Raw genomic sequence first — 144,179 nt, forward strand, 5'->3', positions numbered from 1 at the left:
TTAAACTTGCAACAATAAGATCATTAATAACGGCGTAAGCTCCACACCTGGAAATCTTATAGCCTAATTGAAGTGGTTGTAAAGGCAAGACATTTTATACCTTAATGCATTTCCTGCATTAAGATAAAAATGTCCCAGTATTTGTATTTTCCTCACTTAACCACATAAGCCCGGACCATTTTTCTGGCCAAAGACCATACCACTTTTTGCAATTCGGCACTGCGTCGCTTTAACTGACAATTGTGTAGTCGTGCGACGTGGCTCCCAAACAAAATTAACGTTCCCCCCCCCCACAAATAGAGCTTTCTTTTGGTGGTATTTGATCACCCCTACGGTTTTTATTTTTTGCGCTATAAACAAAAAAGAGCGACAATTTTGAAAAAAACACATTCTTTTTTACTTTTTGCTATAATAAATATCCCCCAAAAATATATACAAGTTTTTTTCCTCAGTTTAGGCCGATATATATTTTTGGTAAAAAAAAATAGCAATAAGCGATTTGATTGGTTTGCGCAAAAGTTATAGCGTTTACAGAATTGGTGATAGTTTTATGGCATTTTTATTTATAGATATAGATATAGATAGATATATATATATATATATATATATAGATATAGATATAGATATAGATATAGATAGATAGATAGATGGATAATATTTTTTTTTTTTTATTTTTTTTTTTGTGACTGCAACATTATGGCGGACATGTCAAACATTTTTGACACATTTTTGGGATCATTGTCTTTTATACAGCAATCGGTGCTATACAAATGCACGGATTCCTGTGTAAATGACACTGGCAGTGAAGGGATTAACCACTAGGTGGCAGTGTAGGGGTTAAGTGTGTCCTAGGGGCGTGTTGCTAACTGTGGGGGGGGGGGGGGGGGCGGGCTTGGCTGTGTTTTACACATCACTGATCGGACTCGCGGAGGTCCCGACCGGTGTGCGTGATGGCGTGGCGGCAAATTTAAAGGGATGTACCTGTATGCCTATTTGCCTGTCCGTGCCATGCTGCCGCCGTATATTGGTGTGCGCTGGTCGTGAAGTGGTTAAGCCAGCACTGTGCCTGTATGGAAAGGCTCTCGCCTATATTCACAGGTCAGGCCATTGGCTCGCCTGCCACAGGAAGCAGTGGGTGCCATTGGCTGCTGCTGTTAAGCAAGTCCTGTAAGTAGTTACTGGGGATTGGGGGCAAGCCACACAGTGTCTCTCTATGAATACGCACAGCCTGGCTCGGAAGCAAGCCTGCTAATGTGCCACCATAGTAAGCAGCTTGCTGCGGTGGCACATACAGAAGTGGAGGAGCCAAAAGCGCCAGCAGGGAACTCCAGAAGAGGAGATTCAGGGCCACTCTTTGCAAATAAGTATAGCCTGTTTTAGAAAACTATATTTTATCCTTTAAAGCCGCTTTAATTTGTTATGTATCTTCTATCAATGAAATGTTATCTCCTCTGTCTGTTGTAGGAGGAAGGGCTAAAGATAAAATTTCAGAAACACAAACTCCTAGGTAATGGAGCAGTGGATTCTGTGCAGCATGTACATAAGAAGAAGAGTAAAAAGAAATTGGTCCAGGTGAGCCTCCTCACTGGTGAGGATTGTTTCTCTGATAGCATTTATTGCAGTTTTATGAATAATGCAAGCAAGATACTGTTTTTTTAACAAATTCAATTCACGGCATTCATATGAGGACTAATGACTCGCTGTTCATGGGAATGCTTCCTCCTTGTAGGTCAAGGTGTATCCCATGTTATGAATACTGCTCACTCCTCTAAACCCAGATTTGTGCATTAGTGCACAATTGTTACTTGCTCTTCTGTTTGTATGCTGTGACTTTAGATCCCCTTTAACAATTTCATTTTGTAACATCAGTATTGTAAAAGCAATACAAACCATAGTTAATTTTGACAGTTCAAAATAATTTTACTTGAAAAATCCCATTTGTGTTGAGTGCTGCTGGTCACTGGAGAGGTTGGGTTTAAGAGCTCCTGTATTGAGGGACCTTTCAATTTGATTATCTTTATTATTATTTTTTTTTAAACACAGTTTTTTCAACACCGTTGGCACTAACTCATATGAAGATGCATTTACAATCATTTTATTTACACATTGGTTAATATTATATCATATAATATTTATCAGAAATAAAGCACATATATATATATATATATATATATATATATATATATATATATATATATATATATATATATATATATATATATATATATATATAATCTATCTATCATTTTTGCACTATATTTTATATTCACGGGTGCCTGGTTTCCGCTTTTATGGCTGCTAGATGTGTTCTGTAAAAACTCAGAGCACAGCCACAGACTCCCACTAGCATCCTGTATATCCCCGGCAGCTCCGCTGACAGGCGCCCGCATTTCCATGGCACCCACCTGCACAGATGAGTGGGAACAAACCAGTCAGCGGCAGAAAGGCTGTGAGAGTTTGCCCGCACTGACAGGTAAGGGGTCTGCCACATACAAGGAGTGGAGGATATGCGGCTGCTGTGACACAGAAGACTGCAACCTCCCACTCTGACAAGCAGCCTTAACTCACATTAGAACAAATCAACACACAGCTACTGGTGGCCATACAGATCTGCAATGCCTCTTTACTTTACACCCATCCCTAAAAAAGTGTCCGCAGCTGAAAAGCAAACATCCTTTTGGTATTATAAGGCGGACGACTTTGATAACCGCCTGTGATGCTATATCAGGATCTTTAGACTCTCTGAATGCGCAGAAGGCCAAAATCTTGTCAGCCTTCCTGGTGGAGAGCACACAGGGTCCTGGCGAAACCTCCCCAGCCTAGTGCGCCACCCAGACTGCTTTTGGCCCACCTATTGAATTAAAAAGATCAGGCCATGATCCTTTACAAAGCCCTACGATTCATTTAGAGAATGTGACTGTCCATCTTTCCTGATTTTTTTTTTTTTTCATTGGAATTGCAGAAATTCCCTGCGACCTTTAACAAAGTCCAGCTCAAACTCCGTGACAAGGGCAATCCTGTATTTAGTATCATACCTAGCTCACTTAAAAGTGGTCGATATGAAAGCCCTCTTTAACACACCTGACCAGGCCCAATACTGGCTACGTTCGAGGCGAGGATGATCGCCTTGGACACATAATTTCTGTGGTTTAGTGTGTACTTTAGTCCTGGAACTCTTATCCTGTTATACTACCCCTTAGGTTGATATACTGATCTACCCAGGCCTTCTTTCACGGTAGCCATAGGCCCCTTAATTTTGAATGTTGACCAGTTCATTGTATAGTTGCTTTATAGAATATTTACAAAATTTAGCACTTAAGGGTAGCACTACTATACTTTTAAAATACACCGTTCAGTGTACATGGGGTGCACTTCACATGAGCAGCAGCTGGGCATGCTTTGGTTGTTGAGAAATACTGATTCACGGTTTCTCCAACACCTCTTGAGCGCATGGAACAAACAAAGATGTGTCTACCATACCAGTGGAAGGCGATAATCGATTCCAGCCTCTTAGGCTGGAGTGTTCCAAATTCTTAGTTCAGGGAGCATGGTCACCGAAAGAAGCCAAGCTGCCCATCAACATCTTTGATCTTGGAGCGATAAAAATGATTCTACACCACTGGACCCACCCTCCTTCCAATCAAGGTGCAATCGGACAACGCCCCACAGCCTTTATGAAGCACTAGGAGAGTATCAAAAGTCATGCAGCCTTGATGGAATCAAGCCTAATCATCTCATGGATGGAGAAACACTGCTCTTCACATCTCTGTAGTAGAGCATTAGAAGTTTGATTACCACAGTTGTCATTGCCTGGACCAAGGGGAAATGGGCCTTTTTACCCATATATCTTCAACTTGATATGTCGGAGATGGGGGACTCCAGACATGGATATCCTGCCCTCCAGATTGAACGTTGAGTTGCCACGGTTTGTGGCCAGATTTAGGATCCTCTGGACATGCCCCTCTGCCCTCCTTCTCCACTCTGTCAACCACACAAGCATAGATCCCCAGCCTTTGGACATACCTCTCTGCTCACCTTTTTTACATTCTCAAGCAGTGATTCTGAGCCTCTTGACACACCACCTGCACTCTGAAGCATAGATTTCCACCTATCCATCCTCCTTTTTAACTACTGTTAAGACTCAGTTTTTGGCCTAGTCCCACTTTTTTTTTTTTTTTTTTTTTCAAAAAACCTTTCATTGCTTTCCTTTGTAAAAAAAAATAAATAAATAACTTTTATTCAAGGTGTTTCCCAGATCAAACTACCCTTACAAACACCCTGTGTTTCCTTGGGGCCCTCAGTTTGGTTCTCTATGCCTTGCAGAAACCACCCTTTGAACCAATCTGTAAAATAGCCTTCTTGGTAGCTATCACATTTTCTACACAAGGTTAAGGTTGTCTAGTGCCCAAGACCCCAAGACTTCTTCCTAAAGGTGGTGTCCGCCTTCCTCCTCAGTAAATTCCATATTCCTGAGCAAAGTACAAGACAGACCACCCTCCCTCCTGTTCCTGTGTTGCTCTGTCGGTGTCCAAGAATCAAGCCTTGTGGCATAATGACAGAGTGGAGATATTTAAAGTCCATCCAGAAAGGTGCAAGGAAATCCAAGAAGCATACCAGACACCCAAAGAAGAGAAACGGTAGGTTAGAGTAGTAAATGGTGTCAAAAACTAAGGACAGATTAAAAAAAAAAAAAAGTAATAGTGAAGTATTTTTCTCTATATGCATTGAAGTAATTATTCACTAATGGTTTTGTCCCTTTTTCAGATGGAGTTGGATATGGATGCTCGAATTCCAGTTGTAAATCAGAGGGATGGCACTGTGCTTCTTGGGGAGGAAGCCCCCAAACGCTGCCAATTACATGAGTGGTTACACAGGCATCCTGGCTTTATTGTGGATCCCCGATTTCTAGCGGTATGAAAACTATGCTTGTATTAAAACATACATGGATGTTTTGCAATTTTGATGTGCAAACGGAAGTTACAGATGGGCATGTTCCTGTAAAGTGTATTTAAAGTGGTGTTCCACACACAAGTGGATTTTTTTTTTAAACTCTCCTCTAAATGCCTGTTGCTAGGGGGTCCCTCATAGTCTGCCCCTTTCAGTGCCTGGGCTGGTGACATCACTTCCCCTCGGCGCAGGAAGGGCTCAGCTCTGCCCCCTACCTCCTGTCAGTCATCTGGGACACGTGACAGGTCCTAGATGACTGCGCGGCCAATCGCGGCGCTGCTCGCGCATGAGCAGTTGGTGCCCGGCTGTGAAGCCACAGCCGGGTGCCCACAGTTGCAATGCCGCCGAGCGGAGGGGGGCGACGAGTGGGGCTTCATTCCCCCGCATCGGTAGAGCCTAGGACAGGTAAGTGTCCAATTTATTAAAAGTCAGCAGCTGCAGTATTTGTAGCTGCTGACTTTTCTTTTCTTTTTATTTTTTTTTTAAGGGGAACTCTCTTTAAACTCAACAATACATTTTTAATTTTTTTCTTGGGGAAAAAAAATAAAATGTTCATTCAGTGAGAAATCTTGAGCTGCTGAATTCCATTACAGGCAGTCCCTTAGATAAAAACATCCGACTTACAAGTGACTCATACTTGCTATCCAAAAAGCTTAAAAATATATATATATATATTTTTTTTTTTTGGCTGGAGCTACACTTAAAAAAAATTTACCTGTTCCGCATTACAAACAGATTCAACTTAAGAACAAATCTACAGACCCTATCTTGTTTGTAACCAGGGGACTGCCTGTACTCTCTACCTCCTGAACATTTATCATTTGGCATTGTTCCCTGCTATGGACTACAAAACCTTCAACTGTTACGATAGAGAGGGCGGTGTCATGTAGTCCTAACACACTCCCTGTTTAGGGTGACAACACTGCTTAGTACGGTTGTCACTCTTAAACAGGAACTGAATTATTGGCAAGATCACCACATCAAGGACAGGCAAGTTGCAATACTTTTGTTCTTGCGTTTAGATACGCTTTAAATTCTATTCTTTTATGTTTTGGCTTAAACCACATTGCAGAAATCTGAATGACAAATGTATTTGTATGAAAATTTTGAACAGCCAACCTCCTTTTGAGGTGCTAGTTTACACTGCCTGCTCAGTAAGGGTTCCATTTTTGCGGCAGCTGTCCATTTTGGGCTGCAATGAGGCGTAGTAGAGGGTGTTGTGATGTGTGTTTTTTAGCTCATCGTAGTTTCCTTTTTTTTTTTTTCTTTCTGTATTTGAAGCACACAAAACGCTTCATTCATGGCTTCTAACAGCAGCTTCCTATGTTGCACTGGTGTGCAGTGACATGTGGTACCTACCTGTGTACTGCCGTAAAATGCAGCATGTCTGCATTTTACTGCACCTCATCTCCAGGTTGCGTTGCACTGCGCATGGGGTACGTAGAAAACAGTGGAGACTAATAAAGTCAGGAGTTTTAATGCTATGGAGGACCTAGTGCTTACTTTCCCAAAACAGGAGAGGGCATTATACTAAAACATGATCATATTGGGACATGTTTGTATATTCGGATGAGGGGAAGTCCCTCCTGGAGAGCTTCTGTGGGGAATGAGGTCCTCCTTGCCAATGCTTGTGTACCTCCCATCAACCTGGTTTCCCTTCTCTTTCCCCCTCCCCTCACCTTTCTGGGTTCTATGACTGACTAAGCCCATAGGCGTCTTTAGTTTCTCTGTTTTCTTTTCCTCTAAATAATTTGATGTGTCTGCCCAAGCAAACTCAGGCATATTGTCTAGTTGCCTCTCCATTTTTCGAAGTAAGAATTTATGCGGGTTTTCTTGATGTCAGAATATCTGACATTTTCTGTATCTCGCTTTATACTACCATGCTACTTTTGAATCATCTTTGTATTATGTGAGGCATTGTACCTATTCTGTAGTACATTGCTCTGCTGGATGCTTTATCCTTTATAAATAATAAAAAAAGAATAAAAAGTACCAGTGTGATCGAGCCCCTACTTGTCACTTAAGTCCATTCATACCTGTGCAATATAGTGCCTGTGTGAAGTTTTTTATGGTTGAACGCTGAATACCTTTTTTAGAGGCAAATCTATCTTTATTAATTTTACAAAATAACAAGGAAAGACAGTATCACTTCCAAGTAAAAAGCAGCCATGAACACGAGGCCAAATCATAGTTCAAGTATTACACCATTCAGTACAAGAAAATAACTGGTTAATGCATGTACTTCCTTAATTGGACTGACGAACAAGCGATCTTCGTTTATAATGAATAATGCTGCAACCTAAAGTAACAAAGTGCTAAATGCCTTTTTAACAGGATTGTGGACTTCCACTATAAATTTTCCGCCCTGAAAATTCCCTGCATCTAGAAAGCAATAACATCCCAGCTCCACAGAAGCTTGCTCAAGAGACCACTCTGATCCCCATGGGCATACTGCAGTGTGCCCATGGGTGGTAACCTGGCAAGTGAGATTAAATAATTACTATGATTTAACCAATTATTTTGATCACAGAGCAGAGAAAATTTTGTAAACACATCATATCTCCCCTCAATCACATTATCTACATTTTTAGAAGAGGAGATCCGTATGATGGGCAGTCAGTTAACAGGTTTTTTTTATTTTTTTTATTTTTTTGACAATGAAAGAAAAAAATATTTTAAAAGAAAATATTAAGGAAACAGTTTTTTCTTTACTGTAATTTTCCTTTCCTGGATCCTTCTCATGTCAGCCTACCATGGAGGTTGAATCTTGATCGATGCCTTCAAAAAACGCATCACCAGAGGATCCAAAGCCCACTTTCTGTTGGACCGAGAGGGCAGAAACCTGGACCTTCAAAGAATTGTAGGCCAAACCCTTATCCAGACCACCCTGGAGGAACTCTAATATAAGAAACCAAAAGAGATAGAATCTCAATTCTTCTCCGTGGAGAACTGTACAAAAGCCTTCCAAATCCTGTGATAGGTAGCATTAGTCCTTTTCTTGCAAGCCTGCAACAAGGTACTCATTACTTGATCCGACAGATCCAAATGTTTTAACGATCTTTCAATCTCCATGCCATTAATTTCACTTTCTCTGGGAATGGATGATAGAGCCCATCCTGCTGTAGAAGCTCTTGACAAGGAAGTAGTGGAATTGGGTGGCACAGTTTCATCCTCTATGCCAACAAAAACCATGGCCTCCTGGGCCAGAAGGGTCGCACCGCTATTGCTGCTACCTTCTCCCGATGAATTTTCAACAAGATTTTGAGAATTGATGGGTGCGGAGAAATTGAATAGACTAGAGGAAAGTTCCATAGTTTGGAGAGAACATCTTGGCCCGGGGCTTGCGGATGCCAAAATCAGGAGAAGTAGTGGGCGAGCTGGAAATTGGTTTCCGTTGCCATCACATCAATGACTGGCATTCCCCAGACTCTGAAAATCCTTTGTAGATACTTGGGATTGAGGCCCCATTAGTTTTTCTCTATAAATGTGCGACTCCGGTGATCTGCTAACACTTACTCTGTCCTTGGCAGATAAGCAGCTGTAACAGAACAGACCTTCTTCTCTACCCACAGGAAGATCTGGCAAACCACCTTGAGAAGTCGCAGACTCCTGGTACCCCCTTGCCTGGTCACGTAAGCCACTGTGGTTCTGTTGTCCAAGAGAACCTTGACTGCTTGGTCATGTAACATTGGCTGGAGCACTAGCAGAGCGCACCGAAAGGCTTCCAATTCCAGAAAATTTAAATTTTCCGCTGGGACTGCCTTCCATGACCTTTTAACATGCTGGCCCAACTGATGAGCCCCCCCAGCCTAAAAGGCTGGCATCTGTCCGGACTACCGGTTCCAAGCTTCAAGTGGTACTCCGAGGCAGATTTTGAGGAACTTTCCACCAGGGCAGAGAGAGTCCTTTTGGAACTGACAAGTAGATCTTCTGAACAAACAAGTGATGATCTCACTGGTGGAGGAAACTGTATTGAAACCGCCATCTGGCCCAGGGTACTACCGGGATCGTGGAGGACAATAGCCCCAAGTACGACATAGATTCCCTCGCTATCAGAACTGATTTGGACATCACAACTTTCACAACTTGCTTCAAATTTCCTGAATCTTTCTGTGGGGAAGAAATACACGACCCTGAATCATATCGAATTGGACTCCTATATATTCCAAAATCTGGGCTGCATCTGATTCTTCCAGTAGTTGATCAACCAAAGCGAATGAGTGTCTCGTAGGTTATCAACACATATTCTCGTAGGAGAGGCCTCGACTGAGCTAGCAGAAGTTGTCCAGGTAGTGGAATATCTGTATGCCTTTTACTCTTGACCACAATGATGACCGACAAAACCGTTGAAAACGTTCTGGGCGCTGTGTATAGTCCAAATGGCAGACATCAAAACTGAAAATGCAAGCCTTCTATTGCAAAGCGAAGAAAGCGCTGGTGAGCTGCATCTATGGGCACGTGTAGATGGCCAAATTTGTAAATCGACCAAGGCCATCCAATCGCCTTTTGTGGCTACTGAAATGATAGTCTGTTGAGACTCCATTCTGAACGATGGAACCTTCATAAAGAAATGCAGGACCTTTAGATCCAACAGGGGCCTGTAGCCCCCTGAGGCTTTCATGACCAAGAACAAAGGGGAATACACGCCTTTTGCCCCATTCGTGTCTCTGAACTGGCAGAAATGCCTGTGCTGTCAACCATTCCTCTACGTATGTCAATAAACATTGCCTCTTCTTTGGACAAACTGGAACTCAAGTATCCACGAAAAAAGATTAAGGTGGTCTGGTATCGAACTCCAACCGATTACCTTGTTTGAACGATGTCTAGGATTCCAGGTGCCTTGTACCTTTTGTCCGCCCAGACCCTTTTGAAACGAGAGTCTAGCTTCCACCTGAGGGGCCTGGGTGGAGAGACCTTAAGAACAGCTTGTCTGGGGTTTTTGCTGCCTGTTTGGCCTTGGGCTTGCCTGCCTTCGGGAAAGAGGGAGCAGCTTTCCATTGCCTTAAGAATGGCCTACCCAGCTGATATATGCAGTGGCTTCTCTGAGCCCATCTTTGGACCTTTTTTGAAAGGACTAACGCAGCCTTCTTCTCTCCTGCGGGATCAGACCTGATTTGCTCCCAGAAACCCACTGAATTTCTCATTCCAATGCCTTGCCAAACAATAGTTTTCCGTCGAAGGGCACCGAGCAAAGGCTGTCTTTGTCGGCCAACCAATGCTTTAACCAGAACGTTCGAGCCCTCACCAAATGAGCCATTCATCCTTACTTGGTCTACAGCTACTTCTGCCAGAAAATCCACAGCAGTTTTAATGGACTGTAAAGGAGAAGAACCACCAGCTTCTACCACCTTTCCCGAAGATCTGGCCTCTAACTCTGCTACCCACACTCTTAAAGCTAACGCCACCGAAGTGTGTGGGATAGCTGGCCTGCAGGCTGCTCCCACCACAGAATACAATCTCTTAAAGTCTCTGTCCTACGATCTATTGTGTCAGCGTAATAACGCGCTAGTCTTTGCAGCGAGGCGTCCACCTTCGGTGTAGTATTCCATAACTCAGCATCTTTTGTGCAAAAAAGGTTATCATTTTACAGCTATCCAGAGCAAACTTTCCTCAGACTGGATTGGCAGAAGGTCATTCTGTGCCATTCCTGGACCCCGCTGGACTAGATTGGAAGTGACCTTCAGCCACTGGGTTCCACTTGTTCCACTCCGTTCCTCCTGCCCATCTGCACTGACTCTCCATTTCCAGCCACTGACCCTCACCGCCTCTCTGGGTTTCTGTAAGTACCTGAGGCCTTGCCTCCAACCCTGAGGATGAGTCTAGTCTTGTCTCTTGTATGGGTGCTATGCGTCTGTTTTTTACAAATGCACAAACCTTTGGTTAAAGTGCTGGGATGTGGAAAGACACTTTGTCCAAGGAGTGCTTAAAGTGGTTGTAAACCCTTACAGACCACTTTTACCTACAGGTAAGCCTAGATTAAGACTTACCTGTAGGTGCAAGAAATATCTTCTAAACCTACACGGTTTAGGAGATATTTGCAAAACACAGGCACCACTGTCTGCTGCTAATGGCGATCATGCCGTTGGTGGCGGCACCCGTGCGCATGCGTGGGAGTGATGTCATCGTGGCTCCGCTCAATCGCTGCACCGGAGTCATGATACCCAGAAGGAAGAGGGGACAGCGGTGACATCGCTGGCTCCTGTTTCAGATGCATAGTAGCCCATTTATGCTTTACCTTTGCAGGGAAACAAAGGAAGTAAAACCCATCAGGGTTTACTTCCTCTTTAACCAGTTTGATCTTCAAAGGATGACGACCCTTGACATTCTCATCAAGGATATTTTAAAAATGATTAGAACTCACGCTTTGCCTCAATTTAGCGAGAAGTTGCTGAATACTTAACCACACAAATTCTGTGAAAATATATAAAAGTTTGCCATGTCAATCCCATATATTGTGAATGTAAAAAACCACACACAGATCATAACGGCAAACAAAATTCCCAATAGACACGGCTCCAGCGATTGTAGATTGGTCTGTGTGTGCTGACCTCACACCGCTAGCTGCGCCCAAAGCATTTCCCCTTAGAAGGTGCCATTTGGGATTGGGAGCCTGGAGATTGCCTCCAATCCCAGATGACTCCTATGGGGAAACTCATTGGGTGGAGCTAGCGTAGTGATGTTGCTGCTGCCGTGTTTATTGGGAATTTTGTTTTGCCTTTATACCACTTTTACTTTTTAATAAATTTTATAAGCAGTATAGCACTAGGTGTTCTCTTTCCTATATTTGGCACGCATGTATTTACGGGAATCAGAAGGTGGATTACACCAGGATATCTAGAGACCGTACAGGAGCAAGCTGTGGTCCTCCAAAAGGGAAATATTCCTAATGCGTTATTGTCATGGATGTCACTGGAGGACAGTGTTCACCTGCCACAATGTGAAAAGTTTAATGAAAGGTTGGCTAAGTCTTCATCTTTACCCATTACTTGAGTGGGCATGACATGGTCCCTGCCCACCTGCAAGATTGAGAGTCCTTAGGGAGGTCTTCAGCATGATGGTGCTCCTTGACTTTTCTGGGTGGGGTGGGGGGTATACATTTTTAATCCTTGTGGGCTCTTGGGTCATTTTTCCTTCAGGCATTCAGGAGCAGAAAGCACTCTTTCAGAGCTGTGTTCAGCACACTATAATTTGCCTTCCTGTGTCATCGCACAGATTAGTCAACCTGCCTTTGCTCCCTTGGGGTCTTCTGGGCCTAGGGACCCTTGTTCTAGTTCTTCTAGTTCATTTTCAGGACCTTTATCCCAATCTGGCCATTGTCCTCTCCCCCCAGAGAAATTGTCCTTTGGGACATGACAGGCCATCGGTTGTACATGGTAGTCATAAGACCCCAACATCCCTGTCCTCCTGGACCCTCTGACCCTGCACGTTTTTGGCGAAGATGAATACTTGCCAATCGCTGCCCTACCCAAGCTCAAACTCCTCAGTCTCACCCCTGCAACCTGTGTTGGCTGCAGTTTTTTTGTCTCACCAATTCTTATTACGCCCCTATTATGTAACCCCAAGGCAACCACCTGTGGAAAAAACAGTCGCCATAATCTCCAGTTGACACTGTCTTTCTGAGGGTCCAAATGCCTCCAAGTTTCAGCTGGATCTTGCTTTATCAGGATACTGGAAACCTTCATCACCTGACTGCTCTTCTGGTGATTTTTGTTGTTTTCCATTTACCCAAGGACCTGAGGGGGGCCTTGTTCTTATAGATAGGGAGGTTTAAGTTGTACATGCTTTTGACCAAGTCATCCTCTGGGTTTTTTCTGGGTAGTCCTTGTTTGGTGAGATGGACATATGCCCTGGCAGCCCTTCCAGACATTACCTTTTTTTTTTCTCTTGGACCCTATGGGATCAGGTGAGTTGAAGCTTGGTCTTCTCTAAGCCAGGGCATATCTGGGCTCCTCCTTAATAGGACATTTTGTTCTCGGTCTCCTCTGCTCAGTCTTTTTGGAGAAAAGTTCTTTCTCCATATTGACAACGCTTTGGGATGTGAGTCCTTACCTGTAGGGAATTTGTATGCATGTTCTACACTATCTGCTTGGATCAAGTAGTCCAGTTTCCATATTTGGTGTTTAGAAGTCGCTTTTCCCTCACTAGTTGAGTATTTTCTTGGTTTTCAGCATCATGCTTTATTACCTGTACGATCACTTGATTTTAACCCATTCCTACCAGGTGGGGGGGGGGTTTGGCCTAATCTAGGACCAGCTTTGGGTGTTGGCCCTTGTCATGCTCTTGATCTGCACACAGTTCCCAGTTTTGCTCACATTAGGCCTGTTTGCAGGAATGTCGGTACACGACAACAGTATACATCTTTCTGTGTTTCTCAATGAAAGTGAAAATAATTGGGATTTTTATAATTGCCATGCTCTTGGTACTGCTGTCAACAACTGAAGCATACTTGGGAGTAGGAGGGGTTATTCTGGGCTGGCTTTTCGCATTTTTATATGCCAGTGTCCAATCCTGATTTAGGCAGCAGCAAACTTGACAGTATGACATTGTGTCCCTTAGTGGACTGCAAGAAAAAACCCTGGTTCTTAGGGATATTTTATTCATCAAGGAATTACGGCCATTGTACTAGAAAATATAAATGGAATATATTTTTTTTTATTGAAAATATTTGGAATAGTAATCATTATACAAAACTATTGGCATATTAAACAATCTAGAACTACATTATTAGTGTTTTCTCTTTGTATAATAATAATAATAATAAAAAAAGACTAAATGAAGGCCCTGTACGTGCAAGAAAAATTTAGGGGTGGGGAGGTTCTATTTTTAATATGAAAAACAGTTAAGTGAATACCAGAATGGCAAAATTTTGGTTTGGTCACAAGGAATTTAACACCGGAAGGTGAAAAAGTAAAGGACAGGATGCTGCCAAAGGTGTACTGTATAAAGTAATTTTGAGCATTGTGGCTTTGTGAACTTTCTGATATTGACAAAGACATTAGTATGTGTATTGTGGGTGCTAAATCCTCAAAAATATTGTAAAAGATAATGTGCTGCTTAAAACCCCATACGGCTTTTGGTAAACTTGTCTAGATTTACTAGAAGTGTAACTAGAAACCTAAGGCCAAATTTGGATTGTCTCTCAAAATGTTGTGCTTATGTGTTACCTATCCACAGTACATGGAGGACCGGAGGAAACGCAAGAAACACAAGAGTAAAAAATCCAAATCCTCTTCAGTAGCACATGGTATTTTAGGCACTATGCAGACCTCGCACCATCACAATGGGAAAAAGGTAAGCAGTTTGGTTGTTCAATAATAATGGTACAATTTGGCCCCTATATATTAAAGATTTTACAACATAAGCCCTTGATTATTTTGCTAATGTTTAGTGGTTTCTCTGCTTTCTGTGCTTTCACAAAGTATAGTTATTATAATGTTTTTAACGTCATAATATTGGTGTCTAAAATATTTGAAGGTTGTAGGTTTCCACTGACATTTTAATCAAGTTTTTTTTTTTTTTTTTTTTTTTGTTTATCCCCCTCTCTCGCTGTTCAGTCTTCACTCACAGAGAATACATTTGACGCTCCACACCTTCCCACAGCAGCTAAGAAGAGAAAGAAACGTCCTCCATCCAAGCTAATTTTGCCATCAGCACGGCATGGTGCTGGTGACACTTCTCATTCCTTCTCCCGGGACCCTAAACCAGAACCCAGTGCTAATACTCTGCGGGCCATGTATGGAGCTGCAGGAGAGGGAATGCTGCATCAGTCTGGACTTGCTGGCCTGACAATACCTCGTTACCACCCTTTGCACGCAACTTCTGCAAGCAGAATTCAAGGACCTACTTTTGGTGATGATTTATCGGGTTATGAGCCCCAACAACAACACTTCTCTCTGCTTGATGACCCTATGATGCCAGCAAACTCTTCCTCCAGCGGTGATGAATTGGACAGACCTTGATAGGACCCTCCCCCTATTGGGAATCATGAACAACCCACAGAGATGCAGGGCCAATCCCTCTTTATAGAGACGTTGTTCCGCCTTGTCACCAGTAGCCTGTTTGTTTTGTTTTTCTTTTCTTTTTTTCTTTCTCCCACCCCATTTTTGGACTCCGTGGCTTATTCAACTTATATGTTCCAGGATCCATTGCGGCAGGATATACGCAGGATCAGAGAGGACAAATGAATGAGGCTTTGACTTTTTTTTTTTTTTTTTTTTTAAATTAATATTATTAACTATATTGCTGGAAGGGGCCTTGCACCACACTAGCGCAAAACCGGTTCTGGGACAATATGAAAAGTCTTACAGTGCAATAAGGCACTTCAGGATCTGGGTGACAAGGTCCCTATTCCATTTTGGGTTCTCCACTATTCACTCAACCCTGTTGTGCATCAATCCCATAGGTCACTGGTATAGGAATGACAGGACTTGGATATGTTGCAGTAAGGTTACTGCACCCTGCTATTCTGCATTGGGCATATGGTATTCTTTGCAAAAAAGAGCAGATCATGTGCAAAAATATGTATGAGGGAGGGAATGGGCACTTTGTGTGTAAATGTGGGACCTGACACCGAGGAGCAGAATCTGTGTTTTCTAGGGTGCAGGGGTGTGAGGCTGCCAGCTTTCACATTTTCCCTCAGTCATATGTGAAATGAATAAACTCCTTGATTTAATATACTGTGTCTTCCGAGGCTGTGGAAATTAATTAAGCGCTCTTCTAATTCTTTCTATGTTTTTGTTTATCATCCCTACTCTAGTTGTAAGACCGCATTGGGAATGTTAAGTTGGAATTTTGAAAAAAGTGGGGAATGGTTTTATTACTGTATGTCCTTGTTTTTCAAAGATTTCCCCTCAATTTGTGTCCTGATAAATATCACCTGAGAATGATGAAAAGGGTAGAGTAAAATGCTTATGGGTTTGTTTTTAGAGGTTCCCTTAAAACAAGTACAAGGCTTTGTTCACACCTGTGCACTTTGTCCTACTAAAATGCACCCTCCCAGCATGTCAAAGGCGTATGAAAAATAGTCCCCTTTAAATTTTACCTAACTGCTCTGTGCGATGCATCTTTTTTTTAAAGTGTGGAGTGCTTTTGAAAAGTCCTGTGTGCAGCATCTTCAATGCTCTGTTTGAGAAACACACCTTCCATTATGGTCAAGGAAAGCGCACCAAAAACGTGTTTTTGGAGTCACATGTCCATTTTTCCCAGGTGACCAAGGGGGGAAATGCATGCATAATGCATTATGCATTGCACTCTATTTTAACGCAATGCATTACATTTTTACAGCACACAATTGTGAATGAGCCCTAAGACAACATTTCAGTTTACTTTTTTGAAGTAGATATTATTTTCTTCTAGGCGGAGAGGAAAACCGTTAAACCATAAAGGCTATAATGCCAAGTTTAACATTTATATAGCAAAGGCTAGAATGTTAACATTAATGTTAACATTAATGTTAATTACCACTTCAAGAGTAAAACAATATGCTAAGTGTAAGAAGATGTTGGTTACATTTCTAACAAGGTTGACATGACTTTCATTTCTAAAAACACAAACTATAAATCTATTTTCTCAGTTGTTGTACTTTACAGGACACTGCATCTCAGTCTTGGACCATGGGATATATGTTGCTGCCTTCAGATGATTGGGCACTGGCAAACAATGCTGTAAAGAAGGGGTGTCCAACTCAATTTTGTGATTGGCTGCATCAGCAGTATGGTTGTCCTCAATGGGCGGTTTGTATCTGGGGTGCAATATGTGAAAAGTGCTGGGTTCAAGAGTACCGTATTTATGGGCGTATAACATGCGCCGGCATATAACACGCACCCCAAGTTTAGGAGGGAATTTTAAGGGAAAAAAAAACTTACATTTAAATGCCCATCAATGCAGCCTTATCAGTGTCCATCTGATGCCTTGTCAGTGTCATTTGCAGCCTTGTCATGCAGCCTGTCCTCATTGCAGCCTTGTCATGCAGCCTTGTGCATCGTTGTCCCCTCAGTGTTAGCTTTTATTTTTAAAAATGGCGCTGAAGGGTGGCCCGAAAGCCGCGAGAAGGGCCGAAGGCAACTGAAAGCCGCCCAGAAATTGCGGAGGATCGACGTATAACACGCACCTGCGATTTTCCCCTGATTTTAAGGGGAAAAAAGTGCGTGTTATACGCAGATAAATACGGCATTATGTACAGAGTACAGAACTCAGGAGTTCGCTGTGTACACAGTGCATGGTTCAGAAGGGCGTTTGTATACAGCACACCCTTGAACTCTGTACATGAGTGCGGGGTTTAGGGGTGTGCAATGCACGGTGCAATCCCAACCCCCCCCCCCCCCCCGTGTGGGCGGCTTTGCCTCATGTTGCAGGGAGCGGAGGGTTAAAGTTAGAGGTGGCAGAATGAAGTTCTGCCATGTTCCAGCTGCATAACTGGGTGTTAGGGTCACATGACTTGGCCTGGAAGGCCGAATTTGGCCCAAGGAGCTTGTGTTTGAAATATGCACTGTAAAGCATAGCCCTAATATAACCCTTCATTTTTTGCTAGTGTCCTGAGGAGATGGAAGTTTCCACCGTGCTCTTACTTTTTCCTTTTTCTAAAATTTTAAATAGGACTTCTTTTTATTTATTTTTTTTTTTTTTGTGTGCATTTTTTTGGATCAGTTGACTCCAACCATCCTTGGGGGACCCCATCCAGACCCCAATGGAAAGAAAATGCAGAACCAGCTAGTAATGTTGCTCCATTCTCTTAATACCGCATTTGGCACTCACTTTGGCACAATGTGCAACACGAGTTAGTTGAGTTAGCCACAGGATGTAATACAGGTCCAGGGCTAGGCCACCGCTGTCAGGTGTGACCCAGTCCCTGAGGAGACCACCAGAGGGTGAAGATGTGAATAGGGCTTGGCTCTGCCTTCCATTCTCAACTGGCTGGGAGGAAGGCAGGATGGGGGTAGGTTGGGGCTTTAGCCAAGTGTGCTGTTTGCACTCCAGTCCATTAGTGGCTAACGCTAGAGTACTAGCTGCTACTTATTCAGTTGCAGGCAGCAGCGCCGGACAGTCAAAAACCTTTTGTATTTTAAATTTGTTGCCATTTCTGCATTCTGGGGCTGCTAAGGTGGCTCCTTTCTAGCCTCCTTACACAGCAGTAGCATGCATATGATCATTTCCTTTTCCCCATGTTTCAGAGACTGACTACTCCACCTCTTGCCCTATCATGACTGGTACTCTGTCCCACTTGGAGAATTCAGTATTAGGGAGACCCAGTTTGACAAATTCTGCCCCAAGCTGAAGAATTATTGACTCTGTGTGCATGTGCCTTGCCTTAGAGTAGCCTGTGTCGTCCCAGCAAAGGGTCAACAGCCTATGCTCGTCTAATCTAACTTGGCCTGCAAAAAATCTTCCAAGTACATTTGCTTTTAAAACCTATGTTGTATGGTGACTAGCCTCATCCAAAAATGGTTTTTATCCCTCCCAAATAGTCCTATGCTGTGGAGAAGGATTTCCCAAAAGTAAGTCAGTCCCAGTCATTGACACTGCCATTTCCTGCCTTAACAAAAACTCATCATCCCCTGTTGAGGATTTCCCAGTTTTCAAGAACCCTGTGGACAAAAGGTTAAAAGCCCCCCTTTAAGGCTGCATTCACACCTCTAAATTTTTAGTGCTTTTTGCATTTTGCAGATTTGCACTACAGTCCATTTAACATGGTTTCCTATGGAACATGTTCTGTAGTGCAAATCTGCAAAAAGCACTAAAAATGCATAGGTGTGAATCCAGCCTAAGGCCTTGTTCTACCTGTGAGGTCTGGCTATGCAACCTGCTGTGGTGATTGACTGACCTTAGCTATCTGGTCCAAAAACCTGGTTTGGGATCTTGAATCAATTGTAGCAGATACATCTGTTCTCAACACCCATAGCACTTCACTACTGTATAGATTGACAATCCACTTGCCGACCAGCCACAGTACATATGCTGTGGCTGGATGACACCATTTGTGGATCCTGGTACTCAAGACCCAGTGATCAATCACAGCACCATAACCAGCTGTCATGAATGTAATCCAAAAGAAAGAAAAAAAAAAGTGAAAAAACTTTGTATATGTATATATATATGTGTGTGTGTGTGTGTGTGTATATATATATATATATATATATATATATAATGTATGTGTGTATATGTGTGTGTATATATATATATATATATATATATATATATATATATATATATATATATATATATAAAATTTTATTTTTTGTTTTTTTTTTTTCTAAAGAATTAGCTGTGTATTTGCCAAAAAAGGGGGTAATTTGTACTGTCCTGGCTTTTTAAGTGCCGTAAGAAATTAGGCCAGCAGTACATCAGAATTGATTTATTTATTTATTTATTTATATATAATTATATATATGTATGTGTTTGTAGACACTAAACCTTTCACACAAACCAATAACGTACACTTTATTGGGATTTTTTTTGTTTACCAAAGACATGTAGCAGAATACAGGCTGACCTAATTTTATTACTAAAATTGATTTTATTGGATGCGTTTTATGACAGTAGAAAATATTGTTTTGTTTTTATTTTTGTTCCAAAAAATAAAAAATAAACCCAGTGGTGATCAGATACCACCAAAAGAAAGTTCTATTTGTGTGAAAACAAAAGATAAATGTAATTTGTGTACAGTATTGCATGACCACGCTATTGCCAGTTGAAGTAACAGTCCTGAATAGCAAAAAAATGCCCTGGTCACCAAATATCCAGCATGAGTCTCCTGATGTATTTGCGAAGGACCTTGTAAACCTTGAGTGTTCTTCAAGGTGTTAGTAACTGTCCTAGCTCTGCACCAATTTCAGGCCATCCCCATTGTTAGCCAATGGACTCCAGAAGTCAGCGCAGTATCAGACTTGCTTGAAGTATCTGGGCCTGATCCTGGAATGACTCTGTCCAAAGTCTTCCTCCTTTCAGACTAGCTCCTGCCTACCTGCCACCCAACCATCAGCTTTAGCATGAATGTGTGGGAGTTTTGGTGGCCTCCTTCAAAGCAGTACCATATGCCCAGCTTTTCTCTGGGATGTTGCAACTCTACATTCTGTCAGCATGGTATAAACAGACCCAGTCATGATATCACCCCATAAGCCTTTCTTCTGAAGATCTAGAAAGTACTCACAAGGGATGTCGGCCTGTGGAGATGGGCAGAAATCCTAGCTATCCCCTTGTGCGGGGGACTTTATGTGGGTCGTTGTAGGAAGCCTAGCTGATCCCTGTCCTGGAACTCGGGACAATCTGGTTGTCCCTTCTGCCCTGGACATCTCATCTGCAGGGTCACCTGACCAGGATTCTGTCGGGCAGTATCGCAGCAGTAGCCTTTATCAATCATCAGGTGGTCACTGAAAGTCACTTGGTTCAGAGTAGTGGACCGCATTTCTTTATCATACATCATAGGACACAGAGTCTCAAGTAATTACTTGGTGGGTTATAGGCCTACCTTCAGGTGTTGACACTGGTATAACCAATTCAGGAAGTTGACTCCCCTATATAACCCCTCTTCCTTTCAGGAGCACTCAGTTTTTTCGCCAGTGTCTAAGTTGTTGGTCACGAGGGAAGATGTGCTCTAAAGGAGCTCCAGGAGGGATCCATGCTGGATTTAATGAAACTTCCACAATCAGATCCATCCTCACCACTGAGGCCATAGGATGGTACCTGGACCTCGATGCAAGAACGAGGTTTTGCCTGTAATGCTTCTTTGAGAGCTGGACCCTAGGAACCAGGACGCTTTTTGGTCTTGCTACATTTCCTAAAGTTGTCCTGAGGGGTGCTATACAAGGCCCAACTGAGCGGAACCCCTTTTAAAAGGGCCCCAGTCTTTGAGCGTGTTTAAACGCAGCCTGCCATGATGGGTGAAAGTTGGATCTGTCTGTTAAATCAGCAGTATCCTGCAGCGAGGACAAGGTAAGGGAAGGTTTGCTTTTTGCTTCAATATACCTTATATGCCTTTATAAATGTGTCCTCTATCAGGAGTAACTTACACTACTTATGATGTGTCTTAGTGCAGCTCTGTCTCAGAAGATGTGTGGTCCCAGTGGCAGAGTTTTTTTTTACTATAGATCTTGTGGGATTTGGTAAAAAATACAGCAGTTACTAATACAGAGATGTGTATAAACTTCTCTATGGGCAGTGGCTGATTGGTTGACGCAGCTGCTTTAGCCGCATGGTTTAATTACAACCCAGCACTTCCACCTAGTAACATTGGGAAACGCCCTATGCTTCTGTGGTTTAGGCTGGGTTCACATTGCAGTGATGCGGGAACGCCGCAAATCCGCGGCGGGTTCCCGCATCGCATACCTCCCGGCGGCAGTTCACACTGCCCTATGCGAACTGCTGGGAGTGTCAGTGAAATGTTAATGACACCCCCAGATCAGTTCGCATATCTTAGTGCGATCTGCAAACTCGGACAGGAATCGGATCGCATGGTGTGAACGCCCATGCGATCCGATTTCTACTGCGGACCAAAAAAATGGTTCTGTGCGAGTTTGGACCATGTGCGATGCATATTCAGCCATACTATCTGTATGGCTGAACTCGCATCGCACAGAGATCGGATGTGATTTGCACTGCAGTGCGGTGCGAAACGCATCCGTTCTCATAAACCGCTGCAGTGTGAACCCAGCCTTAAAAAAACCCAGCCTTTTTTTTTTCTTAGCAAGTACTGTTGCTCAGCCTGCAATTGCAGCTATAGGCATCTGTCAGTCCTTAAAGGACCAGTTCACAGATGCTTTCAGATGAACTCCCTGCACAACAAGCACAGGAACTGGCCGAGCTACCTAAAGCATTATGCTTTGCTGTAGACGCTATGAAGGATTCTATTCACCAGGCATCACACCTTGTGTTTTGTACTTGTACATATGCAAAGGACCCTTTGGTTAAAGGGTTGGTCAGCTGAGACGCCTTGTAAGAACCTTCTAACTAGTTTCTAACTAGCCTCACCTCTAGTCAGGTTAAGGGCACAGGGCATAACTGTCTTGGCTTACTTAGACGATCTATTCTTAATAAACCAGTCAGTGGCTTGCTTGAAGCAAGGTAAAGCCATCACAAGCAGTTACCTGGAAGGTTTGGGTTGGATTCTCAACCTAAAGAAATCCTCCTTAAAGCCACTAAGAAGGCTGGAGTATCTGGGCCTGATCGTAGAGACAGCCCAGAAAAGGGGTGTTCTTGCCTCCAGCAAGGATCAACTCTATACAGGAGCTGGTGAGGATGATCAGGTCGAAGAGAAATCCTTCAATTCGCCTTTGCATGAGGTTGTTAGGGAAGATGGTAGCTTCATTCAAAGCAGTTCCCTATGCTCAATTCCATTCGAAACTGAAAGCGGTATTCTGTCTGCTTGGAACAAAACTATTCAAGCTTACTAATGTGGCTGTCCCCATGAGTGTCCCAAAGCCTCAGTTGGTTACTATCTTGGAACCTGCTGAAGGGAAAGTCCTTCAGATCAATTATCTGGAAGGTAGTAACGACAGATGCCAGCCTTTCAGGCTGGGAAGTAGGAGCCTTGCCCATCGACATCCTAGGGCAGTGATGGCGAACTTTGGCACCCCAGATGTTTTGGAACTACATTTCCCATAATGCTCAACAACACTGCAGAGTGCATGAGCATCATGGGAAATGTAGTTCCAAAACATCTGGGGTGCCAAGGTTCGCCAACACTGTCCTAGAGATTCCGGCAGTGTATCTGGCTCTAGAAACCTGGACCTCCCAGGTTAAAGAATTGTCCTGCCAGGATCCAGTCTGACAATGCCACGGCTGTGGCATATATCAATCACAAGGGGTCACCAAGAGTCTCTCAGCTCAGAGAGAGGTGAACCAGATTCTAACTTGGACAGAAGGGAATGTCCCATGCCTATCGGCAGTTTTCATTCCGGGAGTAGAGAATTGGCAGGTGGACTATCTAAGTCACCGGCAGTTATTCCCAGGAGAATGGTCTCTTCACCCCAAGGTGTTTCAGGCTGTTTGCCAAAGATGGGGGACTCCAGATGTAGACCTTCTAGCGTCCAGATTCAACACTAAGCTAGTCAACTTTGCATCCAGGACAGGGGACCCACTCGCATACGGAACAGATGCGTTGGCGACCCCGTGGGATCAGTTTTTACTGATCTATGCACTTTTCCCCGATTCAGTTGCTTCCTCAAGTTCTTTGCAGGATCAAGCTAGAAAGAAAATCGGTAATACTGGTAGCACCAGCATGGCCCTGAAGGTCATGGTATGCAGAGATCGTAAGGATGGCAGTGGAGGGTCCAGGGCTCTTCCCACTAAGGCCAGACCTGCTATCTCAGGGGCCGATATTCCATCCTACTTTACGAACGCTAAATTTAACGGCTTGGTTATTGAAACCCACATTCTGTAGGCTTTCCAGGTCAGTTATCTCTACTTTGATTAATGCTAGGATTAAAACAAAAAAGTGTGGCGCTTAGGTGGCAACAAACCACATGAACCAGTAAGGCACTAATTCAAGCAAAGAAAATTACATACACTTCAAAAAAAAGAGAAATTATGTGTAAATTCCGTTGTATATTAAGAGATCTTACTCCCAGGTGGAAGAGTGCATGAACCTCATGCACACAAAAAGTTAAGGTAAATAAAATTAATTTAACATATACAGTCCATCAAGTGAACGTCTAACAGTCCTTGAAATGTGTAATATCAATCACAATTCCAAACTTGAGGTGACGTGAAAAAAGGTGAAATTCAACTTCTGATGTGTAGAATAATACCACCACCACCGTGATAAAGAAGGGGAGAGGAGGCTTACCAAATGACGTGGACTCAGAGGAAGGCTTACGCCTCTCGAGTCATATGGGCCTGTAGGTTAGCAAACCAGATAATCATACATCTAGTATGTAATCTCCCGCAAGTCTTCAGGTCATGAAATCATCCGTAGCGATCCTCCTATAGTGCTCATCCCACGAAAATAGGGGGCTCAGGTATCAAAGACCATGGAAGTAGAAAACTAGCATAGCGTGATACCGTTTTAACATCCAATTTATTAAAAAATAATAATAAAATTACACTCACATTTGGTTCAATCGCAATAACATAGTCAGAAAGTAGCGATGTCTGTAAGGGGGTCCACCCGACGCGTTTCAACTAAACAGCCGTCCTCTGGGGTGTGGACCCCCCCAAACAGCATCGCTTATAAGTACAAAATGACCCCAAAATAACCAATGACCCCGGAAGCACTTGGCACTTCCGGTCACATGTTCCGGAAGTGTATATATTAAAAACTCCTCCATGTATATTTATTATCCTTACATATAGCATCATCCCCATCAGAGATGCCCGCCAAATATCCAAAATATAAGCGAGACTGTGAATATTTGGATATAAAAGATTTTCCACATCTTGAGCATAAATTAGCATCCGTCCTGTGTCATAACCAAGCCTCGTTCTGATCACGAGGCCTGGCCATCCAAACAGCAGCATGCAGCATAGTCAAGCCTCGCTCTAATTATGAGGCCAGGCCTCATATTAGCATCCATCCTGTGTCGTAACCAAGCCTCATTCTGATCACGAGGCCTGGCCATCCAAACAACAGTATGCAGCGTATTCAAGCCTCGTTCTGATTATGAGGCCAGGCCTCATATTAGCATCCATCCTGTGTCGTAACCAAGCCTCGTTCTGATCACGAGGCCTGGCCTTCCAAACAGCATGCAGCATATTCAAGCCTCGTTCTGAAAACCAAGCCTCGCCCTGATTATGAGGCCAGGCCTCATATTAGCATCCATCCTGGGTCGTAACCAAGCCTCGTTCTGATCACGAGGCCTGGCCATCCAAACAACAGCATGCAGCATATTCAAGCCTCATTCTGAAAACCAAGCCCTGCTCTCAGAACGTTTAGCCAGCAAACACTTCCCAGGACCAAGCCTCGCTCTCAGAACGAGGCCCAACCCACGGACTGGCTGCAACAATCATTATCTAGCCGCATACTGACCGCTTGTGTGTATATGAACCCGCCCCACATAACCTCCCCATAGGGGGCGTCAAGCAACTCCATAGCAACAGGGCGATGCCATACATATCACATACAGCATCTGCCGGAGTCATGGTCTTAAGGGGGGCATATATATAAACTTTACACATATTTAGTAGATATACAAAGTATATATATATATATACAGATATTCACATGAACATATTCACCATAAGGGGAAGGAAAAAAAAAAAAGGAGGAGAAAAGGGGAGATAAAACATTTACTCCACCTCAATAGAGGTCATTAATTTCTCCAAAAAAACACGCTACTAAAACAAATTAAAACAATTGGCCACCAATCAAATAGTATTCCCACCAATTACCATTTGTAGTGAGTACATCATGCGATCACTACAAATTAAATAGTTCGACTGAATAACAATCGATTTTAATGCAAATGTAGATCAATCAGGGGAGGGCCAATGAATAACTAAAAAGATATTATAAAAAAAATAAAAAGTTGTTATTTTGTCCTTATGCTTGATTAATAAATGCATTTATGTCTAGCTCCACGTTCATTCCAAAAGGATGATAAGTCTGTAGCTCATAGATCCAGAATGTTTCAAGTCTTGAAACACCCCTGGTGTTAGCTCCGCCCCTCCATGGTGCAATATATCTGTCTATGACCAGATACTGAGTTCCCATAGGATTTCGAGCATGGTGTTGTCGATAGTGACGCGGAACAGTATGTTTCAGGCTCCCAAGTTTTATTAAGTTAATGTGTTCAGACACACGAGTGGTGAATGATCTTATAGTTCTACCTACATACTGTTTGCCACAAGGACAAGTCAGTAGATACACTACGTTTATTGTGGCACAGGTGCAGAACTGTTTGATCTTATAAGTGCGGCCCGTTACGGTAGATTTAAATTCCTTAGTGCTGCCGCGTCCACTGCTATTATGATGACAAACCGTACACCTTTTGCATGGATAGAAACCTGTCCAATTGTGAAAGAACATGGGTTTTACAGGGGGGTTGATGATAGAGGGGGCAATCTTACTTTTCAATGCAGGTAAACCCCGGTAGACCACCTTGGGTCTTTCCGGTATGAGAGGTCCAAGGACTTTATCGTTCCTTAGGATGCTCCAATGTCTTTCAAAAATATTCTTAATTTGTTTGTGCTGTGTAGAGAACCGTGTTAGCAAGGACCATTTATAGTGGCCATCATCCTCCCTACGAGGCCTCTCCCCCAGCAAAGAAGTTTGATCAATATCCAAAACCTTCTGCAATTCTCTATCGATATCAACCCCACTATAGCCCCTATCCAAGAATCTAGACTTCAAGACATCAGCCTGTATTTTAAACGTGTTGATATCAGTACAATTCCTGCGAAGTCACAGGAATTGACTCTTAGGAACAGAGTTCAGCCATGTTCTGTGGTGGCAACTATCCACAGGTATAAACCCGTTTCTATCTGTTGGTTTAAAATGTGTGCTCATCACGAACTGATGTCCTGAAATTTCTATTCCCAAGTCTAAAAAATGTATCCTAGACATACTAGATTAATGCTAGGAAGCCAGCTTCTAGAGCTATATATTATAGAGCCTGGAAAGCTTATGTTTCCTGGTGTGAGCCAAAGGGTTGGTACCCTCGGAGATATATCATAGGCAGAATTCTTACCTTTCTACAATTAAGAGTAGAGATGAAGTTGGCCCTGAGTACTATTAATGGCCAAGTCTCAGCCTTATCAATTTTTATTTCAAAGACTGCTTGCTATGCATTCTTTAGTCCAGGGTTTCATGCAAGGAGTGCTGCGGATTAATTTGCCAGTTAAATCACTCTTAAGCCCTTGGGACTTGAATTTAGTTTTGTCAGTGTTACAAAAACAGCCATTCGAACCATTGCAGCATGTTCCCTTAGTCCTTCTGACTAGGAAGCTAATTTTTTTTCGTTTGCTATATCCTCAGCAAGGAGGATTTCAGAATTGGCTGCTCTTTCTTGTAAGGGGTCATATTTGATTATTCATGAGGACAGAGTGGTGTTACGCCCTCGTCCAGTTTTTTTGCCAAAAGTGGTTTCAGGCTTTCATCTGAATGAAGATATTGTCCTGCCAGGGTTTTTTCCCCAAGACCTTGTTCCAGGGAAGAAAGGTCACTACATTGTCTTGATGTAGTGAGAGCAGTGAAAATGTATTTAAGAAAACTGCTCCGATTTGTAAGAATGATGTCTTATTTCTTCTGCCAGAGGGTCCTAAGAAGGGACAGGCAGCGTCAAAATCCACTGTCGCTAAGTGCATTTGGCAAGTTATAATTCAAACTTATGATTTAAAGGGAAAGATTCCCCCTTTTCAAGTTAAGGCGCACTCTACCAGATCGGTTGGTGCTTCTTGGGCAGTGTCACCAGGCCTCCAGGTCTCAAATCTGCAAGGCCGCGACTTGGCCTTCAGTACATACATTTGCAAAATGTTATCAAGTGCATGTAAGATGGAATGAAGATATCACCTTCGGGTGCAGTGTGCTGCAGGCAGCAGTATAAGTCCTCAGGTCTGGGGGTTACCCTATGGGTTGTGTCTCCCTCCCCTCAGTAGCATTGCTATGGAACATCCCACCAAGTAATTACTTGAGACTCTGTGTCCTATGATGTACGATAAAGAAAATAGGATTTTTAAAACGGCTTACCTGTAAAATCCTTTTCTTGGAGTACATCATAGGACACAGAGCTACCGCCCCTCTGTTTTATGGGGTAAGAGTATATTACTTGTATTGCTTGGCTACAAAAACTGAGTGCTCCTGGAAGGAGGAGGGGTTATAGGGGAGTCAACTTCCTGTATTGGTTATACCAGTGTCAACTAGGGATGAGCCGAACACCCCCCGGTTCGGTTTGCACTAGAACTTTCGAACGGACCCCAAATTCGTACGAACTTTAGAACCCCATTTAAGTCTATGGGACTCGAACGTTCGAAATTAAAAGTGCTAATTTTAACGGCTAATAAGCAAGATACTGTCCTAAAAAGGGTTTGGGGACCTGGCTCCTGCCCCAGGGGACATGGGTCAATGCCTAAAAGGTTTTTAAAAATGGCAGTTTTGGCGGGAACACTGATTTTAATGACGATTAAAGTGAAATATTCCTTTAAATATGGTGCCTGGGGGGTGTCTGTAGTATGCCTGTGAAGTGCCACGTGTTTCCCGTGTTTAGAACAGTCCCTGCACAAAATGACATTAAACGGAAATAACATCATTTAAAACTGCTTGCGGTTTTAATGTTATATCTGGTTCCTGCAATATGGTTGAAAATCATTGAGAAAAATGGCATTGGTAGCCCTCCCTGCCCATTACCAGCCCCTTTGGGTCTTGTACGCATATTAACCACTTCCCGACCAGCGCACGACGATGTACGTCGACAGAATGGCACGGGCAGGCATATTGGCGTACAGGTACGTCCAATATTCAATGCTGCCCTGCCATCGGGAGCGCGTCGCCGGCGGCACGCTCCCGCGCTGGTCGGGACCCCCGTGAGTCCGGTCGCGGGACCCGCGGACTCGATCGCCGCGGGCATCCCCACGATCGTCTCACGGAGCGGCTGAATGGAGGAAATGCTGTGTAAACAACATTTCTCCATTCTGCCTATCAACTAGTGACGCTGATCTCTGCTCCATGTGATTGGAGCAGAGATCAGTGTTCACTAAATGAAAGCCCAACCCCCCCACAGTTAGTAACACACCCCTAGGAACACTTAACCCCTACACTGCCACCCACTGGTTAACCCTTTCACTGCCAGTGTCATTTACACAGGAATCACTGCATTTATATAGCAGTGATTACTGTATAAATGACAATGGTCCCAAAAATGTCCGATGGGTCCCCCACAATGTCGCAGTCACAATAAAAATCGCTGATCGCCGCCATTACTAGTAAAAAAATAAATAATAAAAAATTATTAATAAAAATGCTTTAAAACTATCCCTATTTTGTAAACGCTATAACTTTTGCGCAAACCAATCAATAATCGCTTATTGCGATTTTTTTTTTTTACCAAAAATATGTAGAAGAATACGTATCGGCCTAAACTGAGGGAAAAAAATGTTTTTTTATATATTTTTGGGGGATATTTATTATAACAAAAAGTAAAAAATAATGCGTTTTTTTCTAAATTGTCGCTCTATTTTTGGTTATAGCGCAAAAAAATAAAAACCGCAGGGGTGATGAAATACCACCAAAAGAAAGCTCTATTTGTGGGAAAAAAATGACGTCAATTTTGTTTGGGAGCCACGTCGCACGACCGCGCAATTGTCAGTTAAAGCGACGCAATGCCGAATCGCAAAAAGGGGTCTGGTCTTTGACCAGCAAATTGGTCCGGTCTGCAAGTGGTTAAGGGGAACCCCGTACCCATATTAAAAAAAAAAGGAAATGCGTGTGGCCCCCAGGCCCTATATACTCAGAACAGCAGTATACAGGCGGTGCAAACAAGACAGGGACTGTGTAGGTTTGTTGTGTTAAGTTGAATCTGTTTGTCATTTTCAACTGGTACATTTTTAAAGTGTAGCTCCAGTCAAAAAAACGAATTTTAAGCTTTTTGGAAAACATAGGGAAGGGTTATCACCCCTGTATAATTTGTTTTGTCGTACATCTTTTTTCATCTCACTTGCTGTTGTCTCCTTCCGTTTGCAAGTAGGAGATGTTTGAAAGTTGGATGTTTGAAAGTAGGGGCCTGCCCTATATGCTCTGCAGAAATGGCGGAACAAGGTGTTGGTTTTGCCACAACATTGTAAGCCCTCAAAGTGACTCTTGGTGGGCGCTGGAGCGCCCTGCTGTGAACGATTATATCAAGAATTGTAATTGCATGCCATTGTTTAACAGTGGTAGAAAAATTGACCTTTGGTGGTTGTGGTGCTGGTGCCACAACACTATAAGTCCTCACAGTTACTCTGGGTGGGTACAGGAATGGGCCCTCCTGTGAAATATTATATCAAGAATTGTAATTACATGTCCCTGTTAAACAGGGGCAGAAAAATTGGGCCTTAGGCACTGCAACCTCTCCCATATACTCTAGTTTTATTGCAGGAATTAGCCCTGCTGCAAAGCATTGCATCAAAAATTGTAATTAAACGCCCCTGTTAAACAGGGGCAGAAAAATTGGGCTGATGGCATCACCCAGAACCAGAAATGTTCTTCCAACATATCAGCGGAGGAGGAAGAGGATAGACAATCAACATAACAGGACAGTCACTCAGCATCAGCATAGGCAGTCTTGAAGGGATGTGATATTTCAAAAAAAATTATTCGGTTACATCAGCTTCAGGTGCTTGGTAGCTGTGGGTGATCCAAGACTGATTCATCCTGTTGAAGGTCAGTCGATCAACTGATTCAGTGGACAGGCGCACCCTGTGATCGGTAACAAAGCCACCAGCAGCACTGAAGGTGCGTTCCGAAAGAACGCTGGATGCAGGACAGGCCAGTAGCTCAATTGCATACTGTGCAAGCTCTGGCCAGTGATCCATCCTCAAGACCCAGTAAGCCAGAGGATTTTCGGTGGGAAAGGTGTCCAAGTCTGACCTTGCCCCTAGGTATTCCTGCACCATGTAAATCGGACGCTGGCGATGGTTGCTGGAACCGATCATACCTTGGGGCTGCGGACTAAAAAATTGTCTGAAAGCATCAGTCAGACGGCCACCTTCTCCACCGCTCCTTCTGACCGATGCCTCAGCAACACGTTGTCCAGGACCAGGAGTTTGTAACCTCCCAGTCTCTGGGAACGCGTTGCACAGACCTTTCTGCAAGGCCTCCCGGAGATGTCTCATCCTCTGCTCCCTCTGCGATGGCAAGATAAGGTCGGCAACCTTACCCTTGTACCGTGGATCAAGGAGAGTGGCCAGCCAGTAATGGTCCCTCTCCTTGATCCGAAGAATACGAGGATCCTTCCGCAGGCTTTGCATGATCAGGGAGGCCATGCAGCGTAGGTTAGCTGAGGCATTCGGTCCGGAGTCCTCTGGGTCATTAAGGACAACATGATCCGCAGCTACTTCCTCCCAGCCACATACAAGTCCACGTGTTTCTTGGGACTGTAAATCATCCCTACAAGACTGCTGATGCTGAGTGCCAGCCTCCACCTCCATGCTGACACAATCATCCTCCTCTTCCTCCTCCTCATCCTCTTCCTGTGTGATGGGTGGCACAGCAGGAACACTGTCTGGATAAAGGGGGCCTTGAGAGGCAAGGAAGTCCTCCTCTTCCTGCCTCTGTTCTGCCTCAAGTGCCCTGTCCATTATTCCATGCAGCGTATGCTCCAAGAGGTACAGTATCACTGATGCGTGCACTGTCACTGCTCACCATCCTTGTGGCCTCCTCAAATGGTGACAGGACAGTGCATGCATCCCTGATCATGCCCCACTGGCGTGGTGAGAAAAAACCGAGCTCCCTTGACCCTGTCCTGGTGCCGTAGTCCCACAGGTACTCATTGATGGCTCTCTGCTGCGTGTGCAGCCGCTGCAGCATGGCCAACGTTGAGTTCCACCTGGTGGGCATGTCACATATAAGGCGGTTCTTGGGCAGGTTCAACTCCTTTTGGAGCTCAGCCAGCCGAGCACAGGCATTAAATGATCGGCGGAAATGCACACAGACTTTCCTGGCCTGCTTCAGGACATCCTGTAAGCCAGGGTACCTGCCCAAGAACCGCTGCACCATCAGGTTAAGGATGTGAGCTACACAGGGCACATGGGTCAGTTGTCCCTGGCGGAGGGCGGAGAGGAGGTTGGTGCCATTGTCGCAAACCACCATTCCTGGCTTAAGCTGGCGTGGCGTCAACCACCTCTCGGCCTGCCCCTGCAGAGCTGACAAAACATCCGCCCCAGTGTGGCTCCTGTCCCCCAAACAAACCAGCGCAAGCACGGCATGGCATCGTTTTGCCTGCGTACTTGCGTAGCCCCTGGAACGCCTACGGAGCACCGCTGGTTCTGAGGACAGAGCACTGGAAGAGGCCATGGAGGAAGAAGAAGAGGAGGGGGTGTAGGAGAGAGGTGTGTCACAACCAATAGCATTTTGGAGGCATGGTGGCGGAACAACCTCCAATACTACTGCACCTTGTCCTGCATCCTTCCCAGCTGCCAGAAGAGTGACCCAATGGGCCGTGAAAGACAGGTAACGTCCCTGTCCATGCCTGCTGCACCATGAGTCAGCGGTAATATGCACCTTACCGCTGACCGCCCTGTCCAGCGAGGCAAGGACATTGCCTTCCACATGCCGGTAGAGAGCCGGAATCGCCTTCCGTGAGAAAAAGTGGTGTTTGGGGACCTGCCACTGAGGAACCGCACATTGTACAAACTCACGGAAGGGGGCCGAGTCTACCAACTGAAAAGGCAGCGGAGAGCAGAGGCACAGGGCGGTGACCGGATGTGTGAGGGGGTGTGGTGCGGGTGGGAAGATGCGAGGTGAGTGAGACGCCGCTGCTCTGTCTCCTCCTCGCTCTATCTCTGAGAGACACACGCTAGATGGCTTGTCGTATAGCCCAGGGAGCAGCGCAACCCGAAGCCGGAAGTGCCGGCATAAGCCGAGTTTGTCTGAACACGCCCGGAGATACCTAGAAGCACGGCGAGCCCGGCCGAAGACCTTCGGGACAGTACTACAGCGAAGGCATGGTAATCTTCGCCAGCTACGAACGGCCGAGGTCACAGACAAACCAGCGTGGCCATCTTCCAGACGGCGTCTCCTTCCAGTATATGGTAGCCGTGAGTACCCCCTGTCCCCCACTGGGGGAATACAGCTGAGGAATACTCTCCCTTGGTGAGAGGAGAGGAGCCAAGCTTAGTGCAAGTGTTCCTGTGTTTTTGTGATGGTTTAAAAGATCACTACACTGGGGTCTTTTCCGTTTCACTTTTGGCATACAAAAACTAAATCAGCTGGATGTAATCTACACTCCCCCTGTGTCTCATACATTTGCTGTGTATTCCTCTGTGTTGGGACCTAAGGTATACATCGATATAATGCCATATCTTGAACTGTAAATAGCTCTGTATTTCTGAAGCTGATTTTTTTCTCTGGAAGCTGGCTTGGCAGGACGCAATTTATAAATCTACATGTGTCTTATATCTGTTATACTTCCCTCGGTGCTGGGTTATAGGGCTTACATAGGGATAATGTTTTACACTGAACTGTTCTGTTTGTTTTTTGGAGGTTGATAAAGACTATCCCTTTTTAAGTGAAGAGAAGAGGGGGAGAAATAGGGAAAGGAGAAAGAAAAGAGAAACCCCCTGAATGATATTATATACATAACTGATTAACGGCAAGTTTACTATTGGTTAACTACTCCTGTTTAAGGTTATTAGTGATTACAGCCTTGCGCGGGTTTCCTTTTTTTTTTTTTTTTTTTTTTTTTTTTTTTTTTTTTTTTTTGGGAAGGGGAAGAGAAAATAAAGGGAACATAGGGCTTTAGCAGGGATTCCATAGAGGGTGGTGGGAAATAGGGGGGATACTTTTTCTCTTGGAGGGATACTCCCTCTTTTTCCCCTTACAGTAGTTTTCCCCTTGTGTATGGTAAGGAGCTGGGGGTCTCCTGGGGAGGTCTTGATACTGGTACATTAGGTCTTCGGCTAAAATTCAGGCTCTATCTTGAGGGAACGGCCTACATAAGTAAATATGTCTAGACGCCGCGGGGAAGACCAGGGGCAGCAGGAGGGGCAGGGGACACAACATCTTCGCTCCTCTAAAGAAAAAGAAAAAGAAAAAAGTACACAAGCAGCAAGTTCAGCTGCGGCAAAACTAGAAAGGTTTGCGCATGCCCCAATGCATACCCCAGATCAAACACCAATAAAAGGGGCACAGGTGGTACAAACCAAAGCTCACCCCGGGGGTTCCACGGACAGAAAAAGTCAAGGCCAAGTGGCCCCATTGTCTACTTTGGTTCCTGAGGGTAAGAGTAAGAAGAGCATGGGTGGTACTCAAGGAGAACTGGAGGCTGATAGACCTGGCAGGCCGCAAGAGGAGGCCCCAACCCTGAGGGATGTATTACAGGCGGTCAATGTATGCCAACAGTCTTTGGGAGACCTGGCAGCTCAGCTAACAGGAATGAAAGAGGACATACTGTTAGTGCGACAGGACATCCAGAAAGTAATTGAAAGAACAGCGGAGCTGGAAGTCAGAGTAAGCCAGCTGGAGGACGAGCTAAATCCAATATCGCATACGGTTAAGAATATGCAAAAAAACTTGGACAGCTACGCCTTTAAGATGGATGAGTTAGAAAATCGAGCACGCCGGGACAATATTAGACTCCTGGGGCTACCTGAGAAAAGTGAAGGCCCAGACGCCGTAAAATTCTTGGAGTCCTGGCTGCCAGACAAGTTTGGAAAGGAAGGTTTTTCTCCGTTTTTTTCGATAGAGAGGGCCCATAGGTATCCCTCTAGAACACCACCGCCAGGGGGACGCCCCAGACCTCTAATGTTGAAGTTCTTTAACTATAAGGACAAGGTGACACTAATGCGTAAGGCAAGGGAGAAGGGGGACATCTCCTTTAATGGTTCAAGGATTTCTTTTTATCCAGATTATTCTCCTGACTTACAGAGGCGTAGAGCGGAATTCCGGACAGTTAAAGCCACTTTTCAGACATATAATTTAACATACGCCCTCTTATACCCAGCAAGGCTGCGAGTGGTAACCCCTTTTGGGGTCCAGATTTTTGATTCAGCACCCGGAGCACTGAAATGGTTGGAGGATAACAAGGAGTCTTTACGGTCTAGCCACAGGGAAAGGGAGGGGAGATAGGGGAAGAGAGTGTTTGTAAACGAGTTTGATAAATTCATGGATGGAAAATGTAGCTTTTAGGATGGGGTGGGGGGGGGATTATTGCGGTGGTGTCTGTGTGATAGGGTGTGAGGAGGGTTATGGATGGTTTGGTCACGTTAAACGCCCGTAAGGGATACCTGGTTAGGTGGGGGGGAGGAAGGGAGGGTTTGTTTTTGTTCTTAAATGAGCGGGAAGGCGGGTTGTGGGAGGGTGGAGGGCCTAGAAGGGTAGGGATGGGAGGGATGGAGGGGGGAGGCGGGTTGGGGGGAGGTGGGGTGGGTGGGGAAGAAAAATTGCTTGTAAAAAGAAAACACATAGAGGTAGAATTGGAAAACAGCACGATAATTACACAAGAGAGTAAAAACCCGAAGGGGAAATATGTAGGTGGTAGGATAAATGCACAGGATAGAATGAATATAAACACAAAGCACCATTATAAGATATTCTTTAGGGTTAAATTTAACTGCGTTTTAGGATGGCACATAGCTGGGAAACACCAATGGGTTATGATATTTGGTAATTACCAATGGGTTATGATATTAAGTGGGCTGTACTTGACGAGAATAGATATCCTAGTAGACCCAATAATCGATAAGTCTTATATACTCCCCTCCTGCTTGGCTGTGTGGTGCTTTCTGTTTGTTAGCATGTCTTCTTTTATAACAGATGGTAAATTTGGTGCAGGGTAAAGTTATTAACATTGGATCTTGGAATGTGAGGGGCTTGGGTACCCCAGCAAAAAAAGCGATAGTTTTAGCTATGCTGGAGAGATTTGATATTGGTTTGGCATGTTTGCAGGAGACCCACCTAACTAACATGTCTAAGTCACTGTTAAATAATAGGAAATATCAACAACAATACCATTCAGTTTATTCCTCCTATTCAAGAGGAGTAAGCGTGTTAATAAAGGAGGGGGTGAGCTTCTCATGCATCCAGGTTAGCATAGATGAGTTGGGGCGATATGTTTTCCTGTTTGGTAAACTTGAGGGTATTAGCTGTATACTGGCAAATATATATATACCCCCCCCGTTTAAAATGGAAGTTATTTACAAACTGATGGAATTCATCGGGGATAAAGAGGACATTCCTATTATCGCGATGGGGGACTTCAATGAAGTCCTAGATGTAAACTATGATAGGTTTCCCTCTAAGGATCGTTCCGGGGACTTGGGGGAAACTAGGCTGAGTCGCTTCCTGAGTGAAATAGGCTTGAGGGACCTTTGGAGAGAGAGATACCCGAGAGTTAAGCAATATTCCTGCTTGTCAGGAGCGTATGGTACCCTGTCTAGGATAGACATGGTTATAGGAAATTTGGAAATGGCACAAAAAATAAGGGAGATAGAATATCTGCCAAGGGGGATCTCAGACCACTCTTTGGTGAGGGTTGTGTTTAATACTGGGGTTAAAAAAGTTCAAGGGGGTTGGAAGATTAGCCCTTTTTGGCTAGAACTCATGAAGGATGAAACGGTAGTCAAACTAAGATTAAGAGAATTTATAAGTTTTAATCTGGGCTCGGCGCCAATGAATGTGGTCTGGGATACCCTAAAGGCGTTTACTAGGGGCGTGTTGATTCAACAGGTAGCAGGAATGAAGAGAAAATCTAGAATATGGGAGGAGAACATCAGGAAGGAACTCTTAGAAGCAGAGAATACCTATGTCATGGACCCAACTCCAGAAAATCAAAAAATTTGGCTAAATAAACAACAAGGTTATAAAACAGCGATAGTAAAAAAAGAAGAGAGTAAACGAATCTTCGTGAAACAGCGATATTTTGGAGAAGGAGAAGGGGTGGGAAGATTGCTGGCGCAGTTGGTTAAGACAAATTCTTCACCCTCACTCATTTTAAACATTAGAAATATAAACGGGGCGATAACATGCAATAGTGAAGAGATCGTAGAAATCTTCGGAAATTATTATAGGGAGTTATACCAGTCACAAGGTACAGGCGAGCCAGGTGCAATGGATTGCTTTTTGGAAAACTTAGAAATGGTGACCCTTAACCGGGAGGAACGGGAAGTTCTAGACGCCCCGATAACCCTTAGTGAGCTTCAACAGGCAGTGGCCGGGATGCCAAATTGTAAGGCCCCAGGCCCGGATGGGCTCCCGGTAGAATTATATAAATATTATGGAGAACTGTTACTCCCTGAGCTGCATAAAACTTTAATAGATATAACGGATGGGAAACACCTACCGGCATCAATGACAGAGGCAACGATCATAGTGATCCCCAAAACAGATAAGGACCCGATGGAAGTGGCCTCGTATAGGCCAATTTCATTACTGAACGCGGATGAAAAAATTTTAGCTAAAGTACTTTCAAATAGGCTGAATCAATTTATGACAAAGTTAATACACCCAGATCAAACAGGGTTTATTATGGGAAGATCTACTGGTATGAATATCAGAGGAACTTTCCTAAACATGCAGATCCCAGTAGAGAATGCAGGAGAGAGGGCTATAATGTCTCTGGATGTAACGAAAGCTTTTGACAGCTTAGAATGGAACTTTCTGTGGCGGGTGTTGGAGAAAGTAGGAATGGGCCCCAACTTTATTGGCTGGATCAAAAAGATGTATAACGCCCCTAGCGCTAGGGTAAGGGCTAATGGCAGATATTCGGAGAGGATCGAGATGAGTAGAGGGACAAGACAGGGTTGTCCCCTGTCCCCTCTACTCTTTGCGTTGGCCATAGAACCTTTGGCCATAGCCATTAGGGCAAACTCCGGGATTAGGGGCTTTCAAAGAAGTGGAGGGGGACAGGAAAAGATAGCCCTATACGCAGACGACGTGTTACTGTTTCTGGGAGATACTGGTTCATCCTTAACGCAGGTAGTCACTTTAGTAGAAAGCTTTGGAGACCTCTCAGGGTTGGCCATCAACTGGGCGAAATCCGAACTGCTCCGAGTCGACCCCCCGGCTGTTGCGTCTTTGCCGCCGGGTATAAAGGTAAGAGAGGTAGATGCGTTGAAATACCTGGGCATATTTTTGACACAGAACCCTGATCAATATATCAATAAAAATTTAATTCCCCTTCTGCATAAATTTAAGCGTAAATGTGACGTCTGGAGTAAACTTCCGCTTTCGGTAATGGGCCGTTGTAGCTTGATCAAAATGATTTGGTTGCCTCAGCTGTTGTACGTTTTGCACAATGCGCCGGTATGGATTTGTAAAAAATGGTTTAGGAAATTAGAGACCCTCTTTCGGGAATTGATCTGGAAGAAAGGCAAGGCCCGGATACGACTCCGAACGTTGCAAATGCCAATAGATAGAGGAGGCCTAGCGGTTCCACATCCTAGGAGTTACTACTTGGCGGCGCAGATGCAGCACCTGGCGGGTTGCGACTCGGAGCAGGGAAGGAAGCTAAAAGGAGGGATTAGAATGATAGGAGCCCCACATGAACTCATGGCTGAGGTCCTGGAGGCCGACTCCTTTCGACATAATAATTCGATAACTAAAATGCTAATTAAGGTATGGAAAGAGGTGAAGTTAAAACTGGGTTATTCAGGGTTATTAGAATCTATACCCCTCTGGGACAATAAAAATCTACCTGAAATATTAACCATTGGTAAGATTAAATCATGGGAAAGAAAGGGTATAACTAAGTTGATCCAGCTTTATGATGGAGGGGCCTTAAGGACATTCTCGGATTTAAAAAATAAATATGATATACCACAGTATTCATTTTTCAGCTACCTGAGGGTGAGACACGCCCTGGCAGCACAATTCGGGGGAAATATGCCCACGTGGGATAAAACCCCTTTGCTTCAGAAGTGGCTCACTACAGATGGGGTAAAGGGGTTTATCTCAGGTATCTACAATCAATTAGGTATGATTCTTAATCAGGAAACCGCTCACCCGAACTTGAAGAAGAAATGGGAAGAGGATGTAGGAGAAATACTGGATACACAGTGGAGGAGAATTATGGAATTAGGGCCGGTAACCTCAATCTCCCCTTCCCAAAAAGTTTCACAGTTGATGTTGATCCACAGGGCTTATTACACACCCAAAAAATTATGTCAGTTTGGTAGGAGGATAGACGACAGATGCCCTAGGTGTCAGGGACAGGGAGATCTCCTACACATGCTGTGGCGTTGCCCGAAGCTTTTTCGTTATTGGAGTGAGGTGTTGGCGAGTATTAATAGGGTGTTTAAGTTGGAAATGGTAATGGACCCGATTCTGTGTGTACTGGGATGCAGGCAAGAGCCGAGAGAAGGGAAACATAACACGGCAGCAGTGGTAAGATGTTTGTTTCAGGCACGTAGACTGATCACGCAAAGATGGCAAGCTGAAAGAGCCCCCACAGTAGGAGAATGGATCCAATGTATTAATGACTTGGTCTGGAAAGAGAAAACTTTGTATGTAAGGAGAGGAAACTATAGAGAGTGGAAGGGAATTTGGACCTCTTGGATAATAGAGATGGGATTTCCTATAGATTAGTCTGATTAAGAGATATCGTGGTAGAATACCGATGTGCTTGAGTATATGGGCTTGTGGGCGACCTACGGGAAGGGGGGCTTGGGGGGGAGGAATTAGGATGGGTAGGGATAGGGTGAGTCTGCGTGGGAGGGTTAGGGAAGGGGGGGGTGGGGGAGCGGAATTAGGATGGTATGGGCTGGGGGGGGTAGGAAATAAATTTCACTGGGAGTTGTTGCTGGTTAGAGATGATTTAGGAAGGATTGTAAATGCTGTTCGGTTATGTAATAATGAGAGAAAAGAAAAGGGGAAAAAAAAAAAAAAAAAAAAAAAAAGTATAATAATAAAAAAAAAATTTTTTTTTTTTTTTAAAATAAATAATAATGCATAAACCACGATGATGAGATATTGTGCAGTGATATAGATGAGAGGCAATATGAATGAGTCTTTAGCACACGAACTCTGACGTGGAAAAAAAAAAAAAAAAAAAAAAAAAAAAGGCAGCAGTTGAAGTGCTAGCAATTTAGCCAAGCTAGCATTCAACCGCTGGGCATGTGGATGGCTGGGAGTGAACTTCTTTCGCCGGTCCAGCAGCTGGGGCAGGGACATTTGCCTGCTATAATCGGACGTGGGTGTACTGCTAGCAGAGTGCCTGGAAGCACTTGGCTGTGACACACCTAATTCTACACCTTCATTCCTCTCAGAGCAGGTTTCAGAGAGGACTGAAGGTCTAGTGGGGTTGGAGATGCCAGCTGATGAGGAGCAAGGAGAGGTCCGCTTTGTTCTTTGGTGTGGGTCTTTAAAGTATGCTTGCCAACGAGCTGCATGGCAGGTCAACATATGTCTGGTCAAGCATGTGGTGCCCAAGCGGCTGATGTTTTGGCCACGCGAGATAAGCTTGAGACATATGTTGCAAATAGCAGCGGTGCGATCTGATGCACTCGTCTCAAAAAAGGCCCACACCAAAGAACTTTTAGAATAACGCGCAGAGGCAGAGCCCTGCACAGGCGGAGCTCTGCGGTGTGATTCAGTCGGTGTGCTGCCCCTAAGCTGGCCCCCAGAGGGCATCCTGCCTCGTTGGACATGTGCCTCCTCCTCCTCCTCTCTCCTACCAGGCACCCACGTGGAGTCAGTGCCCTCATCATCCCCTCCCTCTTCATCGCTGTAGCAAACCTGGCAATATGCTGCAGCTTGTGGAACATGACTGCCAGATTGCTGTCCTTCTTGAGCATCCCCTCTCTCTGCATTCACGCTACTGCCTTCCTCTGAGTGTCATCATCAGAGCCTACAAAACACTGGGCATCCTCCTGGAGCATGTACCCAACACTGTGCTCAAAGAGTTCTGGAGACTCCTCAGGAGGACGTGGTGGGTCTAGGGAAGGAGTCACTGATGATGACATTGAGACGAGGGAAGACTATGCGTTGGCAGCTGCTTTGCTAGTACCCTGAGACTGGGTGAGAGAGGATGAAGAGGGCTTGGTCATCCACTCTACTAAGTTGTTGGCATGTTGCGGTTCAACATGTCCAGCTGCCGAAAAGGACAAGCGTGTCCCATGCCGACGTGCTGATGACAATGCACCGCGTCCACGACCAGCACTGTTGTCTCTAGACACAGAGCCTGCTTGCCCTCTTTTATCGGCTTGCGCCTGTCTGCCTCTCCTTGCTGGCCTTCCAGACATGGTAATGGCCTGAAGGGAGTTGGGTAAAACGGCAGCTGGGTAGTGTATATTGTGCTGGAGGCACACAACACCCACTAACTCCTGCAGATGCCTTTATTATAGAACACCAGAGATAAAGGGGTATATACAGATGTATACTGTGCTGTGCTGGAGGCACACACAACTTCCAATAACTCCTGCAGATGGCAAGTGGGCTCAAATAGAGAAGAGCTATGTAGGTGGATATAGCGGTGTGTACTGGGTACAGAGCACGCAGACAGCACGCACAAGCTCCTAATACTACTGACTGCAAGCTCTATTATAAAAGATAGATCACTAGCTATATAGGTGAGGTGAATATAGCGGTGTATACTGCGGTCAGGGCACACAGACAACTACCACTACACAACAGCAAGATCGAAAATCGGCCGATAACGATCGGTGTATACTGTGTTGAAGGTACACAGAACACCCACTAACTGCTTCAGACGCCAACACACTACACAAGGCCGCCGCGCTGGCGGCCTTATATAGTGTGGGGTGTGTACTACACAGCCTGAGCTATGATTGGCCAATCATGGCTCTCCTCGCTGCTGGCGCTGTGATTGGCCAAGCATGCGGGGTCACAATGCATGCTTTGCCAATCATTAGCCAGCAATGCACTGCGATGACGCAGTGCATTGTAGGCCGTGAGCGCCACACGAATTTGGCGCGAACGGCCCATAACGTTCAGAATTCGCCGAACGGGCGATCAGCCGATGTTCGAGTCGAACACGAAGCTCATCCCTAGTGTCAACACCTGAAGGTAGGCCTATAACCCACCAAGTAATTACTTGAGACTGTGTCCTATGATGTATTCCAAGAAAAGGATTTTACAGGTAAGCTGTTTTAAAAATCCTATTTTTGGCTTGGGCAGAACACCTTATTCCAGGCATGAAAAAGTGGCAGGCATCCATTCTTAGTCCTTAACCCCTGGATCCCAGAGAATGGTCTCTTCACTGGAGGTGTTTTGAGCTTTGAGTTAAGAACGCCAAACATGGACCTCCGGTGTACATGTTCAACAGGTGGACAAGTTTTTCACCAGGGTTCCTCAAGCCTTTGAAGTGAATATGCTGATAACTCCATGGGATCTGTTAATCTTGATCTATTCCTTTCCCCCCTCTTAAGCTGACTACACATACAATTTTCTTAAATTTCCTTTAGATTTACCTTCAACTATGTAGTGCAAGGGCCTGCCTGATTGCATACAATTTGAAAATGTTTAAGTTTGACCTCGTATATGGTTTTGGTAAATCTAAAGGAAAATTGTACAAGAAAATTATATAATGTATAGCCTGCTTAAGGCCCATACCTTGTCTTCTATGCAAGATTGAAATGGTGTGCAATTCTGGCGATTCTTATTCCACCAAACTGGTCCGCAAGGGCATGTTCTTTAGACACCTTCATTATTCTAGCAGACCTTCTGTGGGCCCTCCTAGATTGTCCAGATTTTCTGCCTGCAGAACCAGCTTACCATCTTGTTTATCAGTTGCAGGCTTTAATGATTTGGCTGTGGAAGCTGAGGGATTACGCAAAACCTAAATACACACCTGCACAATGAAAAAATTTAATTAAGTGGACTCAGCTGCTGCTACAAAGTGCTGGAGCACTCTGAAAATTAAATAGCGCTGCACCCCACATGTTTGTCAACAATAATTAAGTTCCATATAAAGAATTTTATCCCAAGAGGTTGTCACACCTTTGCCTACAGAGGAGAGGTCTCATGGCTTCTGTTCAACTTGCTCACAATTCCCAAGAGAAACAAAGACATTGAGGCTGATTTTGTTTAGGTTCAGAATACGCTCAAAGATTCAGGATGTAGTCCATAATTAACTTTATCAAATGGACTTCCTGGCATCAGAAGAGCTCAAGGATGCCTTACTTACAAATCCTGATTTTCAGGCCTTGCCGTCAATTTCTGCTATTCGCAGTGGAGGATCGACACTTGGGTTTATTAAGTAGTTGGTTCCAACTGTGGTATTCTTAAGGACCAGGGGTTATCCCCATCATGGAGTACATGAAGAACCTCTTTCTCAGAGAGCAAACAGCTCAGAAGCTGACATTGAATGTCCAGCAGTCAGTAGAAGTCCTGGAGAGGTTTGGCTGTGTCCTAAACCTTCAGAAGTCAGCCTTGATTGCAACACAATGCCCTGGAGTCGTTTTGGCTTGATAGTCAACACAATGGTACTGCTTATTCAAGAAAAATGTCTGTCTCTTGGAGCCAGGTGGAGTTGCAAGGTCCATCAATCCAGGCATGTAATAAAGTGCTAGGAAAGATGGTAGCTGCCTTCAATGCAGGCAAATGTCTGGAGTCCTTTTATTTGCCAATGCATCTGACTCCTAAGACCAGGTTGGCTCTGGAATGGTGAATTTTCACACACATGCTGGATGCTGCAAAATCTTTCCTTTCAATAAGTTGGAAAGTCTTGATAATGAATGCCCCCCTGTTGGACCTCTCAGTACAGGGAACTTCGTTTGACTCAGGCCGCGTACACACGGGCGGACTGTTCGCCCCACTTTGTCCGCTGAACAGTGTTTCAGCGGACAGTCCGCTCGTGTGTGGGCTTCAGCGGACAGTCTGAAGAACAAAGTTTTTCGGAATTTCCGTAAGACAGTCCGCTGAAACTTGGTTTCAGCGGACAGTCCGCTCGTGTGTAGGCTTGTTTGACAAACTAAGTTTCGCGCATGCTCAGAAAGAATTTACACGGCGAAGGTTGCATTGCAGTGTATTGGACGTCGTTTTTCTCGTCCCGTCGTACGTGCCGTTCACGTCATCGCGCACGCTTTCAGCGGACTGTTCGTTCATCGTGTGTGGTCAAGTCCGTTCATGCAAATTTTGAGCGGACTGTTTGTCGGATTGTTTGACGAACAAAGTTGGGCGAACAGTCCGCCCGTGTGTACGCGGCCTCACAGTCATCAGCCCCTGAATCTGGGAGAATGGGCTCTTCATCTGGAGATTTTTGCAGAGATTTGTCTGCACGAGGGGATGCCAGATGTAGATCTCTTGGTGTTCAGATTCAATAGCCAGCCAGACAGGTTTCTGTCCTGAACTTGGAATCCTTGGGTATTTCTGGTACTGGTCACTTTTTTGGGATCAGATTTTCATGTTCTGTTCTATTTTGTCCCTTACTGCAGCTTCGCCTTGTCTTCTGCGCAGGATAAAATTTGGAGGGCAATTTTGGTGATTGTAATTGGACTTGCTTGGCCAAGAATAATGTGGTATGGTGACCTCATGTATCTCTTGACAGATGTGGGCTCTTTTGGATTACCCAGATTTGTTGTTGCAAGGTCCAAATTTTCATCTGGTTTTACTGTCGCTGGCTTTGAAACCATGGCTGTTGAAGCCCAAGTCCTGAGGAATAGGGCTGTTTCTGATTTGCACCCTCCTCAAAAGGGGTAGAAAGTGTAACTCCAGGAAGGTGTACAATCATATGGCTTATTTTGCCTGGTGTCAGGCTAATAAGTTTGATCCCTGTGTTGTTGTTGTTGGGTGCTTTTTTGTTTTTCTCCAGGCTAGTGTGGACATGTCTGTCCCCATCAAGAGACCGATATTGGCCTTGGTTGTTTAACCGATTCCCGCCCGCCATATAGCCGAATGACGGCTATAGAGCGGACGCTCTCGTCCGGGAGGCCGTCCCTGGACGTCCTCGTGTTTACTTCCGAAATGCGCGCCGCCATGAGCGCGCATCGGGGAAGTTTTGTGTTTGCTCTGTCCCCCGGAGACAGGCAAACACAGATCGCTGTAAACTGCCAATCACAGCGGCCGTTTACAGAGCGATCGGCGTGTCCAATGTGAGATGATCTCATATGTAAACATATGAGATCATCTCTCAGCGCCACTCTCCCTCCTCACACAGACAGCGTGTGAGAGGGGAGAGATGAACGGCTGCAGCGGCTGTAAGTGGAAAAAAAAAGTAAAAAAAAAAAGTGCCATCCCGCCCCAGTACCATCCACCCCAGTGCCATCCTCCCCAGTGCTATCTGTCATCAGTGCCACGTATAAGTGTCATCAGTGCCATCTGTCATCGGTGCCACGTATTATTGCCATCTGTCATCAGTGTCACGTGTCATTGTCCTGGTGCTCCAGGGCCTTCAAAAGTGTAATAGGTAGTCAACAAGTTAGATGTGTAATTTATGCTCCTAGAACACCTGATGTCGCTCCCTGCATGTTGGGCCTCTCTATGTGGCCAGGCTGTGAAAAAGTCCCACACGTGGTATTGTAATACTCAGGAGGAGTAGCAGAATTTTTTTTGGGGGTGTCCTTTGTGGTATACACATGCCATGTGAGAGAAATTACCTATTACAATGACAATTTTGTGGAAAAAAATAAAAAATCTTAATTTTGCAAAGAATTGTGGGAAAAAAATGACAACAAAAAGCTCACCATTCCTCTTACTAAATACCTTGGAATGTCTACTTTCCAAAAATGGGTCATTTGGGGGGGATTTGTACTTTCCTGGCTTGTTCAGGTCACAAGAAGTGAGATCGGCCACCAGTACATCAGATATGATCAATTTTGTATGATTCGCGCCACTGCTTGTAGACTCTCCTAACTTTCACAAAGACCAAATAATATCCACTAATTTGGGTTATTTTTTACCAAAGATATGTAGCAGTATTAATTGTGGCCAAAATTTATGAAGAAAAATTTATAATTTGCATAATTTTGTCACAGAAACAAAGAAATATGCGTTTTTTTTTCAAAATTTTCAGTCTTTTTTCATTTATAGCGCAAAAAATAAAAACCCCAGAGGTGATCAAATACCACCAAAAGAAAGCTCTATTTGTGGGAAAAAAAGGACAAAAAATTTATTCGGGTACAGTGTTGCATGACTGAGTAATTGTCATTCAAATTGTGAGAGCACCGAAAGCTGAAAATTGGTCTGGGCAGGAAGGGTGTTTAAGTGCCCAGTAAGCAAGTGGTTAAAACGGAGTTCCAGGCATTTTGTTGATTCCCCCCACCCCCTCTTTTTTTTTTTTTTCCCGTGACCACTTCTGATAATCTACTTGGCCATTGTTTTTTTCTTCACGCAAATACCATTTTGAGGGTTTTGACCTTCCACTTCCGCAGTACCTTGCCGCAGTGAGGTAGATCATGTCCGCCTGCCCATTGGCTCCTGGGATATGAGCGTGATCAATCCCAGGAGTCAATGGGAATCTGCTGCTTGCAGCATCCCCTCGTTGTGCTTTGTATGATATGTGTATTCATGAGATAGCCAGCAGCGCCGTATCCGTGGTAGGAGAAACCACTAGGCATCAGATGCCCAAACTGAAGATGTGAGCGTGCTCGGTGGGGACAGCAAGGTGCGTTTTTAAAAAAAATAAGCAATTACAAAACCTACATTCACCAGGAATCCTGTTGGATATGGGATTATTGTAGGTGGATGATCTTTAAAAAATAAAATAAAATAAAAACTGCTGGAACTTTGCTTTAACTTTTCAGTTATTTGTAACTTTCAAAGCAAACTCACCTATCCATCCATGTTTCCATGCTTTATTTTTTGAGAAGTCATTTTGAAAAACACCCCCCTAACATTTCTAACTGTGACCATCCTGAATAAGGGCAGATGGCTTGTGTAGCATTTAATTCCTTCTGCCCTTAGCTCAGGCATGGAGACAGGAATTGTGTGCTTAGCTGAGAAAACCCCTCCTCCTACAGATGAAAGTAAAAATAAAGCCCATGAAGACTCCTGGGATATATGATACCATGTTGGCCTAGGCCAGAAACCAGGAAGCGGCTGAAGAAACGTAAAAAAAAGTTAAAAATAAAATATTAAAACAAGTAAATATAATATATCTGCCTAGCCTATCTATTTACTAAGGCTAGCAGCATAAGCATACCTCCCAACTTTCTAAAATGGGAATGAGGGACACCTATTAGCAAAAGTATGTATGCATAGGACACACCCCCTGCCACACCCTCCCAATGGAGACTTGTAAAATAAAAATGTTTAAACTCACAAATGCTTTTTTTTTACCACTACTATTCTTTTATATTGTCTTTTGGAATTTACAAATACAGCCATTTAGAAATTGGATGAAAGGTTTAGCACTGGGAAATCCTTTTTGATAGACGAATAGTGCATTTTATATACAACTAGATAGATCAGACCAAAATGAGGGACAAATGAGGGGGAAGAGGGATATTGTTCCAAATCAGGGACAGTCCCTCGAAATCAGGGATAGTTGGGAGGTATAGCATAAGAATTAAAAATAGTTATTGCTGATTGAGAGAGTTTAGTTCCACTTTAAAGAGGAAGTAAAACCTGATGAGTTTACTTCCTCTTTCAATCCCTGCAAAGGCAAAGCATAATGGACTACTATGCATCGCATAGTAGCCCATTATGTGTCACTTACCTGACACAGGAGCCAGCGAAGTCACCGCTGTCCCCTGTAGTTCCGAGCGTCCATCTTCTTGGTGGGTCTCCGTGGGTCTCGCTGCTCCGGCGCTGTGATTCGCCAGAGCAGCGATGACGTCACTCCCGCACATGCGCACGGGAGCCGAGACACGCGGCATCTTCGTCATCGACAATGCCACGCTCAGTGCGCCTGCACGCCGCTGTCTACGGCGCATGCGCCGTAGACAGCGGTGCCCGTCTTCGGGCAAATATCTCCTAAACCGTATAGGTTTGGGAAATTATTTCTTGGAGCTATAGGTAAGCCTTAATCTAGGGTTTACAACCACTTTAAGTAAAACAGCCAAACACCAATGCCTATTATTCCAGCCACGGATACGAAAGATAGGTCTTATTTTACTCCCAATTTCTCTTGTAAAACATTGCAAAGGGGGAAAGGTGCCACACCACTAGTCATACACTGTAAGGCAACAACCACTTTTTGTGGTTGAGCATGCCTACTGTAAAAAAAATGAATAGAAAACACCTGGCGCGCATTGGCACCAGGCGCAGGAACACACACTCTGCGCCAGTTGCCACCAGACAGCCTACTTAAAGGGGTCCCGACCACCGGTCTGTGCTGATTGGTCTTCAGCTGTTATCCTGCTGCCCTGAAACCTGTTGTTCCGTTTGATTCCCATTGCTGACCTTGGCTCCCGTTGACCTTGCCTCTGGAATCTGCCTATCTGATCTCTGGTTCCTGATCCTGGCTCCCCATCTGACTTGTCTTTGCCTGATGCTCAAGTACCTTGCTGCCTGCCTGCTGATGACCCCAGCTTCCTCCCTGACCTGCTTCAGCCTGATGTGCCTGTACCCTGCTGCCCGCCCATTGACGAACCCGGCTTCCCTTACGACCTTGCTTCTGTGCCCTGCTCGGCTCAGCAGTACCCGAGTGTCTGCCACCACAGTCCTGCGACCAACTGCAACCTGCTCTGCAACTACTGTCCTGCGACCAGCTGCGACTCCCTGCTGCAAGTCTTCAGGTCTTCACCTACAGGCACTCGTGTGCCTCTGGTCCTTCGGCTCCTTCTATTTCACTCTCAGTGGGACCTGCGCTGGAGATACTAGAGAGGCTGACCTCGTCATTTCAGTCTCCCTTCAGGTACATGACACCTACTTTGAAAACTTGGCATAAGCAGCAGATTGAACATTTTCTATCTTCTGTATATGTTTGCATGCTCCAGTGTATACCTGAGTACAGTTATTCAAGTTTATGGTTGGCTGCCACCTGGGCTTTCTATGCAGGGGGAATACGCTGGAATCTACACTGATCAGCCACCATAACTCGTTGAAGCAAGGACTCATTAGACCTCTGAAGGTATGCCATCCCAAATAGCAAGGATAGCTTGACACAAATTTGTGGCAGTGTTGAATTGTAAGTCTTGTTAACTCGCTGTACATTTTCACTGCCAAATTGTACACTTGCAGAGCACTTGCAGCACAAGTTCTAGTTGACACGTTTCCAATTTGTAGCATATTTACTTGGCAAGTCTCTAACAAGAGCAAAATTGCAGTGGTGAGTCTACAGCAAGAGCTCTGCAAATCACAGTGACCGCTGTGCTGGGAGGACTATTGCACAGCATAACTGAATCAGAACTTGCAGCACACTTACAGAATGTTTCCAAAGAAAGTTGATCTGGAGTCATGCAATGCGGATTTGCTGCAATTGTGTAACAAACATGTGAAGCCTGGCAAGTCTAGCAAAAGCAAGTCATTTTCAAACTTGCAGCACAATTGCTTGCTATCCGGGCTGGTATCTGGCACCAAGCTGTCAGTAGCAGATCCTTTAAAGTCCTGTGAATTACAAGGTGGGTGAATTAGATTTGTTATTCCAGCACATTACACAGATGCTCAATGGATTGAGATCTAGGGAATTTGGAGACCAAGTCAACACCTTGAACTTATTTCTTTCCTCAAACCATTTCTGAATTCATTAGCCCAGGCTATCTTCTTTCATTGGTCTGTGGTCCTGTTCATGTGCTCATTATAGGTGCTTTTGGTGGTGGACACGGGACAGCATGTACACCCTGACTGGTCTGCAGCAACGCGTTCCTATATGCAACAAACTGATGTACTGTGTGTTCTGACACCTTTCTATGGGAACCAGCATTAAAGTAGAAGTCCACCCTAAAACTAAAATCCCTACATCTACACACATCGACGATCTAACACCAACCTATCTAACCCCGTGAAGAGGAAATCAGTATACATTCCTTTTTTGCAGATGATTCAACCGGATCCCACGCTGAGCTGTCAGCCGCGGCCTCACTGTAGTGGTGGGTGCAGAGGATACATCCAACGACGGAAGCCCCATAGTAAGTCTATGGGTGACGTCACTCCCCATTTATTTTACAGCCGTTTTTGGCCGTGTCCTCTGCAGAGCTTCCGCCGCTGGAAATGGGGTCAGATCGGCTTCAGAAAAGGTATGTATACTAATTTTTTCTTAAGAGCCGGTTCACACAGGGGTGACTCAGATCCGACTTCAGGTCGCCCCTAGTTGGCTCAGGTCGGACATGTAAAAATCAATGTAAGTGAATGAGAGCTGTCTTAATGCACGCTACTGAAGTTGCTCAGACTTCAGAAAAGGTTCCTGTACTACTTCAATCCGACTTGTAGGCGACTGGTACCCGTTGATTTCAATGGAGGTCGCCTACAAGTCGGATCTCCGTCTATACGGTGGTGACTCTGACAGAATTATCAGCTCTCGAGGAAACACCACGCCAAAGTTATTTAAAAAAATTGGCATGGGTTCCCCCTCCGAGAGCATACCAGGGCCTTAGGTCTGGTATGGATTCTAAGGGGAACCCCCTACGCTGAAAAAACGGCGTGGGGGTCCCCCCAGATCCATACCAGACCCTTATCCGAGCGCGCTACCCGGCCGGCCAGGAAAGGGGGGTGGGGACGAGCGAGCCCCCCCCTCCTGAACTGTACCAGGCCGCATGCCCTCAACATGGGGGGTGCCTTGGGGAAGGGGGGCCGCGCGGCCCCCCCCACCCCAAAGCACCTTGTCCCCATGTTGATGAGGACAAGGGCCTCTTCCCAACAACCCTGGCCGTTGGTTGTCAGGGTCTGCGGGCGGGGGGCTTATCGGAATCCGTGAGCCCCCTTTAATAAGGGGGCCCCAGATCCCAGCCCCCCACCGTATGTGAATGAGTATGGGGTACAATGTACCCCTACCCATTCACCTGTGAATTTTTTTTTTACAAAAAACACACAACACACAAGGGTTAAAATAGTTTATTGCACAGCTCCGGGAGTCTTCTGTCTTCGGGGGTCTTCTCGCCGGACTCCACCTCTATCTTCTGCTCTTTTGCTAGCTCTTTCACTAGCGGAGGAGCCCAGCTTTCTTCTTCGCCGCCGCCCTCTTCTTCCGGCTTTGGGGGTCTTGTCCCCCTCTTCAGTTCTTCTTGCCGGGCCACCACGCCTTCTTCTAGCTCTTTTACAAGCGGTGGCCTGGTCTGTGACATCATAATGGGTCTCTATATAAGTCGCCACACTCCGCGTGTTCTGTCATAGTGAGCCGAGACAGCGACGAGGCAACATCTCCTGAAGAGAAGAACAGAAGACGGCGACAGCGGCAACAGCGACAGAAGACCGGGCCACCGCTTTGTAAAAGAGCGAGAAGAAGGTGCGGTGGCCCGGCAAGAAGAACCGAAGAGGGGGACAAGAGCCCCGAAGTCGGAAGAAGAGGGCGGCGGCGAAGAAGAAAGCCGGGCTCCTCCGCTAGTGAAAGAGCTAGCAAAAGAGCAAAGATAGCGGAGGAGTCCGGTGAGAAGACCCCCGAAGACGGAAGACCCCCGGAGCTGTGCAATAAACTATTTTAACCCTTGTGTGTTGTGTTTTTTTTGTACATTTTTTTCACAGGTGAATGGATAGGGGTACATTGTACCCCATACTCATTCACATAGGGCGGGGGGCCGGGATCTGGGGGCCCCCTTATTAAATTCCGATAAGCCCCCTGCCCGCAGACCCCGACAACCAATGGCCAGGTTTGTCGGGAAGAGGTCCTTGTCCTCATCAACATGGGGACACGGTGCTAAGGGGTGGGGGGGCCGCGCGGCCCCCCTTCCCCAAGGCACCCCCCATGTTGAGGGCACGCGGCCTGGTACGGCTCAGGAGGGGGGCGCTCGCTCGTCCCCACCCCCTTTCCTGGCCGGCCAGGTAGCGTGCTCGGATAAGGGTCTGGTATGGATCTGGGGGGGACCCCCACGCCGTTTTTTCGGCGTAGGGGGTTCCCCTTAGAATCCATACCAGGCCTGGTATGCTCTCGGAGGGGGAACCCATGCCATTTTTTTTTTTAATTTGGCGTGGAGTTCCCCCTTCAGAGCTCATTCTCTGATTGGCCACAGCAAAAGTCGCCTGGCCTGGGCGACTTAAAGTCGTGTTGTAAGTTGCCCCAGGTCGTGTCTAAGTCGTGTTCAAGTCGTCTCTAAGTTGCCTCACAAAGTCGTCCTGAAAGTTGTGTCGCCCCTGTGTGAACCGGCTCTTACAGGGTGTCAGGGCTGGGCTCAGCCCTTCCTTCTCAGAGTTGGCCACTCAGCTGTTGGCTAATTGCCAGTTCCTATCTCTCCATAGTTACTTAGCTGTTGATGATATACTGCTGGTCAGTCCTGCCTATTTAAGCCGTTCCGCCCAGTTGATCTCTGCCTTCGTCTTGGTCAACATCACAGAGACAGACATTCTCCTGTGTGCCTGTTTAAAGACTTGCTTTGCTGTCATCCCTTCTCGCTCCAGATCCTACTTGGTGTTCCACTACATTGATTCCTGACTTCTGGCTTGGCTGACTGTCCGTTACGGTTACTGAACTTTGGCTATGTTTTGACTACGTTTTTTCTTTTTACTTTTATTATTAAACAAGTGTGATTTAACTGTGCTTCTGTAGGGTATTTGACGTTCCTGCATGCTCCGCTTCTGCTGCCAAGTGCCTCATGTCCATCGAACAGAGTATGAGAACTGTTGCCAACTACACCATTGAATTCCGTACTCTGGCAGCAGAGGTTGTGTGGAACAATGGGGCTCTCATGGCTTTTTCTCATGGTCTCTCGGATACCATCAATGATGAGATAGCAACCCAAGATATACCCACTGATCTGGAGAGCTGCATCTGCATGACACTCCACTTGCCATTGAGGCTCTTGACAGGAGACCTCTACAGCCTGCCCGTGTGACTCATGAGATGGTTCCATTGTCCATGGCCGTAGGGGTTCTTCATCATGAGATAATCCTATTCCAAGTTATTTCCTCACCTAAGTTTCTGATGGTTATTGGTTACCCTTGGTTACAGAGGCACAACCCCTCTTTTGATTGGCTCCGTGCTGAGGTTCTCTCCTGGTCACCACAATGCAGTGAGATATGCTTCCAGAAGGTAGCCAAGGTCCTGTGTACCTCTTCACTCTCCTCCCTGCCGGAGGAATACCGCGATTTTAGTGATGTCTTTGACAAAGGTCAAGCCTGTAGTTTGCCACCACACTGGCTGTATTATTGCGCAATTGACCTTCAACCTGGTGTCATACCCCCTCGTGGCCGGGTTTACCCCTTTGTTGGTCTTGGAGGGTAAGGCCATGGAGGAGTATGTTGCAGATGCAAGTTGGGAAAAGGGTCTGTCTGTCATCTCACAGCCTCCAACTTCGTGTTCTCTCACTGAAGTTCGCACCTTGGCCCTTTCTATATTCTTTGCAGGATTAACCCAGTGGCTTAAGCATTAGACCTTCCTTCTAATATGCGTATTTTGAATGTATTTCATGTCTCCTTATTAAAACCTTTGGTCTGCAACCACTTTACCACCTCAGTGCCACATCCTCACCCTGCACAGGTTGAGAACCATGAGGAGTATGAAGTACAGTCCATTGTTGACTCCTGTAGGCGCATACAATACCTGGTGCATTGGAAGGGGTACGGTTCGGAGGAACGCTCTTGGGTCTCATCCTCAGACATACATACCCTTGTCCTCCTCCGTGATTTCCATACACCTTTTCCCCTCAAGCCTGGTGGTCCTCTGAGGGGGAAGGGTCGTTGAGGAGGGGGTACTGTCAGGGCTGGGCTCAACCCTTCTTTCTCAGAGCTGGCCGGTCAGCTGTCGGCTAATTGCCAGCTCCTATCTCTCCACAGTTGCTCAGCTGTTGATGATATCCTGCTTGTCAGTCCTGCTTCCTTAAGCCATCCAGCCCAGTGGATCTCTGCCTTTGCCTTGGTTAACATCATAGAGACATTCTCCTGCATTCTTGTTTAAAGACTTGCTTTGCTGACATCCCTTTTGGCTTGGCTGACTATCTGTTCCAGTTACTGAACTTTGGCTATGTTCTTTTTACTTTTATTATTAAACAAGTGTGATTTAACTGTACTTCTGTCTCGGTCTGATTTCATGGTTTCTGACACAGGGCTAGATAGGTTAGTGTTAGAATGTGCATGTCTGTAGATGCAGGGATTTTTAGTTTTAGGGTGGACTCACACTTTAACTTTGTCAGGACTTTGAGTTCCAGTAGCTCTTCTATTGGGTCAGACTATACAGGCCAGCCTTGGCTTCCCACATGGATGACCCAACCTTGGCCTCTCATGACCCTTTTGCAGATTTACTGGTTTTCCTTCCTTGGACCACTTTTGCTAAATCCTGACCACAGCACTGAGAATAACCCACAAGAGCATAGTTGCCAACATTGTAAAAAAATTTACAGGATACTTTTGGCTGTAGGCGGAGTTGTATTATAATTACGGGGCGTGGCATTCAGTTATAGGTGTGGCATAGGGAAAGGTGAAATGCGCAGCGCGCCGTGGCAAAATATGGGCGTGGTTTAAGTAAACTAGTGGGCGTGGTTTTACATGGGCGTGGCTCAAAGGGTGTGGTTAGAGTCTGAGATGAATGTGGGATGGAGAGGGAAAGGGGGGAGGGATGGAGGGACAGCAGCCCCAGATCCTACACTACAATAGCAATATGTGTTTTCCAGAGTTTGACAATCAGCAGATAAACATACTCCAAATACCTGGTGTTAGTGCTTCAATCATCCCGGCGCCATGATTGTTATGGTGTCAGGATGATTGAAGCGCATTATTGCTATTATTACATTGTAATATAAGATTAAATCATTCAACTCACCATAATGTAGAATCAGTGGGAGCCATGAGCGTGTCACTAGCCCAATGCCTGCCACCAGATGCCATCAGGTGCCCCCAGCAGAGTCCCTCTGTACTTTAGGTGCCCCATCAGAGCATCCTTCCTCACATCTGTGTCTCCATTAGTGGAGCCCCTCCTTACATCTGGTGTCCCCATCGGTCCTCCTTACATCTGGTGTCCCCATCAGTCCTCCTAAAATCTGGTGTCCCCATCAGTCCTCCGTACATCTGGTGCCCCTCTGACATCTAGACTGCCCCCCCGACATCCAGACTGCTACCTCTGACATCCAGACTGCCCCCCTCTGACATCCAGACTGCCCCCTCTGACATCCAGACTGGCCCCCCTCTGATATCCAGACCGGCGTTGCCGCGCGGAAAGAGATTGAGCTGTGGTGCCGCCCACCTTCCGCCCCTTTCCTTTACAGTTCACAGACACTGGCAGCGGGCAGGGGTGGGTGGCGCCGCAGCATCTCTATTGTAGCCATCCGCCATGCTTTCTGGTCTTCTTTAAAATAGCGGCTGGTGAAGACATTGTCTCCGCCGGCTACGGACCTCTAGCGGCCGGCGGCGAAAAAAATATGCAAAACCGAATTACCCGGGACATAATTAAATTGGGAAAATGGTCCTAATCCTGGGAATGTCCCGGGAAATTCAGGACAATTGGCAACTATGCAAGAGCTGCAGTTTAGGTCTTTCTCTAACTCAGTCGTCACCTTTTTGGCTTATGTCAGTCGCTCAGATCCTTACACTTGCCCATTTTTTTTTGCTTTCAACACATCAACTTCAGAGACAACATGTTTACTTGCTGCCTAATATATACCACTCGCTTTTAGATGCCATTGTAACCAGATAATCCATGGTATTCCCTTTCCATGTCAATGGTCATGATTTTTTGGCTGTTTGGTGTATGTTGCAGAGGTTCAGGTGCCTAGTTACAGAATGGAATAAATGAGAATAAATAAGGCTTACAGCAATGAAGGATTGGGGGTAGAGTGATAAAAAAAAAAAAAAAAAATGATGTGCCCCCTGTCACTTGTGATGTCTTAAAACGTAACAAAGCGCCTGCTTCATTATATAAACTGGGGGAGGGGGGACTCTAACATCACTCTCCCACTAGCCCGGGTGGGGAAATGACACAAAATGACGTCACGTGACCGCGGTAAACATCAAGCACCACCCACAGGCTCGTCGCATGGCCCTGTGAAATGCCTAAAGCCGGTGTTTCGTCAGATTAGGCGACCCGTCAGAATGTGTAACGGAAGTGACGTTACTTCGCTGCCATCTTGCTACACCCCGCACGCCACACACAGTAAGGATACACTAAGACGGGGGGGAGCGGACATGTTGTTACACCCACCGGAGTTTTGCATATTAAACTTATTTTTAACAGTAAAGTGAGTTTATATAGTGAAATACAGTACTTAGAATTCCGCCTGACTGCTTAGAATAGATGTTGCATTTTAAAAGCGGTGAACGTCTGTCTGATTAGCAAACCTATGAGATGTGCAGGTTTGCCGCTGCTTTTAAAATTCATCATCTAACTAGTCAGATGCTGTTCTAAGTACTGTATTTCACTATATAAACTCACTTTACTGTTAAAAATAATTGTAGAATTCAAAACTCCGGTGGATGTAACAAGATGTCCGCTTACCCCCTTCTCAGTGTATCCTTACTATGGAGGAGTGCGGGGTGTAGCAAGATGGCGGCGACGAAACGTCACTTCCGTTCCACATTCTGACGGGTCGCCTAATCCGAAGCAACATCGGCTGTAGGGGGCGCTGTGGGCCGCGCGCTTTCTCCGCCTCTCTTTCAGTCCTTTCTCTCCGCCCCCCCGGTTCTCGCTGTCTTTCTGAGGTCGGCCTTTCCCGCTCTCCTTTGCTGTCGGTGCTGCCTGGTGCGTTGCGGTCCCTGGACACAGTCGGTTGGCCTTCAGCCCGCGACGTTTCCTAGGCCGGATCACCTCAGCGAGCGCGCCCGGGTCGGTGTGTAGGGTAGAGGACAGAGAGGCAGGCGGGAAACCCGGCCTGCTCCGGAGGGAGGAGAGGAGCCCCGGCCCGGGTGGAGGATGGCGGTCAGCCTGGATAAAGAGGCCTATTATCGGCGGGTCAAGCGGCTGTACAGTAACTGGAAGGTGATGGGGCCGCCATGTTTGTGGATGGGAGATGAGTGGGCTTGTCTCCATGTGATGTATGTAGGGAGATCGGGGCCTTGTGTGGAAGGGGCTCAGTGTTGTAGGGGAGGAAGCATCGCTCGTCTATAGTGGAGGATACTTGGATTGATTCCTAGTGGATACCTGCAATACAAACACGTGCGAGACATGACTGTTATGTAAATAGATGTTACTTTGTATCGTTGGAGAATGTTGTTTGTGGTGGTGCCTGGCTCTCCTAGCTGGCCTTACCTGTGATGATTTGCCATGCTAATACTGAGGCAGAAAGGAGCCTTTTAGGTTCTTTGCTGGCCACAAGTGAGTGTAACATGCTTTACTGAGGAGGCCAACATGGAGAGCGCCAAACGTCCCATCACTTGCATCACCTTCACAAAAAGTTTGGCTTTCGTTGATTTATTTTTTATTTTATTTTTTTCTCTTCCTGCAGAAAGGCGAAGAGGAGTTCTCCAACGTTGATGCCATTGTAGTTTCGGTGGGAGTGGATGAGGAGATTGTTTATGCCAAGTCTACTGCCCTACAGGTGAGAGCGATCATCAGGACTCCTGAAGCTAATAGTACATAATATTTTAAAGTGGGAAAAAAAACCCTGTAAGACAAAGGCATAATGAGCTAGAATGCGTCGCATACTAGCTCATTATGAAATACTTACATTAGAGGAGGCAATCACACCTGCTGATGAAATGACACAAGCATACCATTTCTTCAGTGCGCATGCGCTGATGTGAGCGTATATTGTAAAGCTCTCCTAAACCGTGAAGGTTTAGGAGATATTTACAGTACCTACATGTAAGACTTATAGGTGTAACTAGGTTTACAACCACTTTAAGCCCTGCTTCACATTGCTCCAACGTGAAAGCCATGCGGCTTCCGATCTGACTTGGTGATTGTAAAGTCTTGTTTTTTTTTTATCTATAGAAAATAACTGGGCTGCTCTGTTGCAGTGGATTTACAAAGAGAAGCCCAGATCTCCTTCTTGCCCCTCCCTCCTTTTCAGTTCCCCCATAACAAGCAGGTTGCTATAGGGGCACCCAAGCTGAGTCACAGCTGTGTCCATTTAGACAAGGTGCCTCATCCCCCCCTCTCCCCTGACTGGCTAGCTGACTTTAAAAGCAGCAGGAGCCAATAGCACTGCTGCTGTGTCTCAGCCAATCAGGCAGGAGAATCTGGGGGCGGCTGAGACCCTCGTGGACAGAGGGACCTCGGGTCAGTATTGGGGGATGCTGCTGCACACAGAAGGCTTTTTCTTTTAATGCCTAGAATGCATTAAGATAACAAAAAAACTGCCTTTACAACCCCTTTTTATTGTGGACTTTTTATTTTACACTCTCACATAGAAGTCTGCCCACTAGAGTGCAGGAACCTTTTCTAAAGTCGGCAAGACTTGTGTTGGATCAGTTAAGATGGCGCTCATAGGGAAACGTTAAATTAGACATATAATGTGACTTGTGCTCTCACAAGCCGGATCCCATGTCGCACCAGTGTGAACTGGTCCTAAAGTGGTTCTAAGGGCTCAAGGTTTTTTTTTTTTTTTTTTTTTTTTTTTTTACCTTTTATGCATGAAGATAAAAAAAACCTTCTATGCGCAGCCCCCCCACTCCCCAGTACTTACCTGATCCCCATCTCAATCCAGCGCTGTGCACAGGAACCTTGGCTCTCTGACAACTCTCCCCTCTTCATTGACTCCTGCTTGCTGTCAGCCACATCCAGTGGGTGTGAAAATGGGGGAGTAAACTTGGTGTTATTCCCTTACCTGTGCAAATATATAGTACAATATTTATTAGGGGCTGCTCGTTGAGAGGTTAAAAGCCTAACATTGAAGAAAAGTTGTGATGAACTGCGCACCCTACTAATTAACATCAATCATAAAGTGCATGAAAAGTGCAATATCGTAAGCGACCAATAGATGTCTCTAGCGGATTACGTGCAAGATTAAAGGGGTTGTAAAGGTTCAGGGTTTAAAAAAAAATGTCTTACTGACCTCCACTGTGCAGTTGGGTTTGCACAGATTGGCCCGATCTTCTGGGGTCCCTCAGTGGTGCTCCCGGCTTTTCCTCTTCTCAAGTGCCCCTTCGGAGAAGCACTCTTCTTCATGGACACATGTGTGGGTGCACTCCCGTGTCCTGCTTCTGTGTCTATTGACTGCATCAAATCATGGAGGGGAGGTGTGGCTCTTGTTCTGGGACGTTGTCTCAGAACGGCCGCTCACGTCCAGTGTGCCAATCACAGCCATGCCATGTTGCTAGGACAGGGCGTGACCCCGATCTCTGTAAAGAGTTGGGTCCTTGGCTCTTTAACCATGCGATCGGCTGTGTCCAATCAGTCATCACATGTAAACATGGAGATGGCAGTAATCGGCGCTCCTCGTCTCACACTGACAGACAAGTACACATGTAATCGGGGCACTGATCATCAGTGCTCTTATTACAATGGTGCCAGCAATCAGTGCCTTTTAGTGATGCCAGCCAATGCTGCATATCGGTGCCACCCTTCAGTGCCCATAAGTATGGCATATTAATGCAACCTCATCAGTGTACATTAGTGAAGGAGAAAAATTTACTGACAAACTTTTTTTTTTTTTTTTTTTTTTTTTATTGTAGAAAATAAAGCCAGTAGTGATTAAATACCACCAAAATAAAGCTTTGTGTGAAGAAAATTTTCACATAGTTGCAGTATCGCATGACCGCGCAATTGTCATATAAAGTGTGACAGCGCTGGAAAATGGCCTTGGCAGGAAGAGGGTGTAAGTGCCCTGTATTGAGGTGGTTAAATAACACAATCACATAAAATGAACTCTAAAGTGCTTATTAATAAATCTATATAATATTACGTGCACGATTAAATACAATCACATAAAATGAACGCTAAAGAGCCTAAATATGCATAGAATTACCACCAGATATCTCCAGTGGGTGACAATAAATTTAAAGTGCAGTGTCCAAAAAATTTATATTATTGTTAAAAAGTGCAAAGTCCAAAAACGTCCATCAAATGATTTCCAATGGTGCATATGATTTCATTGATCCAACAATGAAGTTGGCCTTTTTATTAACAATATAATCTTTTTGGACACTGCACATTTAAATTTATTGTCACCCACTGGAGATATCTGGTGGTAATTCTATGCATATTTAGGCTCTTTAGCGTTCATTTTATGTGATTGTATTTAATCGTGCACGTAATCTACTAGGGACATCTAGTGGTCGTTTATGATATTGCACTTTTCATGCGCTTTATGATAATGCTTTATTAATTAGCAGGGTGCATGGTTCATCTCATTTCAGTGAGCCAGTGAACGGAGAGGGGGCACGGCTGAGCCGTGGCTCTGTGTGAATGGACACGCAGAGCAGCGGCTTGGGAGGGGCATTCGGCAGGAGGTGGAATCCAGGAGCGCTGCCGAGGGACCCGAGAAGAGGAGGATCGGGGCTGCTCTGTGAAAAACGACTGCGCAGAGCAGGTAAGTATGACAGGTTTGTTTAAAATAAAACCTTCCCATCTGCCGTGCACACACACACGCGCACACACGCACGCGCACACGCACGCACACGCACACACACAGCGCTCTTCAAGGCATAAATGGGTTACATTATACTGTACAGTTATGAGCATCGCATGCTCTTCGTGCAATGATCTAAGTCTAATCACATACTTTTATACTAAACACTACAGGGTGTAGCCTCACAGGTGTATCACATTAATTCAGTTACCGCTGTTACTCGGGGAATGGTTTCACCTGTTATCAAACCTAGAATCACCTCTAAGACCCCTTTCACACTGGGGTGTTTTTCAGGAGCTTTAGCGTTAAAAAAAAAAAAGCTCCTGTAAAGCGCTTGAAAGAAGCCTCATCTGCAATCCCAATGTGAAAGCCTAAGTGCTTTAAGAGCCCTTTCACACTGGCAGTGTCCCCGAAAAACGCTCGTAAAGCGGCGCTTTACCAGCATTTTTCAAGCGCTAGTGGGGCGCATTTAACCCCTGCTAGTGGCCAAGTAAAGGGTTAAAAGCGCCGCTGCCAAAGGTGTTTTGCAGGTGCTACCCATTGATTTCAATGGGAAGGGGTGCTTTAGGAGCGGTGTATTCACTGCTCCAAAAGAGCTGCAAAGAAGCTGCTTGCAGGACTTATATTTATTTATTTTTATTTTTTTTGATGCCCTGCCAGCGCAGCGCCTCAGTGTGAAAGCACTCGGGCTTTCACATTGGGATTGCAGATGAGGCTTCTTTCAAGCGCTTTACAGGCACTTTTCTTTTAACGCTAAAGCGCCTTAAAAATGCCCCAGTGTGAAAGGGGTCTAAATTTAAAACGAAACCTCTTTAGTGCATGATCATTATTCATCTAATAATTACATTTCTCAAGTAGAAGAAAAATGCAATTCTTATATCAAATACAGCTAACATTTTTTGAAATATTTAAATTTTATGTGTGTGTCCTCTGACGGGAAAGGTGATGCATTGCTGCAACTGCAGTAGTGATCGGTATATCACCTGTACATGGTAAAAGTTATGAATGGCTTTTACAGATGGCAGAAAGGATTAACACCCCCGCCTAACACATTTAGCTATCTCCTGAGTGACCGGGGAGCATGGTACTGCCATCGCTCATTGTGCCGAGGGGAGGGAATTACATTTATACCTGCCTTCCCTCTATGATTTAAGAAAGTGATAAGGATTTCATTACTTCTGGTTTGTGTACAAGCCATTACTGCTGCTAAAGTCAAAATGTTGTGTTTTTTTTTTTTTCATTATAACACTGCATGAATTCAAGGCGTAAGAAAACTCCCTGCTATCTGTGCTCTCTCCTTTCTCCAATCCAGCGCTGTCCCTAACTTCAGTACTGCTGCTCTCCCTGGCCTCACAGGAGGCACAGGCAGGAGCTTATGGCTCATGCTGCTGTTGGCCAAATCCTGTGCGGGAGCAGGAAGCTCGGATGAGCTATGTTGTGTGTCTGTGGACCCCACACAGCCTGGTTCGGGAGCGCCCAAGCTTGGGTGCCTCCTTAACAGCCAGCTTACTGAGGGGGCCCTCCGAGGAGAGGACGAGCTGACTGCATTGGTGGGGGACTGACAAAAAGGATGTATGGGACTACTCAGTGCAATATCGTGGCACAAACCAGGCAAGCATCCTTTTTTTTTTTTTTTTTTTTTTTTTTTTTTTTTTGTCATGAAGGTTTTTTTTATTGCACAGTGCATTCCATGAGCCAGCTCACTGCTTGCAGCAGGATCGAGGACTCTTGAAAGGAATCCTGAGGCAGAATGCTGTGAGGTACAAAAAAAGTAGCTAGAGAACCCAGTTAGACAGGTCCCAAAGCAAATAGAAGCTGCTGAAAGACACCTAGTGGCTTCAATGAAATAATGAATAATTGTATTCGTATCCAAATTGCCACATACAAAAAAATACAGTATCCACCCCCCCCCCCCCCCCCAAATAGTTACAAATAAGAAAACGTCTGTAAATGCACTCCTTATGACACAGGCTTCTGTTTTTACCTCCACACGGGGCAATAGACATTGGGCTAGGAAACCCCAGTGAGATAACCCACAGAGGTTACAAGCAAGGTGCCTCATAGAAAAAGTCTTCCCAATCATAGGCAATAATTTATAAAACAGTAGTACCACTACGGTATCTCTAATAAAGGGAGCGATAGTTACTAGGTATCCTTGGTTTATTAGAGATGGTGGTACCACTGCTTTGTGAAGACATTTGTGAGGGGCCTTATTTGTAACCTCTGTGGGGTATTTTGTTGGGATTTCCTAGCCCAGTGTCTATTGTGCCATGTGTAGGTACAGAGTAGGTGACGCTTTAAGGGGTGTATATTTTTATTTATTTTTAACATTTTTTTTGGAGAACGTGGTCTAATTTTTAACTATTTGCGGGGCGGCTACCGTGTCTTTTTTTTTTTTTTTTTTTTTTTTTAAATGTGGTAATTTTGATAACAAAAACCTTTATTTCATCGAGGCCACTAGTGTGTTTTCAGCGCCTGATTTTTGCTTTGCGGTCTTAGTCTATAACTGGTTTCCCCTAGCTATTTTTGTGTGCCTAGATTGTGCTGCTTAGACCACACCTATTTGGCGAGTTGGCATTACATTTTTATAACTTTTTTTTTTTTTTTTTTTTATTTTGTAAAATTAAGGGCGTCTTCACACGGATGTGTCTGTGTACGGAGACTGCTCTGCTCAGCGGGGGAATCGCTCCATCGATCCCCACTGATCAGGAAGATGACAGGTCCGTCTCTGCACACTGTGCAGGGATGGACCTGTCACAGAGCACCCCGCTCTCCCCTAGACCGTAGAGTCTGTCGCCACCTGATCCTCAGATGGCTGGAAAAATAGGATTTTCCTCAGTCACACTTTTTTGGAATGGCTCTGATGTCAGGGGACATGTCACCGCTGACATCCAACGCTCCATAGAGGTCTATGGAGCGTCCATTCAGGTCCGCCTAAAAAACTGACAGACGGACCTGAATGAACAGTCCGAGTGAAAGAGGCCTAAGAATGCTTTGAAGTCCCTTGGTGGTTTTCTTTCTGTACCCCACTTAGACCTTCACAGCCACAACTCCAGAAGTTTCCAAGCCCTCCTTCCATGTGTGCACAGAAGAATCACCATTTGTTCCAGAGAGGCTGTTTATGGTGTGCCAGCTGGATTGGAGGAGATTCTTTTGCTTGCCTGTATGGATACCTTTTTTTAAAATTTTACATGAGTTCACCTGCACAACTGCGTCAGTCATTCAGAGATCTTTGAGTAAACTACAAGTCCTGTCTGCCACTATGACCGAGGGACTTGTAATTAATGAAAGACTAGTGCTGTTATTACCATTGTGTGCCCCAAAATTAACCTTTTTATTATCTACTGAGAAACTGTTTGATAAAACATGGTGCTAGTATCGTGTGACATAAATACTATTTTATTCTGAATTCTTTCAGAAAATGTTTGGAAGTTTTAACTAATCATATATTATTATTATTTTTTTTTTCTCTGGTAGTAAAAGTTATTGGGTGTAAGCTTGTGACCACTGGGACTCTAATATTTTATGTAGGCTCAATATGTATAAACGTATTATATAATTTTATAACCTGCTAGCATTGATTCAGTTTTGCTTAAGAAAATACATTTTGAGTAAGAGTTGCCTCTTTAATACACCAACATGCTTTTGTTTTAATTTTTTAGACATGGCTTTTTGGATATGAGTTAACGGACACCATAATGGTATTTTGTGAGGACAAGATTATTTTTATGGCCAGCAAGAAGAAAGTTGAATTCCTGAAGCAAATTGCAAACACAAAGGGCAATGAGAATGCAAATGGCACACCAGCTATCACACTGCTTGTTCGAGAGAAGGTAAATGCTTGACTCGTTGACATTGCGTATAACACGCACCCCAAGTTTAGGAGGGAAGTTTAAGGAAAAAAAACTTACATTTAAATGCCCATCAATGCAGCCTTGTCCATCATTGCAGCCGATGATTATTTAAAATTGGCGCCGATCTCTGCTGACTGAGCAGAGATGAGCGAACGCCGCCAACATAGAGAAAGCAGAGTGTATTTGGCTAGACTCTGCTCTGCTCACAGTCAGGGGCGGGACTGCGAGAAGAGCAAAATCTAGCTAAATACACGCGGCTTTCTGTATGTCGCCGGTGCTCGCTCATCTAAGCTCACAGTCGGCGGGGATCGGCGTATAACACGCACCCACGGTTTTCCCCTGATTTTAAGTGGGGGAAAAAAGTGTGTTATAAATATGATAAATATGGTAATATTTGACATGGGTTTTCATTTTCTTCTGCAGTTTAGTTGTTAGGAAGAGTTGGTGAGGTTAACATTCCTTGCAAAGCCTAAACCTGAATTTGTACCTCTTTTAAAAAGTCTTTTTACAACTGCAAGTTTCCAAACGGTGGAAACGTAGTTACACCGTCCTTGTGTGTTGTAATGCGTAGGTGTACATGACTCTATATAGCAGTGATGGTGAACCTTGGCACCCCAGATGTTTTGTTCATGGGAAATGTAATTCCAAAACATCTGGGGTGCCAAGATTTGCCATCACTGCTATAGTTTATTTTTGACAGTAAGTTACAGTGCATATGAATCATCCCCATAGAGAAATTTGATTTCTAATGTTCTTGGTACAGAAAAATCCATGAGCTTTGCTGTTTGAAAATGGATATGTGTAAATAGGCTCTAGAACTTAATGTAAAACGCACAGTACAATTTCCTCATGCAAAGTTCATGTCCCATATAGGTAAAGCATTGTCTTGCCTGCACTGGTATTTCTGTTCTGATGGAGGAAAATATAGCCTAGAAAGTAACTGCCTTATTTGCTTTCCTCCTGCCGGCTGGTGCCCAGTTAACACTGCTCAGCCTGACATGAGCAGTGCAAGAGGACCATAGTGGCTTTGTAAAGCTGTTTAACAAGCCTATGTGTGCTTTTTTTGTAATTCTTTTTTTTTTTTTTTTTTTTTTTTTCTACTGTTTTGGATCATTGTAAATAGGGCTGTCACTAACAATTATTTTCATAATCTATTAGTTGGCCGATTTATAGTTTCGATTAATCGGTTAATAACCATAAAAAAAGTGTGGTGTATAATTTAGTTAAATATGCAAAGTTAAAAAAAGGCAATTTTTTTCTTAAATATCTCTATGCAGTGGTAAATATAAATAACCAAGTATATGGTTAGGGAGCAAAATCTCTAATCTACTCTGAGAATAACACAGATGTGATATACTGTATATACTATTAGTTTACTAATATACTTTTGTTTAAAAAAACAATTTCTTCCTTCAAAAAAAATGTCATTTTAAGAACCTTCGTTAGATTTTTCTAATCATTAGTTGGGTCAAATTGACGTTCATTTTCAACCATAGTGATAGGAAAATTTGACAATAGAAAACTTCTTGGTCAGAGGAATTTTCAGGCAGTGGATGTGGTTTTCGTTCAGAAATTACATTCATTTTAAAAACAGAATGTTAAAAAAAACAAGTGAAAAACATTTCTTTCAGCGAATGTACAAAGATTTATTGTCTGAATATTCTTGTCTGAAAATTGATCCGTGTGGCTGGCATGCTTTTTGCTCAGCTTTTTGATTTTTGCGCATGTAATTTTGCTGCGATTTGCATTTGTTGCAGAAACGCATTACATGCTTTTCTGCAGCTTCTCCATTGAAGAATATTAGACTATTGACCCAAAAAAGCAGTTTTGTGTCCCTGACTCTTTCCAAATACGCAGCGGCTGAAAAAGCATAAATGTGAACGTGTCCCATAGGAAAACATAAATGAACTGTAGTGCGTTTCTGCAAAAAACACATAGGTGTGAACCAGGTCACATGATGGGGTTAAAAAAACAAAATTGGCCCTTTATAGTACAAAAAAGCAGATTATCACTACAGTAAGGGTTTTTTTTTTTTTTACTGTAGACTGTAATTACAGTAGCAATTTGCCTTTTCTGTGCTATAAAGGGTTAATTTTAGTGTTTTTTTTTTTTTTTTTTTTTACCTCGTTACTGGCCGATTAATCGATTATGAAAATAGTAATGGATTAATCAATTTCAGTCCTAATAGTAAATATCTCTAAAAGTGCAGTGTGTGTGTGTGTGTGTTTATTATTAATTTTTTATTTTTCATTTTTTTTTTACACCAAAAGTTTTAGTAGAAATTATTTTTGCTTTTTGTATTCTGTTTTGTTGATATGCCACTGCCATACTTATTTTCTTGTCCGTTTTCCAGCAAAATGAAAGCAACAAGGCTAGCTTTGATAAGATGGTAGAAGCAATTAATGGCAGCAAGAAAGGAAAGCGCATTGGTGTTTTTAGCAAAGACAAATTCCCTGGGGATTTCATGAAAAGTTGGTATGACTGCCTGAATAAAGAGGGTTATGAAAAGGTAAGTGTTGGTGTGGCCTTTTGTTTGCTCCCTGTATTTTTGTTTACTGTGGATAAGGGCTAAATGTTGGCACAGGTTTTTATTTTTCTGTGCAAATTCTTTATGAATTTTTTTTTTAAACATTCTGGGCCCTGATTATAACAAATGTATTTTCAGTGGGACAAACATTTGCACAGCCTCAATAAAATGCTTCTGTCAGAACAAATAACACATTTGGGCTGCTAGATGGTGCGTACGATGGAAAAATCATATGTGAAATATGTTTTTGTCCAAAAAAATTAGGCGTCCTTTGCATTACTGTAAAAGAAAAAAAAAAAAAAACTTTTACAATTGTTTTCTATTTATGGAACTGAGCACAGTTGCTTTTTTATTGGAGACATTCACAAAGGTGTGTAAACATGCCCTGCTTTCAGATCCATAACATAAAATCCACAATTCTGAGGACATGCATATATTAGATGCAGGTATTGAGGGACAATTTTATGCAAGTATTTGCTAATCATTACGTAAGAACTTCTTTGCTAGAAAAAGCATTCGTAATAGTATCATTAAAGCTTTACATCAATGTGAATGTAGCCTTAGACATTTGTAAAATTTTTGTGTAAAACCTATAAATGTGTTTTTCATTAGTTTTATTTTTTATTTTTTAGGTAGATCTTAGTGCCGCTGTAGCTTACACAATTGCTGTGAAGGAAGATGGGGAATTAAATCTAATGAAGAAGGCATCTTTAATTACTTCTGATGTCTTTAACAAGTTCTTTAAAGAACGGGTCATGGAGATTGTGGATGCTGATGAGGTGAGTCATTTTGATTAAAAACTATCCTACGGTTCCTTCTATCATGACCACAATTCTGCATTTTTATAACTTCCATAATTGGCTTACTACAGTTTACAGAGTAAGGTGTTTAATGGGTCTAAGTCTTCTGCTGTGATTCTCTCACCCATTTGGCGATTTTGTTACATGATCATAAACTATGGAGCAACTTTGGCAAATGGAAGAAGAGGTAAATCCTCAGACATGCCCCTTGCCACCCAAAAGTGATCTCTCAGCGATTCCGCTGCGTAGACAAATTTTATCTTAAAGCGGACCGATCGTAGTGAATAAAAATACCGGGGTTATGGCAGCTATCTGCTGCCATAACAACTGTATTTAACGTCAACATACCAACTGATTTTCGAGGTGGGTGATCGGGAAGTGGTTAAAAATGAACTACCTTATCGGAATTTGTCATAGACATTAGAAATTATTAATTTGAATGAAAACCAAGCCACTTTAAAATGCACAAAATAAGAATGGGTGCAAGTAGTTAACCATGTTATATTCATTTCTAGTGTCTTAGTATAAGCTCTCATTTAAGAGCTTTTCAAATGGGTTGGCTTTAGGAGTACAACACAATCGCATGTAAGCATTCAGTGAATATTCCCAGTCAGCGTAGCAAATGTTGTGTAGGTAAGACCAAAGTGCTGCCTGTTGCATTTGCTACACGTACTTCCCAGTTGATTGCTTTTGACACTTTAATTGGTCAGACTCAGAACAGTGGAGCTCTTCTTGAGAAATATTTTCTGTAAACAATAGTGTTGTAGTCAGCTGCTGTCTGAGCAAAATATCTTGTATAAGAAACATTTAGACCACATTACATGATCTAAATGTATACAGGCAGTCCCTGTGTTACAAACAAGATGGGGTCTGTATGTTTGCTCTTAAAGCGGAGTTCCACTGGTTTTTGAGTTTATTAAAAGTCAGCAGCTACAAAAAGTATAACTGCTGACTTTTAATAAACAGCCACTCACCAGTCCAGTGATGCGGCCGCCTGAAGCCTCAGTTTTCTCTCCCCCCTCCTTCGCGGCGCCGACATTGTGAGTGTGGCTGCCCGGCTGTGACAGTTTACGGATTCACTGCCGGACGCGCACTGTGCATGCTCGAGCCGCGCTGTGCTCAGTCAATGGCCAGGCAATGTTCTGGGACTTGTCACGTGTCCCAGAACATTGCCAGGAGGGAGGGGCCGGCTATTAATCTCATAGGCAGTCGGAAAGAGGAAGTGGGACTGGAAGTCCCACTCCAAACCAGGTACCCAGCAATGACATGCCAATTGTGGCATGTCGGGGCTAGGAGTACTTAAAGCGCAAGTTCCATTAAGTTGAATTTGTATGCAAGTCGAAACGGGTACTTTGGATGCCATTGGGAAGGGCACCCTTTCAGGCCCCTGTAACATTTGTTTTGCTGTCTATGGCCCTGTCCAGAAGCTTTCACCTCGCTTTCTGCCCCATTGACAGTTTTGGGTTGTTGTGTAAACAAGGATTGGTGAGCGGCCACACCCTTTTCCCATGATGACTCTTACAGGAGTGAATTTCCCTTCCTTGGGGTAGATTTCCTCTCGTTTCCTGTCTCCCTCTGTAAGTAGGAGTGATTCGTAAGTTGGATGTTTGTAACGTTGGGGGACTGCCTGTAACTGGTTTTGAGTTCCAACCTGTGTTTGCATCTTTTCTATTACAGAAAGTACGGCACAGCAAGCTGGCAGAGTCTGTAGAGAAAGCCATAGAAGATAAAAAGTATTTGGGTGGTACTGATCCTTCTACAATTGAAATGTGCTACCCTCCTATAATCCAGAGTGGTGGAAATTATAATCTCAAATTTAGTGTGGTCAGGTAGGTTTTTACACTTCTTGCAAAAGTGTGTGTGTGTGTTTTTTGTATTTTTTTTTTTTCTCTTCTCCATCAGATGGTTTTAGAGTTGTTGCCATCCATGCAGGGATGGACTATTTTCTCAGCGGGGGATTGAACCTCTGATTCCCCGCTGAGCAAGCAGATGAAAGGTCCATCTCCTCTCACTATGCCATCAGTCCCACTTTCCTCTATGGGTAGATCGGATGAAAACGGACCGCCTGTCTCTTTTTATAATTTCATTGTCCCGATGGATGGAAAATAGGATGTCATCTGCCTGGTTTTCAGCAGACATGTCACTGCTGACATCCGCAGCTCCATAGAGGTGAATGGAGTATCTGATCAGGTCTGCCTGAAAAACTGACAGGCACAGACCTGATCGGAAAGCCGGTGTGAAAGGGGCCTTATTGTGTTTTAATGCCTGCCTTCACAGCAGCACATACTGAACTGTCTTTTTTGCTCCTCTGTCTTATAAAGGTCAGGGGAGGAGTTAACCACATCCAATGAGCAGGACATTTTTTGCGATATGACACTATGTTGCTTTAACTGACAATTGCATGGTCCTGCGACGCTGTAACCAAACAAAGTTGACGTCCTTTTTTCCCACAAATGGAGCTTTCGTTTGGTATATGATCACCTCTGTGGTTTTTATTTTTTGCGCTATAAACAAGAGCACCATTTTTGGGGAAAAAAACGTTTCCTTTTTGCTATAATATCCCACTTGTTTTTTTCTTCAAAAAATACAATTTTTCCTCAGTTTAGGCTGATAGGTATTCTACATATTTTTGGTAAAAAACAAAAACTCAAAAAGCGTATATTGATTGGTTTGCGCAAAAGTTATCAAGCGTCTACAAAATAGAGGCTAGATTTATTACTTAAGTAATCGTGGACCAAAAACGCTTTCATGTCTGGGAATCCTACATTCAAATCTTGTCTATAGATGCCCAACAAGTGACCGTGCATTGTTTTAATATACCCAATTGTATTAAACTAGGTTGTTAAACAATGACCCTCCATGTAAACCAAAATTGTATTAGCTGAGGCCTACTCCCTCTATTAGTAGTTTGACCAACTGCCATCCATGTCTGGTAATCGTCATCCTTAGACCCAGCACTGCTACTTTGTTTTTAAACTACTGACAAACTATACTGTAATTTTTCTATTGTTTCACTGACCAAATGTTGCGGCCACTCAGTGTAAATTGCATTCTCATATTAAAAATGAAATTAAAAATTAGTTTTTTACTTGCTGCACCCGGAGAGTGTTGTGGACACGAAGCAAAATTTTTGACCCCCCCCCCCCCCCCCCCCGCCCCCTTCATGTTCAGCAGGCAGTACAGTTGCCGTATTAACCCTTGTTGCATTTGAGTAGCTTAAGTGAATGGGGCTGTGGTGTTTCAGGCTTTGAAGTTAAAACAGGTGGTGCGGAGGTGACACGTCAAGCTCTACCACCAGTATCAACTAATCTTAGCACAAGGCTTAGGCTCTGCATTGTATATTGGAACTCTGTCCCCACTTGTCACTCCACATTTCAAATTATTGACAGTAGCTTGCAGTCTGCCCATAGACTTGCTCCAAAGAAACAGCTAGAAAGTAAGACTCTTTTTAAAAATTCATTTTAAGTATGGTGTGTGAATGGCAACACAACACATGAGCTTTTCTGAAATTTTACTGCAAGGCTTTAAGAATGTGTGATTCTTTTATTTCGTTTTTAGTGACAAAAACCACATGCACTTTGGGGCAGTCACATGTGCCATGGGTGTTCGCTACAAATCATACTGTTCCAATCTAGTGCGCACACTTATAGTGGATCCCACGCAGGAGATGCAGGACAACTACAACTTCTTGTTACAGTTGCAGGAAGAGCTGTGCAAGGAACTCAAGCATGGTAAGTAGGACTGAAAATGTGATTTTTTTTATTTATTTATTTATTTATTTTTTATTTTTTTGAGGGATGCAGTAAGATTGGACATGGGCAAACAAGAAAACTGTTGGTCTGTCCAGGACAGTCCCTTATACTACCAGCAGCTCTGTTGCAGCTATATCTCGTGTGGCCTATTCTGCGCTTGACTTCTAAAGTTTTGCCACTGAGCTTGTCTGAAAGTGACCCCCCCCCTTTGGGCTCTGGGATGTGTGGGAGATGTTTTCCAGACCTTTCTAGGTCCAGAGCAGCTGACACTGGCCCTCGGTGCTTATCCTGTCTCTGATAACTGTCTCTGAGTAGGCTGATTGGGCTGGCACAGGAGATGCCTCTGTTTGAATTGCCAGGTGCTTTTGAACTTTCCATTTTTCTACTGATCCAATCATAGAAGGGGTTAACACTGAAGTACTAAGTGCAGACCTCATCTGCTGGGGGGGAGTTGGCACTGAGCGCTCTCCCAATTAATCTTAGTGTATGTTAACCGAAAGACTAAAAAAAAACAGATCATGGTCCCTTAAAGCAAATTAACCACTTCCCGCCTGGCCTATAGCAGAATGACAGCCGGGCGGTGGTTCAGTTATCCTGACTGGGCGTCATATGGTGTCCTTCAGGATAACAGCTGCCGCGTTCCCATGGGGGTGCGCATTGCGACGATTGGTGGTGCAGTGTGTCAGTCTTGACACACCTATCTTGGTAAAGAGCCTCTAACGGAGGCTATTTACCACGTGATCAGCCGTGTCCAATCACGGCTGATCAGTGTTAACAGGAAGAGCCTGTGATAGTCTTTTTCTCACTCTGACATGAGTAGAGGAGAGCCGATCGGCGGCTCTCCTGATGTGGGGGAGGGATGGGGGCTGCGCTGATTATCGATTATTGTTCATCAGCGCAGCCCCTCACGGATGCCCACCCAGGACCATCAAGTCGCCCAGGACCACCAGGGAAGGGGGCAACATGTGGATGGCCATCCACATATGAAACAAATTGCACAATACATACCACAAATGGGCACTGACTGGCAACATTATGGTCCAGCCAAAAAAAGCATGGCCAGCAATGCCACCTATAAGTGCCCATCGGTGCTGCCTTATCAGTGCCCGTTTTTGAAGAACAAAGCTTATTTATAAAAAAAAAATGTAACAAAGAAATTTTTTTTTCTACATTTCCCCCCCCCCCCCCCCCTTTTGCTCCAAAAAAAAAGTAAAAATCGCAGAGGTGATCAAATACTAAAAGAAAGCTCTATTTGTGGGAACAAAATGATAAAAAATTTGTTTCAGTACAATGTTGCATGACCACGCAATTGTCATTCAAAGTGCTGAAAATTTGGCTTGGACAGGAAGGTGCGTAAGTGCCTGCTATTGAAGTGGTTATTGTGTGCTGACCACGATAACCAGGGCTGCTGAGCCCTGACCACTGCGGTCAGTACATCCCTCCATCCACAGCTCTGCTGTCAGTTCTCCTCTCTCCCTCACCCCCTCTTCACTGCCTGTCAGCTCTGTGTCTGTCTCCTCTTGAGTCCCCTTCCCTAACAGCCATTGGATATGGTTGCTGCCTTGGTCCTTTTTCAAGGAGGTTTTCACTTCAGTCATGCATACATTTATTGCTCAAATCACTTTCAATAAAACTGTAACGCTGATAATTTGTATATACTGTATATATTCACCACCTAATGTACGTAACCCCTAACCAAATACAAATAGGTCAATTATATTTTGTAAATATTTGACTATGTGCTGAAAATGTATACAAAATGCAACACATTTTTAAAACTTAAATCTTCTCATTGGTAGTGCAGTATAAACACCTTTTTCATGCTACACCCCGTGACAAAGTGAATCTCAATCAACTCATATTAATACAGTACAAATTTTCTATATGTTATAAATTGTGACAGATTCCAGTAGGTTAAGCACCCCACCTTCCACCCTTTATTCTCACCTCTCACTTATACCCATGTGTCAAATAGGTCAATATAAGCTGTTATACATGAGGATCTGTCTGGATGTGGCAATGGACTCCAGTCACCAGGATTTTATGAAACCTCTTTAGGTTAAGCTTGTGATCTAAATCCTCTTCAGGAGTAATGTCTCTGTCTCGCTCTTGCTCTAAATTAACCTAAAACCATCATTGGGCTTTTAATAACTAATACATTTCTTTAAAAACCTAAAATTCACTAAAATGTTCACGTGCACACAGTAAAAGTTTTTTTTCTTTAAAAATTCTCTCCTAATGAAGTCACTTGACTGACGTGCAACGTAACACATAGGATGGAGCCTGGTCATGTAATTATGTTGGGCCAAGAAGTAGGGCAGAGACTGGGAAGAGCAGGTTGCCAGATCAATTGAACTTAAAGTGGTTGTAAACCCTTACAAACCACTTTGACCTACAGGTAAGCCTAGATTAAGGCTTACCTGTAGGTCCAAGAAATATCTCCTAAACCTATACGGTTTAGGAGATATTTGCCCGAAGACAGGCACCGCTGTCTACGGCGCATGCGCCGTAGACAGCGGCGCACTGAGCGCGGCATTTCCAACAATGGAGCTGCCGCGCGTGTCGGCTCCCGTGCGCATGCGCGGGAGTGACGTCATCGCGGCTTCGCCGAATGACAGCGGCGGAGCTGCGAGACCCCACCGAGAAGATGGATGCGCTGGACTACAGCGGACAGCGGTGACTTCGCTGGCTCCTGTGTCAGTTAAGTGACACATAATGGGCTACTATGCAATGCATAGTAGTCCATTATGCTTTGCCTTTGCAGGGAATGAGAGGAAGTAAACTCATCAGGGTTTACTTCCTCTTTAAGGGTTCCCTTACAGTCTACACAGAATCTTTTGGGCGTTGTAGTCTTGGCTGTCCAGGATTCGGAGGATTGCATGGATCCTGAACTTTAAGCAAGGAGTCCGTTGCAGCACTGATTTCAACAGTACCTGGTTGTATTCCTAGACATGAGTTAGACTAGAGTTCTTCCCTGAGAGACACCTCAAACTTAGACCCAAGACTCTAGTCCAAGAGTCATCGGGCTCTTATTTGCGTGAATCCTTGGTCTGATGGTCATCTCCTTCAAGGTAGTCCATTTTGTTTAGTTTCACTCATGACCTCTACAACACATTCTGTTGTCGTGGGACAAGTCAGTTCTGTCCTTTTTGATGAATCTGGCCCCAAGGACATGGTTGTCCCTAGCTTGGTGGTTCAGTAATCTGCCTGAAATCTGCACGCAGTAGAACATTCTAATTGGTATTTGGAGGAGCCCTGGGCACTCTATCAGTTAATTTACTCTCCTGATTATTCAGAATCTTTAAACTGGGTTCATACATGATGAGGTTCATAGCAGGAGGACTGGTGCATCCCTGTCCACTGATTCAGGTCCAAATGTCGGAACCAAAGATGCACATTCTCATGTGTGAACTAAAGCTGCACGATCTAACTGTTAAAAAATCGCTATCTCAATTCAACCCCCCCCCCCAATGATCTTAATCAAGCATTTCCATGATTCTATGTAAACGGTGCAGAGCCGTTCTATGCTCAGAGCTGTATTGGAAAAAAAAAAAAAAGCAAATGTTTATCAACATTGGTCAGTGCTGAGAGATAGAGATGCAGTTTATCATTTGGTTCCTTTAGATCAAAGGGATAAACATTTGTCTGTAAATGAGGTTAGTTTAACCACTTCACACTGCTGCAATGTCGAACATTGCATGTGATTACCACCGCACTGCTGTGAAAATCACGTGCGATAGAAAATAAGAATCACGCTAGATATTGAAATATGAAGTCCATATGGATCAAAGGGGTAAACCTACGTGTTGTAAAGTGCTGCGTAAATTGTTGGCGCTATATAAATCCTGAATAATAATACTGGATGGTCAAGTGTGTTCCTGCTACTCATTCAAGCTGAAGGTTTCAAGGATTGTGTTCCACCCTTTCTCAAGGCCTGATCCATTTGAACTGTGAGTCCCTCTTAGGCTTCTTGGCATCAGGCTTCCATTTCCCAGGTTTGCAAGGATGCTCCCTGGTCTTGGTTCACAAGTTCTTATTTCTTCTTCTGTTCAGGCATCATCCTGATGCCAGCTATGCCTGTCGGCTCCTTATGGTGGCTGTTAGAGCTGCAAGCAGCCCTCGTTTCTGTATTTTTGTTTCTTGGTTCTGTTAGCATCTTGGTCTGTTACCCACCTCTCGGGTGGAATGCTTTTGTGCATTCTGAATGTTTAGATCTGCGTCCCTTTTTTTTTTTTTTTTTTTTTTTTTAATGGACAAGAGAGAGAAAACTGGCTTCTTGTGCTCCTGTAAATAATACATTTTCTGTGAGGGGCACAGACCCCACCCTGTTTTATAATAGTGCTCTCAGTACTGCTTTGCTCCAACACTAAGGGAATGCTGGTGTTTTACTGGGATGTTCTAAAGTTTTGTTTGCCATTGTCCAATCCTCCTTTAGCTGACAGTATAACCTGAAGATTGGGACACTTGGCCCTTGAGCGGTCAGTGAGATTTTTTTTTTAACACGCACCAAAATCCTATTTTCTTTAGAAATGTTTTTTGTATGAATATATAAAATATATATTTAGATTTACCTTTTTTTTTTTCCCCCCCCCCCCCAACAGGTTCAAAAATTTGTGATGTCTATCATGCTGTTATGGATCAGGTTAAGAAGCAGAAACCAGAACTGATGAGCAAGATCACCAAAAACCTTGGGTATGTGCTTTTAACAGTGCTGTAGTTTGATAAAGGAGATCTTATTTTTGTTATTGGATCTCCATGTTCGTAGCAAAAGGCCTGCCGTTTAACCCTTTCGCTATCAATTCTTTTTTGTAATTTGCGCATAAATTTTACACCTGAAGATTATGTAAATCCTGCAAAACATATATATTTTGAAAACAGGCACCCTATAGAATTAAACTGTGGTGGTTCCACATTGTCACGCTATTAGTGCAACAGTTTATGAAACGCAATTTAAGTAAGAAAATACACTAAAGTGAATTTTATGGTTTTTTACACAATATTACCCTATGTTTGATAAAATAGATGTGTTTGCGCTAAGTAGATGCCCAACATGTTGAGCTTTAAAACTGCGTACACCAGTGAAACATCCTCAAACTTCAGTACCCTATACTTTCTATAGGAGAGGCTTTAATGCCTCATTTCCTCTGAGCGGATCGGTACGGTACGCTATTTTGATTGTTTTCATTATGAAAGTGGCCCATACAACCGAACCATACTGCACCATTCAGGGTCCTGATTCAGATGCGGGGGTCATAGAAAATGGTACGATACTGTTAGGGCGGAGTGGAAACGCTCACCTGAATAGGCCGGACCATTCTAACCCTTCCAAACTGTACCGACCCAAACTGTTCTGCTCAGTGGAAGTGAGGCATCAAAGCCCCCACAGATCATCCCTTTTACAGTTAATTGCAAATAATGGGTCTAGATTTATTGTTCTCACTCCTAGCGATTATGTAACTTATAGCAAAATGAAAGGCTGTGTGTGTGCCCCTGATGCATTTACATTTGAACATGTAATGGGGGTGTGGATGTTTCTAGGGTGTGTGGAAGCGATCTGGTGGCTGCAGCTGTTGGGAGTGGGTGTACAAAACCCGTATTTACGTTGGTGGCAGTAAAAGGGTTAAAGAAACACACAGGTCAGCCGAAAACTTCTTCCTTTCATGGGATCTAATCTAGTCTCTTCTACTATGCTCCATTCAAGCTTCAGGATGATACCACTTTTTGCAAGAGCAAAAAGTGGGGAAGCATCACTGTCCTCTTCCAGGAATCAATAATGCCCTACATGCATATTCGGCCAGTGGGTTCAGAATGGCATCTGTAGCTAAATCATCTTTTCGGATAGCAGCAAACATCCAGTAATCAAAAACTTGTGGTCAGAATGGATTAATTGCTCGGTTTAGTTTAATTGGGAAATTTTTGTATATCCCCCTCTTCTTTTTTTTTTTTTTTTTTTTTTTGTTTCCTTTTCAGAATCCTTGATCGTTATGTCTTAAAGTGTGATGCTTCCTTCTTGAAGGTTGATACTCCTAAATGTAGGGCTTGGTCAATTTTTTTTTTACATGCGTGACGGATCCAAATTGGACCCACCATCTGGGTTACAGTTCAAAAGAAAAGCTCTAAAAATTCCTTGGTACAGTGCAACTAATTAAGATTTGCAGTAAATCTTTGTCTAGAAATAATATCCCATATATCCCTACTTTTTTTATTTATTTTTTGGCTGTACAATAAAGATTTTCCTTTGCATAGTTTTTTGGTGCTCTCAGTTAATAGTTGGAAGCGCTTTCAGCTTCTGATTTCTGTCCTGTTTACTGGCAGACCTCTTGGTGCTGTAGTGTACCAATTCCAAAAAAGTTGGGATGCTGTGTAAAATATAAATAAAAACCGAATCCAATGATTTGAAAATCTCATAAACCCATACTGTATTCACAATAGAAAACATTTCCACTGTTTAAATTGAGAAAATGTACAATTTTTAAGAAAAAGACACAATTTTTAAATTGATGACAGGGCAACAAAAATTGGCAAAGTGCAACCCCAGTTCAAAAACAGTTTTCACAGGGCCATGTTTACCACAGCGTAGCCTCCCCCTTTTTAACAGCACTGTAAACGTCTGAGACCAGTGGGGGTTCAATAGAGAAATGTTGCCCCTGTTCTTGCCTCCGCATATGCTGCTCTAAACCCTGGCTATATTTCACTTTCGTTCATTGACGGACACAGCACTGTAATCTTGACCTTGGGTTATATCGCCACTTTTAGGAGAGAACTAGGCAGAACACATAAACACAGCACTGTCCAGGGGTGGTCCTTCTGGCTATAAACCCCTCACTGCTTCCAGCAGCTTAGTTTATTTATTTATTATTTTTTTTTTTAATGCCTAGTTTAGAAGGACCTGGCTCCCTATAGGGACCAGTGGTCCTTGGAAATTTTTCTTTGCTGTTTTTGGTTCCTGTGATCTATGATCAACAGACGGGCTGGGTGACAGGCTGGGTAATATAGATTCCGGTAGTCTCCCCAGCCTGGCCATCGAGTGTATGCAGACCTTAGCTACCCGCTGGGTCGACCACGACATGCCCCGTTCTGGTCCAGGGGTGGCTGGTGAGCTATATGCTCTGGGGCACACACGACCAGGCTACTGCTGTCCAAGTGTGCCACCCCGTACTGCTTGGGTGATGGGTCTATCTGTGGAGTGCAGTCCCTGCAGGAGGCCTCTCCCTCCTAAGGGGCTGTTGTGTGACAGGGCATAGGGGGCGTGGAGCATGTACTTGGCTGGGGGCTGCTCTGGGCAGTTGGTGGTCCACTTGTTTCTTTTACCTGTTTTTGCTGCCATGTGGGGGGACTGGTCGCTGTGAGAATCGCGGGCATTTTTGCTGAGGCGGCCATTTTCTGGTAGTCTCAGGTCTGTTTTGCTGGGTGGCTGGTTTAGACTGGTACAGCGCAAAAAACGGACACAGGACGACACTGCGCGGCAGGAAGAGGGGAGAGCAGACGGCAGCAGCACCTGGGTCAGGGTGGCGAGTCCTGCGGGGTGGGCCCCTCAGTCTGTAGCAGCTAGGAGGATGGACATTTGTTTGTTGCTTACTTTAGGGTGACAGGTGAGCGTGGGTCAGCATGACGTCAGAAGCTGGCGTTGATTCTCCAGACACCCCTGTTCTACCAACCAGTTCCCCTGCACCTGCGGTGCCTGTGGACGCTCTGTCGGCGGTCTGATTCAGACTCTGGTCCCGCTGTGTTCTGATGCTTCAGAGGATGCGGACCAGGACCATTCGGACAGTGAGGAAGACTGTGTCCGGGTCTGCGTGGAACTGGCAGACCAGTTGGGGCAGGGCCTGAAGTATGTCTGTGATGCGGCCTTAGATACGGCCCCCTTGCTTTCTAGAGCCTCAGTATCAGCTGTGGTGCTACCTAGCCTGATTTTGCTAAAATGCTCGTCTGCGGACCAGGCATCTAAGAATGCACTGGCAGATTAGCCCTTCCAGAGGTAGAGGCTATTTTGAGCCTCTCTGATTGACATTAAGAATGTTACTGGAGGAGAGTACTTTGCTCCCACAATCCAGGAAGGTTAAGGAGCCACGCCGTAGGCAGGGGCCCTCCTTTTCCGTTCATAATCGGATTTTTCGTCGGGGTCGGCAGGTAAGAGTTCCCAGTCCGACAAGATGCCCGTTGAGGGACAAAAGCGTTCCTGGTTTCGCAAGCCAAACAAACCTGCGAGCAAATCTGTTGCCACATGAAGGTTGGCCCCCACCCGACTCTCGGGTGGGGGGGTCGCCTTCGGGAGTTTGCAGCTTGGTGGACCTCCCTACTTTCTGACCAGTGGGTCTGCGAACTGGTTTCATCAGGATACAAAATATTATTTATTTTTTTTGTCCACCAAACAGATTTTTAACCTTCATCTTGTTCCGGCTCATCGGGAAGCCCTGTTCGGGGCAGTACAGGACCTGCTGCTGCGTGGTGTGATAGTACCTGTCCGCCGGAAAGGCTTCAGGGTTTCTACTCCAATCTGTTTGTAGTCCCAAAGAAGGAAGGAAGGGGTCCATTCTGTCAGTGATCTCAAGGCCCTCAACGGCTTTGTGAAAGTGCTAAGGTTCAGGATGACATTCACTGTGGTCGCTGCACTCCATCAGGGGGATTTCCTGGCGTCCTTGGACATCAAGGACGCATACTTGCATGTCCTCGTATGTGTCGGGCATCAGATTTCTCCAATATGCGGTCGGGTACTACCAATCTGTAGCTCTCCCTTTTGGCCTAGCGTCGGCCCCAAGGGTCTCCTCCTTCTGACCTCCTGAGAGCAGCTTCTGCCTCAGAATTAAGGGAGGATGTGGTGATCACCATACAGACTCTTCGGGAGATTGGGTACTGAACCTCCAGAAGTCAGTGTTTGTGCCGGTGTTCTGTCAAAAAATGTTCGCTTATCGAATACTGTCCTCCCCGTACTGCTCTGGCGCCGCGCTTGCGCAGTACGGAGCACAAGGGATTCGGAAAATCTCCGAAGATGAACGGCGCCTGTGCTGTGAATCCAGGTGCAAGCCCCACCATCCAAGTGGACATAGGATGGCTTGGCTCTTTTATGGTCTAACTCTGTCCACTTGGATGGTGGAGCTTGAACCTGGACTCATGGCGCAGGTGCCGTTCATCTTCGGATATTTTCGGAATCTGCTTGTCATGTGTACTGTTCATGTGCAATATACAGCGGACACTATCCGAAGGGGGATAGTATTTGATTCTGGACTCCTCTGAGAGGAGTCTCTGTCCCTTCAGACAAGCTGCAGACTCTTCAAGCTGCGGTGAAGTTGTGTCCCGCAGGTGGTAGTCGCGTTTTTTGCATACAAGTTCTGGGTCTCGTGGTAGCCACTTTCGAGTCGGTACAGTATGCTCAATTCCACACTTGAGTCTTTCAGAAAGAGGCACACCAGATGTGGATCTCTTGACTCAGTTGGAAGGTACAGAAGTTTTTGGCCATGTCAAAAGATCCCTTGATGGACACGGCAGACGTGTTGGCAGCTCCATGGGGGCATTATCGGCTGATTTATGCCCCCCCACACTCAAACTTCTACCACATTTGCTACGCAAAAAGGAGGCTGAGGGGGGATTCTGATTGCCCCAGATTGGCCTCGACGTCCTTGATACTCCGACATAGTACGAATGGTGACAGATGTTCCTTGTCAACTGCCGATGCAAGAGAAACCTTCTGTTGCAAGGTCCAATGCTTAATCCTGCTTTATCGTTGCTGGTTTTAACGGCATGGCTGTTGAAAGCCAGGTGCTGAGGGACCGAGCTTTCGGCTTCGGTGATTTCCACTATGCTGAGGGTGCGGAAGTCTTCTTCCCTGGAGATCTATCATCGCACGTGGAAGGCCTACATCTCCATGTGTGAGGAGATGGGGAGGCATCCATGTACATATCAAGTTTCCAGGATCCTGCTGTTTTTGCAGTGAGGAGTGGATCAGAAACTTAAAATTAAGCACCATTAAGGGGCCAGATATCAGCTTTGGCATTTATTTATTTATTTATTTTTTTAAGCCACCTTTTGGCAACTCACTCATTGGTGAGTACATTTATTTAGGGGGTTAGACATGTGGCCCCTCCAGTATGACTGCTGCTTCCCTTCGGAGGATTTGAATCTGGTGCTCTCGGTGCTTCAGAAACCGGCGTTTGAAAACATTAGGGAGATCCCTTTGACGCTCTCTCAAAAAGTAGTCTTTCTAGTGGCTATTTCATCTGCAAGGCAGGTTTCTGAGTTGGCGGCCTTGTCATGCAAGTCTTCCTACTTCATCCTCCACAAGGATAAGGTGGTGCTGCATCCGCAGCCTTCTTTTCTTCCAAAGGTTGTTTTGACCTTTCATCTAAATGAGGTCATTGTGCTTCCTTCCTTGTATCCTTGGCCGTCGCATCCCAACGAGGTTGCTTTACATTCTTTGGTTGTGGTCCGGGCGCTGCCGGTGTATCTGACTGCTACTGCTCCCTTCCAGAGGTCGTACTCTATCAGTGGCTGGTCCGAAGAAGGGCCCGGTGGTCTCGTCTGCCACCATTTCTCGGTAGATCAGACAGATCGTGGTTCAGGCTTATGCCATATGGTGGGTGGGCGCCCCCTTTCCTGTCACGGCACATTCTACCAGGACAATTGCTACCCCTTAGGCTTTCCAACACACCTGGGAAACGGATGCTTGATGTAAGGCGGCGACCTGGCCATCCGTTCACACTTTCACCAAGTTTTACAAGGTGGTTGTGGGTGCATCTTCGGCTGTGTGCTTCGTCCGCAAGGTTTTGCAGGCGGCCGTTTGAGGTTGTAACTCCTCTGAGGAGGAGTTTTTTGTTATGGGTGGAGTTTATTTTCTTTCTGTTCCCACCTCTCGTTTTGACACTGCTTGGGGAATGTCCCTAAGGTCAAGATTAAAGTGCTGTGTCCATCAATGAACAAAGAGAAAATAGGATTTTTGTACTCACCGTAAAATCCTTTTCTCTGATGTTCATTGACGGACACAGCACATACCCGTCTGATTTATGTTTTGTACTACTTTTTGACTAACTGAGCTGCTGGAACCAGAGTGATGGGTTATAGCCAGTAGGCCCGCCCCTGGGCAGTGCTGTAGTGGTGTTTTTGTTCTGTCTAGTCCTCTCCTAAAGGTGGCGATATAACCTAAGGTCAAGATTAAAGTGCTGTGTCTGTCAATGAACATCAGAGAAAAGGATTTTACGGTGAGTGCAAAAATCCTATTTTTTTCAGCATTGATTGAGCCTTTGCAAATGTGCAAGCTGCCCATTCTGGGCACACAAATGCACCCCTATACCATCAGAGATGCAGGCTTTTGAAGCAAGTGCTGAAAAGCCAGAAGGCCCCGCTTTAGTCCAGATGTGGCACCCAAAAAGAATGTGAAATTTCTATTCGTCTGACAGCAACAATTTTCCACTTTGCAATAAACCATTTTGAACGAGCTTTGGCTCACAGAAGACTGAGGAGTTTCTGGATCATGTTCACATATGCCTGCACGCTAGAACCTTAACTTGCATTTTTTTGGATGGAACGTCAAAGCTGTTCAGACAGATTTTTGGAAGTATTCCTGAGCCAATGCAATGATGTCATCACAGAATCATGTCTGTTTTTAATGCAGTGCCGTCTGAGAGCCTGAAGATCTTGGGCATCCAATATTGCATTTTGGTCTTATTCCTTTGCGAGCAAAGACTTCTTCAAATTCTGACAATCTTTTGCTATTGTGTACTGTAGATGTAATTAAAGTCTTTGCGATTTTACATTGAGTGTTCTGAAATTGTTCAGTGTTTTTTTTTATTTTAATTTTTTTATTTATAAATTTGTGTTTAACTATTTTTAGACATGGCTATTTCACAGATTGGTGAATTTCTGCCCATATTTACTTCTGAGATATTGGATGCCCTTTTTTTAATACCCAAACATGCTACTGACCTGTTGCCAGGTAACCCACTTAGTTCTTCCAGCTCTTCCTCAGTTCTTCCTTAGTTAAACCACTTACTTTTTGTTGCCCTGTCCCAACTTTTTAGAGATGTTGGTGCCACCAATTTCAAAATGACCTTTTTTTTTTTTTTTCTTCCTAAAATGGTAGGTTTTCTCATTTTGGTATATCTAAACATTTTTTTTTCTATTGTGAATAAAATCTATGGGTTTGATTTGCAAATAATTATGTAAATTTTAGAGCGTCCCACCCTTTTGTGAATTGGGTTTTATATAAAGACCTTTTTTGATATTTTTGACAGCTTTTTCTTTTTTTTTTTTTTTTTTTTTTATAGCTTTGCCATGGGCATAGAGTTTCGGGAAGGTTCTCTTGTGATCAACAGTAAGAATCAATACAAACTAAAGAAAGGTGGGTTTCTAACCAACACAATGACCAAAATCATTTGTATGGCATGTAGTGAAGTCAGTTTCTAAACGTAAAATGAAAATTCAATGTGAAGTAATGGATACGTTGTAGGTTACCTACTACTTTTTTTTATTTTTTATTTTTCTTCGCTTTTTTTATTAGGGGTGTTTTTGTTATAACTAGAAATCGTTTTTCAATGCAAGACTAAGGTTAGGATACATTTTATAAAAAATTTTTTTTGCTATGCATTCTTGTATGTAACATGTTTGAATACATATCTGGTGTTGCCAATGATGAGTTGCCATGCTAATACCGACACAGCAGCCAGGAACCTATTGTTTCTGTGCTGGCGGTGGCTGAGTGTAGCGAACTTACTGAGGCAGACAAACCTTGCAAAAAGTGCGTCAGATTATGTAGATTTGTTTAATTTGTTTTTGTTTTGTGTTGTAATAGCCTTACAAAACAGTATTTTAACTGAATCTGTGCTTTCTGGACAAAGCCTCAAGTTCTCTTTAATGCCAGCCCCAATAACAGCACTTGCCTTTAGTTGGAGCTTGCACAGCGAAGATTCCCCTTGCTACCATGTTTACAGGGCTTTTGCCTGAGCAGCTGTTATCTGGTGCTGTTGTGCAAGAGGTGGGGATGCCCTGCATGCTCCTCATACTGTGTATTATTTATCTTTTGTTCCTATTGCCTGAATGAAGTAGCAAAGTAGTGATGACATTTCTGGGAATGTACTGATGGGGAGCCAGAATCTGATGTTTAGCAATTTTTGGCTATGAGGATGATATCTGATATTATAGCCATCCCTTAATGATGATTAAATTGGACCTATCTGTAATTTTACAAGTTTGCCCAAACGCATTCCCTGTGTGTGTGTGTAATATATATATCTAACACACACATTTTAAAATAATGCTACAGAAAAAGAAAAACAACCTTTTTATAAGTGTAGTCCGTAACCTCCAGGCAACTGAGAGGTGCTGTCTGGGGAATGTTATCAATTTGCTGTAGGCATAACTATAGTTTTCTATTACCCAGTGATCACAAAGGGTGATGTTGCATGGCAATTCTGCTGCTAGCAGGAAACCTCACCCATGTCAGAATTGGTAGAAAGGCTTCCTGCCTGGGTGTCCAAGTGGAATCTCCCCCTCTGTAGCCATGCACAGCAAGAGGTTGCTGACCTGAGTGCTACCAAGTCTTGATGTCTAGTGATGGGATTGCCATCTCTCTGCCTCCAGAGAGGGAAAATTTCCATAGGGACAAAACAGGCAGCCTTGTAGTGACCTTGCAGCTGTTAATTTTGATCATCAGTGGCAGCAGTTGCCCGTGTGTCCTCAGCCCATAACTAAATTTTGTAGCAAGTCACAGGGTGAAAAGTAGCAGAAAGGGGCTGAATTGAGTTGGATATCCATGAAGAACATAGTTTACTGCTCAGGCACGAACATTTACATCAATGTGATTCCTAAGGGAAGGCTTTTAGTCTAGGATGTAGATACTAATACAGAGTGGCTCACAAATCAAATGCTAGCTTTCTGTGAAGAATGGAACAGGCAATATCGTAAATGCTGGGCTCTCTGAGAAGTAATAAAACACCTTTTAGGTGTTCTACGTTACTTATGATGCATGTAAAACATCTGATGGTTCTCCCCCTAAATTTTTTTTCTTGTACGTTGATAGACCCAGTATGTGTTTGTAACCTTTGGGATAATGTTCTGCCTAGCATAAAATTGGACCCCAGTCATGTTCTGCCATCTGATCCTTATTGGCTGTCTGGGTTTGTGAGTATGTTGCTTTGCGTCTAGTTGAATTTGCGCCACGTGATTCCAACATGTCTGAATCTAGAAAAGGGGCCAGTCTCCCTGTTTATGGCTAACCTCAACTTTCCTAATGCCAGAAACATTTGCACCTTGCCCTCCATGAGCACATGCGTCTGTAATCAAATGACCCCTCATCAGAGTACCTCTTAGTACTGTCAGATGAGGCAGACCAGTTCCTTGCATATAGTGACCTTAGAGGCTCTAAGTGTGTCCCTGCTCCTTCCCGTGTCAAATCTATCTCTGATCTTTCCAAACTCTTAGAACACTGGTTGCAGTGGTGATTTTCTTGATTAGACTCCTAATGTTTGAGGCACTGCAGTCTCCGGCCGTTATCTCAAACTTGCAAGAAACAGTTTTAGCTCTTATTGATGCAAACTACCTTACCCTGTGAAGATCCACCTGCTGTCTCAATCTTTGTGCCTTTCAGAACCCTTACTGCTTCAAAGAACTTTTGCAGTATTCCTTTATGCAGACTTGAAGCCCTCTAAAGGATCTTGGGCCACACTGGTGAATGTGTTGGAACTGGTTGCCTTTGAGAGGCAATTTGACAATTGGTGAGCTTATACTCCTTGCAAGAGTCTTGCCCAACAATATCCTAGAGATTCGGGCAGTGCATCTGGCTCTGAAGGCCTGGACTTTCTGGTTACGGGCCTTTCCTGTCAGGATCCTATCCGACAATGGCACAGCTTTAGCCTATATCAATCACCAAGGGGGCACAAAGTCTTGCAGTGCAGACAGAGGTGAATCATATTCTAACTTAGGCACGGAACATTCTTTTCTGCCCATTGGCAGTCTTCATTCCGGGAGTAGAGAATTGGCAGGTGGACTACCTGAGTCGCCAGCAGTTATTCCTGGGGGAATGGTCTCTTCACCCCGACATTTTTTGGGCTGTTTGCCAAAGATGGGGAACTCCTGTGATCTTCTAGCGTCCAGATGCAATATGAAGTTAGTCAACTTTTTGTCCAGAACAAGGGATCCACTCGCATGCGGATGTGTTGGTGACCCCATTGGATCAGTTCTCGCTGAGCTATGCATTTCCCCCTATTCGGTTGCTGCCACGATTTCTTTGCAGGATCAAGCTGGTAATAAAACGATAATTCTGGTAGCATAGCCCAGAAGGTCATGGTATGCAGAAATCGTAAAGATGACAGTGGAGGATCCATGGTCCCTTCCACTGCGGCCAGACCTACTTTCACAGGGGCCGATATTCAATCCTACCTTACTAACCCTAAATTTAACGTCTTGGCTATTGAAACCCACATTTAAAGAAACATGGGTTATACGGGTCGGTTATCTCTACCTTGATTAATGCAAGAAAACCAGCTTCCAGAACTATATCTAGAGGGCGTATGTTTCCTGGTGTGAATTCAAGGGTTGTCACCTTCGGCGCTAAATCATAGGCAGAATTCTTGTCTTTCTACAATTAGGGGTAGAGATGAAATTGGCCTTGAGTACTATTAAGGGCCAAGTCTCAGCTTTATTGGTCTTATTTCAAAGACCGCTTGCTACACATTCTTTAGTCCGGGGTTTAATGCAAGAGTTGATACGACTTAATCCGCCAGTTAAATCACTTTTGAACTCTTGGGATTTGAACTTAGTTTTGCCAGTGTTACAAAAACACATTTGAACCAATACAGTATATTCCCTTAGTCCTTCTAACAAGGAAGTTGGGTTTCGGAATTGGCTGCTTATTCTTGTAAAGAGCCATACTTGATTATTCATGAGGACAGAGTGGTGATGCACCCTCGTCCAGATTTTTTGCCAAGTGGTCTCAGGTTTTCAGCTGAACCAAGATATTGTCCTGCCATTTGTTTTTCCAAAACCATGTTCCAGGTAAGAGAAGTCACTACATTGTCTTGATGTGGTGAGAGCGGTCAGTCTAAAGACAACTGCTCAGATTCGGAAAACTGATGTCTTATTTGTACTACCAGAGGGTCCTAAGAAAGGACAGGCAGCGTCAAAATCCACTGTCGCTAAGTGGATTCGGCAAGTTATAATTCAGACTTATAATTTAAGGGGTACGATTCCACCTTTTCAAGTCAAAGCACACTCTACCAGGTTTGTTAGTGCTTCTTGGTCAGTGAGTCACCAGGCCTCCATGGCTCAGATCTGGCCGCAACTTGATCTTCAGTACATATTCACCAAATTTTATCAGGTGAATGTGAGGAGGCATGAGGATATTGCCTTCGGGCACAGTGTGCTGCAGGCAGCAGGATAGGTCCTTAAGTCTGGGGGTGCCCTACGAGTTGCACCTCCCTCCCCTCCAATAGCATTGCTATGGGACGTCCCGCGTAGTGATTACTGTGGTGCTCTGTGACCCATGATGTACGATAAAGAAAATAGGATTTTTATAACAGCTTACCTGTAAAATCCCTTTCTTGGAGTACATTATGGGACACAGAGGTCCCTCCCCTCATTTTTGGGGTTTAGGGATATTGCTTTTCTACAAAAACGGAGGTACTCCCGGAAGGAGGAGGGGCTTATATAGGGAGTGAACTTCCTGTATTGGATATACCAGTGTCCATCACCTGAAGGTGCCTATATATACACATAGTAATTACTATGGTGCTTTGTGTTCCTTGATGTACTCCAAGAAAAAGATTTTACAGGTAAGCTGTTCTAAAAATCCTATTTTTGCACTTAAAGAGGAAGTAAACCCTGATGAGTTTACTTCCTCTTTCATTCCCTGCAAAGCATAATGGACTACTATGCATCGCATAGTAGTCCATTATGTGTCACTTACCTGACACAGGAGCCAGCGAAGTCACCGCTGTACCCTGTAGTCCGGCGCATCCATCTTCTCGGTGGGGTCTCGCAGCTCCGCGGCTGTCATTCGGCGAAGCCGCCACTCCCGCGCATGTGCACTGGAGCCAACACGCGCGGCAGCTCTGTCGTTGACAATGCCGCGCTCAGTGCGCCTGCGTGCCGCTGTCTACGGCGCATGCGACGTAGACAGCGGTACCTGTCTTCGGGCAAATATCTCCTAAACCGTATAGGTTTAGGAGATATTTCTTGGACATTCAGGTAAGCCTTAATCTAGGCTTACCTGTAGGTCAAAGTGTGTTTGTAAGGGTTTACAACCACTTTAATACTTAATGGAACCAGCTTCCCTAGCCTCAGTAGTGAAATGCCTTCAATACAGTGTGGGAAACAAGTATTTCATCCCTTGCTGATTTTGTGCATTTGCCCACTGACAAAAATGATTAGTCTATAATTTTAATGGTAGATTTATTTTAACATGAGACAGAATAATAAACCAATCCAGAAAAACGCATTTTAAAAAAAGTTATAAACTGATTTTGCATTTTATGGAGTGAAACAAGTATTTGACCCATTTGCAAAACATGGCTTAGTACTTGGTGGCAAAACCCTTGTTGGCAATCGGAGGTAAAATGTTTCTTGTAGTTGGCCACCAGGCTTGCACACATCTCGGGAGGGTTTTTTTCCCACTCCTCTTTGCAGATCCTCTCCAAGTCATTAAGGTTTTGAGGCCGACATTTGGTAACTTCATCTCTCTCCACATATTTTCTATGGGATTAAGATCTGGGGACTGGCTTGGCCACTCCAGGGCCTTAATGTGCTTCTTGAGCCAGTCCTTTGTTGCCTTGGCAGTGTGTTTTGGATCATTGTCATGCACGACCCATTTTCAATTTCAATGTTATGGGAAGGAGGTTCTCACCCAAGATTTGACAGTACATGGCTCTGTCTATCGTCCCTTTTAAAACAGTGAAGTTGACCTGTCCCCTTAGCAGAATAACACCCCTAAAGCATAATGTTTCCACCTCCCATGTTTGACAGTGGGGATGGTGTTCTTGGGGTCATAGGCAGTATTCCTCCTGCTCCTCCTCCAAACACAGCGAGTTAAATTGATGCCAAAGACCCTGATTTTGGTCTCATCTGACCACAAAACTTTCACCCAGTTCCCTGAGTCCTTCAGATGTTCATTCGTGAACTTCAGAAGAGCCTGTATATGTGCTTTCTTGAGCATCTTGGGGGCGCTGTAGGAATTCAGTCCATCTCGAAATGGCGTGTTACCAATTGTTTTCTTGGACTATGGTCCCAGCTGTTTTGAGATCATTGACAAGATTCTCCCATGTAGTTCTGGGCCGATTCCTCACTGTTATGATCATTGAAACTTAACAAGGTGTGAGATCTTGCATGGAACCCCAGGACCGAGGGAGATTGACAGCCATTTTGTGTTTCTTCCATTTGCGAATAATCGTATCAACTGTTGTCACCCTCTCACCAAGCTGCTTGGCAATGGTCTTGTAGCCCATTCCAGCCTTGCGTAGGTCTACAATCTTGTTAATGACATCCTTCGACAGCTCTTTGGTCTTGGCCATGGTGAAGAGATTGGAATCTGATTTTGCTTCTGTGGACAAGTGTTTCTTGTACACGTAACAATCTGAGATTAGAAGCACTCCCTTTGAGTGCTCCTAATCTCGGCTCGTTGCCTGTATAGAAAACACCTGGGAGCCAGAAATCTTGCTGATTGATTAGGGATCAAATACTTGATGCACTCATTAAAATGCAAATTCATTTATAACTTTTTGAAATGCGTTTTTCTGGATATTTTTGTTCTGTCTCGCTGTTAAAATAATCCTACTATTAAAATTTATAGACTGATCATTTCTTTGTCAGTGGGCAAACGTACAAAATCAGCAGGAGACCAAATAGTTTTTTTCCCTCGCTGTAGCTTGAAGTACCTGAAGCTTTTATGTACAGGCCTTAAATTGCATGGTATGCCCATTGCTGTCTCAGCCAGTGCTTGATTTAACTGCCAATTACAATGTTATGCTGATATGGGACTACTCTGGTAAATATGTACACAAAGCTCTACTCTCCCAATAGGATTTTTGTACCACATCCCACCGAAACACCAATCAACCATAACATTATGATGACCCAACTAATATTGAGTAGTGCCCCCTTTTACTGCCAGAACAGCCCTGACCCATCATGGAAAGGACACCACTAGATCTTTGAAGGTAAACTGTGGTATCTGGCACCAAGCAATTGGTGGCAGATGCTTTAGGTCCTTTAAGTTGCAAGTGAGGCCTACATGGACTTAACATTTTTACAGCACATCCCACCGATTGGTGGATTGAGATCTTGAGGATTTGGTGGCAAAGTCAACCACTTGAATGCTGTTCCCCAAACCATTCTTGAACCTTTTTTGCAGTGTGGCAGAGCACATTTTCCGACTGAAAGAGGCCCTGCCATGGGGATTACCATTTCCATGAAGGGGTGTGCTTGATCAGAAATGTGTAGTTGGGTGTTAAATGTTTACTTGCTGCCTATTGCTAATATATCCCACCAACTTTCAGATGCCATTGTAAGGAAATAATCAATATTTACTTTTCGATGATTTTAATGTTATGGCTAGTGTGTGTGTGTGTGTGTGTGTGTGTGTGTGTGTGTACACTCGCACTCTTGTGTGTCTGATTACTCCTGATGACATCTAGTGGTGAATATTGATAACTCACTAATTCTTCAAATGGATGTAGAGGAGAAATAACTAGACTTGCAGTGATATATGCTGATTATATAGTGCCTTGCAAAAGTATTCACCCCCTTGCAATTTTTTGTGTTTTTTTGTTGCCTCACAGCCTAGAATTAACATGGATTGTTTGAGGATTTGCACAATTTAATGAGAACATGCCGACAGCTTTGAAGATGTGTTGTGTGTTTGTTTTTTTTTATTTTATTTTTTATTTTTTTATTATTGTGAAGCCAACATCAAATAAAACAAAATAACAGAAAACGCCATTGTGTAGAACTATTCACCCCGGTAGAGTCAATACTTTGTAGAGCCATCCCTGTATTTGGCACCATCCATCTTTCCCTCAACTCTGACCAGTTTCTGAGTCCCGACTGCTGAAAAACATGGTGTTCTTTGGGTAATGTGCTGTCATGGATTTTCGCGAGACATCTCTTTCTTTGATGCCCAAAAAGTTCAATTTTAGTCTCATCAGACCATAGCATCTCTCTTCCCCCCCCCCCCCATACATTTTGGGAGTCTCCCACATGCCTTTTTTGCAAACTCAAAATGTGCCATTTTGTGTTATGCTGAAAGTGTAATGGTTTTCTTCTGGCCACTCTGCCATAAAGCCCAACTCTATGGAGTGTACGGCTTATTGTCGTTCTATGTACAGATACTCCAGTCTGCTGTGGAACTCTGCAGCTCCTCCAGGGTTACCTTGGGTCTCTGTGCTGTCTGATTGCCCTCCTTGCTTGGTCTGTGAGTTTTGGTGTGCATCTGTCTCTTGGCAGGTTTGCTGTTGTGCCATGTTCTTTCCATTTGATTATGATAGATTTGATGGTGCTCCTAGGGATCAAAGATTTGGATATTATTTTTTTTTTATAACCTAACCCTGACTTGCATTTCTCAACATCGCTCTTTACTTTTTTGGAGAGTTCCTTGGTCTTCATGACAGTGTTTGGTTAGTGGTGCCTCTTGCTTAGGTGTTGCAGCCTCTGAGGCCTTTCAAAAAGATGTGTTTGTATATCTAATGACAGATAATGTGACACTTAGATTGCACACAGGTGTGGACATCATTTCACTAATTGTGACTTCTGAAGGTAATTGGTTGCATCAGAGTTTTTTCACCCTATGCTGCTTGAGTAAACTTTTGATCTGCAAAATGTTCAGCTCAAAACATCTGCCAATTCCTTTACCAGAAAACTGTGTGTGTGTGTATAGTATTAAGTCTATTTTTAGAGCCATCGATGTGCCCTAATCGGTTTTACTTTGTATGTAGATAGGCAGATGACAATATATGAATGTTGTAGAGAGAAACCTGTCCTGCACCATGGTTTTATATAATTTTAAGTTTGTAATACAATTTGATACATTTTAGATAATTTTGTCTCTTGTGAATTCCTTGAGCCGAGACATTCATGTCCTCTTGAGACATAAGTCCCCTTGTATTTAGATGTACAGTATGTCTAGAAACCCAATATGCTCCTTGGAAAGTTCAATCCTTCCAGTAAATTGGCTAACTTACAGCCTTATCAAAGCTAGAAGATTGCAGATATATCTGTGACTAAAAAGCTATACATATTACAAACAAGGTTTTTTTTTCTATTGAAACATAACATTTTAGGGTCAAAATAACTTTTAACACTTGTGTAATTTTATATTAAAATTGTACCTCCACATTGTATCATGCTCTTACTATTTGTGACTTGGATGACCTTGTCTCCATTTCTGCATTTTTCTGTTCATTATAATTTTTTTTGGACTGAATGTGTACACTTTATTGGTGATTTTGCATTTGCTAGCAGCACATCATAACCTCATGTTTGTGGCAAACTGTTCTTCATGTAGGTATGGTATTCAGCATTCACTTGGGACTTTCTGATCTTCCAAACAAAGAAGGGAAGAAGCAAGAGGAGAAGACTTATGCCTTGTTTGTTGGGGACACCGTACTTGTGAATGAGGTACATTAAATGTAATTGGTGTCTTGGTTCAATGAAATGCATTTAATCAGCTGAGTTGTGTATGGAAGACCACTTTAGAAGAGCTGTGTCAATCTTGTATATAGTGTGTGTGGGGATAGATCTAGTGTGTGTGTGTGTGTGTGTGTGTGTGTGTGTGTGTGTGTGTGTGTGTGTGTGTGTGTGTATGTATGTATGTATATACTATTGACAAGAAATGTTCACCAAACCCATGCAATCCATGATACGAGGAGACAAAAACAAATAAGTTCAGAAATGTTACGGAGAGAAAGTATTGAACACACTAACGGAAATGTATTTAATCTTTCCTACAAAATCCTTTTTTGGTAATGACAGCTTCAAAACCTCCTGTATGGAGAAACTAGTTGCATGCATCGCTCAGGTGTTTTGGCCCTTTCTTCCAGAGTCTTCAAATGTTGAAGGTTCTGTGAGCCCCTGCTGGTATATGTGGCTTTATTTAAAGGTAGGCTGGTGTTGATCAATCCCTTCCAACATTGGATGGAGGGAGGGGATTCGCCTTCCAATTCATCGTAATGGCTTTACGAGCATAGAACAATAAAGGGCTAATAAATATTCACCTGGCCACAGTTACTGATATTTGCTCCACCAGTCCCAACAGACAATATCTTGGGTCACTTGGTACAGATATCTGTGTCGCCCGTTTAATCACTGAAGACCTCTTGCCAGTATTGAATTGCCGGACAGCTTCGAAAGATGTAGATTTTCACCAGGTTGATTTGAGCATCGCCAACACAATGATGAATGGGCAGTGGACATCTTATGGAGCCTGTGCGGTGTATAACTTGCTCTGTGCAAAATCTTATATTGGACTATCTTGTCTCACTGGCTTATATCAGGGAAGAGGAGGGGAAATCCCTCATCTCCATCCAGTCATCGTTTTTCAGTTCTGGAATATCCCCCAGCCAATTCTGGCGAAAGGGAGGACAGTTCAGGACTAGCTGCCACAAGCAAGTTACCGTATAATTGACAAGCGGGTTTTTACAGATGCTTTTACTTTATAGATTTCAATTCAGAGTATGATTGTTTGAGAAACTGACCCAGAAATTGACATCTGAAGGCATGGGACACCTGAAGTTATCTAACGTGAGAATGAGTAGGTACATTTCATTTTAGATTGGAGAGTTTGAAAAGAGGACATCTCAGGGTTGGTAATTTCCAATGTTAGAATTTTTTATTTAGCCCAAGCCTGTGGGTCTGTGATAACAAAAGAGGGGTGTGCAGAGAGAAAGTGTAAGTGTGTGTGGCAGAGGTGACTGCATAGCCTCACTCACCCTCCATGCCTGTATGATGGTATACATGGAAGGGGTATGGTGATATGGGGACTTTTCCCCCAAAACAGGCTCTATAAGGTCTCCAGGGATTTAACTATCGCTCCCTCCTGCACCACAGCAGAGTTCATTGGGTCATCACTAGTTGATATGCTAGAAAGTATTTATAACAGTCCCCCCTCTGTCCACTGGTCTGGTTAAAGTGACATATTTGTATCTAGGTGGCTTGGATCCCCTGAAAGGACAAAGTCATTTAATGGAGTTAAATATTGTGAGATCCATTAAGGGGAGTTACTAAAACATATATGTAAATTGGGGGAGAACCTTTATTTTAATGAGGTTAATACGTCCAATTAATGAAAGGGGGAGGTTGCTCCATGCCTTCAGTTTAGACGTGTCTCCAGCTTGCACAGGGCCCAGATTATTTCACAAAGCCCTTACTATGTCTGGCTATCACAATCCCTAGGTATATAAAATGGTCAAATCCACTGTAGTGGGAGTGAAGTAGGTGAGGAAGACTTGGCTCCCTCATCCACCGGGAAGAGTAGCGATTTGTGCCAGGTAACTTCTCAACCTTCATGGGGTCAACGTGTTATCCATGATCTTGAGGGCACCCTGCAGTGAGGAAACGGCATCATTCAAAAAAAAAGTCCTAAGCATATAGAGCCACCCTTCAACCACCCCACACTTAACCACTTGACCATTGGGCACTTAAACACCCTTAATAACCAGACCAATTTTCAGCTTTCGGTGCTCTCACATTTTGAATGACAGTTACTCAGTCATGCAACACTGGACCTATATGAAATTTTTGTCCTTTTTTTTCACACAAATGGAGCTTTCTTTTGGTGGTATTTAATCACCACTCGGTTTTTTATTTTTTGTGCTATAAAAGAAAAAATACAGAAAATTCTGTAAAAAAAAAAAAAAAAAAAAATAAAAAATTCTGTTATAAAATTTAGCAGATTAGTAATTTTTTCTTCATAAATTTTGGCCAAAATTTATACTACTACATATCTTTGGTAAAAATAAGTACAAATTGGTGGATATTATTTGGTCTTTGTGAAAGTTATAGAGTCCACAAGCTATGGTGCCAATATCTGAAAACGGCCTATTTCAATTCTTGAGACCCTAACATGCCAGAAAAGTACAAATACCCCCCAAATGACCCCTTTTTGGAAAGAAGACATTCCAAGGTATTTAGTAAGAGGCATGATGAGTTTTTTTTGAAGTTGTCATTTTTTCCCACAATTCTTTGCAAAATCAAGATTTATTTTCCTTTTTTTTTTTTCCCACAAAATTGTCATATTATCAGTTTATTTCTCACACACAGCATATGCATACCACAAATTACACCCCAAAACACATTCTGCTATTACTCCCGAGTACGGCGATACCACATGTGTGAGACTTTTACACAGTGTGGCCACATACAGAGGCCCAACATGCAGGGAGCGCCATCAGGCGTTCTGGAGCACCCAGGACAATTCTGACATTTCTCTCCTACATGTAAAAATCATCAGTTATTTGCTAGAAAATGACATAGAATCCCAAAACATTATATATGTTGTTTTTAGCAAACGCCCTGGAGAATACAATGGTGGTCGTTGCAACTTTGTATCTCGCACGGTATTTGCGCAGCAATTTTTCTAATGCTTTTTTTTGGAAAAAAAACTTTTGTGCTTAAAAAAAAAAAACTGTAAAGTTTGCCCAATTTTTGCATAATGTGAAAGAGGAAGTTACGCTGAGTAAATGGATACCTAACATGTCACGCTTCAAAATTGCACACGCTCGTGGAATGGCGCCAAACGACGCTACTTCAAAATCCCCATAGGCGACGATTAAATTTTTTTTTTTTTACTGGTTATATATTTTGAATTACAGAGGAGGTCTAGGGCTAGAATTATTGCTCTCGCTCTAACGTTCGCAGCAATACCTCACATGTGTGGTTTGAACACCGTTTTCATATGTGGGCGGGACTTGCGTATGCGTTCGCTTCTGCATGCGAGCACATGGGGACAGGGGCGCTTTAAAAAAAAAAAAAAGTTATTGTTCATTTTACTTTATTTTAGTTTGACATTTTTTTCCCCAAAAAATAAATTTTTTAATCACTCTTTTATTCCTAATACAAGGAATGTAAACATCCCTTGTAATAGGAATATGGCATGACAGGTCCTCTTTACAGTGAGATATGGGGTCAATAAGACTCCGCATCTCACCTCTAAGCTGGGAAGCCTGAAAAAAAATAATAATAATAAAAAAAAAAGATTCTGGCTTTGATCGTATTGGCGAGTCGGTAGAAGCACCGGAGGGCGGCAGGGGGGGGGGATGTCTATGGCTGGTTATTGCAGGGTATCACCGACTATGGCTGGGTATCTGAGTATGGCGTTGCAGAGCATTGCAGCATATTGGCGGGCGTTGCACGGTATTGGCGGGCGTTGCACGGTATTGGCGGGCGTTGCAGGGTGGGCACTGCAGATACAGCCCACATCGCTGCTGACACGATCTCTTACCCCTCCGCTGTTCCGATTGGTACAGAGAGAGGGAGGGAGGAACCGGTTTGTTTACAAGTGATCACTCCGTCATTTGACAGAGCGATCACGTGGTAAACGACCGCGATGAGCGGCCGTTTACCGTGATGCATCGGGTCCTGTGGACCCGGTGGTCACGGATGCTCTCGAGTGCGGAATTCTGTGAGGACGTCATGACGGCCTCCCAGAGTTAAACAACCACCCTGTAGCCGTCAATCGGCTATGGGCCGGTTGTTAAGTGGTTAAACTACGAATCTCAGGGGAGGTTCCAAGGGCTTCAGCAATTTATTCCATTGGCAAGGCGAAGAGGGCCGGGGAGAGAGTGCATCCTTGTCTGGTACCTCTTTGCAAGCAAATCTCTGCAAATGAAAGGTGGTGGACGGCAGGCCATTTAGCCAGTCAATACATTTTAATGGGAAACCAATCCTTATAACCTCCCACAGATGCACCCCCTCCACGGTATCTATTGCCTTTTCCATGTCCAATGTGCCATCGTTCTAGTTCCTTGGTTTGTATGAGGGGGCGTGTATATTGGAGAATAGCCTTCCTATGATATCCGTGTACTTACCAGGCATAGAGCATGTTTAATCTGAATCTAGAAGGGATTTAATTCAATCTTGTGGCTAGGCGTTTTGTGAGGATCTTGGTCACAATTGGGTATCAACCGGTTTATCGGTGGTGCCGATTTATTCACTGCAGCAGGGGGGGACATCCCTTCCGCTCCTTACCTGACGCCTCCCGTCCTACCGGGAGGCCTGAGCAACCAGCTGGCACGTCCACCGGCTGGCCGCAGATGCTTCGTTCAGGTCTCTGATCTAGTAACCCAGAAGTGATGTCATGTCGTCACTTCACGGATTACTGGGATCATAAAGACCTTGACGTTTTGAATACTTTCAAGTGCAATTGAGGCGTTCGGGGTCTTATAGACCCTCAATCCCTCCATACAGAGTACCTGTCGCTGCCTATTACTGTCACAGGGGATGTTTTATATTCCTTGTGACAGTAATAACAATGGAAAAAAGTGTTTTTTAATGGTACAGAATATTGGCCTGAGAGGTGGCTGAAATATTATTATATCGGCGCAGAAAAGACTTTATCGGTCGATTCTTAGTCACAATTGAGAAGTGCAATCGGTCTATATGAAGCACACAGCTTAGGATCCTTGTTAGGTTTAGGTATAAGTATAGCATGGGCCTCCTTCATGGTGGAGGAGGGGGGTAGAGAGCCAGAGAGTAAACAGGACTTGTACAACTCAGCCAGTCTAGGAGCAAGTAATTCAATGTGAATTCTATAGGCAAGCCGTCAGGGCCTGGGGCCTTGCCTGCCAGGAAGGATTGTGTGGCGAGTGCTACTACTTATGGGGTAAAATCGACAACTAAGTGTGCCTTCGGAATCGGAAAGCCAGTCTAATGCCAGGGTATCTAAGACAGTGGACATGGGATCAAAGGCAGGCGGTAACGAGGAGATGTAGAACTGTTTAAAAAAACTAGTAAGTTCAGTCAGGATTTCCTGAGAAATTACCGCCCGCAGTGAGGATTTCGCAGACAACTGTGAGAGGTCTGTCCTGTTGTGCCAGTAGCGCCAACAATTTACTGTCCTTGTCCCCAAACGCAAAATATTCCTGCCTGCAAGTTTGTATGCCAAGTCTACCACCCTCCTGAGATGAGATGTAATTCACGTCTGAGTGTGGAGAAACTTTTGTCTGCAGTGAGGTATAGGGGTGCGCATCTTCACTGGTCTCATAATTCGATTACGATTATCCTGTCCACGATTCAATTCCGCGATGCATCATGATGCATCACGATTACTACCCAAGAGCCCATGGTTTTCAACTTTTCATCAGAAAAATAAATTCAAGCAGTCAGAAATTAAAGAAATATATTTATTTTGTTTCTGCTATTTAAACAAATTACGCCAAGTGTTGTTTGTGCAGCGGTCTTTTAAAACGCAGCTTTTTGTGGAAAAAAGACACTTTCATGAATTAAAAAAAAAAAAAAACCTCAGTTAGCCGTATCTTTTTGTATAATATGAAAGATGATATGCCAAGTAAATAGATACCAATGTCGCGCTTTAAAATTGCACACACTCGTGAAATGGTGACAAACTACGGTAGAGTTACAGAGGAGGTCTGGTCTAGTGCTTGAATTATTGCTCTCATTGGTTACCTTGCCTGCCCAGAGTTCATGTGATGATTTAACCTTGTATGCTGCGACCATTACTCTCCAAAGGAGCCTTTCTTATACAGTTTAATACCTTCTCATATACCTTCTCACTGAGGAGATGATATCGCTTTGCTCTTCCCTCACAGCTGCCACAGCAGAAATGTACTGCCCCCTTCTATGAGCCTTGAATGCATCTCAGGGGAGGCTGTCTCCATTATTTACCCAGTACTCCCACAGTTGAGAGGGAATGCGCATTTGACCTGATTCATGGTTTATCCCATGAGGTTGCAATCTCCAAAGGGTGTGGTTGCGCAACCTCTGGGTTCTTGGTCAATTTGAGTGGGTTAAAGGCAAGATGGGAGATAACATGCCTCTTGGACCTCACTAAGAAGGGCTGTGTTCGCAGAAGCCAGATCTATATGTGAAGAGGTCTTGAAGGTGGTGGAAAAGCAGGAATAAGTTCTGTCCTAAAGGATTTAACCATCTCCACACTGGTCTGCAGCTTGTGCCTAAATCAGAATTAAAGTTGATAGAGGGTGTCACCCTGTCTAGTTCACATGCTAGGGTGGCGTTCAAGTAACCCATGAATAAAATTTGTGCAGGACAATACGGAGCCATCTTCTCCAACCATGAGTATAGGGGCTGTATCTGACTGGGAGGAGGTAACTAAACATTCACTATGATATACTTTCTGTTACATACTTAACACTAGCATCACAAATTTGTTCTTGGGGTCCAGATGAACATCATGAATTGTGCACGGTAAGTGCTTACTGATGTATGTGCATGAAACACCCTCTGTACCCACGTTTTTTTAAGAGCCATTCTACTTCCCATCAAATGGGTCTTTTGTAATAGTATATGTGGGTTGTGTCATTTCAAATATTGAAATGGCGATCGCTTGTATTTGAAATTGAGCAAATCCAGAACAGGGCCATCACACCAACTATCAGTACAGTGTATAAAGAAACCAGTTTGAGCCAGTGATACAGCACGATCATAAGCATCAATAAAGGCATACACAGCATTGTAGTAACAGAAAATACCCACTATCCAATAAAAAAAACTCCCTACCCTTGCAAAGTTTTGAAAAAAAAAAAAAGAAAACTAAAACGTCAAAACCACTAATTAAAAAAAATAAAAAAGTGAAAAAAATGCAGCGTTTACTCCCAGAACTTGCCAAAAAAAATGTAGATTTCTTGTCTGACTTTGTGAAGCCTTGCATGTGGGGATGGTACCAGTGGAGCACAATCCAGGGGAGACTCCAACAGCACCCAGGCTCAACAATGAGGGTGTAAAGAAACTGGGATCAAAATAACATTGTGCCGTGTGTAGAAAAGGTGCTCCTTTTCTGAAATGTGATATGTATCGGGATAATGTTCTCCAAGAATAGCTGCAACAGTTGGAATTGTAATACGCTAAGGAGTTGTGAGAGTCAAGCCAGGAGAGTTGTGAGTCCAGAGCCTGCGGCTGCAGGAGTGTCAGAATAGCGTGTGGAACTGCCATCAACAATTCTGAGCTTGCTGGGGTACAGGTGGCTGTATTTTAGCCCATTCTCTCTGGGCCGTTTCCAGATCTCCGTGAAGGAGCGTCGCTGCTGCACTTCAGGGGAATAATCTGGATGCAGAGAAATTCTGGTGTTTGCAAAGGTTAGCTCAGGCAAGCTTCCAGCAGCCTGTCCCTGTCTTGCTAATTCAAGAGCTTTATCAGAAAGGGTCTAGGTGGGGCTTCGGGTGTAGGTGGTGTAGTGGGGACCCTGTGAGCCCACTCCACCATGAACGTAGCAGGGAGATCTTTGAGGCCTTGCAGCGTCGCGAGGAACCCTTTAGCGAATTTTGCAGGTTTGGCACCCTTGGCCCTTTCTGGGAGCCCCATCACCCGCAGATTATTGCGATGGAGTCTGTTCTCCTCCATATCTACATTTTTTTTTTTTTTTTTTTTTTCCGTGTAGAGATTGTACTTGTTTTTACAGTCTGTGTGAATCATATCTTCCACCTGAGAAATGTGGGATTCTGCCTCAGATGCGCCAGAGCAAAATTTTATCCATATTGTATCTGAGACTGACCTTCGTCACTGTGTCATTCTTGGAGTTTACAGTCTCTTTCAGTGTTAGAACAGCCAGTGGGTCTGCCAAAGAGGGCTCAGTGTCCCCCTGCCTGCAGGTGCCGTCTGAGTGCCCGCCGTTACTCTGGAGGAGGCAGAGCGCTTGGTCAAGATGGCCGCCCGGGAGAGGCGCCGATCTGAGGCGGTGCGTACTTTGCAGTTTTCTGCTTAACAGGAGCTGTCCAGAGGATTAGGGATTATGTCTATCGGTAAGGGGACTGCTTAGCCTCTGATATCTGTGGAAGAAAGCACAACCCGCATTCAGAATGCCCCTAAGGATAAAGTAGAAGAGCAGCTTGGTTACTGCACGTCCTTCCTGCTTCGCATCTGGCCACGCCCCCACGCACCTCCCTTTATTTGTGTTCAATACCTTTTCCCAGTGTTGTTTTATTACACAGCTTAATTTCTGAACTCATTTTTTTTGGTCTCTTTATATATGAATTGCATGGGTTGTTGCCAACGTGTGATGAATGTTTCATATCAATAGCTCCTTTAGAAATATATTTACCTAAAAAACATATTCAATACCTGCTGTGTACTCCTGTGTGTAATAAAAAAAAATGTATATTTTTTTATTTATATGTAGGAGGGACCAGCATCTGTTCTTACCAGTGTTAAGAAGAAAGTGAAGAATGTGGGCATCTTCCTAAAGGTGAGTGTAAAGTTCCGCTGTAGCCTGTACCCTTACGTCTATACTGGCAATGTGCGGTTTGATATATTGATACGTTTCTGAAATGCTGTCTCCTTAGCACTGCTGTAACCTCAAAAGCCATACCTTTCGAAAACATCTGAAGTTAAAGCGGTGTTCCAGTCCCCCAAACATTTTTTTTTTTTTTTTTTTTTTTTAAGACTGCTCTGTAACTGTCTTGATCTGTAAATAAACATTTCTAACATTTCATATTTTTTGTGCGATTACTCTGTTTAAAAAAAGTTAATTACTTATCTCGGAAGCATGCAGGTTCCATTTCAGTTGTGGGCATCTGAAGCCCTCTAGTGTAAATTTCCTGGATTTGTCTACCCATCATGCACCACCAAACCTCGCACATGCTCAGTAATGCCTCAGGGAGAACGTCCTTCCTGACAGGTTGCGTTGGCGGAAGTTGCCACCCCATTGCTATAGTAACCTGTCGCAACACAGGCGAGGAGACAAGTCAGATTATCCTGGGAATGCAGTGGCATCGCTGGGGGGTGTGGTCCGAACACACATGCCTGGCCTTTATTTCTCTAAACTGACTACTCCCTGACTCTGCCTTGTCACTTGTCAATGCGTAACCATGTAACATTTATCATGTATCGTTGCTGGTAAGATCGTGTGTGACACTCGTTTATTCTACTGTAACTGTGCAGGGAGAGAGGTGCTGTCCCAATCCTTAGATGTTGGGGTGGGCGGAGCCGAGCAGCTATCATGCAAGAGCCAATAGGATGTTGTCAAGCCGGGCCACTACGTGTATGCGATTCCGCCCCCTTTCTTAAGCCCAATAATTGGCTGTGGGGGGCGCCAAGCAGAAATGGAATAACAGCCAATTGGGCTTCTTTACAAAGTGGGCAGAGCCGCATACACGTAGCGGCCCGCCCTGACAACCATCCTATTGGCTCTTGCTCGATAGCTGCTTGGCTCCGCCCACCCCAACATAATCTAAAAATTGTGACAGCACCTCTCTCCCTGCACAGTTACAGTACAATAAACAGTGTCGCACACAACGATCTTGCAAGCAAAAACTTTCTACGTCAGCCGGGAGGAAGAGAGACTCCGCCCATTCACGGCCCTTCCTTTATACCAAAAAAGTGGGATTTCGCCAATAGGCGATTCGCAAGGACTCCTGGCATGCAATGACGCTATCCCAGGAACCCTTGCGAATTACCTAGTAACATAATCGCCTAGACGATTAGGGGGGGAAGTGATGGACAAAGAAAAATTAAGTTATTTACAAGGAAAACAATTAAAAATGGCCAAAGTCAAAAGTATAATGTAAGGGCATGCAGCACAGACAAAGTTTGGCAAATGGGTGGAACTCCGCTTTAAATTGTCATTATCTAAGGTTTTTCTTGTCCGTTATAGTTCATTCTTAACCACTTTCAGACCGGACCAATTTGCTGGTCAAAGACCAGACCACTTTTTGCGATTCGGCACTGCGTCGCTTTAACTGACAATTGCGCGGTCCTGCGACGTGGCTCCCAAACAAAATTGACGTCCTTTTTTTTCCCACAAATAGAGCTTTCTTTTGGTGGTATTTGATCACCCCTGCGGTTTTTATTTTTTGCGCTATAAACAAAAATAGAGCGACAATTTTGAAAAAAACGCATTATTTTTTACTTTTTGTTATAATAAATATCCCCCAAAAATATATAAAAAAACATTTTTTTCCCTCAATTTAGGCCGATACGTATTCTTCTACATATTTTTGGTAAAAAAAAATCGCAATAAGCGATTGATTGGTTTGCGCAAAAGTTATAGCGTTTACAAAATAGGGATAGTTTTATAGCATTTTTATTAATTTTTTTTTTTTTTTTTTTTTTTACTAGTAATGGCGGCGATCTGCGATTTTTTTTTTATTGTGACTGCGACATTGTCGGGGACACATCGGACATTTTTGACACATTTTTGGGACCATTGTCATTTATACAGTAATCACTGCTATATAAATGCAGTGATTCCTGTGTAAATGACACTGGCAGTGAAAGGGTTAACCTGTGGGTGGCAGTGTAGGGGTTAAGTGTTCCTAGGGGTGTGTTACTAACTGTGGGGGGGTTGGGCTTTCATTTAGTGTACACTGATCTCTGCACCAATCACATGGAGCAGAGATCAGCGTCACTAGTTGCTAGGCAGAATGAGAAAATGTTGTTTATACAGCATTTCCTCCATTCCGCCGCTCCGTGAGACGATCGCGGGGATGCCCGCGGCGATCGAGTCCGCGGGTCCCGCGACCGGACTCACGGAGGTCCCGACCAGCGCGGGAGCGTGCCGCCGGCGGCGCTCTCCCGATGGCACGGCGGCAACGAATATTGGACGTACATGTACGCCAATATGCCTGCCCGTGCCATGCTGTCGACGTACATCGTCGTGCGCTGGTCGGGAAGTGGTTAAACATTAAAAAGTTTTTTACATAGATTTTGGAAGCAAGAAATCAATTGATTTGCATGTTATCAGCTTTGTTTACTCCATGGAAAAAAAACAAAAAAAATTGTAGAATTGAAGAATATTTTCATACAGAGGTTTTTGTAGCTCCTTCATTTTGACTTGTATACAAATTGTCTTTTGAGTTCTTTTTACATATCCCTGCTATTATATAAATGTTTACCTAAATTGTTCTTTGAAGTTTATAGATAAGTCGTGTAGGTTGATCTTTTGCTATCAGCAATAAATAGGAAATCTGATTTTTCAACAGAATGAAGAGGAAGAGGAGGAGGAAGAGAACGATGAAGCGGAGGATCTCTTGGGCAGAGGCGCCAGATCTGCTGCATTAATCACTGAAAGGACCAGAGTATGTTCTAGATAGGGGAATCTGTTGGGTAGTGGATGCAGTAGTGAAATTTCTTTCACCTTTATACTTTTTGGTCTCATTCATCTTTCTGTTTTGATGTCATTGTTCATCCAGCTTATATGTTTTGTAGAATGAAATGACAGCAGAGGAGAAAAGACGCACCCATCAAAAAGAACTTGCAGCCCAGTTAAATGAGGAAGCGAAGAGGAGGTTAACAGAGCAGAAGGGAGAACAGCAGACAATGAAGTGGGTATCTTGGTTCTGTACTTGCCTGTATTCAAATAGTTTCTTCTGCTGAGATGCACAGGAATTGGTTATTTAGCTGCCTGCAGGAGGTTTAGAGACTGGCATATAGAGAAGAATTATAAGCTAGGCCTTGAATAAACCCTTTATCCAGCATGCCCCAGTTTTCCGCTAGTGTCTTAGGATGTTGGACACCTTTTTCTTTATCCCAGCAAAATATTTTTTTGCTATCTGCTTTTGCATTGTGGAATTTTTTTTTTATTTTTATTTTTTTGTGACTTAAGATTTTTTGTTGACAACACAGAATTTCTGCAGAACTAGCTTGACTAGACTTGGTAGGCCTACCTGGAATGTGATTGTGACCAAAGAGCAGTGAGCTCTGCATTGTGGCATCTTCCAAACCTGAGTGTACTGCTAGCCACGGAGTCCATTGAAGGTCTAGAGTCACTGAAGACTCGCTAAGTAAGAATGGTCAGGCTGAAGCACTAAGACCTACCTCACTGTTTACACTATAGATGTTCTCTTCACATTATGGTCACCACTGGTTTTGAGTCAGAGCTGAGGATCACAGTGTAGATGTCATCTATTGGGTTGAGTGGTGGTGTTCATCCTGTAGGGGAGCACCTCTCTTGAAAACTGACATTAACCTACGTGGGGCTTACACTAAATATGGAAGCATTGGTGAGACCTAATTAACTTTTGTGCACTCTTCCCACTTTTTCAGTCTGACTTTATGGAATCCTTGAGTAATCTACCAATTTCAGGGGACACATGGCTATCATTATGGAATATTTTAATTGAGTGATCTCACTTCGTTGGGTTTCTCGTTTTGTGAAATTGGTTGCCTAGCCAAGCTGTCTCATTTTTAACATGCAGCATTCCTTCTTTGAATCCTAAGGTGTGACAATGTAGGGCCTGGGCCTTCATGCAATATTCTCTTGTGGACCTTTTTTGTCTGGTTCCCTCGGGTCTTGTCCCGGTGTTTTTTTTTTTTTTTTTTTTTTTTTTTTTTTTTTTACAACCTATTGCTGATTTAGGCTCAGCGTTTCCTATGCGTGGAGTCATTGGGGCATATTGGCCCTTCAGGTAGTTCTGAGTTACTGACAATTTGCAGTCCCCTTTTTATGGGCCTGCAAGTGACCGTTGCCCATAAAAAGGCATGACTGTGTCCAAGTTCCTGTGTCCCCCCAAATAGACTGAGAAAATAGGATTTTAGCAATTTTTTTCTTCTTGGTTTCGTTTGAGGGACCTGGGTCCCTTGGTAGTGCTTTTACACAAAGCTTGAGGCATTCTACATATAGAATGGGGTTTTACAGCCGCTGGCATGCTATTTTTCTGTGTTCAAACCTCCTGCAGGTGGTGTAACTCTCTGTATATAAATTCCTGTGTCCCTTAATGGATTAGATATTGATTTTATGATCAGCACAAATCATATTTTTTACTAAAGCAAAACGACTTAAAATTTAATTTTTTTTTCTTGTTCTGCCAGAGCACGCAAGTCTAATGTTTCTTACAAAAACCCATCTCAAATGCCAAAGGAATCAGAGATTCGGGAGATGAAACTTTATATAGATAAGAAGTATGAGACTGTAATTATGCCTGTTTTTGGCATTGCTACTCCGTTCCATATTGCCACCATAAAGGTAAGAATTTTGTCTAAGCCTACTTCACTTCACCTTTCACACCTGTATACCCCCAGTGGACCAGAGCACTTTTTACATTTCTGTTGCAAACCAGTTCTTCAATAACTTTAGCATTACTTGAGATAACAAAATACACGTGCAGTATTGTTGGGACAAACAAGGCTTTTGTTTCATGATATTGTTTTGCAAAAACAAAAAAATGGATGCTTCTTTTTTTGTTAGGTTGTTAATGGTAGTTTCAAAATGTCAATCTATTATTTATCGTGTTTAAAATAGCACTGAAATGATGAATGTTGTTCCAGTCTATGAAGAGACATAGGTCCCGCCCCTCTGTATAGCCCTATGTACTGTGTGCTTACAAAAATTAGACATGCTGGGCAGAGGAGGAGTTCTTCAGGGACTGGCTTACTTTTTTTTTTTCTCTTTGCCAGCTTTGTAACCTACTTTAGACATCAGTATAAACTGTTTAGAATTCCTGTGTCCCTCAATGAACTTACAAATAATTTTGTGCCTATCGCAATACCGCTTTGTGCGTTTTTTATTTTTACCAGTCTTAGCCTTATACGCAACTTTGTTTATGTATGTTTGATGTTTTGTGTTTTTTAATTTTGCACAGAATATCAGTATGTCAGTTGAAGGTGATTATACTTACCTCCGAATCAACTTTTACTGCCCAGGCAGTGCCCTAGGGCGCAATGAAGGAAACATATTTCCCAACCCTGATGCCACATTTGTAAAGGAAATGTAAGTGAATTTTCTTTTCCAATCGTTTATTTATTTTTCAAGAATTAAAAAAAAAAAAAAAAAGCTACAACTTCAATACTTGCACGTACAACAGTCAAAGGGCAATGCAAAAAAGAAAATTGAACAGTTTCCGGATAGTACAGTATTGTGCAATACATAACTCGGATGGAAACTGTATGAGCCAATGAGGTATTCCAGACAAAAGCATAATTTCCCATCCCTTCTCAAATTGGTACTACAGAAGGTGGCTAGGGGAACACTGTAGCGATATTGCAATCAATCATACCTATACTCCTTAGACTTGTTGGGCGCAGGATTAAGGTAAATGGAAGACCAGAGTGACTATTAAGGCCCCCTCCCCCACTAATGTGGGCATAGAGCCCACTTATAATGCACCATGCCCATGTTGTAATGCCTAATAATGCAGAGAAGTCCGTAAAAGGACCAGAAGGTAAAGAGAATTTTTTTTTTGTTTTATTCAGAACCTATCGCGCCTCCAATATGAAGACCCCAGGTGAAACATCTGTGCCATCACTTAACTTGCAGAATGCTTTCCGCATAATAAAGGAAGTGCAGAAACGATACAAGACCCGGGAGGCAGAAGAAAAAGAGAAAGAGGTGAGAGGATATACGAGTAGCCTAATTTTATACTTTTTTGCTTATATATGTTCTCTTAATTGCATCTGTTCTTTGATTCTTTCGCCCCTTACAGGGCATCGTCAAGCAAGATTCTCTTGTAATCAACCTCAATCGTAGCAACCCCAAACTGAAAGACCTTTATATCAGGCCAAACATTGCCCAGAAGAGAATGCAGGGCTCTCTTGAAGCCCATGTAAATGGTAGGTATGCGTTTTCAGAGGTAGGCTTTTATAAAACCTCAAGCAAAGATGTACAGATGCCAACACACAAGTTAAGTTCATTTTATAGTTCAGTTAAAAGTTTTGTGGGATGCAAGTGTAGCGTGTAAGTTAAACTCTTCTCTCTGGCATCATTCACCAGATGCTGTGGTGTTAACAATGCTTTCCTACTGTGGGTATGCTGCCTGCACAGTTCCGGTGCTTGGCCTGTGCTTTGTTTCTTGAATTAGTGGAAATCTTGGGTTTCTTTACTTCCCACAAGCAGAGTGCAGTGAGGAGAACTTGGTGCTAAAAAACAAAACTTAAAAGGCAGCTGAAATGACTTCATGATGATGGTGGGAAGCTACTAGTTGAAAACTAGTCTTGCTACAGTTCATTTAATTTAAAGGGTCATTAATGTGTAGCCCCATGTCTAATACAAATTGTTTATTTAGGTTTTCGCTTCACATCTGTTCGAGGAGACAAAGTGGATATTTTATACAATAACATCAAACATGCAATTTTCCAACCGTGTGATGGAGAGATGATTATTGTACTTCATTTTCATCTTAAGGTAACAATTGTGTATCAATTATTTTGATGTAACCAGAAGTTTGGTTACTTCTAATATATACCGTTTTTGACTGTGAAACAGAATGCCATAATGTTTGGAAAGAAGAGGCATACAGATGTCCAGTTCTATACAGAAGTTGGAGAGATCACAACAGATCTTGGAAAACACCAGCACATGCATGACCGAGATGATCTTTATGCTGAACAGGTGAGCTTAAATGATTAAAGTCATTATGAAGATGTTGGACTTGTACATCTTGAATATCCCAGACTGTGTACATCAGTAGTGATCAACTTCGTAAATATAGTGCAGCCCCAGATGCGTCCAGAGGGACACTCAGTAGTTTAATAATACAATTAATTTTCACCTGCACGCAGTAAAAGCATGTTTTTTTATCGTGTAACCACAATGCACAGTAACGAGCAACTGTGTGTGCATTATGATGCCATTCATTTTGAATGACACTCCAATGCACCTTTACAGGACTGGTCAATGCGCCCATACTGCAGCACACCAGGTTCCATTAAAAGATGACTGATTTTCTTTTTTTGTGTGAAGGTGTTGTACTCTATCCCATTCAAAATGAAAGGACTGTATTATTGCAAGATGCGTGTGTGCAATAATGCACCACAAAGATATGATGGGGCCCTTATGCATAATTTGACAAACTAGCATTTGCTGTTATCCTATAGTAGCCTATATGGTAAGTGTAGAGTGTGTCCATGGACCCCACATTGTTTTTGACTGCCTCCAAACACCTGTTATATAGGTAAGCTATTATGGGAGAAGGGGTAAAATTTAAATCCTACTTGGAAAGTGATTTACGGGTCCCCTGATAAAAAGGCCCCCAGTTCCCAAATGTTTTTTAAACGGAGCCCACCGTGAGAGTTGAAGCTTGGGTCTGTTGGATTTACCACAGAAAACTCTGCTGTGGGAAAGATAAGTGGAGATTTCTAAGGAATTTAAGATTCTTATGAATTGTCTCCTTTAAAAAGTAAATGTTGTCATGCCTAAAAGTCACCACTTAAGTCTGTTTAGAGCATGTAGCTTGTGACGGTTTCCTACGCTGTGTCACGCTGTCTCAGTGGAAGCTGCAGATTCCTCTGGCGAGCAGCCCCAGAACTCCGGTAAGTTGTGGGGGGGAGAATTTTCTTACAAAAAAAACACCCGCCACCTGGAAAAAGCTCTCCCCCATTCTTCATAGGGGGATGCCAGAACGGTCGGCGATGCTGCTCGTTTTTTTTTTTTTTTACTGCTTCTGAGCAGCAGTTGGATTACCGGATCTCCTCGCCACACAAGAGCAAAAAGGGGCATGTAAGAGATTAGTGACACAGGCATTCCCTTGGCACATTTTACTAAAAGCATCAGGCTGAGCCTTAATAGCAGCGGCAGTTGATGGACTGTTTGCTTAAGCAGTGAATGTGATTTCTTCTGGTAGTACCTCTGCATTTGTGCATCGGGCTATGGACAGAAGGGGGAAAGGGTAAACGCCCCCAAAAAAAGCTCAAGAGGGACTCCTTGAAGCTCAGAAATGCCTAAAATCATCTCTAACATGGCATCCTACCCTAAGAGCTGTGAAGTGGCTGGTCAGAGCAAGCCATCAGGTGGTGCAACTGTTTCCAACACTGCAGAAATGCCTAAAATCATCTCTAACATGGCATCCTCCCCTTAGAGCTGTGAAGTGGCTAGTTGGAGCAAGCCATCGGTGACATCAGGTGGTGCAACTGTTTCCAACACTTTAGCCCCTGTCTGTTACTGAAGACCTTTTTTCCTCAACCATATTAGGATTGGAGCAGAGGTTAGCGGCTTTAATCGCATCCCAGATTGGGACTAAGCATGATGGGTCCCCTTCTGTTACCCATGACCCTCAAATTGAAGAACCGGGGGCAGGAGATGACTCATTTTTCTCAGGGGATCGCGAAGAGGCTGATGACTCCTCTTCTGAGGGGTCAAATGCGGAAGGATCAGGTTCACAATCTGAAAGATTGTACCATCAATCTTAATGAATTGGTCCACTCCACATTTATGCTACCCTTAACTGAGTCTGTTGATAAACCTACTTCTTGTTTGGGTTCATTAAAGCCTCCCCAAGCTGGCCTTTCCATTCATTGCTGGAAAAGCTTATGTATTCTGAGTGGGATTGCCCAGATGAGCATTTTTATTCTCCTAAAATGTTTTCAACACCTTATCCTATGGAGGAAAAGTTTAATAAAAAAAATAAATGGGAGATACCAGCAATTGACGCTGCTATATCCTCTGTGAATAAGTTTAACTTGTCCGGTAGACAATGCTTAAATGCTTAGGGATCCAACGGATAAAAAGTTGGAATTCCTATTTAAAAAAACGCGCTTTCTCTGGCAGATTCAGTAACTCAGCCTGCGCTGGCAGCAATTGGTGTATGTCAGTACTTGAGAGACCAGTTTAAACAGGTGCTCAGGATTATTCCTGATCAGCAGGCCCAAGATTTGGCCAAGCTACCAGTGGCGTTATGTTTTGCAATAGATGCTATGAGAGATTCTATTGTCCGGGCCTTATGCTGGGGCTAGTGCATATGCGTAGGATACTAAGGTTGAAAAATTGTTCAGCCGAAGCCCTCTGCAAAAAGCTCCTGACTAGTTTTCCTTTTCGCGGTGAACAGCTGTTTGAGGATGATCTGGGTAAGTACATCCAGAGAATTTCTAATGGGAAAAGTACCCTTTTTCCAGTTAGGAAAAAGAGTAAGCGTATTTCATTTAAACGAGCCACTGCTCCAGTGCCAGGAGCATCGGCCTCCAGGCAGTCTCGACAGCCTCCACTGTCAAATTCAAGCAGTAAACCTCAGGGTCAACCCCAGGGACAAAAGAAGTCCTGGGGAAGGAAACCTACAAAACAAAATACTAAAGCCTCCTTATGAAGGGATGCCCCCCCTTGCTAGAGTGGGGGTAAGACTGCTACAGTTCTGTAGGTGTTTTGATGCTGGAATAATCCTTAATTTTACAATGTAGATGCATTGTATAATGTATACTTTTTTTGTTTTTTTTTATAGCTGGAGCGTGAAATGAGACACAAGTTGAAAACTGCTTTCAAGAACTTCATTGAAAAGGTTGAATCTCTCACTAAAGAGGACCTTGAATTTGAGGTTCCTTTTAGAGACTTAGGGTAATGTTTTGTTCTTTATCCATTTTTTGTTCACATTCATTTTGAGAGTGAAACTGTTTTTGCATGTACTTTTACAGCAAATGTAGTATGAATCCTTATTTCTGTGCTTCAGGTTTAATGGCGCTCCCTACAGAAGTACCTGTCTCTTGCAACCCACCAGCAGTGCTCTAGTCAATACTACTGAGTGGGTGAGTATGAAGTCTGCCTACATTCTGTGACTGCAGATGCAAACATGGAGCACATGTATACCTAATTATTGATTTTAATATCCTGTTTTACCAGTGTTTTTGGTCTTGTATTCACAGCCACCATTTGTAGTAACTTTGGACGAAGTGGAACTTGTGCACTTTGAGAGAGTCCAGTTTCACCTCAAGAATTTTGATATGGTCATAGCCTACAAAGATTACAGTAAGAAGGTTACAATGATCAATGCCATTCCTGTGGCATCACTTGATCCAATCAAAGAGTGGTTAAAGTAAGTATGCCAAATAAGTAGCATTTTGAGATCACATGTACTGTTTAAACTGATATTAGTAATTGCACATTTAAAGCAGAAATAAACCCACTGATTTAAAGTGAAACTGAAAATGGCAAATGCCCACCTTTCATCCAGTGGTCCCATCCTGTGGCATCTTCTGTGGGGGGTTTTTGTCCGTCTTCACTGGACTGCGCTGGATTGTTACTCATGTGCATGCGCAGGAGGCTGTCATTTTGGCACAAAGTGTTTACGGCAGCCGCTGTAAGCTGAGCTGTGCATGCTTGAGAGATTGCTGAGAGCAGGTAGGTAGGTGGATTTTTATTGTATGTCTCTTCGGCAATAAAAAAAACCCTGCCTGCTTGCAGTGAATAACAGCAGAAGTAGTTCTGCTTCAACACTTTCTCAAAACTGTTTATATACACGTTATGCCTTGAATTACTGATACAATTACTAATGTGTAAAACTGAACTCTCATAACTTGATAAAAATGTTCTTCAGCAAGAAACGTACAGTCCACGTTTAATAATTATGCTGCCAAAATTAGTGTGTGCTGTTCATCACCTCCAGCATTGCTGCTCTTTCTTATTGCTGTAGGCTGCCATTTTGCTGAAGCTCAGAGCCCTTGAGCAGCAGTTCAAACGCAACAAAAAAAAAAAAAAAAACAGTCCGCGCTGACCACACAACCAACTCTCAAATGTTCAGTCTGTATAGAAAAAATTATCTTGCTGTAGGTTCTGCAGCTCTCTCAAAGATCCACTGGGTGGTGGACTTAATCTGAAATATACAAGATAAAGAGCACACGGCTGCACTAGTGTAATTCCATTTTAATGATACAAATGCAAAATCAAACAATAGAGGATTGCACTCACAAACATGGGACTTAGGTCGCATGTACAGCAGGATATATGTTTCCCTTCCTGGCCTGAAGGAGACCATTCTTCGAAAACATGTCTTGGCAACCGTTTTTTGTTAGCTAAAGAGGAGACATCTCACTCGCCTTTGTCCTTCCTCTCTGGCCGCGAGTGACATCAGTGTCGGCTGGACCGGTACGTGTGCCCTACAGCAGACGCAGCCTGACGAGATGAGGAAACTAAGTCTGCAGTGACTTCTTATACCATCACCACTCGTTCTTGGGAGCCGACCCACTTATACAGGCCAGGAAGGGAAATATGCATCCTGCTGCACATGCGATCTAAGTCCCATGTTTGTTAGTGCAATCCTCTATTTTTTAATTTTGCATTTGTATCGTTAAAATGCAATTACACTAGGGCAGCCATGCGCTCTTTTCCTTGTATATTCCTTGAGCAGCAGTAAATCTTTAGTCTTTTAGCAGATCGGCCTCTAAATTTTTGGCAGAGAAGGGTGACACACTGTATTATTGCAGTTTAAACAGTATTTATTTTTCTACATGGCTATACCTGCAAAAGGGTCCAAAATGAAGTGATCTATCTGGACCTATGTGTCTGACTAAAGTTTCTGTTCAAGTTGGCTCTTAACTGAACTGTCAAGTCAAAAAATAGCTGGCGCCATAACTGATCATGTGTGCAGCACCATGGCTACTGTAGATCAAACTAAGGCCAATATGGCAGCTTCATCAGCTGTGAAAGATAGTTTAGTTCTGCTTTAAAGTGATTAAACTCAGACATGAAATCTGAATTAAGTACTTCCATGGTGTTTGTGCCTCTCTCCAAAGCACTAAGTGTAATTTTTCTCTGCTGTCTAGTTCCTCTATCAGCTTAAGTCACTTCTGACAAGTTTTCCTGACACCAAGTCGAGAGCTAAAAAGCTGACTGGAGGCATCTCCAGCACATAGCCTGTGATTAAAGGGGTTGTAAAGGTAAATGTTTTTTCACCTTAATGCATTCTATGCATTAAGGTGAAAAAACATCTGACAGTGCCTGCGCCCACAGCCCCCCGTTTTACTTGCCTCACCCCTCGAAGATCCCGGGCTCGCCCCCGCCGTCCTTTCCACCATTCAGCCTGGCCGCTGATTGGATGGATGGAAAGCAGCGCAGCCATTGGCTCGCGCTGCTGTCAATCACATCCACTGACGCGGAGCGCCGGGGGGCGATGCCGTGTGATACAGCGAGCGGCTATAGCCGCCGGCTGTATCACGGGAGCGCACCCGCAGGTGCTTCTCACCATGCGAGGGAGCTCGCATGAACATGAGAAGCACCTGCGGGAGGAAGCCGAGACAGCCGCCGAGGGACCCCAGAAGAGCAGGTTCGGGGCCACTCTGTGCAAAACGAGCTGCACAGTGGAGGTAAGTTTAACATGTTTGTTTTTTTTTTTTTTTTTTTTTTTTTATAACAGTTTACAATCCCTTTAAGGCCTCAACTCTGTTGTGTGCTGTGTGAAGGGTGTGTCCCTTCCCTCCAGTCAGCTCTCAGATTTTTTACAGTGTTTAAATGCAGCTTCCTGCCCCACTGCTTTGCGAGTCTGTCAAAAATCCCTTTCATCTGAGTTTTACATGTAAGTGTAGGACAAATGGCTGCAGATAAACAGGTACAACTTATGTAGAAAACCCTATAAATCAATTTAAATAAGCACTAAATTCACCAAGTGTCTAGTTGCAACCTTATTTTCAACAATAAAATCAAATCGTACACCTAAAAATACAATTCATATACATATTAACCGCATCCCGACCGACGCACGACGATGTACGTTGGCGTACAGGTATGTCCATTTAAAATTGCCCCTGTGCCACTGCGTGCATGTGCCGGTCAGGACCCCCGTGAGTCTGACCGTGGGTCCCGCTGCGGGTATACCCACGATCGTTGAACGGGGAGGGAGATGCTGTTTACATCGGCATCTCCATTTTCTGCCTAGCAACAAGTGACACTGATCTCTGCTCCTTGTGTTTGGAGCAGAGATCAGTATTCTGTAAATCACAGCCATGCCTCCCACAGTTAGAAACACGCCCCTTGGACACACTTAACCCCTACACTGCCACCTCCTGGTTAATCCCTTCACTGCCAGTGTCATTTACACAGGAATGAGTGCACTTGTATAGCACTGATTGCTGTATAAACGACTGGTCCCAAAAATGTCCAGTGTGTCCGCCATATTACAGTCACAATAAAAATCGCTGATCGCTGCCATTACTAGTAATTAAAAAAAAAATGCTATAAAACTCCCATATTTTCTAAACGCTCTAATTTTTGTGCCAAACAATCATTTATTGCGTTTTTTTTTTTTACCAAAAATATGTAGAATACGTACCGGTGTAAACTGAAAAAAAAAAATGTTTTTATATATTTTTTGGGGATATTTATTATAGCAAAAAAATTTTTTTTTGTGTTTTTTTTTTTTTTTGTTTATAACGCAAAAAAAAAAAACCGCAGAGGTGATCAAATATCACCAAAAGAAAGCTCTATTTGTGGGAGGAAGACATCAATTTTGTTTGGGAGCCACGTCACACAATCGCGCAATTATCGGTTAAAGCGCCGCCGTGCCAAATCGCAAAAAGTGCTCTGGTCTTAAGCCAGTAAAATGGTCCAGGGCTTAAATAGTTAAAGTGCAATCATAAACATGAGTTCAGTTCATAAAATGTCCACCAAGTGAATATTGAATTAAATGGCAACAGTTCATGTTTTACATAGTTTGAAAAAAGACACAAGTCCATCTAGTTCAACCATTAAAAATATAAATATCATACAATCACATATACCCAATCCTATACCCACAGTTGATCCAGAGGAAGTCGGAAAAAAACCCCAGAAAGGCCGGATCCAATTTGCTACAGCAGGGGAAAAAAATCCTCTTTCCTGATCCCAGAGAGGCAATCGGATTTTTCCTGGATCAACGTTACCTATAAATGTTAGTACCCAGTTATATCATGTACATATTATGTTTACTCAATGTGCATCCACCCTTCTATTGCCAAAGTGTAAATCTGTGCTTCCATCACCATTAAAAAGGCCCCTTACCACATGATGTGGACCGTTACACTATAAATGAGCAAAAGCGCTCAATATTCTTCCAATGGCCTTCTGTAGTGCAAGCTCCATCTGGATAACCTTTGTCAACCTCCAGGCCTCACCATCAAAAGGAATAATAGTACAGGTCCATAGTGAAAAACAACTTTATTTAAATGTTTGCATGACAAAACATCTAAAAAAAAACAAAAAAAAAAAAAAAATGCATCTCCGCAGTGTTTTCTTTTATTCTATTTTTTTTTAAATATGTAAATAAGGTTGCAACTACACTTTTTGAATTTTAGGACTGCTTTAATTGTTTTATGGTGTTTTTTACATTATTGGTATCAGTTGCATGGTGGCAGCTTTATTCTTTTGTATTTGGGGGGAAAAAATTCCTAACACAGATTTTGGAATATAACTTCTGTAGGAGATTTTGTTTCACCTCTGTATCGCCTGAGGGCAGTCAATTCACTGTGTATAGGTAAGGGTTTACAACCACTTTACAGGCTTAAATTTCTTCATGTGGTTTGATCTTAGCAGAACGCTTATGTAGTTGCCAAAAGAGACAAAGAATTCTTGGTTATTTTCAGTGTCCGGGTGTATTTTGAAAAGCAGAGTAGAAAAGGAATGTTAATGCTTCCATTCTGTTTATGCAGCTCTTGTGATCTCAAATATACAGAAGGTGTTCAGTCATTGAATTGGACTAAAATTATGAAGACTATTGTGGATGATCCTGAGGGGTTCTTTGAGCAGGGCGGTTGGTCCTTCCTTGAACCAGAGGGCGAGGTAAGCCAAGGATATGTACACAACTTGTAACCATTTTGCACAGCTTTATTCCCTTTTTATTTTTTTATGGTGGATTCCCTCTCCCATTCTCAGGGAAGTGATGCAGAGAATGCAGGTTCAGAGTCTGAAGTAGAAGATGAGACCTTCAACCCATCTGCTGACGAATGTGAAGAGGAGGAGGAGGATAGTGATGAGGATTATTCTGATGAAACAGAAGACTCTGGTAAGTATAGTCCAATGATATATTTTGCTGATGACCAATATGTATATCCAGGGCTCTAGTGCCATAGAACGATTTCAAAGGTAGTGAAATCTTTATAGGAATGGGCAATATCTGTGCTTATGGCTGTACATTTATAGCTCCTATTTTATCAGTTTACAGTGAAGAATCCTTGGGTACCGATGAAGAGAGTGGGAAGGACTGGGATGAACTAGAAGAGGAAGCCAGGAAAGGTAAGTGGTGATATATATAATTTGAATCACATAGTGGAATTTCCATTAAATGCATCACAAAATGTTCTGAGCTTGCTGATGTCGTCAGCCAGCCTGTTCACTCATCGATGTTGCACCATCTTTGTATATTATAATGTAGAATCCCCAATGTCAAAACTTGGCTCCATTGTGGAAACTTCGACTGTAAATTACTTTGCTTAAAGGTTTGAAGGTTCATCCTTGCGTGGTATAGTGGGATTGATTTACCAAAATTGGAGAGTCCAAAATCTGGTGCAGCTCTGCACAGAAACCAGCATTAGCTTCCAGCTTTTATTTTATTTTTTTCACAACGCTTAAGTGAACAAGCTCAAGTTAGAAGCGAATTGGCTACCATGCAGAGCTGCACCAGAGTTTGCAAACTCTAGTTTTAGTAAATCTTCCCCAGTATGTTTAACTACTTTCAGACCGCATGCGTTTTTACGATGGTGTACCTGTACACCGGCATTGTCTTCTGTGTTCAGGGTGAGTACGCTCACCCTCAACCCCCGCCTAATCCCCCTGTGTTTGGACACTGGGATTTTGCCAAGGGGTTTAAACCAGTGATTCAAGGCTGAGACCTACTGATTGGATGTGTCCAATCGCCTAGGACAAACACAGGGCCCTGTATAGAAGGAACAATCTGTTTCTTCTCCCTACAAAGCAGGGCAAATGAACAGATATTTGGTAAAAGGCAGCACACAATGACTCGCAGTCATTAATGTAAAGAATACTTATTCTCAAAATCTTCCAGGCAGACAACACAATTTTATGTATTCAGAGGCACTTTGAGACCACCCAAGGTGCTTCACTTATTGAGGATAGTGGCGGGTCTTATCTGAACCTGTTGTAAGTACAAGGGTTACCATTTCTAGCCTTTTTCTGAAAATTCTAGATGCCTTACTTTGTCTGGTTTTAGGTTAGACCTGGAACATGAATTCTGTGAATGCATGTCAGAAAAGTGTCTGCTGTCTTTACCTATGTGTGTTCTGGGACAGCTACTTGCCACTTACCGACCGGCTCGTCATGTGCAAATACGTTGGTAGTTTGAAGATGGATAGCTGCTGCCACAACCGAGGTATCCATCTTTAGAGCCGGCGGTTCTGTTTACGATAATGTTGGTCTCTGCAGCGGATTCGCTGCGAGATCACAGTTGGCGGGAGAGGTGCCACCCCCTCCCGCGCCTTCTGCTGCTTACAGGAGCCGTCAGCAGAGGCGATCGGGTCCTATCAGTGGCTGGGTATGGAGACGAGTGAGGCTAAGATGGCCCCCACCCATCTCCATACCATAGGGCGGAAGCGACGTCAAAACATCACTTCCGCCCATACCTCTTAAAGGCACATATTTTTTTGTTATTTTTTTCAAATGACAATTTTTTTATTTCTTTTTTTTATTGCATTTAAGTCCAAATATGAGATCTGAGGACTTTTTGACCCCAGATCTCATATTTAAGATGTCCTGTCATGCTTTTTTCTATTACAAGGGATGTTTACATTCCTTGTAATAGAAAGAAGTGACCTAATCTTTTTATTTTTTTTAAAAACCGTGTAAAAATGAAATAAGAAAAAAGTTTGTTTTTAAAAGCACCCCGGCCCGCCGAGCTTGCGTGCAGAAGCAAGCGCAAACGTGAGCAGCGCACGAATATGAAAACGATGGTCAAACCACGCGTGAGTTATCGCCGCGATCATTAAAGCAATAATTCTAGCCCTAGACCACCTCTGTAACTCAAAACCTACAACATGTAGAATTTTTTAAATGTCGCCTATGGAGATTTTTAAGGGTAAAAGTTTGACGCCATTCCATGAGCCGGCGCAATTTCAATATACTCGGTGTAACATTCTTTCAATATAAAAAAAGTCTAACTTTGTTTTTGTTTTTTTATTATTCAAAACAGTGATCCCCCCCCCCCCAGAAAAGTGCGTTTGTAAGACCGCTGTGCAAATATGATGTGACAAAATATTGCAATGACCGCCATTTTATTCTCTAGGGTGTTAGAAAATAAGAATTTATAATGTTTGGGGGTTCTAATTAATTTTCTAGCAAAAAAAGTGTTAACTTGTAAACACTGAGTTTGAAAAAGAGGCCTGGTCTTTACGTGGTTAAAGCCAAGGCATCAGCATGACAGCCAGGGGACCAGCATTCTCAAATGGAAATGTCAGTAATGATTACTTTCTCTTGTGACAGATTCCCTTTAAGCCTTGCCCAGTAAAATGTTTCTTAAATTTGCATCAGTATGCATTACAGTTGTATGCACTTGCAAACGTATAATGGTGGATGTTTTCCTACAGCTGACCGTGAGAGCCGGTATGATGAGGAGGAGGAGCAGCAGCAGCAAAGCAGAACTAAGAGGAAGGGTCATGGACATGCTCCCACCCCATCAAAAAGGAGGAAGAAGTAACATTTTCAGCTCTTCTATCCCATCCACTCATACTTATTATTATTTTTTTTTTTTTTACTTTGGAGAAAATCCCGTGTTCTACTCATTCCTCCCCCCCTTTCTGTCCTTTTCTGAAGTTCTTGCCTTTCCCACACCTTATCCTGTGAGTCTGAGGTGCATTGGTTTTGCTTTGCTGCTACAGACTGCTGGGATGCTATGTGATGGTTTAATGGACCAATAAGGCATTCATTTTATTACTAATTGTTCTCTTACCTTTGTTGAACTGGACTGATCACATAGTAGAAACCATAATGAATTTCCATGGCACACAAGAGATGGCCCATCAGTCTCCAGAAGGATTTGTCGTATCTTTTACACCCTTCCACTTCTATATGGACTATGATGCTGTGTGACGTTTGTGGGTGAAGGTTGCACTGCCAGCCTGTTGAGCCTCTGCATTTGACCAATCTCTTTGCCTCATCTAATAGCTTGCCCGTTCTCTTATTTCCTGCATTGCTCTGTTAGGATTTCCTGTAAGTTGCTTATTATTTGCAAAATATTTTTGTTTAAAAGTATGCAGTCTGTCGTCATTTTCCTCGCTGCTTTTCCCTTTTACTGTGACTTTTTTGGTTTTTCTGCGCTGCCAAGGTGTGACTTTTTACCCTGAATTTCCTTTTTTCAATTTCAGCTTTCTCCTTTTTTGTTCTCTATAGCAGTGAGGTGTAAATGATGTTTTTCAGACTTTGGAGAAATGTAAACAAATAAAAAATGTTTTTGTACCTTTTTTTTTCCCGTTTGCAATTTTTTGAGATTTCTGTGGTAGATGCAGAGCATTTTTACAAAACACTTGGATTGTGTTGAGCAACACTTGTATATGACACCTGGATTGTTTAGTCCTGTTCTAAGACAATAAAATAAGATTCCTCAGGGATACTACTACACTTTTTCATGTGTGGTTTTCTTTGTTGATTATTACAATAAGTAAGCAAAAGGGTCTACTTTACCACCTTTGCTTCCAAAACCCTTGGTCATGAGGAATGTGGCGTATTTAATTGTTGGTCCTGTGTACCTTGTTACAACTTCACACATGATGATCAGCACATCCACTCATGCAGATAAAGGTTCACATAGATTGTCTAAGTGTATTACAATTAAAGTCTTCAGAAGCCTAAGTACCATGTTTGACTCTAAAGGGTCTTGTTCCACACTTGGTTGATTTGCTAGAGAAGAGTGTGTGAAATAAGGCTCACTTTTGCATAGAAACCAATCCACTTCTAATCTCAACTTGTTCAATTAAAACGTTCGCAGTAAAACCTGGAAGATAGTTGGTTTGCAGAAGTGAGCCTGATTTTGCACACTCCAGCAACTAAACTTAACTGTGGTAGCAGGTAATTCAATGAATCTGTAGCAGAACACCAATTAAGCATTTCCTCAATGGACACAGTTAATACCAGTACTCTAATAAGAATAGGGGTCCGTTCACACCAGAATGCGTAAAGGGAAATCTGTCCCATGCGCGTTTCCTGCACTGTTTGAAATGCACTGGGTGCACAATTTGCTGCTGGAATCCATGTAATCCTAACATTTCAAATGCAGCGTGTTTGTCTGTACCAGATCAGTGTTTTTTCTTTTGGTGTAATGCAGTGCGATTTCAGCCTGTTCAAATGAATGGGCTGAAAATCGCATTGCACTGAATCACACAGGAACCAGCACTAAAATCATACTCATAAACAGGTCCTGTTTATGTAGGCAACTGTTAAAACTCCCCAGATAAAGATGGTCATACCCACAAAAGATGGACATCTAGTAAACCTTGTATATCAATTAATGTCCCAGGGATAGTACTGTTTAGGGAATTCTGTTGGCTAAATGGGCTATCCAATATGTGCCTCTTAGCAAGCAGGCTCCAATATCACCCCATCATACTAGAGTGTGAGTTTAATTATGAAAAATGCAGGAAAACATAACCTCACATGAGATGAAAAGGAGACAATTCTTTCATCAAATGATCTAAATCGCCATTTCCCAGGCGGGTAATGGTAGGATTGTAGAGCAGAAGCTGAAAGACTATGAGATTTGGCAACATATTAACTAAACACAGGTCCACAAATGGTCTTGGAAACCTGAAAATTATTTAAGTGCCTCTTAACAATTTTCCCTTCCTGACACGTGCACTGGAGCAACCTCATTGGTTTCTGCTCTCTGCACCTCCCTTTATTAAAATATAAAAAACATGCACTACTAAAATGTTAAAAATGCTGTGAAACAAAAAAATCCATCTATCATCCCAATGATTCTATATATCAACTCTATTTAGACGTGCACCGAATGGACATTTGGTGCCAAAATCAAAAATGCATTCTGCACTTGGCCAAAAACTGAAAATTACAGTTTTTAACTACTTCCTACCCGGGCCAATGTGTGTGTATATATACGGCCAGGGAGCTCTCTCCTTCTGACTGGACGTTCAGGAACGTCCTTCAGAAGGAGGGGTATCGTGCTCATGCCCGATCCCGATACGCTTGTGTCACTCGGACACGGCTCGGATCGGCAGGAGGGCTCTGTGATTGGCCTTCCTGATCACATGATGGCCGTGTCCAATCACAGCCGTCATGTGATGTAAACCGCCGATTTCTAGGCAATCAGCTCTCCTCACATGGAAGTCATCGCTGAGGAGAGCGGATTGCTGCAGCCGGCTGGTTATCGGTGAGTATGAGCTGTTTTTTACAGCTTTTTACTCACTGATCACCAGTCTATTTTAAAACGGTGTAAACACACATGTCCCCCACATGTCCCACTAAAATCACATGTCCCAATGATTATCTGCACACATGTCCGTGATCACCTGCACACATCTGTACATGATCATTTGCGTACATATGTCCGTGATCACACAAACCAATTATTATACACTTAACTGATTTTTTTTTTAACAAAAACATGTAGCAGAATACATTTTGGCTTAAATTTATGACTAAATTCGATTTTATTGGATTTCTTTTAAAATGGAAAAACAAAAATAAAAAACGGAGTCGTGAATAAATACCACCAAAATAAAGCTCTATTTGTGCAAACAAAATGATAAAAATGTAATTTGGGTACAGCGTAGCATGACAGCGCAATTGTCATTGCGAGAGTGCTGAAAGCTGAAAATTGGGCTGGGAAGGAAGGGGGGGAAAGTGCCCTGTATTGTAGTGGTTAAAGAAGAGATTTTTTTTATATATAATTGTATATTTGCCTTTTTAATTAACTTAATTTAAATGGATATGAATTTGTCCGCCATTATTGGCACCTTGTAGCGCAAGAACAACTCAACTAAAAAATGTATCCCTTTAGATTCTATGTATGTCTGCACACTGGTCTGTTGGGCTTCCATTGTGGTGTTAAATACAGCTCGATGTGTTTTTGGTCAGCAAACGCACCTCCCAGTTCTAATACATTGAAAAGAATGCATGATTAATTCATGTGTTTTTCATAGATCATTTGACTCAAACTGCATCAAAAACATAAGTACAGTCAAATATGGTAAAATTGGCCCAAAATCATGGTGCGTTTTGGGCACCTTTTTCTCTTATTGGCCGAATGCCAATAACACCATTTTTGGCCGAAATGTTTAAGCGACAAATTTTGGTGCATCTCTAATTCTCTCAGGTGTAGTTGTGTGTACGCCTTAAAGTATTCATACCCCTTGAAAATTTTCCACATTTTTCATGTTACAACCAAAAACCTAAATGTATTTTATGTGGTAGACCAACACAAAGTGGCACATGATTGTGAAGTGGAAGGAAAATGATTAAATGGTTTTCAAAATTTTATACACATCTGAAAAGTGTGGCGTGCATTTGTATTCAGCCCCCTTTACTCTGACACCCCTAACTAAAGATCTAGTGGAACCAATTGCCCTAAGAAGCCACCTAATTGGTCCACCTGTGTGTAATAGAAACATAGCTGTTCTGTGAAGTATTTTGTTAGAGAACCTTAGTGAACAAATTGCATCAATAAGGCCAAGGAAAACACCAGACAGACCAGGGATAAAGTTGTGAAGTTTAAAGCAGGGTTAGGTTATTGAAAAAAAGTATGGCACAACTGCAAACCTACCTAAACTGACAGGCCAAGCAAGGAGAGCATTAATCTGACAAGCAGCAAAGAGGCCCATGGTAACTCTCTGGAGGAGCTGCAAAGATCCCCGAAACTCAGGAGAGAGACTCTGTCCACAGGACAACTATTAGTTGTGAACTCCACAAATATGTCCTTTTATGGAAGAGTGGCCAGAAGAAAGCCAATGTTGATAGAGTCCCGTTTTGCGAGAAGGAAGGCAAGGGGACATGGCAAATGTGGAAGAATGTGCTTTGCAATGACACCAAAATTGAACTTTCTCTTATATTCACCGACCGACACAGCTCCTCTTAGCCATTGGGTTGTTATGCCCTATTACTAGGAGATACTAGGCATTAATTGTAATACAACACTCAGAACTCTTAGTTCTGCCCAAGGGGGTGGTCCCTTAGGCAACAACCGTCCACCCTGCCATGGAGTCATCAGTTTTATTTTGCCTAGTGAAGGACCTAGGAACCCTGTGGGCCCATCGGTCCGTGCTTTTTTTAATTTTTTTTTTATTTTTTAATATATACAGAAGCGTGACTTTTTGCACAAGATGAATTATCCTGTGATCTATCAACAGCCGGCTGGGTGACAGGCTGGATACCCTTATCCTTGTAGTCTCCCCAGTCCGGCCATCCAGCGTGTGCAGGCCGCAGCTACGTGCTCGGCAGGCCACGATGAAACCTCAGCTCCAGAGGTGGTCGGTCATCTTTTATGCTCTGGGGCATACATATGACTTGGCTACTGATGTCTGCGTCACAGTATGCCGGGCCAGCAGCCACCCTGTACTGATCAGTGAGTGGGTCTGTGATGGAAAGTCTCCCAGCTCTCTCAGGACTGGTAAGTACAGCTCTCCCTGCCTCGGTGGGGCTGAGCAGCTGGGCATTCCCTGGGAGGTCTATTCAGGGGTCCCTCACCTCCCTCTTCTCTCCCCTGTCCCTATCTTCCCTCACCCCCCCTCTCTGGGGGATGCTGAATGTGGCTGCTGAGCGGTGTGTGTGTCTATGCAGGGGCTCTCACCTGGGGGTGGGGGCGGGTCTGCAATGCCCCTGGAAGGTGTCTGCGAGGTTTTGTTGATGTCCTGTACAGCGCTGTGTTCACTACCATCGTTTTCTCCCTGTACCTCATGGAGCTGCTTCGGTGGCCATTTTAGGTGTGGGTAAGTGTGAAATGGATAAGAACTACAAATTAGTTCTTGGTTATCTGCTGCTATTTCTAATTAAAAAGTATAAATGTGCATGCACATTAGAAGTAAACACTCTCTCAGATACGTTCAGTTCAGGCTACTTCTAAATTCTGATTTATTCGTGGGCGGTGTTAATATTTTATACAGAAATATACGTCATTACTATGTCAGTCTAATTGGTACATCTTATTGGTTACAATACAAGAGAAATGAAGAAACTTGATGCTTGAAGTTTGGTTGAAGCTGGTTTTCTTATCTCAAATGCATTCTTCTAATGCGGGTGATGTGGGGGGTACCCGCCATCTTGGCTCCGAACAGAAAGTCAATCTGTATATTACATAATAAGTAAGGAGCATGGGAACCTGTATACACATAAGCAAATAGACATTTTCTGATTATCATTATGTACATTGGATTCCTTAACAGTCCCCCCTAAAATGGCTATTTTCTTCTGTCCCTCATCTAAAGATCCTCCTCACCTGGCCCATTCTCCTCAGCAACTCTTTTTAAGCTGTATATAGAGTTGGGCAGCAACTAGTTCACTACCCCCCTCAATACAGCTGGAGAAGGGCAATCAGGTGCTATCTATCCCTATAACCCTAGAGGATTGTGAGATTTTGGATAGGGAGTGACTGTAGAGGAGTGAAGGGTTTGTCATCCTCCATCATAAGAGGGTCCTCTTCTTGGTGGAGAAATGTAGGTGGGCTGTTGTCTACAGCCTTGCTCATTAACTTCTTTACGAAAGGTAGAATACAGCATACAATCGGGGCTAAAAGAACCAGGATTATTAGTACCGTTACCCCTATCTGGGTGAGCACCTTCTGCCACCCACTCATCCAGCTAAAATATTTATTTATATTATTGATTTCTTCTTCAACTCCAATGTCAAATCTTCTAATTTCTTTATAGCTAAAGTTACCTTACCATTTGGGCCGGTATCATCAGGAATGTAGGTGCAACAGATTCCCGTTTTGTCTATAATTTTACAGACACCTCCTTTCTCAGCTAACACCATGTCTAAGGCCACCCGGTTCTGGAATGTCATGTAGGAAGTGGGGGGTAACTGGTCAGCAATTACCTGGAGGGCATCTTTAGTGTAATTCACGAATCTTTGTTGGTTATAGTATATGTAATTGATCCAATCTACATTCTTGTTCACAGTTATTTTGGGGATCAAAGACTCAAAACCAACTTTTACCTGATCCCTGGATTTGAATTCATCAGGGACCCCCCTTGGAACTCCTATAGCATCTATGTACACATGAGGGTCAAAGCTTCCGGAGAGAGCTGCTCGCTTCCTCCTCTGACTGTGTGCTGGGTCAGTGTATGTATCAGGGGTATCTTCTGCTAGGATATGAAGGGGCATAATGACCTTTTTAAGGGCACGTTCACCGGTCCAGATACCCTCTAATCTGGTCCTATGTTCCAACCCACTGTCCCTCCCAGGAACCACAATTCTGGCCCCAGTAACTATCTGTAAAACACACATATATATCCTTACCATCAGGGATGTCACTGTACCAATGGCATTGCCATGAAAGAGTCAAACGGACAAGGTACTATGTCACAGTAATCAAAGGTAAAGGTGGTCACATGTGTACCTGAAGAGTTGTACCAAAATGTAATTATGTTATCATTTTTTGTGATGACCACCTCCTGGGCCTCCCCCCCCCCTACACCAAACAGAAAAAGGATATGCAGCATGGTCGTCATGAAGTGGGCGGGATCTTGTCTTTGGGGGTGGAGCTTTCTTGCAGTGGGAAGCGTGTATTCAGGTATTCTTCCCGGCCAATTCCATTGAGGTGACTGTGGTCAGCAAAACTTGGAATGGACCATCATATCTGGGTTCAAGAGAATGTTTTCTCACAAATTTCTTTACCAGCCCCCAATCTCCAGGCAGTAGTTGGTGTGTTCCTGTATCTAATTCAGGATCTGGAATGGAAGAAAACACCTGGACATGCATTTGGGTTAATTCTCCTGATAATGAGGTCACATAATTGGTCAACACATCAGATTGCAACTGTAACTGTTGTGGAAAGTGACAGCCAAGTCTGGGGGCTGAACCAAACTAAATTTTATAAGGTGATAGGGCATATAGGGCATATTTCCCCCGGGGTGTGTGTCTGACACTGAACAGGGCAATGGGCAAACTGTCTGGCCGACTCATGTTAGTCTTTTGGGCCATCTTTAACATCCTGTTTTTTAGTGTCCCTTTTATCCTTTCTACCTTCCCGCTACTTTGAGGGTGGTAAGGGGTGTGTAGAGCCAACTGAACCCCAGTGCTGCCCTAATCTTTTGTAAGGGTTGCTGTGAAGGCTGGGCCTGATCGCTCTCTATCACCTCTGGGCACTCAAATCTACATACTATCTCACTCAGTAGTTCCTTAGCTGTGGTCCTGGCAGTCATGTCCACCTCCACTAGGGCGTTTTCAAATCTGTCACTCCTTTGGCATTTGGGAGTGATCAATTTGTATCCTCTGGAAGGGGTATAGAGCTTTTGCCAGGTGCTTCTTCTGTGCCTTTTCTGTACATTCTGGGTTACATTTGTTGCAGATAGTGCATGATCTGAAGAAGTTGTTGGTCAATGAAGTAACTCATAAGTTCATAAGAGTCTTTGTCAAGTGGGCAGCTCCATTTGCCCATTGCACCATAGCTGGGTACATACTCCTGGGTAGACAAGGCTTCTTGTTGCACTCGAATAGTCCATCTCAGAGTTGCTCCTCTCCGTTTTCCAGCTTTCCTTCTCATCCGGACTTGCTGCTTCCTGTAATTATTTCAGATAAACTCTGTCCACTGGGAAAGTCCGTAGGATAAGCATGGAGTGGTCTTCTTCTGCCACCCTGCTGTCCACTTCCCGTGGACCACTGGCTGTCTGTTTGGCAGCTGAATCGTCTAGATTGCCTCGAGCTTCCTTCGAGTTGAGTTTGTCATGTGCTTTACTTTAGAATAGTCACTTGGGTTGGGAGAAGCAGGGCGTCTATCAAGTCCTTGATGGCTGAGCTGTTTCACAGGTGTTCCTGCAGCCATCAGGAACCCTCTGTCCTTCCAGATAACCCCAAAATCATGGGCAACGCTGAAAGCATATCTTGAGTCCGTATGAATGTTGGCTCTTTTTCCCTCTGCCAATTTACATGCTGTAGTAAGTGCTTGCAGCTCTTCCACCTGTGCAGACATCACCGGCGGTAAGGTTTCAGTTTGGAGAACTGAGTTTTCAGTGGTGACCTGGATCCTGCAGGGGTATTTCACTCACGGTGGGGAGATGCGTGGTTTCCAGCCGCATTAGTTCGATGCAGTCATGGGTTGACAAGTCAAGACTCGACTCCTCCTCCTTTCCCCCCTCGAGAAGTGGAAGAAGGGTGGTAGGTTTCGGTGTTTGACAACGTAATAGAGTAATGCTGTCTAGAAGGTAGGAACTCAAGAGTCTCAAGTGTCTGGCAGTGGACGGATGTTTCGGCTTTCTTGGTTGAGTATGGGAGCAATGTCACGGGGAGCAAGCAAAATGAGGCAGAGTCCGAGAGCCAAGTCCAAAGTTTTGTCAAACAAAGCTTATACAGCAAAGACAGCTCACAGACACAATGGGCCTCTTACTATCGCATCCAGCTGACAGGGATAATATCCTATAGGACGTAGGCAGATGCCGTGTGATTGGATGAGTACACCTGTAGCATGTCCCAGATGTTCGGATACAAAGGGCTTGAACGTTTTGTCGTAGTCTGGGAGCCCTAGCGCCAGAGATGGGTGTGCTTGAAGGCCTCAAAGTTGGATATTGCTTCAGGAGACATCTGGAAGGCGTCTGCTTTCGGGGCATCATACAAAGCTTGCATCAGTAGGGAGCCTTCTGGAATCCATGCTCTGCAATACGAAATTAGTCCAAGGAAGGAATGAAGGGGCTTCTGGCCTTGTGGCAGTGGGAAGTCGAAGATTGCTTTCACCCTGTCTTCAGTGAGGTGTCTTGTCCCATGGGACAAGACAGTGTCCAAGAACAATTACAGATGTTGAGCACCACTGCAATTTGGGCTTTGAGGCTTTGCAACCCTGTGTGGCAAGATAGCCCAACTGGCTTTCTGAGGTGACTTCAACAGTGGGTAAGTCAGCTGTACAGTGGAGAAGGTCATCAACATATTGGAGGAGAATCACTTCCAGGTGATCCTCTTGTTATGTGTCAAGGATGATAGCCGTAGCATTTGCAAACTAGTTTGGAGAGTTCTGTGCCCCTTTTGACATAACTGCCCAGGTATACTGTTTCTTTTCGTGGCAGAAGGCAAAGAGGTACCTGCAGGAAGGATGCAGGGGTACACTGTAGAATGCATTTGCCAGGTCCACCACAGTGAAGTACTCAGCCATTGGAGGTACAGCTGATAATAAGGTATGTGGATTTGGCACAATTGGGGTGTCCAACACTGTGACTTCGTTAATTGCTCGCAGATCCTACACCATCCTGTATCTGTCAGGTTCTCCCTTAGGTGTTTTCTTCTTGACAGGAAAAAGAGGTGTATTACATGGTAAGGTACAGGGGATCAAGGCCCCATTCTGGACCAAGGCAGCTACATGTTTCGAGATAGCTTCTGATTGAGCCAACTTAAGTGGGTATTGTGGTTTCCGGGGCAATGTTGCACCCTCTTTGAACTTGACTGAAACTGGTGGCACCTTTTAAGTGACAGTTGTCTTCCGGTCCTGTGGATCATAGGCACGCAGGGATTCAGTCAAGTACTTCCTGTGGTATTGAACTTGGAGTTATTGCTTCATGAAGTGTCATCAGGAGAGACAGAGAATACAAAGCAGATGAGTCTTCCAAGGATAGGGGAGTATGTAACTTCACCCCCCCCCCCCATAGGTGTGAAAATGATTGACGCCTGTAGTCTGGACAGCACATCAGCTCCTTGTAGATTCAAGGGACATGTAGAGGACACCACAAATCTGGTAAGCAAATCAGGAAATGTCCCCACTTGGAGAGGCTCAGTGAGTGGACTGGAGCGGGGCACCCCATCCACTCCCACGCAGGAAACATCAATAGTGGAAAGGAAAGAATTATCAGGCAGGTCCTCAGCTCTCAACACACTCCTGGCTGCCCTCATGTCAATGAGAAAAGTGGTAGGTTTTCCTTGTATAGGTAACGTGACCTTTGCTAGGGGTCCCCCAGTCTCATTTGAGGACACTGTCATAAGGAGTGACGTGGGTTTTCTCATTTCCTAGCATGAGTTGGGGCGTGGTGGTGGAGGTTCATGTCCACGTCGCCCTTCGGCGGGATCCCTGTCTTGTCTCGGATGTCTTGGGGCTCTGCATACTCTTCTGATGTGACCCCCGCTTCCCACAGTTGTAACAGATCTTTTCCCTGGTATTGGGCAGTGGTGGTGGACGAGTGTAGGCGGGATCTTCGTCTTGTGTTACCATGAGGGGCGTTGGTTTTTTTCCTTTTTGGTTTTCTATCCCTCTGACCACCAACAGTAAATCGGACATTTTCATTGAGCGATATTCAGGGTGGGCCACCATCAGCCTTTTTCTGATATCCTCTCTGAGTCCTGAGACAAAAGCAGATGATAACGTGTGTGTGTGTCTTTTCATAGAGGGAGAAGCCCAGATCATCGAAGGCCTGTATGAGTCTAGCATGATACTTCTCCACAGACTCCCCTTTATCTTGGGCAATATCTTGGATTGTGGTGGTCTGATCTGCCAATTTCTCCTTTGCCCAATCGCGGAGTTGTGCACAGAACTCCAAGCCTGAGGTATAAGAAGTGGCACTTGCCAGGCAGGCATCATTGAAGGCTGTCTGCATGACTGGCCAAAAGACATGTCCTGCTTTAATTTGGCATAGGCTGATCAAGTCTCTCCAGGCAGCTGAGTAAGTTTCCTGTATCTGCGGTAGAAGGGCATTGGCTGTTTCTCTGGGTCAGACAGACTTGTCACTAAGGTTGCTGCTTGTGATGGGGTAAAAGCGACATACATCACCGGTGCCCCTTCTGGTAACCGAGACTGGTGTTGGGGCAGGGAAGGGGCACTGTTCCTTATGGTTGTCAGCATACGTTTGAGATCCTCCCGGAACTGTGAGGATGGAGCCGGATTAGGGGTTAAATCAGCAGGTGGCCTTGCTGCCTGTTGTTGGTCTTCCCACTCGGATGCTTCTTCATCATTAACATATCCGGCCTGTGAAGGTAGTGCTTCCATATTAGGGAAGACAGGTGTGTGGTAGGAACCATCCTGGTTTAAAACGGGAAGAACTGGTTATATGCCATGGCTGGGCCTATTAGGTGTACCAAGATGGCCGCCAGCAGGAAGTGCACTGGGCTGTGCCTGAAGTGAGGGCTTGGGTGTACCAAGATGGCCGCCTGGGAGTGGTCACAGTGGGTTGTGCTCGGGTTGGGGTGGTGAGAAGGGAGTGGGCGTTAGGCGGATAGCAGGGTTGTCCCTCTCCTCCTTCGTTCCAGTTTTTGTATATGGGGGCGGTACAGTCACATTATCAACTCTGTGATTCACATACATAGTACAATTTGCATCTTTCTTGATTTCCTCTTCTATCCAACCCTCTTTGCAATGCCCTTGTCATCCTGAACCATGCTTCTGCCACATCCAATAAGTCGTTATCACACAGACTCCCCTTTGTTCTCTTATCAGCACACGCCATTCCTCTGCTTCTTGCAACATCTTCTCTCCTCTTCTAATATCACATTCTAGCATTCCCTTCTCTCTCTCTCTCTCTCTCTCTCTCTCTCTCTCTTTCTTTCTTTCTTCGGGCGGCTTAAGAGGAGAATACAGGAAACAAATTGGTTAATACTCCTCTGACTGCTGTCTTATCAAAGAATTCCTAGGGTGGGGGCTCGCATCCCTGCGAGAGATCTGTCTCCTCGCACACTCCTGCCTGTTCTATCTCTTCGAGGGTCAAAACTAGCACGTCAGAGGTGGTGTGGAGCAGTGGCTTATGGCCCAACTGAATCTCCAGGTAGCCACCTTCTCTCCAACCCTCTTCGTGTATATCAAACAGTAATGGACAAATACACACAGTACAGGACATGACACCTGACACTCTTTGAACTGCAAAGATAGCTCTCGGGAAAAGCTCACCTGAGTCACAAGACTGCCAAATTCCAGCTAGCCTTCTTTCAAACTGCCCTAATTCACAGTTTGAGATAAACCCTCAGGAAAATCTCACCCGATAAGAACGTGTATAGACGGTTGCAAGACTGCCACAGAAATATACGTCATTACTATGTCAGTCTAATTGGTACATCTTATTGGTTACAATACAAGAGAAATGAAGAAACTTGATGCTTGAAGTTTGGTTGAAGCTGGTTTTCTTATCTCAAATGCATTCTTCTAACGTGGGGGATGTGGGGGGTACCCGCCATCTTGGCTCCGAACAGAAAGTCAATCTGTATATTACATAATAAGTAAGGAGCATGGGAACATGTATACACATAAGCAAATAGACATTTTCTGATTATCATTATGTACATTGGATTCCTTAACAAGGGCAGCATGCTCTCCTGGGCTTCAGTGGCCATTTTCCTAGTGATATCCTATTCAGGACACTGGCGGACGTTTTCTTGAAGCCTTAACACGTTTTTCAGTGTTCTAGCGGCAGCATGGGCTCCTGCGCGCTCTCAGCCATTTTCTCTGTGTTTTATGTCTTTGTACTGGATGCTGGGCAGCCATTTTATTGAAGCCTGAGCACGCGGCAGTAAGGAGGGTGAGACTGTCACTGTCCTAAGTCCCCTTAGGGTGGCTGACCAAGGTAAGGTCAGCATGGCTTCAGAAACTGGTGTTTCTTCCCCCGAAATCCAGGCAATTGCAACCGGGTCACCTGCTGAGCAGTGCCCATGGACACCCTGCCGGCGGTCCTCAATTCGTTTGTTGCCAAGATGGAAGCGGTGTGTGCCCTGCCCCCCCCCCCACCCCCCCCCCCCCCCCGGTCCTCTGGGGAGAGCTCTGATGCAGACTCAGGTCCTGCTTAGGCTGGTAACCGCTGCTCTGTCTTGTCAGATGACGCTGACCATTACCGTTCGGACAGTGAGGATGAGTCCCTGTCCTTCGGGTCCGTGCACAACAAAGCGCTTGTTGGAGCAATTATCACAGCTGTGCGTGATACCCTGAAGATTCAGGAGCCAGCAGATCCCTCTGCTGATGTACCAGTCCCTTTTGGCTCCCGCAAGCCAGCACGTTCACCTAAGGTGTACCTGTCTCTGACTTATTTTGACAAGTTAATTTACAAGGAATGGGGTCGCCCGTAACGGACCTTTTCCGTCCCCAAATACATGGCGGTGCGTTACCCTTTTGAGGGGAGCCTTTTAAAAAAAAAATGGTCGGCTCCTCCGGTCGTGGACCCCCCCCCAGTATCCAGGTTAAATAAAGTAACCACGATCCCGGTTGAGGGGACTCCTGCATTCAAGGATCCCATGGACAGGAAGGCAGAGGCAGTGGCTTGTTTCTTGTTTACAGTTGTGGGGTGAGCCGTGCGACCAGTACTGGCATCCGCACTTGTGTCACAGACACTGAATTGGGAGAGCAACAGGCTTCTCCTGTCTGTGTGGAACTAGCAGACCAACTAGTGCAAGGCCTTAAGTACGTCTGTGACGTGGCCCTGGATACTCTCTCTCGCTTATCCAGGGCTTCAGTGTCGGCTGTGGTGCTAAGGCACCTGATTTGGCTGAAATGCTGGTCTGCTGACCAGGCATCCAAAAAAGCCCTGACAGATCTTCTCTTCCCTTTGCGACTGGCTCTTTGGAGCCTCTTTGGATGACATTATTTAAAAATGCCACTGGTGCTAAGAGTACCTTACTCCCACAGGCCAGGAAGGCTAAGGAGCCACGCCGTAGGCAAGGGCCCTCTTTTTCCACTCACAAACTGCTTTTTTGTCCACCCAGAGCTTCGGCAAAACGTCCCCAGCCCGACAGGATGCCCACGAACGGTCAGAAACCTCCCTGGAACTGCAAGCCTGCAAATAAAAGTGCTACCGCATGAAGGTTTGCCCCCACCCATGTCTCGGGTGGGGGGTCGTCTGCGGGAGTTTGCAGCCCGGTTATCCGACCAATGGGTCTGCAATCTGATTTCCACAGGCTACAAGATAGACTATCTCCTCCTGAGGGCATCTTCCGCCTCAGAGTTTGAAGAGGATGTGTCGATCACCATGCAGACCCTGCAAGAATTTGGGTGGCTGTTGAACCTAAAGAAGTCTGTGCTTGTGCCAACCCAGCATCTGGCGTACCTAGGCTTGCAGCTGTTTATCCCTTCAGACAAGCTGCAGACTCTGAGATCCACGGTAAAACTGATGAACCGCAAGTGGTCATCGCTCCGCTTTTGCATGCAAGTACTGGGACTCATGGTAGCCTCCTTTTGAGGCTGTACCTTATGCCCAGTTCAACACCAGAGTCCTGCAGAAGGAGATTTTGGCAAAATGGGACAAATCTCAGTTGTCTCTGGATCGACAGATCCAGGTGAGCCAGTCAGTCAGAGTTACTGATCTGGTGGCTGAGGTCCCCGGTGATTCAGTCCGGGAAATCGTTCCTGCCTCTGAAGTGCACAGTGATCACAATACCTATCCGGCTGGGGTGGAGTGATGGGGGTTCAGTCTGCTCAGGGCCTCTGGTCGACTGAAGAATCTAAGTTGCCGATCAATCTGCTCAAATTGAGAGCGACCAGGCTATGCCTCTCCACATGGTCGATGAGAGTTCAGGGGCGTCCGATCAGGATCCAGTCAGATAACGCCACGGCTGTGGCATACTTCAATCGCCAAGGGGGAATAAGAAGCTCAGCCGCAGCATGGGAGGTCGCTCGCATACGTTGGTGGGCAGAGCGACACATACCGGCCCTGTCGGCCATTTACATCCCGGGAGTGGAGAACTGGTAGGCAGACTATCTGATTCGCCAGATCCTGGATACAGGAGAATGGGCGTTGCATCCGGAGATATTCAGGTTACTGTGCCTGGGGTGGGGCACGGCACACCAGACGTGGATCTTCTGGCCTCCAGTCTCAGTCTGTAGATGCCAAGGACAAGAGATCCATGGGCATATGTGCGACCGCCGTTGGGAGAAGACCTCCTGTCAAGGTCCGTTTCTCCATCCTGCTTTACCATTGCTGGCTTTAACGGCATGGCTATTGAGAGCCAGGTGTTGAGGAATCGGGGTCTGTCTGACTCGGTGATCCCAACTATGCTGAGAGCCCGAAAATCTTCTTCCCGGAAGATATACCATCGTACCTGGAAGGCCTAAATCTCCATGTGTGAGAGATGGCATCCGCACTTCTTTTCTATATCCAGGTTCCTGCTGTTTCTTCAGCAAGGAGTAGACCAGAAATTGTCGTCAAGCACCATTAAGGGGCAAATTTCAGCCTTGGCTGTCTTTTTATTTTTTTTTCTTCAGCGACCCCTCGCGTCTCACTCATTAGTGAGTACCTTCGTTCAGGGGGTATGACATGTAGTCCCTCCGGTGCCCCATGGGATTTGAACCTGGTGTTATCAGCTCTCCAGAAACCGCCGTTTGAAAATATCAGGGAGATTCCCCTGTTGACTTTCCCAGAAGGTGGTCTTTCTAGTGGCCATTACCTCGGCCAGGAGGGTTTCAGAACTGGCAGCCTTGTCTTGCAAGTTGCCTTATCTGGTTATCAACAAGGATAAGGTGGTGTTGCGGCCGCAACCTTCTTTTCTACTAAAAGTGGTCTCGGCTTTTCATATTAATGAGGACACATTGTATTACCATCTCTCTGTCCTAAGCTGAAACACCCTAAGGAGGTGGCCCTTCACACTCTGGACGTGGTTCGGGCTCTGAAGGTGTATTTGTCTACCACTGCTCCCTTTCGGAAGTCAGACTCGCTGTTTGTTTCGGTGGCTGGTCCTAAGAAAGGCATGGTGGTCTCGTCGGCCACCATTTCTAGGTGGATCAGACAGATTGTAGTACAAGCCTACGCCTTTAAGGGGCAGGTGCCCCTCTTTCCGGTCATGGCCCACTCCACAATGGCAATCAGAACGTCTTCCGACACCAAACGTCTGTTGTTCAGGTGTGTAAGGCGGCGACCTGGTCGTCTGTCCACACATCTACCAAGTTCTACAAGGTAGACGTCAGTGCATCGGCTGATGCCTGTTTTGGCCCCAAAGTTTTGCAGGCGGCCGTATAGTTGCAATTGAATATGCAATATATTTCCCTTTTTCCTGGTCTTTTGTTAAAAACACAGTACCGTTAAGTTAATGCGATGTTGCATTACATTCTGCAGTTTTTTTTTTTTTTTATTCTGTTTATTGATTTTGCACATAACAAATAAAACAACTTACAGCCTATTGGGCATACCCAGGCTGATTATTACTACACTCCCTGAAGCAAACAGTCAGGGAACAAACAAAACCCCCCCCCTCCCCCCCAACATAAACAACCAAAAAAAATCCACCGTACCCTCTAGCACCACCACTCATTACTCAGGACAGTTTGCAAACTCGTTCATGCTCTACTGCAGACTACAGACAACCACAGGATGAACTATGCAAGCGGTCCCCCCCACCTACCAGCCCCTCACCATCCCCCTAAGGAATGACCCAGGGCTACATGAATGTCAGTACCCTAGACACTTCCACTTACTCGCAATGGAACCCCATCAGTCAGCATTCGAGTCAGCGTTAGTGTCGCATGACTCCGTCCAGATGTCCCAAATTTTATGAAACTTGGCCCCGCAGCCACGAGAAAGATAGGTGGTCTTATATAGTGGAAGAGCCGCGTTTACTAAATTCTTCCAGAAATTAACAGAGGGAGCTAGCGGAGCCTTCCACTTAAGAACAATAGATTTACGGGCATAATATAGCAATAAGCCGAGGAGTGTGCGGAGCGCCCGGCGTGGAGCCAGCGATCCGACCAACCCTAATAGGCATATCTCTACTGACAGCGGTACATTTACGGTGGTCACAGTCAGAATAAAATTAGTCACCTCCACCCAAAAACTAACTATCTGAGGACAGCTCCAGAACATGTGGATAAAATCCGCTGAGAGCGAGTTACATCTCCAACAGGAGGCAGGGACAGAAGGGTAAATTCTGTGAAGACGTTGTGGAGTGTAATAAACCCTATGCACTATTTTAAATTGTACCAGTCTATCCCTGGCTGCCACTAATTGTAAGAATGGATATTCCCAGACATCTTCCCAGTCCTCAGTGTCCAATGAGGAAGAATCCACCTCCCACTTTGCCCTTAGGGCTTCCAGGCCCGTATGAACATTTGGGAGCAACACCTTATATATAGCAGACAGAGGTTTAGACAGATCCCCGTCCCTAAGCAGAGTCTCTAGCTTCGAGGTATAGAACACCACTGGGGCATTTTCAAACTGTGTTCGAAAGGCATGGTTAAGTTGTAGAAATCGGAATAAATGTGAGTTAGGCAAGGCATACTGTTGCTTCAGCCCGTCAAAGGTCCGTAGTTTACCCTCAACACAGAGATGCTCAATATACTTGATACCTCTGCTGGCCCATACACTAGGATCAGGAATTGAGCCAAATTCCGGAAGATTCGGGTTAAACCAAAGAGGACTATGGGGAGATATGTATCCCGAAGGCATGGGGCGCACCGAATTAGCCACGCTCCATGCCCTTACAACCGCCCTCATTGCTACAGTAAGTGGGAAGGGGGCCCGAAGACCACGATGCAGTAAGTTCTTTAGCGCCTCATACGACCCCAACCACGCCGCCTCCAGAACCACCGCCGAGTTGGACTCATCGGAAACCAGCCAGTTGTGAGCATGGGACAGAAGGGCCGCAACATAGTAGGAGTGTAAATCCGGGCAAGCTAAACCACCCTCTCCCCAAGGCCTCTGCAACACCGACAGCTTAAACCTCGGCTGTCCAGCGCCCCAGAGAAAAGATACCAGAAGAGAGTTGATCATGCGGAATATATTTTTTGGAATCCAGATTGGGGCATGTCTGAGAACATAGAGGAAAGCAGGCAAAAGCTTCATCTTAAATAAATTAATCCTCCCAATCAATGTGAGAGGGAGATGCGACCATGCCTTCAGTCTAGTCCTCATCTTCCGTACCAGTGGATCCAAATTAAGGACACAAAAGTCAGAGGTAGAGGAGGAAATGTGAATCCCCAAGTACTTGATTGTGTCTGTCCACATTAGTGGCAGATTAGGATCTGCTGCCGCTTTAGCCCCTTTATCTATGGACATAATTTGAGATTTGTCCCAATTTACCTTTAGCCCCGAGCAATCAGTGAAATGGGAAAGAATACGTAACGTCTCCCGGAGAGACTGGGCAGGGTCACTTAAAAAGAGTATGAGATCGTCTGCATATAAAGCTACCTTCTCCTGTATGGAACCCACCCGTATCCCATGAACCCCCTCTGCCTTCCGGAGGGCCGATGCAAGTGGCTCCATTGCCAGGGCAAAAAGAGCCGGTGACAACGGGCAACCCTGTCTCGTTCCTCTCTGAACAGCGAAAGGCGCTGACAAGGCGCCACCTAACTTGATCTGTGCCGAGGGCTCTTTATATAAAATATGAATCCATTTACGAAATTCCACTCTAAAGCCCATAACCTCCAGTACTAGGGACATAAATTGCCATGCCACGGAATCGAAAGCTTTCTCGATATCCAAGGTCACTATAACCCTCGTAGAAGACTCAGTGGCTGGTAACTGCAAATGAGTAAATACCCTTCGTAGATTTATGTCTGTAGACTTCCCTGGCATGAATCCTGTCTGGTCTATATCTATCAGAGATGGGAGGACTGTTCGTAACCTTGTGGCCAGAAGTTTTGTCAGAATCTTCAGGTCATAATTTAGTAGGGAAATCGGTCTATAGGAAGCACAAAGGGAAATGTCCTTGCCAGCCTTAGGAAGCAGCACTATGTGTGCTCGATACATGGGCGGAGGGAGCGCCATCTGAGATTTACACTCGGAGAATACTGTTAACAACTTGGGAGCGACCAGAGAAGCGTACATCCTGTACCACTCACCAGGCAGGCCATCGGGTCCAGGAGTCTTCCCGCCAGGAAAAGAGCGAATTGCCTCTTCTATTTCCTCTAAAGTAAAGTCCCTGTCTAGAAATGGGCAATCCTCCTGTGAGAGAGTGGGCAAATCCAGAGAGGATAGAAACTCCCTCTGCTCCTCCACCGACCCCCCTGGGACTTCAGCATACAGTGTTTCATAGAAGGCTCTAAATTCCGCAAGTATCAGATCAGGTGCAGACACAACCTGACCATCAGACCCTCGGATCTCCGAAACCACTGTCTGCATTTTAGTGTCAGCCACTAAATTCGCTAGAAGCTTACTGTTTTTGTCCCCATATTCAAAGATTTTCCCCGCCATAGACTTCAAATCTAAATGAGTAGCTTCCGCAAGATGAAGGGACAAGGCCCGTCGTGTCTCTGCCAGTCGAGTGAAGCGCTCCAAGGTCGGCGAGCTGGAAAAAGCCTCAGCCGCCTCGGTCTCACTCCCCTCGAGCGTCCGGATCTGGGACGACATATCAGAGCGGATTGCCTTAATAGCCGAGATATATTCTCCTCTGGTGTTGGCTTTAAAGGCATCCCAAACCATCTGTGCCGATGTAGAACCCTCATTCAACTCCCAGTATTGTTGTAGTTTAGGAGTGACCTCCTCCCCCACCCGCAAGTCCTGCAACCATTTGGGCGCTAGGCGCCAACAAGGATTACCCCTGGCACTCGACAACTGTAAACTGACCTCTAAGGGTGCATGATCAGAGAGACCTGCGGGTAAATACAGTGCCCCCCTCACCAACGTCAGAGCCCCAGGGCTGCCAAAAGCCAGATCTATCCTGGAACCCGATTTATGTGTGGAAGAGTGGAAGGAGTAGGCCCTAGCATCCGCATGTTTCCATCGCCAGATCTCGGTATAATGAAATGTTTGAGCCCAGTGCAATAGCTCTGGTGAGCATACCCTACTTGGGTTAGATGAGTCCAGGGATGGATCCAAAATGGAATTAAAATCCCCCGCAATATACAGACTGGAGAAGTGGAGGGGAGCCAACAGTTCACTAATCTTATACAAAATCTGCGGATGGAAAGGGGGAGGCACATATACATTAACAAAAGCATAAACCACTCGGCCAATCTCTAATAACAAGATAATGAATCTACCCCCTTGATCAGTATGTAGGTGGACAACTTTATAAGCTAGAGATTTACTGAGCAAGATGGCCACGCCCCTCGCATAGCTTGAGTACGTAGCATGGAACGCTTGTCTCACCCAGGGCCTGCGCAGTGCCAGTATTTTATTCCCCAGAAGATGAGTCTCCTGGAGAAAAAGGACATGGGGCCTATGACTATTCAGGTATTTAAACATCAGGGCCCTCTTAACCTTATCATTGAGACCCCGAACATTCCAAGACACCAATCTCAAATCCATTGACACAGTGGGTAACATATCACAGCATGGCAATACATATATAATAACCTTTTATCCTGCCAGTGAGCATGATGCATGGAAGTACAACTTTCAAAACGTTTGCAATATTCAGTGGATTCAGAGCGTACAGTGAAAAGAGAAAAAAGAGAATTAAAACAACACAAAAGAAAACAAAAAAATAAAAAATAAAGACAAAAAATAAAGACAACCCGCAACTCCCTACTGGCCATAAGTGCCCAAGTGAGAAAAAAAAAAAAAAAAAGGGGCACTAAAAAACCTATGGTCAGTTTGATACCCAGAACCTAACCAAAAAAACCTTAAATCTCCAGACTTTAAAACAAAAAAAGTTCCGAAGCAGCGGCCACACTAAGCCGCTCACGCCTCCTCAAGGCGGTAGAACCTGGTTTGAGGGGTAAAAACTAATAAGTCCTTGAGTGTCCTGCATCCGGGGAGCTCCGAGATAGAAGGACATAGATAAGTACATAATACTATAGCAACAAAAACCCCATGTGGAACTAGGAAGGATAAACTGTAGTGATGACAAAGCACCTCAAATATCTCAGAAGTGGCGGAGGGCATCAGGCCACCCGCTAGTAACAAGGATCAAAGAACACCCGCTCATCATGTGAGTAGATGATAGCCCGTGAGCCTCCCAGCAACTGTAGCTGTAACAGCAAACAAAACAAAAAAGTCAGGGAGCCCATAGCAGGATGACGATCCAGGCATGCAGTACCCCCTATTAACATAGGGATAGCGGTAGGAGAGTAACGAAGTGTAATCAGCCAGTCTGTCGCTTCCTCAGGCGTGTCAAAGAACTTCACCGATCCGTTATAAGGCACCCGAAGGCGGCTGGGGTATAACATGCTGTACTTAATATCTTTTTCCCGTAGACGTTTGCGGACATCGTTAAAGGACTTTCTCTTGCGCTGCAGGTCTGCCGAGAAATCCGGGAACAATAGGATTGAGGAGTTGCCATACGGAAGAGAAGGGTGCCCGCGAGCTGTAGAGAGGATCCTATCACGGTCCCTAAAATTCAAGAAACGGACCAAGAAGGGCGGGGGATTCGTTCCTGGGACGTAACGACCTGTAGGGACACGATGAGCACGTTCTACAACATATGTCGGAGAGACATTCGCAAGGCTCAACAGCTTCTTGAAGAAATCTTCCGCGAACTCCGCCGGGCGATCACCCTCCTCCCCCTCCGGAAGGCCTAAGACACGGATATTGTTGCGTCTTGCTCTGTTCTCCGCATCATCAGCCTTAGCGACTAGCATATGTACCGTGCGTTGCAGGTCCGCTATATGATTGGTGTGGGAAGCTGTGAGATCCTCCGCCGCAGAGATTCGAGATTCCGATTCTGTCAGCCTGCCCCTGATCTTATCCAGATCATTCCTAATGAGATTACATTCTTCGGCAAGGCGGTCTATGCGTACCAGCATAGAGGTTTTACTTTGTTCAATAGCAGCCAGTATCACCGCCGTACTATCCTGGGAAGGGGGGGCAGGCAAAGCCGCACCAGATGCGGACCCAGACTCCATGGCCAACTCCGCGAGCAGCGGCTGCACCCTGCCGATAAGAGAGGGATCCGGTTGAGTGGGCGGCTCAGGAGCAGGACCGCTCGATGCAGATAAGCTTTTAGGTCGGTGTTTAGGGCCCATGAAGGGAAATTAAGATGCAGGCGTCCGTGGGCCTCCGCTCCGCACAAGTGGCAGTCTTCTGGCAGCAAGGCTCCGTCAGTGCACTATGTGGCAGGGCCCAGGGAGCTGGAGGGATGGATGCAGAGCCCAACAGAACAGGAATAGCTGCCTGAGGCCCCCAGTCAGCGTGCCAGAAAAGCGCCCCCCCCCCCAGGAGGCAGCAGTGTTCAGCAAGGGGAGCAAAGGGAGCTGTGCCAGCGCTGCAAGGGTCAGGCCGGCAACCCCAATCACCCCCAGGCAGGAAATAGGGACTACAGATGTCCTCCAGACCGTGCTAGGCCGCGTTAGGCTGGGGCAATGATGCTGGCTCCACAGCCCCCCCAGCAGCCGTAAGTAGGATGGGCAGGCATAGGAGAGTCCTCCGCTGGCCGATAGCACTCTTCGTCGTTCCGCCGGCCGCCCGCGGCGCACCTCCGTCGGCCCAGCCGCTCAGGAAAGTCCGGTCCGCGGCAGGCTGCACTAGGCCGCGCTAGGCCTCAGGCCCAAAACTTGACTCCAGCGGTCCGCGGAACAGTGGGGCAGCCCGGGGGGCACAAGGGGGTGATGGATGACGAAAGGAGCCTCTTACCTCCTCCAGAGGCCCCAGAACGGACCCGATTGCCCCGCACAGGCCGGAAAGATGGCGACAGCCACGAGGATGGAGCGGAGCCGGATCACAGGCACCCCAGTCCAGAAAGTCCTCAATTGCCCCCCAGGATGAAGCACAGCAGTGCAGTGGTCCCGTAGATCATTAAAAAACTCCGGTAGGGCCGGTAGATTCGCAGGATGGCAAAGGATAAAACTACGGACGGCCGGAGCTCCTCAAACACTCGTCCTTCCCTTCTCACATTCGGACACGCCCCCTTCTGCAGTTTTTTTGTGCGGTTGTGGGTAGTCACTCCTGTTGCGGGTACCCTGGTTTGGTGGCGGATTTCTCCACGCACGGTTGTATTTTTTGTGGGTAAAGATTCACTAGTTCCCACTTGCCACGGTGGATGAAGTTTTTATGCTGTTTTCCCACCCCTCCGTTTGGCACTGCTTGGGGACGTTCCAATGGCTAAGAGAGGCGCTGTATCGGTCAGTGAATATAAGAGAAAATAGGATTGTTTGTAAAATTATTTTCTCTGTAATTCACCGACCGACACTGCACCCGCCCCTCCTTTTTATCTTTACGTTATACTGCTTGTTGACATACTGATGACTGCATGTCAGGGTGGAGGGTTGTTGCCCACAGGACTGCCCCCTGTATTACAATGAATGCCTAGTATCTCCTAGTAATAGTGCATAACAACCCAATGGCTAAGAGAGGATCTGTGTCTGTCGGTGAATTACAGAGAAAAGGATTTTACGATGAGTACAAAACAAAGTCCTATTTTTTTTTTTGCCTAAAACCAAAACGCTATGTGTGGTGGAAAACTAACACTGCACATCACCCTAAACACAACATACCCACTGTGAAACATGGTGGTTGTAGCAACAGGTTGTGGGTATCCTTTTCTTCAGCAGGGCCAGGGAAGCTGGTCAGAGTTGATGGGAAGATGGATGGAGCCAAATCCAGGGCAATCTTTTATAAAAACCTGTTTGATTCTGCAAAATACCTGAGACTGGGGCAGGGGTTCACCTTTCAGCAGGACAACGACCCTAAACATACAGCCAGAGCTACAATGGAATGGTTTAGATCAAAAAAGATTCATGGTAGAATGGCCCAGTCCGACCTAAAACCAATTGAGAATCTGTGGCAAGATTTGAAAATTGCTGTTCACCGCTGCGGGAATCCCGTGATATCCCAGAAACTGAATTCTTCCGCTACCTCCAACTTCAGCATTGGCTTGTCTTGCTGCGCAGAACTGCTATGTATCCATTCCAAAAAACTACTGAACATATCTGTCAGCACTCTCTGCGATCCCTGGGCCTCATCTCAGCCCTCTATGCCTCTTTGAATAAGCTGTCCCTCCTCTCACCTTTTGTAGCTCAGTGGGAACGAGACTTGGCAACTGATAGCTGACTGGAGCAGGGCCTGGTCCTCTATGGCCAAATGCTCATTTAACACCCGCCCATGCCAGTCTGTCCTCCAATGTCTGCTGTTTTCAAGGCTTTGGCCAATCGGAGTGATGTAGTACATACATGGTGGATGTGCCCTAGACTAATTATTTTCTGGTCCTGTGTTTTTGGCCTCTTATTTACTGTTTCACCTCCCTATATCAAAAAAAGCTAAGTTTGCCTTCCTGCATTGCCCCATCGCGGGCCTATTTGCCCATCAGCGGATTTTCGCTTCCTTCTTATTTTTGTCAGCCAAAAGAACAATTGCCCAAGCCTGGAAAAAAACATCTGTCCCCTTCCAGGGGGTATGAGATCGTATGACCGCATTGACGCTTAACCAACCATATGTCTAGCATCCACAAAAACTCCCATGCTAAGTGCCTTAAAGTTGAGGAACCATGGCTGTCGTGCTTCCCCCCCCCCCCCCCCCCAGCCAGCTTGGGTCACCTATGATGGACAGTCCCAATGCTCTCTGAGCCCTTTATCATTCCCCCTTCTTTCGATCTCTGGTCCTCCCTCTTTCTTCCCTTAGCCTGCCCTGGCTCCTTTACTGTCAGGTACGCACTCCTTTCTTTAGCGCCACTTTGTTTCACTTTCTCCTGAATTCT

The 144,179-nt window shown here is 44.3% G+C and overlaps 2 protein-coding genes and 2 non-coding genes across 9 annotated transcripts in view; all 4 read left to right on the top strand.

Moving 5' to 3' along the window:
- The window catches only part of CHD8 (chromodomain helicase DNA binding protein 8), a 124,286-nt gene extending 108,663 nt beyond the window's left edge, over window positions 1-15,623 (top strand). For 4 of the 5 annotated variants that reach the window (XM_077466867.1, XM_077466870.1, XM_077466868.1 and 1 more), the window contains exons 35-38: window positions 1,465-1,572; window positions 4,765-4,911; window positions 14,122-14,238; window positions 14,502-15,623. In XM_077466867.1, the coding sequence (XP_077322993.1) occupies window positions 1,465-1,572; window positions 4,765-4,911; window positions 14,122-14,238; window positions 14,502-14,906 (777 nt within the window). In that variant the 3' untranslated portion in view covers window positions 14,907-15,623. Of the gene's footprint in view, window positions 1-1,464; window positions 1,573-4,764; window positions 4,918-14,121; window positions 14,239-14,501 lie in introns of those variants that run through there. The other variant, XM_077466871.1, reaches the window with a different exon arrangement.
- Window positions 15,624-56,073: 40,450 nt separating this feature from the next.
- Window positions 56,074-120,185, top strand: SUPT16H (SPT16 homolog, facilitates chromatin remodeling subunit). 2 transcript variants are annotated; one of them, XM_077466872.1, is made up of 26 exons: window positions 56,075-56,393; window positions 56,860-56,952; window positions 63,588-63,758; window positions 66,133-66,288; window positions 66,939-67,085; window positions 68,784-68,935; window positions 70,665-70,837; window positions 75,460-75,550; window positions 83,116-83,189; window positions 92,337-92,449; window positions 101,139-101,204; window positions 103,939-104,034; window positions 104,165-104,280; window positions 105,767-105,920; window positions 106,537-106,664; window positions 107,147-107,282; window positions 107,377-107,503; window positions 107,956-108,074; window positions 108,156-108,281; window positions 111,100-111,212; window positions 111,325-111,400; window positions 111,518-111,687; window positions 116,270-116,399; window positions 116,493-116,622; window positions 116,775-116,852; window positions 119,156-120,185. In XM_077466872.1, the coding sequence occupies exons 1-26, from the start codon at window positions 56,328-56,330 to the stop codon at window positions 119,263-119,265; spliced, it is 3,111 nt and encodes a 1,036-aa protein (XP_077322998.1). In that variant the 5' UTR covers window positions 56,075-56,327; the 3' UTR covers window positions 119,266-120,185. The 2 variants fall into 2 exon arrangements, with proteins under 2 accessions (XP_077322999.1, XP_077322998.1); XM_077466873.1 differs by lacking the exons at window positions 116,270-116,399; window positions 116,493-116,622; window positions 116,775-116,852; window positions 119,156-120,185 and adding an exon at window positions 115,382-115,512 and having other exon boundaries at window positions 56,074-56,393.
- On the top strand, window positions 56,661-56,757 carry LOC143956701 (small nucleolar RNA U6-53/MBII-28). Its single transcript, XR_013269975.1, has one exon. It is a non-coding gene; the product is annotated as a small nucleolar RNA U6-53/MBII-28 (small nucleolar RNA).
- On the top strand, window positions 83,472-83,569 carry LOC143956700 (small nucleolar RNA U6-53/MBII-28). The gene has a single exon (XR_013269974.1). It is a non-coding gene; the product is annotated as a small nucleolar RNA U6-53/MBII-28 (small nucleolar RNA).
- Window positions 120,186-144,179: the final 23,994 nt, after the last annotated feature.

Source organism: Lithobates pipiens, unplaced genomic scaffold, assembly GCF_037356315.1.
Source record: "Lithobates pipiens isolate NorthernLeopardFrog02 unplaced genomic scaffold, aLitPip1_a1.2 Scaffold_4, whole genome shotgun sequence".
NCBI lineage: Eukaryota > Metazoa > Chordata > Amphibia > Anura > Ranidae > Lithobates > Lithobates pipiens.

Bases quoted from the DNA above. Each gene is read 5' to 3' on its own strand.
- SUPT16H (XM_077466872.1), top strand. From the start codon at position 56,328: ATGGCGGTCAGCCTGGATAAAGAGGCCTATTATCGGCGGGTCAAGCGG. The intron at 111,213-111,324 runs GTAATGTTTTGT...TCTGTGCTTCAG, and splicing joins GTTCCTTTTAGAGACTTAGG to GTTTAATGGCGCTCCCTACA. The intron at 111,688-116,269 runs GTAAGTATGCCA...CTGTTTATGCAG, and splicing joins CCAATCAAAGAGTGGTTAAA to CTCTTGTGATCTCAAATATA.